Source organism: Cervus elaphus, chromosome 5, assembly GCF_910594005.1.
Source record: "Cervus elaphus chromosome 5, mCerEla1.1, whole genome shotgun sequence".
In the NCBI taxonomy this organism is placed as follows: domain Eukaryota; kingdom Metazoa; phylum Chordata; class Mammalia; order Artiodactyla; family Cervidae; genus Cervus; species Cervus elaphus.
The window spans coordinates 103,485,666-103,607,561 of record NC_057819.1 but is presented as its reverse complement, the minus strand read 5'-3'; the positions used below and the strand labels follow the sequence as shown (position 1 = coordinate 103,607,561).

The window sequence follows — 121,896 nt, the reverse complement described above, 5'->3', positions numbered from 1 at the left end:
GGGCCGCAAGGAGTCGGACAGGACTGAGGGACTAATACTTCAGGTGTTTTACATGATGATTTGACATTTGCATGCATTATGAAAAGATCACCACCATAAATCTAGTAACCAGCTGTCCCCACACAAAGCTATTACAATGTTACTGACCATATCCCTTATGTTGCAAAGAGTGCAACAGGACTGAGCAACTGAACAACTGACATATAACTGGAGATTTGTGCCTCTTGATCCCCTTCACCTCTTTTGCCCTCTGCCTCCCACCCTCCTCCTTTCTGGCAACCACCTGTTTGTATTTTAAGAGAATGTGAGGCATTGCTGCTGAATTCCCAGGAGGAAGACATGCCTGCAAGAAGATGGCTCATAAAGCTGCAGATGATTAACACTGAGGGCCAGGGTTAAGCTTGGGGCGAGAGTGTCGGGCAGATTTTGCACCAGGTGTAGCATACATCCCAGGAATGTGATGCTTGCTTTTCAACAAACCTAGTAGGTAACCAGAAGCCAATAAAATGATAGTGGCATCATGATCACGGGTTCCAGTTTGACCAGGATCACTTTCTCGTGTGGCTTAGACTCCAGCCTGATGTCCCTTCTAGCACTGAAGACCAAGAGCCATCAGCTGTGGCCGGCCAGCAGCATCCTACAGGGTGGCGGCGTATTAGCATCAGTTGGCTTTTGAAAAGGGGTCATGACTTTCTGCAGCCTTTATCCTTTGGAAAACAATGGTGACTTCAGTTAGGTTATATCATCAATTACCAAGTAAGGCAGTGTGTTGGGTGGGAGGGTCTTTGGATCAAAGAGATATGAGTATCTATTAGAACTCCAAATACCAGTTATATATCCTTAGGGAGAAAGTACATACCCTCTCTAAGTCAGTTTTCTCATCTCCAATAAAGAAATAAAACCGCTTGAGAGATAGCAAACTTAGAGATCTATTTGCGAAATTATCAACAATCAAGTAACATCTACATTTCTATATAGTACATTATGTCCTCTTCATTTACTACAAATAAGATTAGCATGAGTGCAATAGAGAAAAATGCTATTCCTACAGCAGAATTACTAGTCTGACAAATGAAAGAACTTTTTTTTTGCAATGGGATATTTTGCATAGGTTGATTATAGTCGCAAGATGTACCACATATGGCTGTAAGTATCTTGCTGACCAGCTGAACAAAAGATGGTTTGAGGCATGTCTTGGCTGAATGAACATGAAATCTTTAATTGTGAATTTAGCCTCAGCTTATTAGGTCAGCAGCTCTAGCCAATTAATAAGTTAAGGCATTATTTGCTTTTAACCAACTGAGTTATGCCTATAATGTCAATATAATTTTTCTACAAACTAAAGTTATTTCCATTTTGAGAATTTTTTAAAAAAACCAAGTCACAGCATGTTTTTAAATGTATAAATAATAGTGAGGCAGTGAGGACACTGGGTGACTTCTATTAATAGTAGCACTGTCTCCCATAATGTCTAAAGGGTCCAGTATAGTAGTCACCAGCGGCACATGGCCATTGAAATTAAAATTTAAAATTTAATTCCTCAGGATTTCCCTGGTGGTCCAGTGGCTAAGAATCTGTACTTCCACTGCAGGAGGCATGAGTTCGATACCTGGTCAGGGAACTAAGATCTCTGCAAGCCACCTGGTGCAGCCTAAAAATTAAAAAAATAATTTAAAAACATTGGGGCTTCCCTGGTGGCTCTGTGGTAAAGAATCTGCCTGCCAATGCAGGAGTCACAGGTTCGATCCCTGATCTGGGAAGATCCCTGATACTGCAGAACAGCTAAGCCCTCTTGCCACAGTTATTGAGCCTATGCTCCGGAGCCCGGGAGCTGCAACTGCTGAGCCCATGTGTCACAGCTACTGAAACCTGAGGCCCAGAGAGTCCGAGCTGCGCCTCCGCAATGAGAAGTCTGCACCCCGCACAGCGCAACAGAGGGGAGTACCCGCTTCCCAGCAACAGAGAAAAGACCGTGCAGCATCAACGACCCAAAACAGCCAAAAATAAATAAATCTTTTTTTAAAAAAATAAAAATACTATCCTCCAATTAAAAATTTTAAAAGCAATAAAGTTTAGTTCCTCCATCACCCTAGCCACGTTTTAAGGGCTTCATAGCCCCACGTGACTATGGGGTTGCTGTGTTCTGCAGCACAGAATTAGAAGATTCCTATCATCTCAGAAAGGTCTAGTGGACAGCATGTGTCCTCCAGAACTCTGGTAGACAACTCCAATATCATGTCAGCCTCTGCCTTCAATGCTGAGATATTTCAGTTCTGTCCTGCTTCTCCTCAAAAGACAGCCTACCCTGCTAGACTGTGGTCTAATAATATGTTATTAACTGATGGTTTCTTCACAAGTTTCTGTTCTCCTATGAGGTTTTCCTCCATTCAAGAAGCAGCCAGGGCTTTTTCTGCTTCCTACCCCAGGGAGGGGATGACAGTGCAGAAAAAAGAGAAGGGAGTGTCAAATCTTTTCATCTCTCAAAGCAGACTTCAGAAACACATGTGAGAGAATAGAGGTTGTTTTTTGTTTTTTTTTTTTTAAAAAGGGGGTTTTGAGTTTGAAGATTATGGGCTTTGGAATGTTTATGTCTATGCCATAAATAGCAGCGTTTGAAGAGTATCCTACCCCATATATTCTAGATAAAGAACCCCCAAGCTGTGGGATACTGATGATGATGATAGGGGAGTGGGAAAGGAGACAGGGAGAGGAAAAGTAGGTGATGAATGTGCTGATTTTATTATTGTTCAAAAATTTCACTGCCTATCTCCATAGGAAGGGATTTTACTTCCTCTTCTCTTTGAGGTCAAGATCAATCACGTGATTTTTTTCCTGGGACATAGAATATGCACAGAGGTGGTTTGTGCCACTTCAGAGTAGAAGTTTTAAGAGTCATTTTGTGATCCACCCCCTTCTTTCCTCACACTGCCATGAGACCAGCAATGAGCAGTTGGGGGCTGCTGTGGACCAGAGTCATGGTGATCCACTTGGAGTGAAAAAACAATACCTTTGTTGTTGTAAGTCAGAGGTTACTGGACTGTTTGTTACTGCAGCGTCACTGAGTCTAAACTGACTACTACAGAAGGAATCTCTAAGAAAGCAACTTGCCCTGTGCCCTTCCCAGGGTCACAATTTAAGTAGAGTCCAGGCAGGTTGGAGACAGGGAGATTATATAGCTACGAGTCATATAGCAAAGGTCACAGAGACCCTCCACGTGGAGGACCTGGAGTGCCCAAAACACAGTGCCACATGCAGTGAACGTGGGTGCTAGGAGGGCCTGCAAAGGTACCAAAAGAGCTGGACATGATGCTGTTGGCAACAAAGATAAGAAGAAGGCAGCAATGGCTGAGGTGTGGAATGAAGAAGCCCCAAATTACCTGAAATTTGATTTCTACCACCTGAAGAATGGACTGAACATTTCAATTAAGTGCATTTGAAGAAGATAAAAATGGGGAGGAGGAGAGAGGAAGGAGGAGGAAGGTGAGGGAGGAGGGAAGAAAGGAAGAGAAGGTGGACAAGGAGAAGAAGGAAGGGGAAGAGAAAGAAAAGAACATTCCACTTCTTATATCCCTGACTTTGATCTATGGAAGGGTTACACTTCCTGCTCCTGTGGACCTTAAATGTGACCACATGACTTGCTTTGACCAACAAAAATAGGGGCTTCTTCCTTGCTTCAATAATGTTGTAGTACTATTTATCTGAGATCCCTTTCCTCTGAAATCTTATATTCCACTTGGAAGCCCCTGAATTAGTTTTAACATCTTCATTCTGTGCCCCAACATTGGCTGGAGCTGCCTTGTCCAACTCAAAAGTCACACAAGACATATGTTTATTTAAATTTAAATTAAATTCAATAAAATTAGAAATTTAGTTCCTCAGTGACACTAGCCACATTTCAAATACCACCAAACTACACGTGGCTAGTGTCTGCCATATTAGATAATGTAAAATAGAATACCTACATCATCATTGACAGTTCCACTGGACAGTACTGGTCTGGAGAACAGAATTCAAAATACAGGGCAAAAATACCATATGATATCACTTATATGTGGAATCTAAAGTATGAGACAAATGAACTTATCTACAAAACAGAAATAGAGAACAAACTAGTGGTTACCAAAGAGGAAAGGGGGTGTGGGGGAGGGATAAATCAGGAGTTTGGGATTAGCAGATATACACAACTATCTATAAAATAGAGAATCAACTCCTATATAGCACAGGGAACTATATTCAATATTCTGTAATAACCTGTAACAGAAAAGAAACTGAAAAAATATGTATGTGTATATGTGTGTGTATATGTGTTTGTATATGTGTGTGTGTGTCTATGTGTGTGTGTACATATATATGGGCTTCCCAGGTGGCACAGCGGTAAAGAATCCACCTGCCAATTCAGGAAATTCAAGAGACATAAGTTCAATCCCTGGGTTGGGTAGATCCCCTGGAGGCAACCCTCTCCAATAAACTTGCCTGGAAAATTCCATGAACAGAGGAACCTGGCAGGCTACAGTCCATGGAGTCGCAAAGAGTCAGACACTACTGAGCGCACACACACATACATATACACATACGCATATGTGTATACGTATATAACTGAACCGCTTTGCTCTGCACCTGAAACTAACACAACATCGTTAATCAGTTATGGTTCAATTAAACAAAAGGATTTCTGCATCACAGTGTCTCACATTTTCAAATTATTCTTGTGTTGCCAAATTATCCTCTAGATTAAAAGATGGAAACATTTTGCAGACCCACCTACCATGCATAAATGTCCTATTCTGCCTACACCCTGACCTACATGGGACATTACCACTTTTAATAATCCTGCCTGATGAATAGCTGAGAAATAGCATTATAGTGCTCTTTTAATTTGCAGGGTTTTTCTTCTTTATCACAGTAAACACATGTCTCACATTTCAGGGCTCTGAGCATTCCTTCTTCAGTTAACCACTCACTTCTTCATGTCCTCAGCCTGGTTTTCTCTTATGGGGCTCCATATTATCTTATTGATTTTAGAAAGCTCTTTAGTTATCTTAACTACACCAATGCTATTGTTATCTTATGTCAGACATTTCCTTTAGTTTGACCTTCCCCCTTTAAAATCTCTAATGTTGATTTTTGTCTTCCAGGAAGTTTACATTTTTAAAATGGTCAAAGCCATCCATCTTTTCCTTTATGTTTTATGCCTCTAGTTTAATGCTTAGAACACCTACTCTATCCCCAAAGTGTAGAAATATTCAACTGTATTTTCATCTAAGCTCCTTCATTTGTTAATTCTCTTTATTCAGAGTAAATTTTAAATTCAGTTTTGGGGACCAAAAAGTTAACTAGAGCCAGTAGCCTTGACTCATTTCTTCCTCCAATATCATTTTGAAATAACTCAAATATATCTATACACACACAGACACACACACACACACACATCAGAGAAATTCTATTTCACTCATGGAAATTAGGGAAAGATCCCACTTGCTATTTTGGCAGAAAATGGCAGCAGTCATTACATAGGAAACCTCAACCTTAAGAGTAGAGACTTCATCTTGGACCTCTTTTTGCCCAAAATAAGACCTGGGTATATAGAAGACATTCAACAACTGTTGATTATAATAAGGAGTATGTACAATGGAAATGGAAAACTGAGATGGAAAGAACTGAGAACTTTATGCAGTAAGTTCTGATGGCAACGGTGTCAAATTTTAATGAAGCAACACGACATGACAAACAAATGCAGGATCAGTCTTGGCTTAGTCACTTACTGAATGATCCAAGACAAATTACTCAACTTCTCTAGTAACTCAGTTTCTTCCTCTGGAAAATGAAGGCGAGAACCTTGTCTCTGCTGGTCACCATTACACCTGCAGTTCCTACTTTGCAAGATTGCTATGAAGATCAAACAAACACAGTAATGCACACATGTGAAATGTTCACTACATTGAAACTAAGGAAGTGGTCATTATTATTACATATATTAATAATAATAAATTTTGTTCTTACAGGAAAAAAAAAATGGTACCAGTGATTTCTGAGTCAAGGAAGAACTGGCCAAGAAAAAGTTACTATGTATGGTAACCTCTTGAGGGAAATTAAATGGAGACCAACATCATCTCTGATAGATCACCTCCCCCACCATCTCAGCCACACCTGACTAATCAGACCTCTCTACCTGAGAATGAACAAACAGAAAAAAATCAGTAATTAAATAGTGAAGATGATGATAAAGATGATGACTACAATAATGATGGCAAGATATGATGACGATAATAATAAATCATATAGTTTAGTCATGTTCAACTCTGTGACCCCATGGACTACAGCCTGCCAGGTTCCCCTGTCCATGGAGTTCTCCAGGCAAGAATACTGAAGTGGACAGCCATTCCCTACCCAGGGGATCTTCCTGACCCAGGGATCAAACCCAGGTCTCCTGCATTGCAGGCAGATTGTTTACCATTTGAGCAACCAGGAAAGCACAATAAGCCATATAGCTAAAAGTGAAAGTGAAAGTCACTCAGTCATGTCCGACTCTTAGCAACCCCACAGATGATACAGTCCATGGAATTCTCTAGGCCAGAATACTAGAGTGGGTAGCCGTTCTCTTCTCCAGGGGATCTTCCCAGACCAGGGATCAAATTCAAGTCTCCTGCATTGCAGGTGGACCCTTTACCAGCTGAACCACCAGGGAAGCCCAAGAATACTGGAGTAGGTAGCCTATCCTTTCTGCAAGGGATCTTCCCAACCCAGGAGTAGAACCGGGGTCTCCTGCATTGCAGGCAGATTCTTTCAACGTACATCATCTTATTTAATCCTTTAAAGAACTTTAGGAAAAGGCTTTTATTACACCCATCGAATAAATCAAAGCTCAGAGGGTTTCTGTGAAGAGTCATTCATGCATCACCACTGAGATGCCAGGTTTTTCTAGTTCAAATGCTTGTGCTGTTATTACAGGTTATTACCTCCATAAAACAGGGAGGCTAATCTGAGAATTCAGAGAACTGTCCTCCAGTGAAAAAGTTAAGCAGGAAGTAAGGGAAATGTATTTTTAAAGTCTAATTTGTATTCCTGGTGAGAACAGAAAGAACACTGCTTTAATATGACAGAAGCGGGCTGCCATGAAAAAGAGCCGTCTTAAACAAGGAAGAGTTCTTGGATTAAAAAACACATGACTTCTAAACTAATGAAACTCAATAGAGGCAGGAGATAACAGATTTGCCACTGCCTGAAGCCAGACTGGTCCATTCCAGGATGGGCTGGAAGAAATCTCCCAAAATTCAGAGGAAAGGAGGAGGTAATTCCATGAAAAGAAGGGAAAAGGCAGAGATGCAGAATCTTTCTCAGAACATTGAAAAATATACATGTAATAGCATTTCCAGAGAAGATGAATAAGAAGAAAATAGCATGGAAATTCTTGAAAAGATATTTTGCACAGCTGCAGAAAGGCCCATATCAAACTTGAAATCATTCATCAAGTGCCAGAAACTACTACTGCAGTGGGTAGAGGTGGGGGCCCCAGAAGTAACTGGGTAAAATTTCTAAATTTCAAAGGTAGATACATACTGTATGGTGTATTTGAAAGTTGCTAAGAGAGTAGATCTTAAAAGTTCTAATCATAGGAAATAAACATAATTTGTGTGGCATGGATGTTAACTAGACTTACTGTGGTGATCATTTTGCAGTATGTACAAACATCACATCATTACATTGTACTCCTGAAACTAATATAATATTATATGTTAATTACACCTCAATGTAAACCACCACCAAGGCCAAGGGGCGGCGGGGGGGATGGGGTGAGTGGTGGAGTGGGAGTCTGGGGTTAGCAGATATACATTTTTATATATGGAATGGATAAACAACAAGGTCCTACTGTATTTCACAAGGAACTATAGTCAGTATCCTGTGATAGACCATAGTGGGAAAGAATGTAAAAAAGAATGTGTATATAGTATATGTATAACTGAATCACTTTGCTGTACACAGCAGGAACTTACACATTGTAAACCCACTATACATCAATAAATTAAAACTACCACAACAATACAAATACAAAGATAGATATAAATGTATATAAGTACTGTTCAGAGAAAAGAAGTTTCTCTCTGAAGAAAAGCTGATTCCCTCAAGCTTCCTTTTTGCAATAAGGTAATAAAGTTTCGAGCAATATTTACAGAGCTCAATGGAAACAGGTTGTAACTCAAGTGGGACTCAAAAACTCTGCATCTGGTCTAACATTCACAAACAAGGATGAAAAATAAGGGATTTTTAAACATGCAATGAACTGAAAAGGTTTATCAGGTACCCATTTGCTAAAAAAATTATTCTTCCCAAGAGAAATAAAAATCAAAATAAAGAACAAGTAAGAAGATTTTCTATAGGATCTTGGGGTAGGAAAGGATTCCTTAAACATGATACCAAAAATTCTCACCTTAAAGGAAATCATTATAAATCGTATTACTTAACAATAAAAGACTTTGGTTTATGAGATAATATCATTAAGAGAATAAAAAAGCAATCCTTAGAGTGGGAGAAGTTACTTGCAAAAACCATATAATAGTCAAAGACCCAACTCCAGAATACGTAAAGAGTTCTGCAATACAACAGGAAAAAGGCAGGAAACTCAAAGGAAAAATGGGCAGGGGACCTGAACGGTCACCTTACCACAGAAGGAATCCAAATGGCCAAGGAAATATGAAAAGTTGCTGAACCTATAAGTCATCCAATTGATGCCAGGCGATTTTACCAAATCGCCAGGGAATACCAATTTTACCAATTTACCAGGGAATACCAAAACAATCCACAGCATGGGTAAAACTGAAAAAGACGGGCAAAACCAAGTGTTGGTGGGGACATAGCTCAGCCAAAGCTCATGTATTTTGATGGGAGGGGGATGCGGACAAGCCTCTCAGAAAGCTGTTTTTCCATCATGGGCTACGACTTAACAGTAGGCAAACACCATGACTCAACAATTTCACGCGTTCAACAAAAATACCACGACCCAACAATTTCACATGTTCAACAAAAATGTAAGGAGACTTCCCTTGGAGGTTCAGTGATTAAGACTCTGTGCTGCCACTGCAAGGGGCATGGGTTCAATGCCTGGTTGGGGAATTAAGATTCCACATGATGCAAAACTCAGCCAAAAAAATAAATTAAAAAAAAAAAAAATTGGTAATGTCTGTACCAAAACGCATGTGCTAGGATGTTTGTATCAGCAACATTTCCAATTGTCAAAAATTGGAAACAACTGACATGTCCATCAACAGTAGAGAGGATAAATAAAAGGTGATACAGATGTGCATGGATGCCTACCACTTTCTCTCTTCTGTGTACTAGCTAATTCTCATTCTTTTAAAAAATTAGCTCAAATATCTCTCCTCTTGAAAAATCGGTCCTTTAAATTTCTGTCTGCTCTGGTCTTGTGCATCTTCTTCCTCACATGGCCATGCCCCTTGATAGGCGATGCCTGGATTCAGTCTCCATTTTCTCATTCCCCTCACATTTTTTTTTTCTTTTTTTGGCCATGCTGCATATGACCTGTGGGATCACAGTTCCCCGACCACGACAGTGAAAGCTTAGAATCGTAACTACTAGGCCACCAGGGAATGGCCTCTTCATTGCCTTTCAATTCCTTGGTCCACATCCACTTGGCTTTTCCAATGCACACATGATGCTCTCACCTTGGTTACCGACCATTCACCTCCTTAGTATTAAATCAAACAGTACTCTTTGTTCCTTACCTTACAGAAACAGCAGCACCAGACAGGATTGAAGATTCTCTCTTTCTACCACCTTGGAGCCTGGGATACTTCCTTCTTCCGGTCTTCTTCCTTGTTTCCTAGTCCCGCCCCTTCCTCCCCTCTGCCAATAGCGAACCGTGTTGGTGGTCCTCGGCATCCCCTTTTCTTATCACTCCACAGGTTGTGTAGGTCACAGCCATCCTCATGATTTCAGTGACCTTCTGAATGCTGTTATCTCCCATCTCTAAATCTCTGTGCAAAGGACTCTGAGGTCCAGACCTCTCTAGTGAATGCTTTTGACTTGAGTGTCCTACAGGCGACAGACACTCAGATTCACAATTTTTCGTATTAAGGTTACTCACTCTGGCCTTTTGCCTCTGTGAATGGAATTAACATACGCTGGACATTCACCTGGGCTTCCTAGGTGGTGCTAGTGATAAATAACCTGTCTGCCAATGCAGGAGACATAAGTGATGCGGATTCCATCCTGGGTGGGAAAGATCCCCTGGAAGAGGGCCTGGCAATCTATTGCAGTATTCTTGCCTGGAGAACTCCAGAACAGAGTAGCCTGGTGGATTATAGTCCATGGAGGTACAAAGAGTCAGACATGACTGAAGCAACTTAGCATGCACACACGGATATCCACCTCTCTCTCCCAAATCTGAAACCTCTCTCTCCTTTGCCATTCCCATCCCATGATCAAGTCCCATACTTTCCATTCTATTAACATGTTTCAAAACTACCTTAGTCTCTATTCTGACAGTTGTTTTTCTTAGTTGAGTCACCAACTACTTTGGCTGGTTTATTAAGGAATCTTAAGTCACTACTTTCACTCCAACCCCTACCATCACTCCATCATTTCTTCTGTACTGAATTCAGTATGTTGAATTTCCCTTGAAGTTCTTACATCTGTAGAATAAGGAGGGCACCAGTGATTTATCAAACTAATTCACAATTTACTACGTGTATTTTAATAGCATATACATAATTGTAGACTCACTAATGTCCTCATTTGATTAGTGTGGGTGAGATGTACAGTGTATGAGATCAGAAGCACTGCAGATAAGTACAATGTGATCCCTGGTTCTGCCAGGTTTCAGATGTGTAACCTTAAGTGATTAACTCAGCCTTTCTGGACTCAGTTTCTTCATCTGTAGACTGGGGGTGATTGTGATACTGTTTCATGGTACCATTGTGGGGATTTTACAAAATAACAGCACAATGCCTGGTACATTGCAGAATCAAGAAAAAAAGCTTTCATCTCTCTCTAAAATAAACATTTTATTTAAAAATATACATATATTTTTTAAAAAAGAACACATGCCAACTTTGGTATTTAGCCATTGCTTCTTTTCTCTTCCTGGTCACCCACATTTCTTCCTAGTTATGTATAGTTGAGCGAAGGAGCCGACATGAAAGCTCCACCACATGGGGTCCCTGCAGAGAACATATGCTGGCTCTTTGGATTTCTTTGCAAAGTGCCTCTTTGTGTTTCCAGGAGGCAGGATTTCAAGCACCCAGCTGTGCACTGCCCTCTTTCCTAGCTGCAGGCACGTTGGAGAGAACTCTGGGGAGCAGTGTGGCTTCCCTTCCTTTGGAAAACATTACAGCAGCCTCCAGGATCCCCATCATTCTATGACCTTCTCCCCAAAACCCTCTGGAGCTGTTAAAGCACACACAGGGAGCTCACAAGGCCAAAGGTGATTGAAGTAAGCACAAGAGACCACCAGGAGTTTGTCTTAATCCATAGAATGCTAGAACCGTAGATTCCACCAACTCCTACCATCAGAAGGGAACTTCTTCATGTTATCAAACCCAATGAGTCTATAGCAATTTCCCTGGGAGGTAATAGAGAAATTTTTCTCGGATCTCTTCCGGTCTTAAAGTCATTTCCTAATGCATAGTCTCACTCTAGCCAGGGCTCCTCTGAAAATGTGGATTCCAGAATCAAACCCAGCTCCTCACCACACTGAGCAGCTCTCTAGCTTATAGGACTGTCTTGTTTTGTGGCTAGCAATATCATCTAATAAAGCACTAGTTGAGTTTCCTCATCTCAACTGCCCTGCTGGTTTCTACTGGATTTATAAGAAAACTTAAGACTCCAGACTCTTTCACTCTGAGTTCTCTCACAGCTGACAGCAAACTTGGTGCATCTGTTGACCACAGCCAAGCCCTGAAGGGGGGCCAAGCTGCCCTCACAATCCTGCAGCTTTTTTTCCCTAAAAGATAGAGGCTCTTCATGGGCACTGTACCCTCTAAGTGTCCCTTTTGTCCAGAGAGCTTGTTCTGAAGATCAAGATGAAGGCATAGGACAAAATAATAATACGTTTCCTTTATACTTCTCTGATTTTCCAAATGTTTCTGTATCTGGCAATGAAGACAAATCCTAAAAGCTCAAACAGATGTTTTAAGTGGTAGAAAGACATCTAAGTCATATGATGCTGCTGTTTGATCACAGAAGAAAAAAAAAATGTCAGCATGGGTGTAGGTTTTAGCTAAAAAGCCGCTTCCCCTTTGGGAAAACGAAGACCCCCCCTTGTCATCAAAGGTAAAGGGATTCCGGTTGGAAGACTTGGAAATTAGCAGGGTTCTTGCAACCTCCCAGTCCCTCAAGATGGGAACCATCTGTGCAGAGTCTACGTGGTACTGGACATCTGGGACAGGGGATGTGCTCTGCACAGGTAAGACATCAAGTTACTATCTGCTGGATGAGTAAATCTGACGCAGGAGTTTTCGGCCAAACCAGCACTGGTTTCTAGAAGAGGTGATAGAAACCTCTTTAAGAGGTCTTTAGAAAAGACTGTCTTGAATGCTTGGGATAGGTTTTTGATTCCCCCCCCCCCCCACCCCTTTGGTTCAGATTGGAGATAAATGTTTCTGGATGGCAAAGGCCACCAGTTCACAGACCCTTGATTGTTCAACTGAACACCCTCCTGCTTTCCTTATCTGCCGGGGCGATCACTTCATGAAGAGAATGGTTTCTCAGTCCAAGCTTTTCGATTTCTTTTTCATAACATAATGTCTCAGCCGAACTGAGAGGCTGTGACCTGACCTTCCTTCCTTTCCTCCTTCTTTCCTTCCTTCCTTCTCTCCTTTCCCCCTTCCTCTCCCTTTCCTTCTAGTAGAATGTGTATCATCTCAATAGCACTGTTAGAAGCAGGGCTTCTACTGAGCACAGGCTTAATGGAAGGACAGAGGAACTTCCTGAATCCGTGGGATAAGGGTGAACCCACAGGACTGCACCAGAGTTGGCAGCAGCTGCAAATGTCTGCAGGTCAGCTTTGCCACAGGGTAGTCCTGGGGACCTTGAGAGGACCACATGTGGTCAATTTCAGGCTCTAAGAGCCTTAAGAAACTTGACCGTGGCCATCTTCTTAAGTCTCTGTACATCTTTTAGTCATGCCCAATTTGTCACCAGAATAGAAGACACAATTAAGAGTTTAAAAGAACTTAAAAAAAAAAAATCCCTTATAGGAAATATAAATTAACACAGATGATCAGGGAGCAACCAGCTTCATCAACCTTTTCCCAATTATCCTCAGTTTTATCTTTCAAATCTCACATCTGATCTAAGGAAAGAGAGCGTGAAGATGGTGGGTGGGGGTTGTGGGTGGAGGTTGAAAGCAATGATCCTGGAGTCTGCTCCGGGTTGTGTGCCGGTTTGTAGCAGCAAATATCTTTCGTTAACTGTGAGGCATATATGTCAGTGCCAGATAATAGCCTAAAAATATCCCAATGAAAATGCATAGTCTTACAAAGACAGGGGCCTCCTAGCCAAGTCTAGCCCTTCAGACAGAAATACCCAAAGGGACAAAATAATCGACACTCAGACCAGAGTCTCAGAGATTGCTGTGAGGTTGTTTTCCAAAGGAAGGGGAATAAAAATAAGATTAAAAAATTCACACAACTTGGCACATGAGAAGCGGACTGACCAGCGAGCTTTGTCAAGATCCCCCCCGCAAAATGTCAACGTCTGAGGAACACACAAAGGTGAGGAATGTGTCAGGAAGGTTTCCTTCCCCATAGCTTCATCATCAAAGAAGAGATGGCAATTTTCCCCTCAGGATCTTTGGTTTTGATGACAGACATCAAAGCAAAGTGGAAAATGTACCGTGTGGCTCTTTTAAAGCACAAGGCTGATGAAGGAATGTAAAACGACGGTCGCCTTCCACCGCTGCTCTCTGTGAGAGGAGGCAGTACCCTTCCAGTGACCAAAGGTGAATGCTCCCTGTCTCTTCACATCACAGTCGCTGTCGAGACGGGCTTGTTCATCGTAAGCAGCTGGCTGTGCGTCACTGGGTTGGAGCCGTGAGTCATACGTCGAAGCAACTTGCAGTCTGGGTGATGAATCGGGAATGCGCGGTGAGAAAGGCCAAGATCATTTCACAGCAGATGGAGGCTTAAAGGCTTTTGGTATAGAACTCCGTTGCACTGCCTTGAAGATACACACACATACACACATGTGTATGTATATGTACATATGGATGTGTATATATGGATGCACATATCCACACATACCTATAGACACACATACATATACATATGTATATATCTATACACACATGCATATGTGTGTGTGTGTATATATATATATACATATACATATATAATATAGATATTCCCCTCCTCCCCTCCCCACCCCCCAGTAAGATGCGGCAGCTTTCAGAGTAGCAATCACCAAAAACACTGTGTTCACACATGTTAACAGGTTAACAATGGAATGACTTCTAAATCTTTTTTTTTTTTTTCAAAAAGAGAACTTCTAAAATCACAACATGTTTGGTTATTTTCTCCATAAGTGCACAGTGAACAATTTTTTTTTACAAAAGAAGAAAACAGTGCCTTAGTGATTTAAATAAAAAATAAAAACAGCGAGAGCTACCTTCTACAGCATGCAACACTATGAATCTGTGCATTAGAACCACAGTGAGCCTTAGAGACGATCCTGCAATTTAAGTTTTCAACTCCCAGCAAAAGCAGGGGAAGTGGCGAGGAATGCACAGGAGACCATCGTCTTTTTTTCCTTCCATCCTTTCGACGTGCGATTGTGTTTTCTTTCAGAAACGCAGACCTAAAATACCCTTTCCTTGGAACTATACTTTGTATTTACCTTTACAACATAACGAGTTCCGGTTTTCCCCAGAGCAACCCAAATCAGTGACTGCCAACCAAATGGGGGTAGGGGGAGCTTCATGACTGTGGATGGAATCATTGGTTTCTTTCCTTCGATTTCTTTCTTTTGACTTCCTTTTACAGCAAGTTATTATGCAGATGGAGAATGAGTTACCCGGGAGAACCTTGACTTTCAGCTTTTTAACGTATGGTTTTATTAGCAGTAGGACAGCTGGTAAATGGATGAAATCCTCTTCTCCCAATGTTGGGGCAGAGAAAGGGAGATCTTCAAAAGAGGGGAGAGAAAGGATGGAGAATTTGAAAGAAAAGTATAGAGTGGGGGAAAGATAATGGAGGTGAACCCCTCCTTCCAATAAGAAAATAAAAAGAGAAGCCGAACGTCCATAAATAATCACCCTGTTATATGAATAGCAACCCACTGTGTTTATTCCCATCATACGTGAAATGATGTTCTTTCATGCTGTCTGCCTTATTCCTGATAACAGTTTCTTGAGACCAGAGAGATACTTCTGATTTGCTTACATGGTCGTCTCTAGCCTTTGACACTAAGGAGGCTGTGCTGGAGAATGGCAGGAGGTTTTGTCTCTCTCTTGCTTCAGGGTTCTCTTCTGTTTCACAGTGCTCAACACCATGGCGGGGATTCCCAGGTGGCTCAGTGGTAAAGAATCCACCTGCCAATGCAGGAGACCCAAATTCGATCCCTGGGTGGGGAAGATCCCACGGAGGAGGACATGGCAACCCACTCCAGTATTCTTGCCTGGGAAATCCCACGTACAGAGGAGTCTGGCGGGCTACAACCCAGGGCATCACAAAGAGTCGGACACAACCAACCGAGCGACCGAGCACACACATCACCACGGAGACAGTGACAGTGATCCGGCCACTGGTTAAGAAAGGGAAATTTCAGGTGGGGTTCTTTGGGCCAAAGGTAGGTGGGTTGTTTTCAGTGACCACATGGAGTCCTGGGTACAGGGTTGGGGTCACTGTAGGGGGTGGCTTTGTGGCCAAGGGATACTGAGGTCACTTCACTTCCCTGGGAATGGATTGGTCCTGTCCCTCTGTTCTGCTTTAAGAACCTGACACTGGGCCTGACCTCTATTTTGAAAGGCGGGTGACGGAGACAGGAGAAGCAGCCTTCAGGGGTACGACTTCCATCACCTTTGAAGGACTGGTTTCTGTGGGTTCCCCAGAGAGCTTACAACTTCTTTCCATGGTAAGAGTAACAAATTCATGAGAAAAGCTTACAAAGTGAGATTATGCCCCAACAGTGCCTGAAAAAAAATACAAGCTAGAAAAAAAGGTTAGTGTTTGAAAGGCATTGGAAGAAAATTTTTTTTTGCATTCTTGATCTGAAAAAACATAATTTTGAAGGCATTGCAGAAATCAATAACGGTCACTGAATGTTGGCAAAAATTACACTATCCATCTATTAAAAAAAAAAGACTCCTGTTTGTTCTTTCTGGTCGTCACAGAAGTCTCCACGCTTGTTTTTCATTCTCTCCAGCTCCTCCTCTCCTTCTTCCTCCTCCCTCTTCTTCCTCTCCTCCTCTTCTAGCTCCTCCTTCTTTGGGAGAATGTAAATATTTGTGGTCATGTGCTTTCCCCGATGGGATTCCTCTTGGCCTTCCTTAGCACTTCATCAGGTATTTACCACTGCTGTAAGTGGAGGTCCATGGGGGAATTCAGATTGAGATCCGTGACATCCAGGAAATCAATGTTGAAGATGCTGGGGCCCCCGGTAGATAGGGAGCTGAAGCTTGGGGTCGAGCTGGGCGGCGTGAGGTCCAGCCACTCCATGCTTTCCCAAGGAGATTCTGTGAAGCTTAAGGGCAGCCCACTGCTGTCCACAGAGGAGGGTGAAAACTGAGTCTGCATGGGGGACAGGGGGCCCGGCAGGATCTCGTGTGCATTGAAGAGGTCTTCCGCAGCCTTCCCTGAGAATCCATCCATCATCCCGTCGAAAGGGGGCTCCTCACTCCCGATTTTCAGAAGGGCGGTGTCGCTCACCTTCCCCAAGGGGCTCTGGGAATTTAATAAGACTTCCAGGTGCTCATCGCTGTCAGCACCGAAGTGATCAAAGGAGAGCTGGCCTCCTGCGGACGCCGGTTCAAAGGCTGCCGAGGACTTGGGGAGGGCACCAGTGGGGCTTCGAGAAGACCCGGGGATCTTTGGGACTCTGTGAAGACATGAATGCTCCTCTCTGGCGTCAGCGGGCATTTCTGTTGGTAAAACACAACAGGAATTGTTCAATCGCTTCTGATCGATCGTGATCATTCAAAGATCGACCAAAGATACATTCAAACTTGAATGAATCTTTGGAATGAATGAATGACTTACAGAAGGAGATGGCCATGCTTCTTGGGTCATGGCTCTTCACCCAGTCTCACCCCTAAACCACTCTATATATTGCAAGTTCTTCCCTTGGGTCTCTCCCCAAACCCTCTTTTGCTGGAAATTCCACTCTGCGATTATCAGACACTCACAGCAGGTGCTTTTACCTGCTCCGCACTGTCACCTGGCTGCCCCTGAAGACTCTGCACCCTCACTAGACCCGCAGTGGGGGCTCTTTGCTCCCCAGCCAGAAGATGAGTCAAGTCCTTTCCTGCCACCATTGTCTGATCGTTACTCCTCCTCCTTCTTATAACTCCTCAGTGGTTTGGAAGGTCATCCTGCTCTCAAAGTCTCCCCACCCACACCCCCGTCTCCTGGTCCCTCCTCCTCATCCATCAAAAACTACTCCCCGGCTCACTGCCTGTCTTCCACTTCAACTCTTGTCATTCTCCGTGACTTCAGCATCCCGGAAGCAACTTGCTGTCCAGAGGGCCTCTCCATTCCCTGACACCCCATCCCCCTCCATGCAAGTGATGCTGCCATTGCCACTCTGCTGGACACACCCTGGATCTTGTGGCCCCAAACACTGCATCCTCTGAAAGTTCAGCTTCATTCACCATTTCCAACTCCCTGTCCATCGCCTCCCACTCCTCAAGTTCACTTTGTAAGGACCCTCTGACAACAAATTCTCAGCCATTTTGAGTCACCCCAGTCTACTGACTCCACGATTTTGTCACCATCAGACAGCTCCTTCTGGTTTTCAGTTATTTATTTATTTTGGCCACTATACACGACATGCAGGATCTTAGTTCCCTGAACCAGAGATCGAACCTGCCTTCCTTGCAGGGGAAGCACAGCATCATAAGCACTGGACCACCAGGCAACTTCCTGGCTTCCACCTCTTTCCTTGTGCAGTCTGTACTCTTAATCCACCACTCTAATTACTCTCACATATATCCTTAATCCCCCTGCACTTTTCTTCTATCACCCTACCCCCTTGGCAAAACCCCACACCTGGATGAATCTGACCATCTGTTTTCTCTGAGCCCTTCCAGGATTGGCTGGACTTTTAAGAAAAAAATCGCACAATGAAGTTGCCCAGTTCATTTTTAAATTCATGATGTCAAGCCTATAAAGTGAAAGTGAAGTCGCTCAGTCATGTCCGACTTTTTGCGGCCCCGTGGATTGTAGCCTACCAGGCTCCTCCGTCCATGGGATTCTCCAGGCAAGAATACTGGAGTGGGTTGCCATTTCCTTCTCAAGCCTATAGTCGGCACTTAATACTGCCTAGTAGGGGGCTTCCCAGGTGGCTCTAGTGGTAAAGAACCTGCTAGTAGTAAAGAACCGGCCATCCTGCAGTTGTAAGATGTAAAAGACGCAGGAGATGTAAAAGACGCAGGTTGAATCCCTAGGTCGGGAAGGTCCCCTGGAGGAGCCTGGCGGGCTACAGTCCATAGGGTCGCAAAGAGTCAGACATGACTGAAGCGACTTCGCACGCATGAACTCAGGCACAGAGAGAGGGTGATCCTACTGTTGTTGCTTGTGATCGATTCATCACTGTTCTTTACTGGAATTCCCCAGGTTCCACTCCCACACCCTGTTTGCAGACCTTGCCACTTCATTAAATGGCATTAAATACTTCATTAAAAACATAAGGGTGTCTTCACTGCTCTATTTAAACTGGATAATCAAGGACCTACTGTATAGCACAGGGAACTCTGCTCAGTGTTATCGTGTGGCAGCCAGGACGGGAGGGGAACTTGGGGGGAATGGATACATGTATATCCATGGCTGAGTCCCATTGCTGCTCACCTGAGACTTCCACAATGTTGTTAATCCGTTATACCCCAATACAAAATAAAAAGTTTAAATACAAAATATAATGGTGTCTGATAGGAACCTGCTCATCTTTCCATCATGAAACAATGATACAGACACCTGTGCCCATGTTTTTCTTCTTCCCTCTTGCTACAAGGGAGGAACTGCCTGTTTCCTTGCATGGTGCCCATCTCTCATGCCAGACAGCAAACCCCCTAAAAGTGGAGACTTTGTCTGGTTCAGGGATGGACCTAGTCCGATGCCTGGCCACTTTCTCTCTGAAACTTTCAATGCTGTCACTTAAGCGCTCAGCACTGAAGAATTGATGCTTTTGAACTATGGTGTTGGAGAAGACTCTTGAGAGTCCCCTGGACAGCTAGGAGGTCAAACCAATCCTAAAGGGAATCAACCCTGAATACTCATTGGAAGGACTGATGCCAAAGCTCTAGTACTTTAGTCACCTGATGCAAAGAGCTGACTCATCGGCAAAGACCTTGATGCTGTGAAAGATTGAAGGTAGGAAGAGAAGGGAATGATAGAGGATGAGATGGTTGGATGGCATCACTGACTCAATGGTCATGAGTTTGAGCAAACTCTGGGAGATACTGAAGGACAAGGAAGCCTGGCGTGCTGTAGTCCATGGGGTAGCAAAGAGTTGGACACGACTTAGGGACTGAAAAACAGCAACAACTTAAGGTCTCCAATATGGAGTCTTTTCTTTTTATCCACACATTCTCCTTACAGGATCATAGTCACTTGTGTGCTTTCAAATTTTAGGCACAACTATGTAACTGTTTAGAAAGAAATAAATGAATGACTTAAAAGGAGGCAAAAAAGAACACACTGATCACTGTCACTGCTTGAATGATGTGTGAACATGAAGGGCCCATTGGTGGGAGATTCATTTTGAGTAGACTTGCTTTACCTGCTTCCTTCTTCTCATAATTAAGAAGAGAGGGACATTGGGATTAGAACAGTAAGGGGAAATGGTTTAGCAGGAAAAACATTGGAAAACAAGGACCAAGCTGAAAGATGAAAACTGTTAAAACGACTGCTAGAAAGTCTTCTGAGGACAATGGAACAAAGGTGATGAGGGATCACCCTCTAGGACTTCTTTTATCTGCTCCAAGCATGGACAGGAGGCTCAGAGGCAGGGACGCTCCACCCCGACACGGCTCTTTGGTCCAACTCACAATGAGCATCTGACCTCGGCCCTAAGAGTCCACACCCTAGAGCACACACAGGGGCAGAGCATCCTGATATCTTACCTCCACTTTCAATGAGGACATCCAGGAGTTCATCCATCTGCTGGCTCCGGGTCATTTGCTGTTGCCAATTAACCAAAGGAGAACAGAGAAATTAAAACGTAGCGACTGCTTCTGTGGGAAATCATCGGAAGCAGTATGACAGGTTTTTGAACTAGGTTTGGTTAGCAGTGTTTTTTTTTTCTTAATTGTGGTAAACTACAAACACCATAAAAATTTACCGTCTTAACCATTTCAGAGTATAGTGTGCAAATGCATTAAGTTCATTCACGTGGTTGTGCAACTGGCACCACTGTTCAGCTCTGGAACTTTTTCATCTTGCAAAACTGAAACTCTGACCCCATTAAACACTAACTCCCCATCCCCTCCTCCCTACAGCTCCTGGACGCCACTGTTCTGTTTTCTGTCGCTGTGGATTTGATGACTCTAGGTATCTCATGTAAGTGGACTGATACAGTACCTTTGGGGCTTTCCTAATAGCTCAGTTGGTAAAGAATCAGCCTGCAATGCAGGACACCCTGGTTTGATTCCTGGGTCGGGAAGATCCGCTGGAGAAGGGATAGGCTACCCACTCCAGTATTCTGGCCTGGAACATTCCATGGACTGTATAGACCACGACGGGGTTGCAGAGAGTCAGACACGACTGAGTTGCTTTCACTTTCACAGTGTCTTTCCCTTTATGGCTGGCTTATTTTACTTAGTATAATGTCTTCAAGGTTCATCCATGTTGCAGCAGCTGTCAGAATCTCCTTCCTTGTTAATTCTGAGTAATATTTATTGTGGGGTTTCCCAGGTGGTCCTAGTGATAAAGAACCCACCTGGCAATGCAGGAGACTATAAGAGACTTGGGCTCAACCCCTGGATGGGGAAGATCCCCTGGAGGAGGGCATGGCACCCCACTCTAGTATTCTTGCCTGGAGAATCCCATGGACAGAGGAGGCTGGCCGGGTATAGTCTATGAGGTTGCACAGACTCAGACATGACTGAAGCAACTTAGCACGCAGGCACAATATTCATTGTATGTATAGAATACGTGCTTCATTTATCCATTCATCCTTCAATGAACACTTGGGTTGGTTCCACCTTTTGGCCTTCATGAATACGGACTAAAGGCTGGCTAAAGGTTTTGGTAGCATGTATTTTTGGACAGGAAAACACTAAATAAAACAATCTGACACAACAAGAGAAGGGGGGAAAGGAGGCAGAATGATCCCTAGCCCAGAGTTGTTCAGAGTAAATTCAGTGATTTGAGAAGTTTCCATTCCAGGAGATGGGCACCTTAATATATAAGTAGTATGGCCATTTTTATCACTTTGAAGTGACTTGGCTAAGACACAAAATAAGCCTCAACAATCAAGCATCTTTTCTGATCACAACGGCATGAAACTAGAAATTAATCAGAGAAAAAGCAATGGAAAAAAATGCTTATGTGGAGGCTACACGACATGCTACTAAAACATGAATTGGTCAGTGATGAATTCAAAGAGGAAATTAAAAGATACCTAGAGACAAAGAAAAGTTGGTTTTAGTCTAAAAGTTGGACTATAAAGAAAGCTGAGCATTGAAGAATTGATGCTTTTGAACTGTGATGCTGGAGAAGACTCTCGAGAGTCCCTTGGACTGCAAGGAGATCCAACCAGTCCATCCTAAAGAAAATCAGTCCTGAATATTCATTAGAAGAACTGATGCTGAAGCTGAAACTCCAATACTTTGGCCACATGATGAAAGGAACTGACTCATTGGAAAAGACCCTGGTGCTGGGAAAGATTGAAGGCAGAAGGAGAAGAGGGCAACACAGGATGACATGGTTGGATGGCATCACTGACTTGATGGACATGAGTTTGAGTAAGCTCCAGGAGTTGGTGATGGACAGGGAAGCCTGGCGTGTTGCAGTCCGTGGGGTTGAAAAGCGTCAGACACGACTGAGAGACTGAACTGAACTGAGAGACAAATGTCAGTGAAAACACAAGCATGCAAAATCTATGGGATGCAGCGAAAACAGTTCTTAAGAGGTAGTTCATAGGGATACCGAAATTCCTCAATAAAATAAGGAGAATCTCAAATGAACAACCTAACCTATCATCTAAAACAGTTAGAGGGACTTCCCTGGTGGTCCAGTGGTTGAGACTCTGCACTCCCAATATAGAAGGTGTGGGTCCTATCCCTGGTTGGGGAATCAGATCTCTCATGCCGTGCAGTGTGGCCAAAAAAAATAAAAAAAGCAACTAAGGAAGGGGGCTGGGCAAAAAAAAACAATTAGAAAAAGAGCAAACAAAACCTAAACTCAGCAGAAGGAAGGACATTAAAGATCAGAGGGGAATTACATAAGATAGAGATGAAATAGCAATAGAAAAAATAATCAATAAATCCAAGAGCTGGTTCTTTCAAACAGTGAACAAAATCGACAAACCTTTGGCTCAACAAGAAGAAAGGACCCAAAGAAAGAAAATAAGAAATGAAGTGACTTGGAACTGCCTCCTGTTTGGGTGCTGAGGATGTAGCTCTTGTTTCTCTGGCTCCCCGTCGCACTTGTAGTGAACACACCTTCCCTTCTGGCTCTTCTGAGTTAAGTAAACTCTGTCTGTGGGAGTCCACTTTGCCTGGCCCTCTTCTTTTCTTTTGAAACCACAAAGGAGCCATTTGATGTTTACAGATACCAGGGGATGGGAATGAGGAGGACAACGGCATACATGGACCTCAGTCCCTGGGATCGCTGAGTTTTGAAGCGAGGAAGAAACTTAGAAACAGTTACCCCAGCAATTACTTTCATGTGTTAATATTTGAGTACGTATCTTGTGTCAGGACAATGTGATCAATACTATGTCATCCAGAACCCTTATTCAGTAGATATCATCTTCATTTCATAGAAGAGAAGTTGAATTCTTGACCAGGGTTTGTGGCAATGGCAGCTGGCACCAAGTCTGGGCATTTGGGTGCTAAGTCAATCTCCTCTCTTTCTGCCTCACACAGTGTCTCTACACACACCACGCTTCTTCACAGTGAGCATCTGGACAGTCTGCTTGTTCCAGCGGGGGAGGCAACAGAACCTACACGCGTGAAGCCACGTCATATAAAACAACATGCAGTGAATCAGTCTGTTCTTCCATGAAGATCAAATCGTGCGCTTACCTGCTTCACTGCATCTTCGTAGGATGGCGGCTGGGTTATTTCTGAAACCGTGGAAGTGGACTTGGAAAACGTTGGGGACGGAATTGGAAACTTTGGCCCTGCCTTATCAGAAGAGTGCAGACCCACCATCTGCATGAGTAAAATGCAGAGAAAGACGATCAATCCATGCATCAGACATTGTATATAGCTCCTGTTTTAGAAACTATAGACTCAACTGTAGAAAAAATTGATTAAAAGGGAAAAAAAGAGCTGGGGCTTAAATATATATCACAGAGATGTTACAGATATATATCAATAACAGGGCACATCACTATGGACGAGATGCTGGAGGCAAGTCAGGATGGGAACCTCAGAAATTCATTCCCGTTCTCTAAGGTGCACCCTGTCTGTTGGGAGAAAGCAAGATGAGAAAAGAAAATGAAGCAGTGTCTATCCAGTCCAACACAAAGAGCTCCATCAACCCAGGCATTTCCACAATAATTTACCTCTCAGCCTGTGTCATTCCTAAATGAAAGTGTTAGCTGCTCAATCATATTCAACCCTTTGCACTCCATGGACTGTTGCCCTCCAGGCTCTTCTGTCCATGGGATTTGCCAGGCAAGAATACTGGATCCCCCTTCTCCAGGGGTTCTTGCCAAACCAGGGATTGAACCCAGGTCTCTTGGATTGACGGCAGATTCTTTACCATCTGAGCCACCAGGGAAGCCCATTTCATTCCTAAGTGAGTTGATGTGCATATATTGCTGGAGTGTCTCTTCATAAGCCAGCCCTGTGTGCTATGAGTGTGTTCTGTGAGGGTACTCGGGACATTAGAGAGTCTCTATCCCCAAAGGATACCCTGCTCTGTGGCATGCAGCACTTTTGTGTCATGGCCAACTCATGTCTGCCACCTTTTTTTTTTTTTTAAGACTAATTTTATTTAATTTTTTTGAACTTTTTATTTTGTATTGGGGTATAGCTCTTTAACAAACAATGCTGCGATAGTTTCAGGTGAATAGTGAAGGGACTCAGCCATACATATACATGTATCCATTTTCTCCCAAGCCCCCTTCCCATCCAGGCTGCTACATAAAAGTCTGCCTCCTTTTTGACTACCTTCCCACTGATCCTTGCATTCCCCACATCCTGCATCTTTTACCTCTCTGATTCTCCCACCTGCTGACATGTGTCATCTCCTTCCTTTTACACAGCGACTCCAACTTTCTGCACCTCTCCATTCATTTCCGAGGATCCACTATTTCTCTCATTCTCCACATTTTTTTCCCCATGTGCCCTGACTCCTATCTTCAACTTCACTGAACTTGGTCTGTTTGCCACGCTCTTTTGCAAACCTGCCAAGGCCATTTTAGTTGTCATAATTTCTGGGATGAACCCTGGAAATGATGCCTTGGAGTACTCTCACTTATATCCGTACATCCATTTCTGTCCTTTTCAAGTAGACTTGTTTCAATCCAAAACATCATTTCTTTCTGTTTGAACCTCAACACGGGGAGGAGAGGGGCCCCAGAGAGAGAAGAGGCCAAGCTGGCTCCCAGTTTAAACCTTTCCCCAGGTGCCTACCTTTTGCTGCACACCTGGGCTTTTGGGAGAAGGTTTGCCCCCGGCACCATGACTGCTGTCTGCCGCGGTTCCAGAGAAAGGGGGGTGCAGGCTGGGAGGCTGGGGAGAGAAGCTTGGAGGGTGGCCCTCGTGTGCCCCTGAGTTCTGCGGAGAGGAAGAAGGACAAATGAGATGGCTGGTCCCTGCCCTGGTGTCTTATCTTTCCAAACCTCCCTAAATTCCATCACCAAAGTCTCAAATCCAGCTTTGGACATTTCACCTCCTGTTCACAAACACTCCATGGTTTCCACACATCTACAGTGGAGGGTCCCCACATCTAACCAGGGTGAGTCTTCAAAATGCTCCACGGTCAAGCATTATTCATTTCCCTCTGGGAGCTTACCTGGGTACATGTTCAGTTGCTTCAGTCAGGTCTGATTCTTTATGACCCTATGGACTGTGGCCCACCAGACTCCTCTGTGCATGGGCGTCTCCAGGCAAGAATACTGGAGTGGGTTGCCATGGCCTTCTCCAGGGGATCTTTCCAACCCAGGGATCAAACCCTCGTCTCCTGTATTATAGGTAGATTCTTTACCACTGGGCCACCAGGGAAGCCCTCTGCGAGCTTAAATTCTGCTCATCCAGCCACAACTTGTACATTTTGCTTATGCTTTTTTCACATGGAGTGACCTTTTCCAGATTCTCCTCTTCCAGATCCTCTTCTGAAGTCCAATGGCTTTGCAAGTCCTCGCAGACTCCTCTAGCCCTTCACAGTCGACACCCACTCCCCGAAGGCTCTGTGTAGCATTTAACACCATGCCACTCAGTGATGTTATCCAATATTGCTCTTTGTCTTTTTATTTATTTACTTCTTGCCATGGAATCATTCATGTCTTCAAAGAGTGCTATGTAAGCCATCAATTACTGTACAAGTGGTGGTTCTCCTATATCCTTCACTTGAGCACCTTCTGGTCCAGAGGTATTTCAAGAGCTACTTTTACCTTTGATGCCGAGGACACCACATTGACACCTGTTGTCAATGAGGATGAGAATCATGTTAAATTTCAGCGTCTCCCAGAGTGCTGACTCAGGAGTGAGCATCCTTCATGTGAATGTGTTGCTCTGGTGGGTTCATAAAAGTGTGTCTGCATTACCCCGCCTCATACTCCCAGGATAGAGAATATTCAACGTGAAAGAGGCATACATTTTATTAATAGTATCAGATAATCCTTGGTTGTTGTGGCCCTGGGCAACTGGCTTCACCTCCCTGGGCCTTATTTTCCTCAGTAGTGAAGAATAACAAATTGGAATTCGTAAGGCTATTTTGGAATTCATAAGGACCACCCTGGTGGCTTAGACGGTAAAGCGTCTGCCTACAATGTGGGAGACCTGGGTTGGATCCCTGGGTCCGGAAGATCCTCTGGAGAAGGAAATGGCAACCCACTCCAGTACTCCTGCCTGGAGAATCCCATGGATGGAGGAGCATGGTAGGCTGTAGTTCATAGGGTTGCAAGGAGTCAGACACGACTGAGCGACTTCACTCACTCACTCACTCAAGGCTGTTTTGACAATGAGTTGCTCACATACATACCTCTTTTAAAAAATACATTGTGATTTTTTTTTAAAGATCTTATTGTTATTTTTTTGACTTATTGATAGATTGATTTTGTTGCTCTGGGTATTAGTTTCAGCACATGAGATCTTCAGTGTTAGTTGTGGCATAGGGGATTTGTAGTTGCAACTTGTGGGATCTAGTTCACTGACCAGGGATCAAACCCAGGCCCCCTGCACTGGCAGCATGGAGTCTTAGCCCCTGGACCACAAGGGAAGTCCCATACATGCCCCTTAATACCTGGCACATGGCAGGGATCCAATTAATTTTTCCTCCTATTCCCTTCCTAATAACATAGATTTCAGAACCTTCGTAATTTTCTTTCTCAAAGAGGCTTAGACTTTTCTAATAATTTTTTGGTTTCATGGACAGAGGAAGTCTTGGATGCTCCCCTTGGTCTAGTCTTTGAATCGGATATTCTTCTGAGCCATCCCTACTTTGAATCGGATATCCCTTCTGAGCCCCTCATTCTGCTCCAGCTACACCAGCTTCTTTCTGATCCTGGGCTATCCCACACATGCTCCTAGAACAGGGCCTTTGCACTTGCTGTTCCTCCTTTGCTTATAATGCCTTCAACCCACACACTTACAAGGTTTTCTCCTTTATCCCCTTCAAATGTCCCTGGCCCTTCCATTTAGACTTCCAAACTTCTCATCTCCCTTGTCTGCTTTTTCTCTGTAAGATGTTTCATCTTCTAATATATTAAATACTTTACTTAGATCTTGTTTACTGTCTATCTCCCTATGAGAATAGGGATTTTTGTCTGGCTAACTCAACACTAATCCCCAGAGACTAGAACACAGCCTGGCACACAGTAAGTAAATATTTGCACTTTACAGACCATTACTCAGAGAGAACAGTAAGGTCTGATAACTTTCCCTTTGGCCCTCTTGATGAGTTAATTTGGCCTACAATAAAGCTTGACACCGAGGAGTCCTGGGAACAGCCGCATAAGCCAAATCTGGACCCCAGCTTGTTTTTATAAATAAAGTTTTATTGGAACAGCCATGTGCATTCATTTACCATGTTGTCTATGGCTGCTTTTGGGTTCCAGGGATAGAGCTGAGTGGCTATGACAAAGACTGTACATTCCACAAAGAAATAACATTTATCACCTAGCTCTTTGCAGCACAAATTTGCCATCCTTGTCTCGTGAGTTTGTCCAACCATAAAGGCTTGTGGATCGTGGTGCCCGCGAGTTACTATTAGACTTTTAGCAAACCCTCCCCGTGCAAAGTTCCAAGGTCAGCTAGTTAGCAGTTGCAAATTTGCATTGCACTTTCAGGAAGAGCAGGGGGCCAGTTCTTACCTGCGCAGTGCACACCTGGCCGCCGACAGGAGAGGAGACCCTGTGTTCTTCTCCTTGGGCGCCTGATGACGGGGGAAGGAAGTAATGGTTGTTCGGCGACGGGGGCAAACTGATGTGCTGCGGGCTTTTCACAGCCCCGAGGGGCGAATGCTGCGGTGAGCACTGCGGGCTGAGGAATGTGGAAGACAGGACGTTGGTCTGACCCGAGGGCTCTGCACAGTGAGTGCTCCCCAGGGGCAGGAGCTGAGCGTCTTCGCGAGGCGGCGGCAGCTGGCCCTCCGAGCCGGGGCTCTGTCTTTTCACGGCCGTTTGCCGGGATGAGAAAGGACAGCTGGACACGGCGTCCTCCTGCTTGATGGGGGCGGCCGGGAAGGGCGGCGGCTTCTTGTCGGGACAGCCGCTCCTCTTGTGCTGCTGCAGCTGCAGCCTCAGCTCCTCCACCTGCCTCTGTTCCTGCTGGAGCTTCCAAGTGAGCTCGTTGATCACCTTCTGCTTCTCCACCAGCATCTTGTCCTTCTCCGAGTCTAGCCCGTCCAGCTCCGGAAGCATGGAGCTGCCGTTCAGACTGCCCATGAGGGTTTCCTCGGCGCACGCGGGCACCGGGGAGGGATGCAGGCCGAAGGATGGGGAGGCGTCATTGAAGGTGTCCGGCAGGGACCCCGCCACCGACAGGTCAGACGAGGCGGGCGAGATCGGGGGGCTGGAGCTAGTGCTGCCGAAGTGGTAGAAGCCGTTGGACAGGGCGCCGGTGGAGGGGGAGGACTGGTAACTGGGCAGCGCATTGCTGGGCGTCACCGGAAAGGTGACCGTCGTGATGTCACCGAAGTTGGGCACAGGGTTCCCAGAGCAGTCCTGGAAGGGCCGGAGTCGGTCCATGAGGGCCGTCTTGGTACCGGACACGGGCAAACCTCGTATTCGAAGCTGTTGTCTTAACTCAGAGACCTGAAGGAGCCAGACCGGCATTAGTACTGGTTAGTGACAATCTGTTTTTTTCCTAAAGTATTGTTACGGCAGCTTTAAGATGTCACAAATGGAATCTAACATGTCCCCATATTTGTTTCCGATTTTGATATCATCTTGCACATTTTTAATGATTTGAAAAAAAATCATACACCATGTTTTCACAGTCTCAGATTACAGAAACATCCAGCTCAGATGAACCACAGGGGTCACCTGGTCCACCACTTTGCAACCCCCATCCTGGTCCTTGCCCCCACTTAACAGGTGAGAAAGCTGATACCTGCCTGGGTTTAGACATCAACACTTAACCAACAACACAGGACAGCCTGACATGCCAGGACCTCTGTGCCCTTGGTGAACATCCTGCTCACCCCATCTTCCACACCTGGCAAAAGCATTAGAGCAGAGCCATTCCCCCCCATGGGGTTCCTGATTCAGCAGGTCTGGGTTGGGCACTGAGAATCCAGATCTTGAAGAAGTTCCCGGAGGATGCTGTCAGTGCCAGGACCAGGCTTTGAGCATCACAGTTCTGCGTTACCATGAATGTCCTAATTTTAGTCACTGGCTGGATAACAGTCATATACTGAGAGAAGTGTGTGCAGAGATGAGACCATCAGTTCAAATCCTGGCCCCGCCTTCTCCCAGCTCAGTGATCGCTCTGTGAAATGGGGTGACAGTAGCTCTCTTACACATTTTTGTGGGGATGAAAATGGCTTAGGACTTGTAAAGGGCTTGGAGTAGCGCCTCACAATTGTTGATGTAAGGTGCTTGCTTTATTATTATGTGGATTCACATGTATTTATTTTAACCCCACATTTATATATATAAATGTTTGTTGCTGTTGTGTTAGTCACCTCAGTCCAACTCTTTTCGACCTCGTGGACTGTAGCCCACCAAGCTCCTCTGTACATGGGATTTCCCAGGCAAGAATACTGGAGTGGGTTGCCATTTCCTTCTCCAGGGGATCTTCCTTGTCCCAGGGATCAAACTCGTGTTTCATGTGTTGGCAGGTGGATTCTTTACCACTGAGCCACCAGGGAAGCCTATAAATATGTGTATATGTATATATATCGAAACCTCTGCTTGCATATGAAAACATCTGGATAAAAAATAAGCTAAAATTCTAAAAACAGTTCTCTTCATCTGTATTTCTAAAATAGCCCTCATCAGCATATTACTGTTGTAATCAAATACATAAGTGTCAATAATTCCATACAACAGCCAGAAATTGGTAGGGAGATATTCTTGTGACATTTTGTACAAAAAGGTCTTTTTGAGTCTCAAAGCTAAGAGGCTAATAATAAAAATACTGACCACAAAACTGAAAACTATAAGTCAAAAATACTGGGAGAAAATCCAAATAGCCATCTCATTAAAAAAAAAAAAAAAACAAACTGCAGGGTAAAAGAGTATCCAAAGGATATCAGTGTATCCAAAGGAAAATATTGACATCCAAACTAAAACTGGGTTATGGACATGATCCAACCCTTCACAAACAAAAGATAAAATTAAAAGAAAATGGGGACTTCCCCAGCAGTCCGTTGGTTAAGACTTCACCTTCCAATGCAAGAGGCGTGGGTTCGATTCCTGGTTGGGAAGCTGAGATTCCACATGCCTTGTGGCCAAAACACCAAAAGATAAAACAAGCAATATTGTAACAAATTCAATAAAGACCTGAAAAAAGGTCCACATAAAAAAAAAAAAAAATCTGGGGAGGAGCCAAGATGGCGGAGGAGTAGGACGGGGAGACCACTTTCTCTCCTGCAAATTCATCAAAAGAATAACTGAACGCAGAGCAAACTTCGCAAAACAACTTCTGATCGCTAGCTGAGGTCATCAGGCACCCAGAAAAGCAGCCCATTGTCTTCGAAAGGAGGTAGGACAAAATATAAAAGATAAAAAGTGAGACAAAAGAGCTAAGGACGGAGACCCGTCCCGGGAAGGGAGTCTTAGGCGGCATTGCTTGGGGTAGGGTCCGGGCCTGAGTGCCCTGAGGACAATCGGAGGGAGCGTCTGTGAGTTGCCAACTTGAACTGGGGGAGACCAAAAGAGGGAGAGTAAATTAACCAGCCCGAACACACTGCCGGCCGTTCGCAGAACAAAGAGACCGAGAAAGTCCAGAGAAGAGCTCGCAGGCTGCGGACCGGCCCAGCCCCGCCGGAGGCAGGAGGCAGGGGGGAGGGGAAGGTCGCGGAGAGACACAGGGAGCAGGCACCCGACCGGCGCGGGTGGGGACTGGGGCTGGGGACGCGGAGGGCAGAAGGCGCACGCACCCGACTGGCGCCAGCGGAAACTGAGACTGGGTCCGTGGAAGGGAGTGGGCGCGCCACACCTGGGGAGAGTGCGCCCACCAAGCCACTGGCTGCCTAGACTGCTCTGACGGGGAAGGCACAGAGAGCAGGCGCAGCTTTTCACTCCGCGCTTTTGTGGAACACCCGAGGGCTGGAACCTCGCGCAGCGCAGGCCGCGCTCCATATAGAACAGCCGGGAGCCTGAGCAGCGCAGACGGAGAAAGCGGCGTCGGCCCCTCCCGGCAGCGCCAGCCCGTCCCCGCGGCGCAAGTCCGTCCCCACAGCGCCAGCCCCTCCCGGCAGCGCCAGTCCGTCCCCGCAGCACAAGCCCGTCCCCATAGAGCCAGCCCCTCCCTGCAGCGCCAGCCCCTCCCTGCAGCACCAGCCCCTCCCTGCCCCGCAGAGCGACGGAACTAGCTACCTGAATAAGAGTCCACCTCCGCCCGCCTGTGTCAGGGTGGAAATGAGGCTCTGAAGAGACCGGCAAACAGAAGCCAAATAAATAAAGGGAACCGCTTCAGAAGGGACTGGTGCAACAGATTAAAATCCCTCTAGAAAACACCAACTACACCGGAAGGGGCCTGCAGATATCAAGAAGTGTAAGCTGGAACGAGGAGCTATCTGAAACTGAGCCGAACCCACACTGACGGCAACAGCTCCAGAGAAACTCCTAGATATAATTTTACTTTTTTCTCTTTTTTTATTTTTTATTTTTTTATTTTTTCTCTTTTATTTTCCTTTAAAATCCCCTATTACTCCCCCATTACTCCTTAACTTTCATTTCCATAGATATTTACGATTTTTTTAATTAGGGGAAAAAAAAATTTTTTTTCTCTTTTTTTTCTTTTTCTTTTTTTTTTCTTTTTTCTTCTTTTTTTTTTCTTTCCTTTTTCTCTTCTATTTTCTATTTTTCTTTTTCTCTTATTTCTTTTAAAGTCCTCTAGTACTCCTCTACTACTCCTTAATTTTCATTTTCAATACACTATAACCTTACAAAAAAAAAAAAGAAAAGAAGAGAAGCCCTATTTTTAAACCGAAGATTATTCTCTCCCAATCTTGACTCTCTGTTTTCTACCTCAGAACACCTCTATTTCCTCCTTTCCCCTTCTCTTCCCAATCCAATTCTGTGAATCTTTGTAGGTGACTGGGCTACGGAGAACACTCTGGGAACAGACAGATGCGTAGATCTGTCTCTCTCCTCTTGAGTCCCCCTTTTTCTCCTCCTGCTCATCTCTATCTCCCTCCTCCCTCTCCTCTTCTTCATGTAACTCTGTGAACCTCTCTGGGTGTCCCTAATGTGGGAGAATCTTTTCGCCATTAACCTAGAAGTTTTCTTATCAGTGCTGTATAGTTGGAGAAGTCCTGAGACTACAGGAAGAATAAAACTGAAATCCAGAGGCAGGAGACTTAAGCCCAAAACCTGAGAACACCAGAAAACTCCTGACTACATGGAACTTTAAGTAATAAGTGACTGTCCAAAAGCCTCCATACCTACACTGAAACCAACCACCACCCAAGAGCCAGTAAGTTTTAGAGCAAGACATACCATGCAAATTCTCCAGCAACGCAGGAACATAGCCCTGAACATCAACATACAGGCTACCCAAGGTCACACCTAACACATAGACCCATCTCAAAACTCATTCCTGGGCACTCCATTGCTCTCCAAAGAGAAGAAATCAAGTTCCACGCACCAGTACACTGACGCAAGCTTCCCTAACCAGGAAACCTTGAGAAGCCAATCGTCTAACCCCACCCACTGGGTAAATCCTCCACAATAAAAAGGAACCACAGACCTCCAGAATACAGAAAGCCCACTCCAGACACAGCAATCTAAACAAGATGAAAAGGCAAAGAAATACCCAACAGGTAAAGGAACATGAAAAATGCCCACCAAGTCAAACAAAAGAGGAGGAGATAGGGAATCTACCTGAAAAAGAATTTAGAATAATGATAATAAAAATGATCCAAAATCTTGAAAACAAAATGGAGTTACAGATAAATAGCCTGGAAACAAAGATTGAAAAGATACAAGAAATGTTTAATAAAGACCTAGAAGAAATAAAAAAGAGTCAATTAAAAATGAATAATACAATGAATGAGATCAAAAACACTTTGGAGGGAACCAAGAGTAGAATAACGGAGGCAGAAGATAGGATAAGTGAGGTAGAAGATAAAATGGTGGAAATAAATGAAGCAGAGAGGAAAAAAGAAAAAAGGATCAAAAGAAATGAGGACAACCTCAGGGACCTCTGGGACAATGTGAAATGCCCCAACATTCGAATCATAGGAGTTCCAGAAGAAGACGAAAGGCCATGAGAAAATACTCGAGGAGATAATAGCTGAAAACTTCCCTAAAATGGGGAAGGAAATAGCCACCCAAGTCCAAGAAACCCAGAGAGTCCCAAACAGGATAAACCCAAGGCGAAACACCCCAAGACACATATTAATCAAATTAACAAAGATCAAACACAAAGAACAAATATTAAAAGCAGCAAGGGAGAAACAACAAATAACACACAAAGGGATTCCCATAAGGATAACAGCTGATCTATCAATAGAAACCCTCCAGGCCAGAAGGGAATGGCAGGACGTACTGAAAGTAATGAAAGAGAATAACCTACAACCTAGATTACTGTATCCAGCAAGGATCTCATTCAGATATGAAGGAGAATTCAAAAGCTTTACAGATAAGCAAAAGCTGAGAGAATTCAGCACCACCAAGCCAGCTCTTCAACAAATGCTAAAGGAACTTCTCTAGACAGGAAATGCAGAAAGGTTGTATAAACGTGAACCCAAAACAACAAAGTAAATGGCAACGGGACCACACCTATCAATAATTACCCTAAATGTAAATGGGTTGAATGCACCAACCAAAAGACAAAGATTGGCTGAATGGATACAAAAACAAGACCCCTATATATGCTGTCTACAAGAGACCCACCTCAAAACAAGAGACACATACAGACTAAAAGTGAAGGGCTGGAAAAAAATATTTCATGCAAACGGAGACCAAAAGAAAGCAGGAGTCGCAATACTCATATCAGATAAAATAGACTTTCAAATAAAGGATGTGAAAAGAGACAAAGAAGGATCAAAGGATCATGATCAAAGGATCAATCCAAGAAGAAGATATAACAATTATAAATATATATGCACCCAATATAGGAGCACCGCAATATGTACGGCAAACACTAACGAGTATGAAAGAGGAAATTAATAGTAACACAATAATAGTGGGAGACTTTAATACCCCACTCACAACTATGGATAGATCAACTAAACAGAAAATTAACAAGGAAACACAAACCTTAAATGACACAATGGACCAGCTAGACCTAATCGATATCTATAGGACATTTCACCCCAAAACAATCAACTTCACCTTTTTCTCAAATGCACACGGAACCTTCTCCAGAATAGATCACATCCTGGGCCATAAATCTGGTCTTGGAAAATTCAAAAAAATTGAAATCATTCCAGTCATCTTTTCTGACCACAGTGCAGTAAGATTAGATCTCAATTACAGGAAAAAAATTGTTAAAAATTCAAACATATGGAGGCTAAATAACACGCTTCTGAATAACCAACAAATCATAGAAGAAATCAAAAAAGAAATCAAAATATGCATAGAAATGAATGAAAATGAAAACACAACAACCCCAAACCTATGGGACACTGTAAAAGCAGTGCTAAGGGGAAGGTTCATAGCATTACAGGCTTACATCAAGAAACAAGAAAAAAACCAAATAAATAACGTAACTCTACACCTAAAGCAATTAGAGAAGGAAGAAATGAAGAACCCCAGGGTTAGCAGAAGGAAAGAAATCTTAAAAATCAGGGCAGAAATAAATGCAAAAGAAACTAAAGAGACCATAGCAAAAATCAACAAAGCTAAAAGCTGGTTTTTTGAAAAAATAAACAAAATTGACAAACCATTAGCAAGACTCATTAAGAAACAAAGAGAGAAGAACTAAATTAACAAAATTAGAAATGAAAATGGAGAGATCACAACAGACAACACTGAAATACAAAGGATCATCAGAGACTACTACCAGCAGCTCTATGCCAATAAAATGGACAACTTGGATGAAATGGACAAATTCTTAGAAAAGTATAACTTTCCAAAACTGAACCAGGAAGAAACAGAAGATCTTAACAGACCCATCACAAGCAAGGAAATCGAAACTGTAATCAAAAATCTTCCAGCAAACAAAAGCCCAGGACCAGATGGCTTCACAGCTGAATTCTACCAAAAATTTAGAGAAGAGCTAACACCTATCTTACTCAAACTCTTCCAGAAAATTGCAGATGAAGCTAAGCTTCCAAACTCATTCTATGAGGCCACCATCACCCTAATTCCAAAACCTGACAAAGATGCCACAAAAAAAGAAAACTACAGGCCAATATCACTGATGAACATAGATGCAAAAATCCTTAACAAAATTCTAGCAAACAGAATCCAACAACATATTAAAAAAATCATACACCATGACCAAGTAGGCTTTATCCCAGGAATGCAAGGATTCTTTAATATCTGCAAATCAATCAATGTAATACACCACATTAACAAATTGAAAGATAAAAACCATATGATTATCTCAATAGATGCAGAGAAAGCCTTTGACAAAATTCAACACCCATTTATGATTAAAACTCTCCAAAAAGCAGGAATAGAAGGAACATACCTCAACATAATAAAAGCTATATATGACAAACCCACAGCAAGCATCACCCTCAATGGTGAAAAATTGAAAGCATTTCCCCTGAAATCAGGAACAAGACAAGGGTGCCCACTCTCACCACTACTATTCAACATAGTGTTGGAAGTTTTGGCCACAGCAATCAGAGCAGAAAAAGAAGTAAAAGGAATCCAGATAGGAAAAGAAGAAGTGAAACTCTCACTGTTTGCAGATGACATGATCCTCTACATAGAAAACCCTAAAGACTCTACCAGAAAATTACTAGAGCTAATCAATGAATATAGTAAAGTTGCAGGATATAAAATTAACACACAGAAATCCCTTGCATTCCTATATACTAACAATGAAAAAACAGAAAGAGAAATTAAGGAGACAATACCATTCACCATTGCAACAAAAAGAATAAAATACTTAGGAGTATATCTACCTAAAGAAACAAAAGACCTATACATAGAAAACTATAAAACACTGATGAAAGAAATCAAAGAGGACACAAACAGATGGAGAAACATACCGTGTTCATGGATTGGAAGAATCAATATTGTCAAAATGGCTATTCTACCCAAAGCAATCTATAGATTCAATGCAATCCCTATCAAGCTACCAACGGTATTTTTCACAGAACTAGACCAAAGAATTTCACAATTTGTATGGAAATACAAAAAACCTCGAATAGCCAAAGTAATCTTGAGAAAGAAGAATGGAACTGGAGGAATCAACCCTGCCTGACTTCAGACTCTACTACAAAGCCACAGTCATCAAGACAGTATGGTACTGGCACAAAGACAGAAATATAGATCAATGGAACAGAATAGAAAGCCCAGAGATAAATCCATGTACCTATGGACACCTTATCTTTGACAAAGGAGGCAAGGATATACAATGGAAAAAAGACAACCTCTTTAACAAGTGGTGCTGGGAAAACTGGTCAACCACTTGTAAAAGAATGAAACTAGAACACTTTCTAACACCATACACAAAAATAAACTCAAAATGGATTAAAGATCTAAATGTAAGACCAGAAACTATAAAACTCCCAGAGAAGAACATAGGCAAAACACTCTCTGACATAAATCACAGCAGGATCCTCTATGACCCACCTCCCAGAATATTGGAAATAAAAGCAAAAATAAACAAATGGGACCTAATGAAACTTAAAAGCTTTTGCACTACAAAGGAAACTATAAGTAAGGTGAAAAGACAGCCCTCAGATTGGGAGAAAATAATAGCAAATGAAGAAACAGACAAAGGATTAATCTCAAAAATATACAAGCAACTCCTGCAGCTCAATTCCAGAAAAATAAATGACCCAATCAAAAAATGGGCCAAAGAACTAAACAGACATTTCTCCAAAGAAGACATACAGATGGCTAACAAACACATGAAAAGATGCTCAACATCACTCATTATTAGAGAAATGCAAATCAAAACCACAATGAGGTACCATTACACGCCAGTCAGGATGGCTGCTATCCAAAAGTCTACAAGCAATAAATGCTGGAGAGGGTGTGGAGAAAAGGGAACCCTCTTACACTGTTGGTGGGAATGCAAACTAGTACAGCCACTATGGAAAACAGTGTGGAGATTTCTTAAAAAACTGGAAATAGAACTGCCATATGACCCAGCAATACCACTCCTGGGCATACACACTGAGGAAACCAGATCTGAAAGAGACACGTGCACCCCAATGTTCATCGCAGCACTGTTTATAATAGCCAGGACATGGAAGCAACCTAGATGCCCATCAGCAGATGAATGGATAAGGAAGCTGTGGTACATATACACCATGGAATATTACTCAGCCGTTAAAAAGAATTCATTTGAACCAGTCCTAATGAGATGGATGAAACTGGAGCCCCTTATACAGAGTGAAGTAAGCCAGAAAGATAAAGAACATTACAGCATACTAACACATATATATGGAATTTAGAAAGATGGTAATGATAACCCTATATGCAAAACAGAAAAAGAGACACAGAAATACAGAACAGACTTTTGAACTCTGTGGGAGAATGTGAGGGTGGGATATTTCAAAAGAACAGCATGTATACTGTCTATGGTGAAACAGATCACCAGCCCAGGTGGGATGCATGAGACAAGTGCTCGGGCCTGGTGCACTGGGAAGACCCAGAGGAATCGGGTGGAGAGGGAGGTGGGAGGGGGGATCAGGATGGGGAATACGTGTAAATCTATGGCTGATTCATATCAATGTATGACAAAACCCACTGAAATGTTGTGAAGTAATTAGCCTCCAACTAATAAAAAAAAAATAATAAATTTAAAAAAAAAAACAACTCAACATTCAGAAAACAAACAACAACAACAAAAAATCCTTAAAAATATTAAAAGAAAAATGACCTATAACATCTGTGTACCAGCTAGTATTCCAAGAAATACATACATAGCTTTGTGTTCATAGCTTTGTGTTCACCAGATGGACAAAGAAATGAATAATAACACTTTGTGTCAGTGAAGTAGCAGCAAAAATAACTGTATAAAAATATTAAGAAAAAAAGAAAAGCTTTTTAAACCTTGGTATTCTGAGTGTGGCCATGGGCCCAGCAGCATCAGACAGCATCTGGGAGCTTATGATGGAAATGCAGACTCTCAGGGCCCTCGCCACACCTATCGAGTCAGAATCTGCATTTGACCACGAGCCCCAGGTGGGCCACTGGGCACATGCTGGCTTGAGGAGTGTTGCCCTAACACACTCCTTCTGGGAATAGATTGGCACAAACATTCAGGACAGGAATGTGGCAACATGGACTAAGAGCTTTCAAAAATAGTCATGCATTTAGGTTCAAGCGTTCCACTCCTGTGTATTCAGCCTGGGGAGATAATTAGAGAAATTAAATGTGCATTTGAATTATACTTTTAATAGCAAAAATTTGGAAGCAAAAGTCCAATAGTTGGAGGTCAATGAGGTGGAGAAATGATATGCTAGTACTAAAAAGAAAAACCTTACTGAATATTAAAAGTTATGAAAAAGTCCATGATAAATAAAATAGAAAAGCATGCCAGAAGTGTAAACTCACATAATTATTTTAAAACCAAACGCGTTCACAAATATTTTAAGTCTAGAAGAAAATACTATAGAATCTCTGAGTCAATTGTCTTTTGAAATACTTTTTCTTACACTATCATATATCAGTAGTGAATATATATTACCTTAAGAGTTATTTAAAAAATTATCTGAAAAAGGACTGCAATTACTTATGGTATCACAAGCAATAAAATATGCTCTCAGCCCCCTAGCCTGGCTAGCGTTGTTGTACCATTTTCTTTTATATTCACTGGTTTGAAAAAGTGGAAAAATGGCAACTCATTATTGTTTTAATTTAGAATTACTTAAAATTAATGAGTTCTACATTTATTTTTAGAATCTGCTCTGGCACTGAATAATTTAAACTACATTATTAAATAATGCAGCTCATATTCTAAAATAAAATGAATACTTGTTCAGTCCAGTTTACTTTAAATTTCAGACTATTATGCTGTGTAGGCTTGCTTGGCACAAAGATTTGTATTCACCTCTTTCATACACTCACTGGTATTTTAATTGTTGATGAATTTTTAAGTCAAACCAGTCAATCTTAAAGGAAATCAACCCTGAATATTCACTGGAAGGACTGATGCTGGAGATGAAACTCTAATACTTTGGCCACCGGATGTGAAGAGCCAACTTATTGGAAAAGACCCTGATGCTGGGAAAGGTTGAGGGCAGGAGGAGAAGGGGGCAGCAGAGGATGAGATGGTTGGATGGCATCACCAACTCAATGGACGTGAGTTTGAGCAAACTCTGGGAGATGGTGAAGGACAGGGAAGCCTGGCATGCTGCAGTCCGTGGGGTCGCACACTGCTGAGCCACTGATGGCAGGCCTTCCCTGATGGCCCAGTGGCTGAGACTGTGCTCCCAACACAGGGGACCTGGGCTCCATCCCAGCTCAGGGAACTAGATCCCACACTCTGCAACTAAAGATCCTGCATGCCACAACCAAGACCTGGCACGGCCAAGTAAACATATAAATATTTTAAAATTATGTGTTTTAAAAAACCAAAATAATGCCAAACCCTATACCTTCAGATCGTCTAGGTTGGATGGGAGTGGGCCTGGCTTGAGAGAAGAGACACCAGTTTGTCCAGAAAAGCTGTTTTTGGCAGGAGACAAAGGGGTATTGCTCAATGGTGCTGAAGCAGCGTTTGGATTTCTGGCCATCTGCTCATTTGGTTCCCTGTAAAACAAACACAGAAGAGGTACTGAAAATACAGTCAAATTTATGTATGGGGATATGACATTGTGATTTATAATAGGAAATGTATATATTTGGTCTTCATCCTGGTTTCTGGCACAGCTCCTAAAACCCTGGGGGTTTCCTAAGTTATGAGAACAAGGCTGTCTTTTGTTATCCTAATGAGGTGACTGTTGGAAGCCAGGTAAGCATGGAGGCTGGTGGCCTGGAGACTGAACCATGTGATTAGAGAGTTGGAGTTTTCAGTCCCACCCCTGACCTCTAGGGAAGAGAAAAAGCTGAAGGTTGAGTTGATTCACAATGGCCAATGACCTACTCAATAATGTAATGAAGCCTCTATAAAAACCCAAAAGAATGGGGTTCAGAGAGCTTCCGAGTTTTGTAATAGGTGGAAATTTTGGGAGAGTGGTGTATCTGGAGGGACATGGATGCTCTGCCTGACTCCCATGTACCCTGCCCCGAGCCTCTCTTGCATCTGGCTGTTCCCATGAGGAGCTATGTGCTTTTACAACAGACCAGTAGTCTATTAAGTAAAATGTTTCTCTGAGTTCTGTGAGTAACTCCAGCAAATTAATTGGAACCCAAGGAAGAGGTTATTGGAACGTCCAGTCGATAGCTGGTCTGTCAGAAGGACAGGTGACAACTTGGACTTGTGACTGGTGTCTGGAGGGTGAGGGGCCAGTCTTGGGGGACTAAGTCCCAAGCTGTGAGACTGAGATCCAACACCATCTCTGGGGCATCAGAACTGAATTGACTGTGGGACCCCCCCCCCGCCCCCCCGCACCGACCCTAGCTGGTGTCAGAGAGGTGTCTGGTGGTATGGCGAAGTCTGGGTGACCTGACCACCAGGACGTGGTGTGGTGTGGGACCCGCTGGGGCCTCTGATGGAGAAGCCACAGCCAGCCTCCATCCCCAGTGCCCCCCGCCCCCCACCCCTGGGCTTGCCTGACTTACTTGAGTGGAGCTGCGTGCAGCCCGGGGTAGCTGAAGCGGTGCTGCTGCTGCTGGCTGAGGATCTGCAGCTGCAGGAAGAGCTGCTGCTGCTGGAGCAGCCGGGCGTAGGCGGAGTCCATGGGCGGAGGGGACTTCTCCGCCTTCTGGTCCGGGGGGATGTACTGGTGGTATTTGAGCTTCTTCACCTTTGGCTTGGGGTCCTTGGGCTTTTTGTGGCGGTTCTTGCTGTCGCTCAAGGACTTGGACTGCAAAGTGGGTGGAGAGACGGCATGTGCTTTTAGGTGGTGGATGGGAACGGCTTGGCATCAGGAACATTATCTCTAGATTTTATCTGATAGATGTTCTTGAGCCCCCAACACACAATATAGCAAAGACAGGAGGCACAATGAGATCCGGGACGTTAAGGTACCTAACAAACAAATCCATGCAAATACAACGCAAAGGACGGACACTCCTTAGGCAGGAAGTCTTAAGTCTTAGAAGTGGCTTCGGGGAACCTCCTTCCCAGAACAGAGAGGTAAGTCTATGTTTCAGTGAGGCCAGCTTCCTAACCCAAAACCTAAATCTGATGACTAATGAAGATGACATTCTGTTCTCGGGTTAGATTCATAAGAAGGTTCTTTTTTTAAAAAAAAAAATTTGACATGGATCATTTTTAAAGTCTTTATTGAATCTGTTGCACTGTTGTTTTTCTTTTGGTTTTTTGGTCGTGAAGCACGTGGGATCTTTGCTGCCCAACCAGGGATCAAACCCACACTCCCTGCACTGAAAGGGGAAGTCCTAACCATTGCACCACCAGGGAGGTCCCAAGAAGGTTCTTTCGTCTGTATGCGTGTCATCATCTTTCGGGAAGCTCCTTGTGAGCTGACTTATTAACAACATGAAAGAAGATGAAATTAATGCTGTCTCTAAAAACCCAAAAGGTGGATTCTTGTTGCTTCTAAATCAATTCCCCTTCCCACCAAATACTGATATAAGATCAGGAAGTGACACCCTCTGAACTAAAGATTCTTCACTGACTATAGGAAGGACAAGTCACCCACTGAGACCTTTCCAGAAGTTACCAATCATGACGTACGGTTTGGACCCTTGAAAAAAGTTAAAGACAGAGGCCTGGAAGTAAAGACACGTTTTTGAACATGGTATAGTCATCCAACTGTACCACATCTCAATGACCCCAACCTGCAAGTTGGGTAAAATATTCTCTACTTTTGATCTCACTAACCAATGGGAGGATGGTAAAGTATATTGTTGAAACAACAAGATTTCAAAGGACAGTGTGATTATATTTATAACCTGTTCCTGAAATCCAAAGACCTCCAGAGATTGAGAAGTAGGTGTGTATTTCAGTCAGTTAAAAAAAAATTTCCAATTCCTAACTGTATTACAGAAGATTGAAATGAACAGGGATGTGATGATGGAAGGGTCTTGATCTGAGGACAAGCTGGCGGGGGAAGGTGTGGTACCAGCAGTGTCCAGAAGAGGGAGCTCCTGAATAGCCAGCAGGCAGGTTGTCACCGGGCAGCTTTCCCATTTTAACTACAAAACACACATCTGAAGGTGACCTATTGGATTTGCTTTTCTCTGACTCAGCGTGCCCGTCCACCAAAGCTTTTTGTGCGTGTGTTTTCTCAGGAAGGCTTCCTCTTGTACACTTAGCTCAAGGATTCCTATGGGCCGGGGGCCCTCCTCCCTGCTCATTCATCGATGGGTTAGTGCTCCAGGTAATGAGTCAGCCTTCTGTTCTTGGGAGAGTTTCCCCCGAGCTCCTGCAGTCAGCTCTGCCCTGCTCCCACTCCTCCTAGGACCTGCTTGTCTGGGGAAGCTGCAGCCTTGTGTCTAAGGCAGCTAAATCAGGGGCTCAGTCATCTCTATCTGTTGCCTTATTATCACAGAGACTCTCTGCATTCAAAAGGTATTGTATATCGGACCATTTTCTCCCGATAGTGAGGAGCACAGACCACTGAACCCATGGAACTCTGAATCACTGAAGCTTTTACATGGGCTGCGCTCATTTGCTCAGTCATGTCTGACTCCATACAACCCCGTGGACTGGAGCCCGCCAGGCTTCTCTGTCCAGGGGATTCTCCAGGCAAGAATGCTGGAGTGGGTTGCCATGCCCTCCTCCAGGGGATCTTCCCAACCCAGGAATCAAACCCACATCCCTTACATCTCCTTCATGGGCAGGCTGGTTTTTTTTTTTTTTTTTTTTAACCACTAGTGCCACATGGGAAGCACACTTGTAGCTGTATTATATTTGCATATTTTTGACAAGACTTCATTGAAACTGATTGTCCTTTCTCAGGACTATTACTACACTTTCTTAGTACGAAGAGGCTGAAGGCTTGGCTCATTTGCATTCAGCTAAGTTCAGTCACTCAGTTGCGTCTGACTCTTTGCGACCCCATGGACTGCAGCACGCCAGGCCTCGCTGTTCATCACCAACTCCTGGAGTTTACTTAAACTCATGTCCATTGAGTCAGTGATGCCATCCAACCATCTCATCCTCTGTCGTCCCCTTCTCCTCCTGCCTTCAATCTCTCCCAGCATCAGGGTCTTTTCCAACTCATTTGCATTAGGTAAAATTTAAATACTTCAGTAGAAATATTAATACAATTTCTCTTTGCTTCCAATGGTGGAAACCACTGAATCATATTAATATGCTCCCAAGTCACTATGTCTCCTCCCTCCACCTGTAATGAACAAAATTCACCAATAGCCACATAATTTCAAAGCTGTTGAGCTGAGTGGATTGTGAAGTGAAAGTCGCTCAGTCATGTCCGACTCTTTGTGACTCCATGGACAAGTCCATGGAATTCTCCAGGTCAGAATACTGGAGTGGGTTCCCTTCTCCAGGGAACCTTCCCAACCCAGGGATTGAACCTAGGTCTCCTGGTGTCTCCTGTATTGGTGGGTGGATTCTTTACCAGCTGAGCCACCAGGGAAGAGTGGATTGTAGGCTGGGTTTAAGCCACTGCAGTCTGGGGAGCTTTCCTGGGAATCAGAAATGCCTGCCATCCGTTCAGAACATGAAAACTAGTTTTGTGGGCTTCCCCAGTGGCTCCGTGGTAAATAATCTGGCTGCCAGTGCAGGAAACACGGGTTTGATCCCTGATCCAGGATGATCCCACAGCAACTAAGCCCGAGGGCCACAGCTATTAAGCCTGTTCTCTAGAGCCTGTGAGTCACAACTACTGAGCCTGCGTGCTGCAACTACTGAAGCCCGAGCGCCCTAGAGCCCATGCTCTGCAACAGGAGAAGCCACCGCGATGAGAAGCCCACACACTGCAACTAGAGAGTAGTTCCCACTCTCTGCAACTAGAGAAAAGCCCACCAGCAATGATGACCAGCACAGCCATAAATAAACAAATAAAATTAAAAAAAAAAAAAAAAACGACTTTTGTGTATACGCAGTGGAGGGGGTGGCAGGGCCATTACTTTAACACTGATTCTTACTCAATTTACAAGCTTTTAAAAGTATTTCTTAAGAATCATCTCAGCATTAAGTGCCAGCTTTAGAGCTGAGAAAATATTAATATGCCCCCAAGTCAATGAGAAGTTATTTGGGATAAAATATTATGAAAAAAGAGTCAAATGACTACCAGTTAACTGAGGAAAAAATACTTTGTGAACTGTTAGATATAATGCTGAGAAAATTAAACCCAAACTACGCGATCCTGCTTATTCTGTGCCTCCTGCGAATGTAAGCCCTCCCTTCATCTTTATGTCCACAGGGAGACTGGCTTGAATGACAGAGGTTTTGCTTTAGGCAAGGCCCTCAGGCTGGCCTCCCTTGTGGAGAAGCCACTGTCCTATACCTGTGTTAAGGCGCGTGCAAATCCTGTGTGCATTGCAGTCAGTGTCTGTCTCTAGGCTAAGCTACCGGAGGCTTTCAAGTCAGGAACCTGTTGGCTGAACTGTGAGCTCAAAGAAAGGAGTGACAGACGCTTCTCTTCTGTGGGGAAGACCCCTGATGGGCAAGAGCGTCTTGGTCCACATACACTGATAGCCCACTTCTCAACCCCTGTCTAGCGATGCTCCCAGTGGACTGAATCCATCCATCAGTCACATGACTCTCCCCGTTGCCAGACCTGACTCAGCACACTCCGCCCCACGGTGGCCCCGTGAGCTGCATGCTCGGGCGGGCGTGGAGGCTGGCCCATCCTACCTTTACGGCTGTGTGCACAGGGATGGGGGTGCCCAGGGAGCCAAGCCCCTGCTTGCCCGGGTCTGGCTGGTTGCCGGGTTGTGGGGCTGAGTCACTCCTCTCATTTTCTGGATCCTGAAAATCCAAATTTGAGCCTGATTAGGATGCAGGAGTAGAAACCGTGACACGGAAATGTTGCGGTGGAGGCGCCCACCCTCACCCCCCAGGTCTGCTGTGTTAATCCCAGCTTCTTATCTGAGGAAAACCTCAGACTCTGTCCCTGGGGGTGGAGAGTCAGGTACATGATTTGTCAACCAACTGAGGACCCTTTTTAAGAGAGAAAGCAAGCATGATAAACAATCATCCCATCCAACAGGTATAGAACTAACTTGGGCTAGGTGAACTGGGACATCTGGTCACCCTGTGGGCAGGCTCCACCTACTTGCAGTCAGGTCTACATGTTGGAATTGACAGTGGGATTGAAAAAGAGAGGAAGTGGGAGGAATGAGTGGAGGAACTTTGGGGGTAAGTTAGGACAATGAAAAGGCTAGATGAGAAGGGGGTTGGCAGATGGAAGGAAAGTGTGTAGGTATTTGTGTGTACGTGTGTCTCTGTATCTGCGTATATGTCTCTGTGTATGCCTCTGTATGTGTGCACATGTGTATGTGTATACATTCCTTTGTGTGTGTGTCTCTGTGTGCATACATGTGTGTCTGTGTGTATGTCTGTGTATATAAATATGTGTGTGCATGGGTGCAGCATCAGGAAGACCTTAATGAGAGGCACATTCCCACCCGCAGAGGATGCAGAAATGCACACAGCGTCCTCTTCCTCTCCCACAATCCTATGGCGCGACTTTGAGGAAAGGCCACTGAGCTGCCCAGTCTTTGCCTGAGCACGAATCAAAGGTCTGGAGCATCCTTTTCTCTCAGAGCCCATGCCCTCATCTATCACTTGAGGCTGCTGGGTTAACTGATGTAAAATGATTTTTGCATTTTGCCTGACATTGCTCAGTGCTCATTCCCTTCTTTCCCACTTCAAGGGTGAAAAAGAAAAGTGTGTGTCTTCTTCCCAAAACATCTTTAAATCAGAAGCTGAGGAATTTACTATCAGAGCAATAAGAATACAAATGGCCCGATGTACTATTTGATGTTATCAAAGACGCTGGGCTGCAAAGAAGCTCGGGATGCAGGGAAGAAAGAATGCTTTGATTACAAACTCTTGCACAATAAACATGCAGCTCTTTTGGCTCTGCTTTTTCTGTCTTCTGTCTCCTTCTCATTCCACATTTCCTCCTGGCAGCCTTGAATTTGCTCTGATGGAGTGAAGAGGGGCCTGACAATGACCGGTAACAGTGCAGTTTCAGGAAAGAGGGTCATGGTAAATAACTCCTGAAACTCTCTCTGATCCCTCCATGCTTTACAGTTTAAAAATGTTTTCAACTAATATGGGTTTAAGTACAAACATCCAGCTATACAATAAATCGGGCTTCCCTGGTAGCTCAGCAGTAAAGAATCTGCCTGCAATGTAGGAGACCCAGGTTCAATCCCTGGGTTGGGAAGACCCTCTGGAAAAGGAAATGGCAACCCACTCCAGTATTCTTGCCTGGAGCATTCCGTGGACTGAGGAGCCTGGCAGGCTACAGTCCATGGGGTTGCAAAGAGTTGGACAGATTGAGCTTCTAACACACACACACATACAAGAAATAAATCCTGGGGGTATTATGTTCAGCATGGTGACCATAGTTAACAAGACTTCATGGTCTCTTTGAAAGTTCCTAAGAGAGTAGATTTTAAAGACTCTCATCACTAGAAAGAAAATTTGTAACTATACATGAAGATGGATGCTAACTAGAATTATCCTGGTGATCATTTCACAATATACATGATATATTGTATCTATCATATATACTGTGAAAAACACACATAATTCACACATATATTATTATACATCACATGCATATGTTATATTTCACAATATATACAGTAGATATAATATCGAACAATTATGTCCTACATCTGATATTGTATATACTGTATACATTGTGTATTTCACGACATATATGGTATCAAACAGTTGTGGTGAACACCTTAAATTAATACAATGTTAGATGCCATTTATACCTCAAAAAATTAAAAGTGCACACAGATATAAAATATCTATATATAATAAAAATAAGATATAAGATATCAATATAGATAATTAAAACACATAAAATAATGCATGCTCAGTTGTTAAGCTGTGTCCAACTCTTTTTCGACCTCAGGGACTATAGCCCACCAGGCTCCTTTGTCCATGATGTTTCCCAGGCAAGAATACTGGAATGGGTTACCATTTCCTTCTCCAGGGGATCTTCCTGACCCAGGGATTAAACCCGCATCACTTTTGTCTCCTACATTGGCAGGCAGGTTCTTTACCACTGAGCTACCAGGGAAGCCCCATGTAAAATAATACATGTTAATAAAAATATGCAATATATACATACATACATATATACACACACATATATATATAGTATCTGATTTCAAGTCATTGAACAATTCCTGTGAGGCCAAGAGGAGTGAGGTCTTCCTGAAGGGAAGGGGCTGAGGGTGTAGGGTTCTCTCCTGAGCCGGGATGTGGTGGAAGATTCACATCTCGCTGTCACACGAGTGTGACCCCTCCTCTCCCTCCTGTGTGGACATTCACACTCATCTTCTCTGGGGGCTCCAGAAATACAGTCCTGCCAGGCAGAGGGGAGTGCCATCAAGACTGGATGTGGCTTCTAGAGGGGACGCTCCAGAGATTGGGGGAGGGGGTGGTCTGCAGTGCTCCTGGGGCCACACAGTACTCAGCCTCACCAACTCATCTCCTTCTCTGTAACATCTGACAGAAAACACCTGCAAGGTGCCTAGCACTGGTCCTGGTACACAACTAGTGCTTAATCATGGCAGTAGCTGTTGACAGCTATCATCCTGCTCTTTATAAATGTGCTTTGAATAGTATTTGCAACATATATTTATCATGCCTGGACAGTCTGTGGATTTGCCCAGAAAGAGGGGAGTGCTATGTTTGGGTTGGGGCTGGAGGCAGCTCTCGAAGGATTTGGTGGGTGGGCGCCTGCTAAAGGCAGGAGCAGCTTGGGGCTCCTGCTTTTCAGCCAATCAGTTTTTCCAGTAGTCAAGGACGGATGTGAGACTTGGACCATAAAGAAGACCAAGTGCCAAAGAATCTACTTTCCCATTGTGGTGCTAGAGAAGACTCTTAAGAGTCTCTTGGATGGCAAGGAGGTCAAACCAGTCAATCCTAAAGGAAATCAACCCTGAATATTCATGGAAGGACTGATGCTAAAGACAAAGCTATAATTCTTGGTCACCTGATGTGAAGAGCCAACTCATTGGAAAAGATTCTGATGCTGGGAAAGATTGAGGGCAGGAGGACAAGCGGGCAGCAGAGGATGAGATGAATGAAATAGCATCACTGACTCAGTGGACATGAATTTGAGCAAACTCCTGGAGACAGTGAAGGACAGAGGAGTCTGGCGTGCTGCAGTCCTTGCGATCACAAAGACTTCAGTGACTTAGCAACTGAACAACCACCAGCAGCACCTCCTGCTCTTGCTCCCCAGATCCTGCAGTGGCAGCTCCATCACAGGAAGGACTGCAGATTTTGAAACCAGTCCTGCGGTGGCCCTTTCTCTCCAGGAGACTGTCCACTGACTGCCAAATCTTGGGGAGCCTCATTTTTACCTTGTCTGCAAATATGGAGATAAAAGACATCTGTTTAGCCGAGTAGATACTGAAAATGTAAGTTGCAGGACATCTTTCCTGGGACTCTCTCTCTTGGTGTTTTCTAGAAACTCCTGCCTTCACACACAGAACCCTGAACTGAACACCGTGAGAATTAGCAACAGGACGATGTGTCATGAAGAGACATCTCTGGGTCTAAAGAAACATCTCTATGTTAAACCCACCGCGGCAGCCGTGATTTCAAGACTAAAGAGATGAGCAGGCGGGAAGGGGGTTTGTTTACCTGGACTGTCCCGCGAGGACCCGCCACAGGGGTCTCCGTAGCTTTCGTGTCTGGGGGGGATCCTGCTGAGCCCTGGAGGTCTTCCCCTCGAGTCTGATCTGGAGAAAGCCCATCGCTGCTGCTGTCCTCCTCAAAGGCAAACGCATCCTCCGACTTGGAGAAAGTCACCTGGTTCCCTGAGGGAGGGGAAGCCAAGACTGGGTCAGCAGACACACTTCCGGGTGTCACCCCCATCCGGAGCACTACCCGCTGGCTTCAGAGTTCCCAGCTCAAGGAACCCAGGTCTCCAGCAGTGCAGGTAGATTCTTTACTGTCCGAGGCACCAGGGAAGCCCAAGGTAAGAGTGAAGGTATATTTAAAATGATGTGGTCTCTCCTCTATTTACTCTGTAGAGGGGGACTTGCATTTATAAAAGTGGCATGTTTGGCAGGGAGGAATGAGTGACATACTAAAGGTCTATCATCACCTGTCAACCTTTACTTAGTGTTGATCCATTCCTGCACATTTTGTTATGTGAACCCCTATCTTTCTGAAGCTAAATCAGGGAAGATGAAGGAAAGAATGTGGGCCACTGGAGGAGAAGGCCCCCTGTCTCCCTTGGGCTTTACGACCAGAGGTGAAGTTGATGTGACAGCGTGCCATTTGCATCGTGTTCAAATACAAATCAGGCACCCAGCACGAAATGTTTTACAAACTTTGCTATTAAGGATAAGCCAGGGGAGCTCCTAAATTTAAATTTCTAAAAGTCAAAAGAGGGCTAATGTCACCAGGGTGTACTGAAGCCCCATTCAACAAACGCATATCTGTTTATAAAAAGCCATAAATGTGTCTCAGAAACTGGAGCATGATCTTTATTATTTTTTTTGTATTCTTTGGATTTTGTTGTTATTCCTCTTATCTTTGTGTCTATTTTGGAAATCCCCAGCGACTCGCACATGTTCAGATTCTTCCCCAGCAGCCTGTGTGGTGTCGGGAGGGGAACCCAGGCCTGGGCTTGGGAAGTGGGGTTACCAGACCAGATGGGACTGTGGTGACATCCTTGAATGTCCCTCCCATTTCTGAGTTGCCAGATCTCCTCTCTTATTATCCAAGCGCAGAGTACAAAATGTGCCGAGGCCACAGAGCCCTCCTGACCTGCTTGCAGGCACAGCTCTTGGAAAGGAATTTACGTATTATCAGCAAGTTTTCCAGTCCGGGGTTCTGCAATCACACTAACAAGAACTTTTGACTCAAGCTCTGAGCAGATAAGAGAGAGGAGCTCTCACCGGTGAGATTGGAAAGAAGCTGGAAGTAATGGAACAAACGTGGTTTGGGGCTTGTCATCGCCACAGCTGCTGGCATGCGTCCCGGACCCCCACTCAGACACGCAAGCGTCAAGTCAGGAGGGAGGCCGGACAAGCACAGAGCCGGTGAGAACTCCAGTCTCTGGGCAGCCTGCTAATCTGGAAAGGCTAGGGGACCAGCACTGCTGCTTCTCGGCTTCCAGGATTACTTATAAAACTCAATGTCACTTTTCTATGATTATAAAAGTAATTTTTACTTATAAAAATTTGTACCATATGAAATGAACATAACAAGGTATATAATAATCCCACTTGCCTTAATGATTTATTTCTTCTTCCGGATTTAATTCTATCCATATAGCAAGACACACACGGATTTAAAAAGCATTTCATTCAGTTAGGACTGGGTGAAATAGACTGTTCTGAAACTTGCTTTTTTTTTTTAGTTTTTTTTTTAACCCCACAGTGCTTCTTGGAGATCTTTGTATGTGAACACACAGAGATCGGCCTCAATTTTTTGGTAACAGCTACACAGTATTCGACTGTCTTAATAGGAACTTTTAGTTTTCAACTTTTATTTCCCAAAGGGCCCTTATTTGTATCTATAAAAATTTGAAATAATAGAAAAGTGCAGAGAAGAATATAAAACATCTGTTCATGTATCATCTGAAATAAATACATGCCAGTACTTTTTATATGTGCATCAGAAACCAATTCATTTTCTAACAGAGAGTTATTTGACAAATGTCTGCTCTTTTTTTGCAGTCACGAGTCACTTTTCTCTCCCATCTGGTCTCAGACTACTGCACCCCTGCCCGCACCCTCTATTTTAAGGGTCCAGAGTTAGCTCATCCCCTCCCTTCTTTTCTCATAGCAAACCCTGGGCTCTGCAAAGAAGCTCAATTTGTTGTTTTCACGCAATGTGAAGGAATTTTTATACTGTTTTCCCTTTCTCCAGGGGATTGTGTGATCTTCCCAGGCAGGTCCTTCCGGAAGCCTCTGTGAATATGCTTCCATTGTAACTCAACCTGTTAATTTCTTTACTTTAGAAACCACGCTTTCACTGACATTTCAACTCCTATTTCTATTTGTGGAATTAAATAAAGGCTTTGTCCTGGGACTTCCCTGGTGGTTCAGTGGCTAAGACTCTGCACTCCTGATGCAGGGGCCCTGGGTTTGATCCCTGGTCAAGGAACTAGATCCCACATGCCACAACTAAAAGACCTGCAACTAAGATGGAAGATCTCATGTGTCACAAACAGGACACGGCACAGCCAAGGAAGTAAATAGATACATACATCTTTTTAAAAGAAGGCTTTGTCCCTGTTTAAAAGATGACATGTTATTCAGGGCCAGCTGGGCATAGGAGTTGGGGTTGGGTGGGTATTAAGCCTTCCTCACTGGCTTAAAACTCAACATTCAAAAAATGAAGATCATGGTATCCAGTCCCATCACTTCATGGCAAATAGATGAGGAAACAAAGGAAACAGGGACAGACTTTATTTTGGGGAGCTCCAAAATCACTGCAGATGGTGACTGCAGCCATAAAATTAAAAGACGCTTACTCCTTGGAAGAAAAACTATGACCAACTTAGATAGCAAATTAAAAAGCAGAGACATTACTTTGCAACAAAGGTCTGTCTAGTCAAAACTATGGTCTTTCCAGTAGTCATGTACAGATGTGAGTTGGACCATAAAGAAGGCTGAGTGCCAAAGAATCGATACTTTTGAACAGTTGAAGAAGACTCTTGAGAGTCCCTTGGACAGCAAGGAAATCAAACCAGTCAATCCTAAAGGAAATCAGTCCTAAATATTCATTGGAAGGGCTGATGCTTAAGTTGAAGCTCCAATACTTTGGCCACCTGATGCGAAGAACTGACTCATTAGAAAAGACCCTGATGCTGGGAAAGATTGAAGGCAGGAGGAGAAGGGGATGACAGAGGATGAGATGGTTGGATGGCATCACCGACTTGATGGACATGAGTTTGAGCAAGCTCTGGGAGTTGGTGATAGACCAGGGAGCCTGGTGTGCTGCAGTTCATGGGGTCACAAAGAGTCGGACACGACTGAGTGACTGAACGAACCCCAGAAATTACAGCATTTTGTTGGGGTTTACTTGGCACAGGGCCTGAGCACACACCAACTCAGAGAGCCCAGCACTGACTGTGCCAGCCCCCGGGGGCAGTCAGCCTCCTCTGCCCAAAAGGACCCTTGATGGCCAAGCTTTAGCATCTTATATTCCCTCCCCACTTCGGATCTTGTTTGTGTGATCTGACCCTTCACGAGGCAAAGAATTCACCCCCTGCCTCCCTGTCCCCCACCCCCGCCCCCCACCCCACAAAAGAGTATCACATCTGAAATTCATACAAATGAGAGTGAATTAATTAAACCACAAAGTTGACCAAGGGTTCTAACTCATGTAGAAATATCATAAGAAGGGTGGGGATGGAAAAAGAGAGAAAATTTCTCTTACCCCCTGACTACTCCCCTTCAGTGATTTTAAGTGGAAAGATAACAAATGATGAAAATAGTAGTTTGTGCGACTTCCCTCGTGGTCCAGTGGCTACGACTCCATGCTCACCTGGGCTCGATCCCTGGTCAGGGAACTAGGTCTCACATGCCACAACGAGAAAGATCCCTCGTGCCACAACAAAGATTGAACAGCCTGTGTGCAACTAAGGCCCAGCACAGCCAAATAAATAAACACTAAAAAACAAACAACTCTCCCCCCACCCCCCCACACACATAAAAGATAGTAGCTCAAATCAGCAGGCCACTTAGCAGTGGCAGCACTAACAGAAACGGTCAACTTGTGTTTAGCTTCAGAATGGCCCAGGAAGTCGGAGTAAGGACTGCAATCTCTCATCCCTGTTTTGTAGAGGCGGTCATCACAAGGTCCAGGCTGGCCCCAGTTCTCTAGAGATTGAGCTAAGACTGCAGGTCCAGCTTTGGATGCTCAGAGGCCCAGCAGAGGGGGTGGCAAAATCGGTTTTCCTCCAGGGAGGTTGTCAGATGTGTGTTGTTCCAGGAACATGTTAAGACCTGCTGGGCTGGTGGGTGAGGGGATGCTGATGACATAGGAATCAACTGTGCCCCTTTTTCTGCACATGTGGGCTAAGGACAGCTCCATCCTTCATGACATCTTTTACTTGAGCTTTTGAGATCTGAAGGAATGAATGCGACACCCTGACTGTGAAAATAAAGGAGCCAGGGGATCACGACAGTCTTGTTGCCATCGTCTCAGAGAAGGCGTGGGAGGACTGTGGAGCCCCGCTGCCATGGTCCTAAAACAGCATGTCCTTTTCACTCTGACGCTGTGAGTCACTCAGTCATGTCTGACTCTTTGCAACCCCATGGGTTGTAGCCCACCAGGCTCCTCTGTCCATGGGATTCTCCAGGCAAGAATACTAGAGTGGTTTGCCAAGCCCTCCTCCAGGGGATCTTCCTGACCCAGAGATCGAACACATGTCTGTTATGTCTCCTGCATTGCAGGCAAATTCTTTACCACTAGCACCACCTGGGAAGACCAGCATGCAACAACTAATATCCAGGGCAGCCAAATTAATAAATAGGTCTTTTAAAAAATCAATGAGATAGCTTTCTTACAATAAAAAAAGCATTGAGCTTGACATATGTTTTATGTTATTCACAAGGTTCCTGACACACAAGCGTCCAATTGTTTCTAGCTGTTGTTGTTATTATTGGTTTTGGTAGGAGTATCTGTTTGTCTCAAGTTTACCATGATCAAAAATTGTAAAGAAGACCACCCAAGAGGCAGTTGATCCTGTGGTTAGCTGTGCAAAAATCAGCACAACTCTGGAGCCAGGAACACTGAGAGGTTCATTCTGGGAAAGCGAAGCAGACCTTCCCCAGAGCATGAGGGACATCGCAGGAAAGGCTGTGCACTCCCCCCTCTCCTGCCTGGTTCAGGCCAGGCTCCGTGAAGAGGGACAGAGGTCACCTTATCTGGCTGCTGCAGGGACATGGCTCCGTGTTGTGACCCAGGGCCCCTGCTCCAATCTCCTGGGGCTCGCTGGGAGCTGCTGGAGTGTAGGGCGCTGGCTATTGTCCCTGGAGACATGTCGGGCTGTGTGATGACAAGGACCCGCTTCGGGAAGTCCTGACATCACCCCCCAGCTATGCCCACAGGGTTGTCTCCGGGCCTGGCCTCTTGGGGATCTCAGTCTGGCCCCTTGGCGCACCCCCCCCCCCACCCCCTCTCTCTCTCTCTCTCTCTCTCTCTCTCTCGGAAGTGATTAGATGAATGAGTCAGTTGGACTTTCCTCTGTGTAAACATTTAAAATTCCGAGATTACAGTAAGATAGTCAGGGCCCTGGTTACCTTTCCTCTGGATCCACACCAGGGGCTGGAATGCAGGGGGTGGAACGTGAGAACGAACCTCACTCGCTTATCTGTATGCAAGCCTGAGCGGTGCACCATGACGGCTATTTTAATTCTCGGTCAGACCTTCTCCTAACATCCTCCTGGAAGAGGTGGAAGACAAATCCACTTCCTGAGGGAGGAGGTCATCGGGTGCCAGTAGCTAGTTTTAAATGCAGCTCCCGCCTAAAGAGTTTCCTATACACTGAGGATACTACAGTCTGGAGGAGACTGACTGAACTGTCCAACAAAGACTGTGGAGCCCACAGCTCTTGAAGGGGATCAGATGGCTTCAGGAAGAGAATTAGGTGGACATGGGACTTTGGAGGAACAAGCATTCTTTTACCTCAAATTCCTGGCACTTTAGAAACTGACTTTATTGGGGGAGAATATATATACATGAAAATGTATATACATGAAAGTGAAAGTGTTAGTGGCTCAGCTGTGTCCGACTCTTTGTGACCCCATGGGCTGTAGTCCACCAGGCTCCTCTATCCATGGGATTCTTCAGGCAAGAATACTGGAGTGGGTTTCCATGCCCTTCTCCAGGGAATCTTCCCAACCCAGGGACTTCCCTGTGACTCAGATGGTCAAGAATCTGCCTGCAATGTGGGAGACTCAGGTTCCATCCCTGAGTCAGGAAGATTCTTGCCTAGGAAAACCCATGGAGAGAGGACCCTGGCAGGCTACAATGCATGGGGTTGCAAAGACTAGGACATAGCCGAGCGACCAACACCTTCCTTTCTATGTGCTGTGCCATATGCTTAGTCAGTCAGTTGCGTCTGACTCTTTACGTACATACAAATTACAGTATACATATTCATTATATGTATGTGTATGGCCGAATCCCTTTGCTGTCTACCTGAACCTATGACAACATTGTTAACTGGCTATATTCCAACACAAAATAAAAAGTTTAAAAAGAAAAAAAAGAGAAATTCACTTTAAGTCTCTAGACAGACCCTGATGCTAAGGACTACGGGAGTTGGGAAAAACAGATAAGCTGCATCAACACTTGTCCTGTATCAACTATTGAAACCAATTCTCCAGGGACAAAGAAGATTGTTAGGTGGGTAAAGATACATTAGCATCATCTTAGAACAACCTAACTTTCCTCCCTGACCTCCCAGACCCCCAAAGCTACCAGCTTCCTGGTTCTCTTTTCCCACCACCTTTCCTAGAATCTTCCTCAGAAAAGTATTTATCACATGTTTCTTTCCCCCAAGGATCATTTGCACTTTGGAAATCCTTTCTCATTATGGAATGATAGATTCTGGTCATGAGAAAGTTTTGCCAAACAAATGACCCCGCCATCTGGTTTACGGGCCATGATTAGTGTCTATTTGCCTTCAAAATTAACGATTAGAGAGTGTTGAGACTTCCAGAGAGTCTGAAGAATGACTGGATTTCTAGTAAACAAGAATTTTTGTTTTGTTTTATTATAAAGTCTTAGCCTTGGGGTTACAAGTGAGCTAAGACTATCGTAGGATCTTTTAGAAAAATGTACATGACACTTGTAAATGGATGATTTCTGGGCCATCCCCCAGGGACAGAAATGTTGCTTCCTATGTTGAAAGGTTACAGTGATAGAAAGAATGACTTTATCTTTGAAAATGGGGCTGTATATTCTGAATCAGCCTTCACTGGTGGTTCAGATCATGAAAGAATCCACCTGCAATATAGGAGACCCAGGTTCAATCCCTGGGTCAGGAAGATCCCCTGGAGAAAGGAATGGCTACCCACTCCAGTATTCATGCCTGGAGAATCCCATGGACAGAGGAGCGTGGAGGGCTACAGTCCATGGGGACGCAAAGAGTCAGGCATGACTGACTGACTGAATTTCACTTTCTTTTCATTCTGAATTGCAGGTTTTTTTTTTTTTTTTTTTAAAGGAGCTGAAAAAATGAATTCAGGCATTCAGGTGGGAAGCCTGGCTCAATCCAAGGAAAAGATGAGGACACTTTAGGGTGGAGGAGCTTGCTCACTGGAACAGGACCCCAGGACCTTTTTATTGTCTAAATAGCTGGAGAGCCAGCCGGGGTTCTCCATTCCTCAAGCAGAAGCCAGGCCTCTGGACAATAACAGCTTCCTTGGTAGCTAAGGGATGCTCTGGCAGTGAAGGAGATACTCAGATGACCAGAGAGAGGATTAACAAGCTTGGAGGAGAGCTCTCCAAACTGAGAGTGTGAAGTGACAATGACCATACAAGCAGAACAAAGTCAGGCTCAACTCCAGTGTACAACTTCAGGTCTCGCAAGTTATCACTCCATCACGTCACACTTGTTGCATTCAGTGTTCTGGCCTAAGAGAGAGAGAGGCTGTTGGTGGTTTTCTAAGTAGGAGAAACAGGAAAACAGGTGCAGGCTATGAGATGTAGCCAGGAGGCAGCCCTGAGTCTCCTTTTGTGTCAGTAAAGCCAGAAAGCCTGGTATTTACCATAGCTAAGACATGGAAACAACCTAGATGTCCATCAACAGATGAGTGGATAAAGAAACTGTGGGGCACATATACAATGGAATATTACTCAGCCATAAAAAAGGAATGCATTTGAATCAGTTCTAATGAGGTGGATGAACCTAGAAGCAATTATATAGAGTGAAGTAAGTCAGAAAGAGAAAAACAAATATTGTATATTAATGCATATAAGTGGATCTAGAAGGATGGTACTGATGAACTTATCTTCAGGGCAGCAATGGAGACGCAGACATAGAGAACAGACATGTGGACACAGTGAGGGGAGGAGAGGGTGGGACGAATTGAGAGAGCAGCATGGAAACATACACGTTCCCATATGTAAAATAGATCGCCAGTGGGAATTTGCTGTGTGATGCAGGGAACCCAAAGCCAGTGCTCCGTGACACCCTAGAGGGCTGGGATGGGGAGGGAGGTGGGAGGAGGGTTCAAGGAGCGGGGGACATATGTATACCTTTGGCTGATTCATGTTGATGTATGGCAGAAAACAACACAGTATTGTAAAGCAATTATCCTCCAACTAAAAATAAATAAATTAAAAAACAAAACAAACCAAAAAGAACATCAAAAACAAAACAAACAGAAAAGAACATAAAAAACAAGCCCCCTTTTCTTTCACATCATATCACTGTAGCCCACACAAGCCTAAGTTTCCTCCAGCTGGAATCTGTAAACTTCTACCTGACTCAGAAAATATACCTGCAGGCCGGAAGAGTGATGGTTGGCTGGCATCCCAAAGGAGAGGAAGGTGTAGGTGGAAAGATTTGCTACAGACACTCAGCTGAGGGCAAGGGTGGGGACAGCTGCCAAGGAGAAGAAAAACCCCACAGTGGGGGCTGGTTCTCTGTCAACAGCCTCCTTGCGAGGTGTTCTAGTTTATTTCATCTTCGTGTTGAAGAAAAGTTGGTCTTGAATAAAACCTGGGTCGGGGGGCGGGGAGGAAGACAGTGAGCGTTTCGCTCTGGGATTGGCAGAAACACAGACGCACAGCTGTGGAGGGAGCTGGAAAATGTAAACACATCTGGAAAGGCGCGTGGTCCAAGGAGGGAAAATACACAGAGGCCAGGAGAACAATACCCTGAGTCGCTGCTTTGCTGAGGGTGGAGGATGAGATCCAGAGAAGTGACAGCCAGGAGATGGGTGGGGACCACCAGTTGCCATTGGAAGGGTTACTCAGAGGGCTATTTCTACAGCTGGTCTCTGGGAAGCTTCCTCTGTCCCTATGACATGTCATAAGATAGATGACATGTCATAAGATGCCACTCATTTGAAAAGACCCTGATGCTGGGAAAGATTGAAGGCGGGAGGAGAAGGGGATGACAGAGGATGAGCTGGTTCGATGGCATCACTGACGTGATGGACAAGAATTTGAGTAAGCTCTGGGAGTTGGTGATGGACAGGGAAGCCTGGTGTGCTGCAGTCCATGGGGTTGCAAAGAGTTGGACATGACTGAGAGACTGAACTGAAGATGCCATTGCCTTGCTGGTAGAAATTCATGCACGTTGAAAGATTGCTGATGAACAGGCTGACGCATGGGGGTTCCCTGGGTGAGGTCAACCTCCACCACCTTTTTCTCTAGCTTTTCCTTCTCTTTATTCTTCACAGATCCTTACTACCTCTGTTTATACATTGTTTTCTTCACTTTTTATACTTCCTTCCATCCACCCAACCACCCTCTACTGGGCACTCTGTACCCTGCACAACTTCTATTTTCACACCATTTATCACTTTTTATTAGGATATATAATTATTCACAGGTTTTGCTGATCATCTATGTCTCCTGTGCTAGAATATAAGCTCTGCTAGAGCAGACATTTTTGTAGGTTTTGTTCATTAATATATTGCAAACACTTGGAATAGTGCCTGACACACAGAAGATGCTCCATAATCATTAAATGAAGAAATGAATACATGAAAGGGATCTCTTAGCAAGTCCATCAGTTTAAATTCCCATAGTCTTCTAAGTCTTTAGCTCTAGGCCAAGACTTTCTTCTGCAGTCTAGTTTGGTAGAAACCCCTGCTTACTGGACCCCTGCCCCTCGAGTTCCTGTGGATCTCTCAGCTCCAACATGAAACAGGAATTCATCATCTCTCCCCTGGTCTGCTCCTCTGCTCACAGTTCCCATGATACATGGCTGCCATTTAACCAGCTGACCAACAGGGAAACCAAGGTTGGTCATCTGCGACTCTTCCTTTTGTCCACACTGACACACTCTACCAGTATTAAACAATGCATATCAAGTGCCTCTCAGATGCTATTTTTTTCTGTGCCCACAGCATGACTCTTGTTCAGGTTCTTGATCAAAAGCTATTCATCAAAATTTACATCCCCCTCCCCCTTCCATAGTATAGAGATGTTTCTGTGAAACTGCTGTTCCTTTCTTTTCTCTTCTCTGGTGAGATTTGGAGGATGATAAGGCTGCAGGGCACAGGTTTGCAAATTTATAGCTGGTGAGCCTGCTGTCTGTTTGTAAATAAAGCTTTATTGGAACACAGCCATGCCCACTTGTTTATGTATTGCCTGCGGCTCCTCATCCACTATGATGGCTGAGCTGAGTCGTTGTGACAGCTTGGAGAGCTTGCTTACTATCTAGCTCTTTAAGTTTGCCGCCTCTGTGCTAGGGGATGATGGAGTAGCAAGACCAAAAGAGTCTGTGTGCCTGAAAGGCTTGCCATAGAAGAAAACCCTCTCTGGACCATTTATAAATAAGAAATAAATGTCTATTGTTAAGCAGCTGAAATTTTGTGGTTTGGTTAGCAGCTTCTGTTATCCCAACTAATAACCAAAGAGATGTAAAATTCACAAATAAAATTCTAGCAATTTCTAGGGGAAAAATATCCGTGTAGGATTTATTTCCAGAAATACAAGGATGATTAAGAAAGACAGTAGTACCACATTCCTAGAAGAGAGAAAGAAACTCAAATGGTCATCTTTTCATGAATGTGGAAAGCATTTTAAAAACTAAGCATCCATCTTAAAAGCTACTCTTAATAATGGACTAGAACAAACACTTCCTTAGAATATCTGTTTATGGCAAAAGTCAGTATCATATTTAGAGGTGAATGACTAGAGAAATTCCCAAGGAAGACTGAGTCAAATAAAAGTGTTATCATCAACATCACAAATAAAACTGGACTAACTTTTTGGCCAATACAATATATAACATTATAATACTATTTTTGAAGCACTGGCAATGTAGCAATAATAATAATTTTCTACTATGTAATATATCAATAATTATTAAATTATATAATAAAACTGCATAATGTAAAGTTATATAAATTACATGTGCTTTATAAAATTCATACATATAATTTTATAGGTTAGATACATACCTGTATATTTTATGTATAATAAAATATATATTTGACTTGTATAATACACTCTATTGTTATCATTTATATATCATTTATAAATACAAATAAGTAATTTATAAATAAAATATAAAAAATTATATATAATTTGTGCTATGCATATACTGCATGTAACTTAAAATGATATTTTGCAATTTATGATGTTTCTTTTCAACTACTAGCCAGCACTTCCAGACAGAAAGGAGGAACAAAGCAGAAAGCACATCTTCATTATTTGCAGATGATGTGATTATATATCCAAACAATTTAAGATACAATGAGAAACTACTGGAACTATTAAGAAAATCTTTGAAGCAACTCTTCAAGTTACAAAATAAATGTGCAAAATTAATAGGTTTCCCAGAGGCAAGCAATAAATGATACAAATTTATTTTTGAAAACCTTACCAGGGGAAATTTTTTAAAAAAGGCTTGTGAAGGTGAAAAGAGATACTATCTTTTTGCCTCAGAAGAATTCATATAATTTAAACATATGAATTCACCATAACTTAGCCTATAAATTCACTGCAATCCTGAACAACATTCTCACAGGATTGAAGTTGGCATATAAGAAACTGATCCTAAATTTCACCAACCAGAAACTTCTAAGAGTAGCCAAGAAACATGAGAAAAATCAGGCCAATGTAAAACAGCCTTGTGAAGACAGAGATCAAGATGTATCATAAAATAAACCGCTAAAATTGTGGAAAAAAGAAAACGAGACCTTGTCTCTTAAACCATGCACTCTCATATATAAAAGTATAAGTACTTTTATATTTTAGCATAAAGACTGAAATATAAAAATGAAGTATAAACATGTTAGAAAACAGAATAGGTGAATAACTCTATTCTTGAGGTAAGAAGTGTTTTCAGTAAGCAATAACATTCAGAACCCAAAGAAAAAGATTAAGAGATTGAACTATACAGAAATTAAAAACTGCTACAGGTAAAATATACTACATAGAAAATCAAAAGACAAAGGACAGAAACAAAACAAACAAAAAAGGTATAGGACATGTTGATAAAAGGATGTATAATATTCGTGACAGAGGATCAGCTTTTTAAATATATATATTTAAATGTATATTTTAAATAAATATATATATATTTTTTTTTTTGGGGGGGGGGGCTTCCCTGGTAGCTCAGACAGTAAAGAATCTGCTTGCAATGTAGGAGACCTGGGTTTGATCCGTGGGTTGGGAAGATCCCCTGGAGAAGGGAATGGCTATCCACTCCAGTATTCTTGTCTGGAGAATTCCCTGGACAGAGGAGCCTGGCGGGCTATAGTCCATGGGGAAGCAAAGAGTCAGACACAACTGCGTAACTAACACTTTTCAGCCCACAGAGCCCAAACTGGGCTTAGCGCCCAGTTCTTCCCACTCAGGTCCAGGGCTCTTTCTGTTCTGCCAGTCTCCACCCCTTTAAAAGAGGGACCCAAGGCGCACCATGACTCCAGAGTGATGGATCCCCACGGGGGAGACGTTCTGATCTGCTTGACCAGAACCACCCTGGTCTATGTCAACCTGACATTGGAGGGGGATGGCTGGGAATTTCTCCCTCGTTCCTGGGATTTCTGGGAACATTCTGGAACAGTTACCCCTGGATAGACTCTTGTTTAGTGAGCCGCCTTCACCCCCAGGACCCCAGCACTTCAGAGCAGTGGCTGCCTTCAGATCCCAGTGCGAGGAAGCCTGCCGTGGGTGCTAATTACCTTTAATGGCCTCTTTCACAGCGGAGGCCACAGGGAGTATGTTCTTCTCCACCAGCTCCAGCGGCCCCGGCCGGAGAGCAATCTTTTCGTTGAGGTCATCTGCGAGACGGGCTCTTTTCAGCTTCATCTGGGCAGTCGGAACTGATCTCTCTGCAGTGGAGGCTGAGGGGTTAAAATCAAGACGATTGGCTCTAGAATTTGATGTCATTTTTGTGGTTTTATTTTTATTCTGTTTCTTGCTTCTGTAACCCAAACACTCTGACACATTGTACGCCACCATCCTAATAATTTTTCGATGCAATCATCCTCATTTCACATGAATTAGCAGCAAGGACCAGACACTTCCAAATAAAGGCAAATTGAAGAGCATAGAAGTGTTAGAGAAACTGGCTTTGTGAGGATTTTGGGGGGGAAATGTGCAATTTGTTGATTCTGTAAGCAAACAGTCCATAGGGCCTGCCTCGTTTGCTGACTTTAAATGACAGCATTTGCATGCCCATCCAATCTGTATGCGCTTCCCTGGTGGCTCAGCTGGTAAAGAATCCGCCTGAAATGCAGGAGGCCTGGGTACTACCTGGCCCATGATGAGCTGGCAGTAAATATTATCTATTGTTATAATTGGGGCTTCCCTAGTGGCTCAGCAGTAAAAAAATCTGCCCACAATATAGGAGCTGCAGGAGACGCAGGCTTGATCCCTGGGTCGGGAAGAGCCCCTGGAGAAGGCAAGGGCAACCCATTCCAGTATTCTTGCCTGGGAAATCTCATGGATAGAGAAGCCTGGCGGGCTACAGTCCATGGGGTTGCAGAAGAGTCACACATTTGTAATAATTGTGATAGCATGACTTCTTAAGGGTTTCAGACCTGTTGAGGTTGTGATACTAACTGATTCAAATGTCCTGACCTGGTTGTAAAAGAAACAATTTTGGAGGGAAATGGTTATTTAATTAAACAGGGATTTAAAAAAATGAATATATCCAATAGGCAGCTCAGTTTCTCATCACTGGCAGGGTTGAAAGATCACTGACAAACTCTAAATCACTCTTTATTCCTCTCTGGGCAAGGCCCTGACTTATTTCTGTGCAAGAACATGGAAAAGAGTCTTAAAAGCCAGTTGTTGCAATAAGGCAGAACCAGAAGTTAGGGTTCCATGAGACTTTGCTGCTTTCTGCTCAACTCTGAAAATTTAGAAGGTGAGATCTTTCCAGACCTCATAGTACCACTGTTCTATTAATGTGTGTGTGTGCTCAGTTGCATCTGATTCTCGGGGTTCATAGCCTGATATTTTAATTCAAGATGCTAATGATGCAACAGATAACATTCCTTTTTTGAACTGAACTGAACTATACATATATATGGCTGTAAGTGTAGAAAATACTAAAAAAATTTATGCAAAAGAAATGAAAGCATTGGGAAACCTCCCCCACTTAGAATCTACTGTTTTTAATAATTGGGTATATTTCTTGATTATTTACACAGTATTTATTGTTAGGTCTTTATCTTTTCATCATAGAATCTGACTATAAATACAATTTATGTATATACTTTGCTTTCCTGAATTCTACTGTGAATATCGTTTTGTTTTCTGGTCTCCTCAGTAAACATCATTTTGTAAGCCTTGCATGCACAGTTGCCTCAGTCATGTCTGACTCTTGTGACCCCATGGACTGTAGCCCACCAGGCTCCCCTGTCCATGGGATTCTCCAGGCAAGAATACTGGAGTGGGTTGCCATGCCCTCCTCCAGGGGATCTTCCCAGCCCAGGGATCGAACCCGAGACTCCTGCTTTGCAGGCAGATTCTTTACTGCTGAGCCACCAGGGAAACTCTTCTGAAACTAAACGTTTATTACTAGTATGAAGGATGGACATTTTAAAGGAAGTTGATACACGTTCGATATTCCCTACGTGCTCACAGAAAGCTGAGCAGCAGTGCAGCTCAGATCGGACCCCAAGTGTGGTATCTTCTGGGCCACTGTGTGGCTTCTCGAGTTGACTATCTACATGACCTTGAATGACGAGATGACCGCTCAAAACCCACTTCGGAATGGAAGTGGCTCCTTTCTAAGCGGACTCGGCCACAGTGCAGAGACAAAGAACCTTGAACGATGGCCCGCATTCCCGTCTCCCTGACGGGCACTGGATTAGCAATTCCGGGCGACCCTACCTTGGAGTATGTGCATTTTCACCACGGCCGCACGGTCAGACCTGCTTCTTGCCTTGCGCTTCAGGGTGTCTTCAGCCTGTCAGACACAAGCATCGAATTAATTCCACTCTCAGTATCATACAGCCAAATGGTCTAATTTTAACTTCGAAAGAAACCCCCTTTCTCTCAAAAGGAAAAAGCATTACCTTCTTACAAATGAAACATGCGAATATCCCTGTTCTACATTTTGATGAAGGAGGACTCATCTAGTTAAACCTCTCTAGTAATTTCAGGATGGAGAAATAAGACAAAGATGTCAAAAGCTTTGGTCCACCTCAGCGCTCCAAAATTAAAGAGCAGACAAGTACCTATTCATAAAATATTAATACAACTGATATCATCATGCTGCTTATATTATAGCCAACCTTATTTTGTAAAGGAATCACGAATTAACTAGAGTCAGAGATGAAATGTAACCTCACGCCATCCAGTGTAACATGACAACACATGCCCTCCTCCTGTTTTTCCCTTGAGTTTTGTCTTAGGATGTGAAAACAGGAATCCTGCAGATTGAGACCCATATTGAAGCTGCAAGGACACTTACAGACGTAGTATTTATTGAGTCTTAAAGTTTTCTTGATGATGGAGTTGTCTGCAGAGATGGAGTTGGCTGTGGCAGAGCCGTAACTGGACTTCAGGGCCCTCATTTCTGGGTTCTGATCTCACTGTATTGAATCTCTTAATTGGCCCCCCAAAGGGGGGTCTGGGGCTCACTCCAGTTCTGATGAAAGGCAGTTATTCTCCAGGCAGCAGGAAGCACAGCCTCCCACGAGCAGCTCTAGGGAATCCTGGCGCTCTGCCCCTCTTCCCCGCCTCCCACCCCCTCACTAGCTGCCAGCCTAGGACTCTCTAGCAGTGACCTCCCAGGAGGACACCTGCTGGCCTTCCTTCTAGGGGCACTGCTGGTGCTCCCTAATTAGCACTTACAGTATCAATAAATTCAAGTTGCAGAGACCTGCTCTGAAGGTATAGAATACATGCTAATTTCCCCCCTTCAAATGCTAAAAGAAAGAGAAATAAACAGAATTCTTTTAGCCTTCCACTGTTGTTTAGTCACTCAGTCGTGTCCAACTTATTTGACCCCACGGACTGTAGCCCACCAGGCTCCGCTGACCATGGGATTCTCCAGGCAAGAATACTGGAATGGGTTGCCATTTCCTTCTCCGGGGGATCTTCCCAACCCAGGGATTGAGCTCGCATCTTCTGCACTGGCAGGCGGATTCTTTACCACTGAGCCACCAGGGAAACCCTTTCACCTTTAAATAGCCTCTAATAAGCCCTGTATCCGTAGGCCTTACCCTACCACTGAATTGGATTTAAAATCATCTGATCGTTGCTGAGAAATGCCTGTCATGAAAGAGAGGCCACCTTGCCAACCTACCTTACCTACCTCATTTCATGTCTCTCTGAAAAAACTCCTTGTAGGGATGCCCTGATCGACATCAGAAAGACTGGGGACATCTGTTTTTTTAAAAGCTCACCAATAGCAGTTTCAAAGCCAACATCACTGATCCTATTTCCACAGTTTTCAGAGCCTAGGAGGAAGATTCCACACAGCGTGGGGGGAGGGGACCAGCCAACTGTAGGAGAAGTTTGCCCAAACTTAGCCCCTGGAGATCTATAGCCTAGAGTCTAATATCAGAAAGATGGGAGGTTTGCAGAAATTTACCTTGTCACTATCCAAATGTTTTCTTTGTTCATGGAATTCAGGTGGGCTTTTCAGGGCTGAAACAGAAAGATACAGATGTGAGCAGGGGGCCTTGGGGCCTGGAGCAGCGTGGCAGTGTTTACCGATGTGCTTGCTGAGCTGTGCACGGGGGCAGGGGGGAGGTGATCGCCTTCTTCAGGCCACAAGCAGTTGAAAAGGAAAGGCCTGGAGGTCACCCACTTCCCCGATGCCGGAGGGCACAGAGAAAGGTGGACGTCAGCCTCAAACAGGAGGAGCAGCGCGGGCAGAATACGCGATAGGAAGAGGAGTGGCAGAGACAAGGCATTCCAAGATTCCCAAGAGGGGCTGGCCTGGGGGTGGGGACAGGTGATGCTCTAGTTTTAGGGAGATGGGGAGACTGGGGTGACCACCACTCTCTTTGGCTTTGCCCTGCCCTTGAGCACAGAAGTCTGGGTGGAGGTCAAGGTCAGTGGAAGGGCTGTGATCCATGTTGTGGGAGGCAATTTGTCCTTTTGGGTCAGGTAGGTGGCTGGTCGGGCAAGAACATGCAACCAAAGGGTGTTGAGAGAGAAGCACAGAATGAGACTTTGAGGGCTGGAAGGGACCTTGGAGATGGTGAAATAAAGGGGAAACTTAAGGCCCCTGGAATGGGATTAACTCGCCCAGGGCCACACTGGTAGGGCTAGGAGCCTAGGTCCTCTGACCATCTAACTTCTCTTCAGCTGTGATGCTCAAAACACTGACAACCAGTAGACACGGACACTGGTCCATCACAGTCCACAGCAGCCAGAAACAACCTGGACCGGATGCCAGCCTCCCTTCTCTCCACGACCCTACTGCTCCTCTTCCTCCCAGCTCCCAGCAATGCCTCACGGTGATGAATTTTTGACTTTGCTTTTGCAAAAATCTGCCTTTTCATTGCCTTTCCTGATCCCCTGGAACAACCACAACCCAGAGCCATAAATGGTAACTTTTCATCAGAAGTGATGAGGTTGATCAGTGGTTGCAGAATTGTACCGAATATTCTCCTGGACTGGAGGTCTGGACAAGTGAGTGGATCACGTGATCCAGAATTCTAATATGACTTCAACAGATGTCAACTTCCAAGCTGCAGGCAAGGAAACAGTCTTCCAAACTTTGGCTGGTATAAAAAAAAAAAATTGGGTATCTAACCAGATGGGCACTTGGGGCTGTGTGTGTGAATGTGTGAGCATGTGCATGCGTGTGAATGTGTGTGTCTCATTCAGCCTCAAAACCATGCCGCATGTGAGCCCAGCTCCTGGACGGGCTTGTTGGAGAGAAGGGAGACTCCACTCTGGTGCCGGCAGCTGGTCAAGCCCATTATCCTTGGATATTGCTTGGGGAGCTTGGGGAGCTTGGGGAGCTACTGAGGCATCTCTCTCCAGACTTTCCTATCTCACCCAAACGACCGCAGAGTTGACCAAAGGAACAGGCAGACTGGTCCCAGCTGGCTGCCCTGTGCCAAGGAGACTGGACAAGTCCTTTTCTCCTCAATTTGACCAGAGACTAAGGGGCTTCCTTTTGATAGGAGGAAAAAAATCAATTGTTGCCTGACCACCACATCTCCCATCGATCTAACACCTCCAGTTTCTCTTTGCTGCTTTTCACTCTTAAAAGGAACCTCTCTGCCAACTCTGCCCTTTTCAGTGGCCTCTTTCCCCTCCCCTGTCCCCTGACTCAGTGGCTCTGGAAAAATGTGCGGGTCTGTTGCATTGCTCATACATTTTCCCTGACTTGGCTCTGACCCCCATCCTGAGTCAGGAGGCTTGTCTTGACTTGCCTTTGATCACAGCTGCAATTTACACTGATGGAGTTCTGAAACCATCTCCTGTTTCCTCAGGCAACCAGATCCTACAAATTTGCTTGAGGGCCACTGGGTCCTGGTGAGCCTGTACCATCTGAACCCATAGGTCTTCACCTCTGTCCAACAGTCTGGTGGTCACCTAGGTATTATATACTGATGTGGCTTAATCCCTTCCATAATCCAGAAAAGAAGTTGATTTTAGTGTGGCCTTCCTTACTAAGTCGTTAAAAAGAGTGACACAACTTTTTCCTTAAGAAGCAACCCTAAGGGGACAGCCTGAATCTATCTTGAGATGGCTTTTACATTCCAAACTCAATTGGTTTTAACTGAGCTGAGGGTTTAGGGGGAATTTATCTGCTTCTCTTATCTCTGAGGCTTTTGATTCTTATTAGTGGAGCTTATTAACTCTTCCATGAAATGCTTCATTTCCTGTATCTTAGCCTGCAGAATTACAATTCATCACTCTTTGGTGGTAACAATTCCCCTGTGAAATGACTAAACAGTCCAGTTCTCTGATGCCAGGTGCACAGTGGTCTTCTGGAACCTTCTGCCACAAAGTGGGAGAGGCTATGACCATTCAGCAAGGACTTGGGAAGGAAGCTGAGAAGATTCACACACTGGGTTGTACCCCACGCTCTTCTTTCCAGGACTCAAAGGATGTTACATGGGGCACTGGATTGGCCTGCCATGGCCTCTGTGATTGACATGTATCTTTCCTGGGATTCCAGAGAAAAGAGGGTTTCAGTCCCTCCCCCCAAGGGCCAAGAAAAGTGAAACTGCATCCCCGTGTACCACATTGACGTTTTGGAAAATCCACGAAGGAACTCCTCTGCCGACAGCCCTGGGAGTATCAAATGGCAACATTCTGTATTTAAGGGACGTTGACATTTAGGATTGAAAAAGGAATTTGGATTGCTAAATTAAAAAAAAAATAAGTCAGTGTGATTCCAAATTAAAATACGGTTGTAAATTCAGTCAGCCACACGTCTCACTCATCCCCTGGGAGGAAGATGAATCGCTTCTCACAGGGGAATTCATGTTTTCGATGAGGAGTTTAGTCACGGGCTATTCCTATTTCTGTCTGCGCAGCTCCGGCTAATTTGGGTCAGCTGTGTGTATAAACATTTGCTTACTTAGAACTCAGGAAAAGATCCCAAGATAAGAACAGACCTCCTGTGGTGGTCCCCTGCTTCTAACCTCCTGCCTCCAACAGGGACCCGGAAAAAAGAGAAAACAGGCTGGAGGGCCGTTGACAATCTGTTAGGGAGAGGAGCCTGGGGCTGGTGGCAGTTCTGATGGCGGAGGCGGGGCCTGCCTTCTCCCCTCGGGCTTGGAGGGGAGAGCCCAGCTCCTCCTCCAGCATACGGGTCAGGACCAAGAGGCTGCATCCAAGAGCTGGTGTTCTGGGTCAGCAGCTGGGGCAGTGGTTCCCAAAGTGTGGCCTTGGACCAACATCTTTGGCATCGTCTGGAAACTTGCTAACAGTACCAATTTTCAGGCCCCACCCAGACCTACAGAATCCAAAGCACGGGTGAGAGGCGGAGGGACAGAGGGTCTGTGTTCAGACAAGCCCCCCAGGGGGATTCTGGTTCTCTGGCATTTCCATGGCAAGTAGGTCCTGACCTGTAGATGAGAATCAGAGGTACTTGGGAATCAGAGACTTCAAGAAGGGGTGGCTGATGTCTATGACAGATTTCTCAGTATTTCAAAAAACTGAAGAAAAAGGGTGTGTTTGTCCAGAGAAAGGCTGCTGAGTTTCATGAAACTGCCACTTTTCATAGTTGCTGCCTAGAAGCAGAACAACTTGGTTAAGAACTGCTTGTTCTCATCAAAAAGCACTGGCTGGTAAGTTTATATGCCATTAATTAATCAAAGACAGATATATGGATAATAATTCATATATATAGGGGTTTGGGGGGAGGAAGACAAAACTGATTTAAATACAAGCTCTACAGTAGTCATGGGTATAATTAAAGAAGTCTTGGATGACTAAAGTTTCGGGAGCCATCCCTCTGGGTTCTGTCCTTGCTTTGCCATCTATTTCTGGTGCAGCCTTGAACAAGGCTGAGAGTCTTCCCATGTTCTTGGTTTCCCACTTACAAACAGGTTTAGCAATGCTTGTCCTCTTGACTTTGCTTTTTTTTTTTTTTTGGTCATGCTGTGTGGTATGGAGGATCTCAGCTCACCAACCAGGGATCGAACCTGCGCCCTCCTGCATTGGGAGTGCAGAGTCTTAACCACTGGACCACCAGGGAAGTCCATTGGCTTTGCTTTTAAAGACAAATTGGACCAGGAGTATTCTTCTTCCAAATGAATGGGATCCATGCTAGGCACGTGTGGTTAATACTTTGGAAACTGTTTCATCTCTTTAGGATGGCAACAGATGGCCCGTTCAGAACCCAAAGGATAGTCTCAGGGGGTCTGAAAAGATTGCCTTTTCCCAATGGAGCTTTGTAATATTATGGCTTGCATGCTTAGGGAATTCAATGCCTTCTACATGAATACTCCGGAATTTCTCAGAAGGGTCCACAGATACATTCCCATGATGCCTGCATTACTAGTTCACTAATTTCTAAGGAGCAAGGAACTAGAAAATAGAACGAAAGAATTGGGGGAAGTAGAAAAGTTAGGGTTTTGGACCCAAATGGGCTTGGTATGAAAATCGAGGAGGCTTTTTTTTCTCACTCCACATTTGAGATGTTAGGAGGGAGGGAAGGGGGACAGATGAAACCCTTGTGCCGTGTTCTGCTCAAACAGCCAACAGTGGGGGGGCGGGGGAGTGGGTGCTGTGGGGAGAAGCCAAGTCAGAGGAAGGCACTGAGGAAAGGAAGGAAGACTCTGCCCCGCCAACTTCTCAAAACTATCAAGAAGCTGCGTGTGCTGTGGGTGCAGGAACCGGCCCATGACGCCTCTCGCTATTCAGGAGGAGGACCACAGAACTGAGGGATTTACCAAGGCTTTGCCGTAAGTATGTGGCTGCGGAGGCCTGGATTAGTCTGCAAAACAAATAAAGGCAGCACCATTCACACACAGCTCATCGTATCTTTCCATTCATCAACATCCATCAGACCACGGAACAAGCTGCCCAGATGCTTCTCTCTGGCCAGCGGGGCTTTCTTTGAGTCTCCGCAGAGAAGTCGCAGCCTCTTGGGTGCCCCCTGGGCTTCTGTAATCGACTTCAGTTCTCTAATGCCGTTTTCTGGATTCCAGGAGAATCAACTCAATGTTCCTGCTTCTCTCCCCTGGATTCATAGAGATCAGCCCCAGTGTACTAGCAGAAGGAGAGAGAAAGTCATTTCTTTCCTTCAGTTCTCCCAGAAACCTACTCCATGTAGTGGTGAGATGTTGTCCAATATTGTTAACAGGCATAACTAAGCAGGAGAATGGGGAGAACATTCTAGAGGGTAAGCTCTTTGAAACAGAATTCATGTCTAACTCCTCTGTGTTCCTTTGGGCTTTTCTCCCAACAGATGGTCAAAATATCTACTGAACTGCTCTGTGACTTTCTTTTTTTCATCGAAAACTCAGAGCTGATTCTCTTTCTGCACTAAGACTTCTGAAGGGGTTGGAATAAAACAGTATTTAAGATTCAACTCAGGAGATATGTGTTAGTCACTCAGTCATGTCCAACTCTTTTGCGACCCCATGGACTATAGCCCACCATGCTCCTCTGTCCATGGGATTCTCCATGCAAGAATACTGGAGTGGGTTGCCATTTCCTTCTCCAGGGGATCTTTCCCACCCAGGGATCGAGCCCACGACTCCTGCTTTGCAGGCAGATTCTTTATCATCTGAGCCACAGCATTTACCCTTCAACCCATGAGATTGGTGCCCAAAGAGAAGAATGTAGTGGAGAAAACCTGCATGAGAAATGATGACCAGACCTGAGCCTGCCCACAGGTGTCCGGGAAGGATAGGAGGTTGGGCTGTGTCCCCAAACAAGAAAAAATAAGTGAACCCTGATGTCCTCTTGAAGCCTTGAGCCTGACGGGGACGGTGGCAGAGCCATGCTTCTGAATTCCAGTTGACGGTGACAAGTAGGCAATTTGAAACTTTCCTTTTGAGATTCAGAGGTGGGATTCTGGAAGGGAGTCTGAACCATAAATTCTTAAAGTAATATTTCTACACTAATGTCGAGAGGCTAGTTCACTCAGGTTTCACAACTCTTTTGAAAATGTGAATTCCACCAATGATACTATAAATGTGAAAGCAATCTTAGAAGCCAGCCTGGAGGTGTACTTCTGGCTGAGAGTGCTTTCATACTGTTTAAAGGGGCTCTATGCTGGCTGCTACTCCAGGATCAAGAGAGGCAGGTTTCAGCCTCAGCTGCTGCAACAGGAGGGGACTGCAATTTCTTCTTTTTGCAATGGGCAAAGGCCTTGGGTCAGTCTAATGTACAACTCAAGACTAATTCTGTCCAAGGAGAGCACGTGTTTCTGTGAACAAACTAAAACCAGCAGGGCTACCTGGTAGTAGCAGAAGGACAGTGAACAATTCACCTGGCCAGCAGCTAGCCACTTGAGCAATTTATAACAAGTTTGAAAATTCAGGGGGAGCACTGCAGTTATTTCCAGTGTTATGGACAACGTGAGGCTGTGTTATCATTTTACTGTGCATGCATTTTAAGTCTCACAGTTCAAGTTTGTAAATAGGACCGCTTTGGGCTCTGGCTTTGGGATGTTTAAAGCATCTCTGAGGCCTCTCCAATCTCAGTTTCATGAAGGTTAAAGACAGTGAGATGTGGACTAAGGCAGGGTTTTCAAACTCTGTTTGAAGAGGACCCTGGGGAAGAGAAACAGGGTTATCTAAGAGGGGTGAGGGGGGCCGAGTGAGTGGGGCAGAGGCCCCTGACCCTGTTCCAACCAGTATATGTGTGTGTGTATATATACACACACACACCTAACACACAATTTATCTATTAAAAAACACCAAAAATCATCAAATTAGGTGATCTCCAATGACTATCAGCTTTGCTTCCCTCCGTTCTACTTCCTGTCTTCCTCCTTTCCTCCTTCCTTCTGCTTCAGAAAATTCAGGTGATAGAAGGAAGCTATAAAAAGCCCTCTTGGGAAATATAACCTGTCCCACCTTCTGTGTTTCTTGTCACCTTTCCCCTTAAAATCTCGAGCCTCTACAAAGTACAGTCATGCTCACGGTGGTCCCCAAAGAGCCCAGCACACCACCCTGCACAGAGTCTGGGTTATCATGAAATATGTTGAATCTGATTGAATAGAAAAGACCCAGACTGTGAGTTCCTGCTTCCTTCTCTGGAGCAACTGCCTTTACACATGTGTGCCTGGTGGTGGTGGGGTGGCTGAGTAAAGAGACTGGTGTTTAGGCTCTGGGCTGATGGGGCCACCATCTGGGCTCCACATCTCAGCAGGTGCAGAGGCTTGTCTGGGTCCAGCTTCCCCAGAAGCACTAAGTCCCTGGAGCTGAGCCTGCACTGGGCTGGGTGCACCTGCTGTAGCTTTGACAATTATCTACAGCAGAAGTGACACCCTCGGAGAGGAGGTGACTGAAGACTATGCGAAAATGATGCTGCTTAATCTACCTTTCTCGTTTTGCTGAATTAAAAAGGAAACATCACTGCATGACTCATAGGACTTTCCCCAGCAACTGTCTTCAAGACACAATGGGCTATGGGTGCAAAATTTCTGTTAAGCAGTACTTCATTAATATATACACTATCTGATTCTGGAAATCCTGGAGAAAAGTGAAAAAAGTGAAAGTGTTAGTCACTTAGTCATGTCTGACTCTTTGAGATCCCATGGACAGTAGCCCATCAGGCTCCTCTGTCCGTGGGGATTCTCCAGGCAAGACTACTGGAGTGAGTTGCCATTCCCTTCTCCAGGGAATCTTCCTGACCCAGGGATTGAACCTGTTTTTCCTGCTCTGCAGGCAGTTTCTTTACCATCTGAACCACTGGGGAAGCCCCACACTATCTGATTCTGGAAATCCTGGAGAACAAAATATTCTATCTCCACTGGACTCTACTCTGCAAATGGACATTTAATTTGCATGCCTTACACAGGGGTGTTATGTAAAAATGTGCCATAGGATTCATTCCTGTTTTTATTAGGTGTCTTACTCCTGAAATTTAACTCCAGAAACCTCAAAAAATTTTTTTATTCTTCTCCAAATGGCAGCTGCAAGACCCAGGTTTGGATTATTTAAACATGTAGGTTAAACTTTAAATCAGTTGTGAACAGCTTGAGCAGATGTAAAGGTACTGGGTCTCTCTACTTCAATTGCCTTTCCAGAATTAAGAGAAAGAGATGCCCATGAAGGATTGCTGTTGTTATTGTTGAGTTGCCAAGTTGTGTCCAGCTCTGTGGGACCCCGTGGACTGTAGCCAGCAAGGCTTCTCTGTCCTTGGGGTCTCCTAGGCAAGAACACTGGAGAGGCTTGCCATTTCCTTTCCAGAGGATCTTCCCAACCCAGGGATCGAACCCAAGTCTCCTGCATTGGTAGGTGGATTCTCTACCTCTAAGCCACCTGGGAAGCTCCCATGAAAGAACTGATTATTTTAATGCTCCCAAAACTGGTGTATTCATCTTTTATTTGAGGGCATGTGGTAGAGACTGTGGTCTGCGGAGAGGATCCTAGTGGATCTACACTTGCCTACACTCCACTGTTAGTGAATCGTTTTTCTAGATGGTGGTTAAACAAATTCAATTCTACACGTTTGCAAGAGGATTCAGAATTAAGACTGGCCTGCTCGACTTTGAGCCCCAGTGTGTTTATCTGACATGAAGCCTGTAGACTCCGGGTCTCTCCTGTGTTTTAACACCTGCCTCGCTGGGCTGGCAGAGATGAAACAGACCACACAGACTCGTGACTTTGATTTCTCATTCTAACTGTACATTTGATCGAAGCAACCTTTCAGTTGCAGGGTGAGATCTTTCTTTTGCGCTTAGCAAATCGCTAAAAAAAGTCGTTCTGCCATAGGTCACCTGCTGTTTATTCTTTGTAGGGCTGAGCCATGAACAAAGAACTTCATCTGAATTCCCAAAGGAAAGAGCTTGAAATATTCTTAGTTCTTTTCTGGTTCTGAAGCACCGACTATACTTAAAATGTTTAGACTTTGGATCACAGGGCACCAAGGTTACTAACTGTAGGACATTCAATCAAGGGCAAATGTTTGCTTGTTGCATGCTTAACTATGAAGTCACAGTCTGGACAAAGACCTTGATTTCTGCAGGAGTCATTATGGATTTTGATTTTTTAAATTTTAATTAAAAAATTAAAAATTTTAACTTCTGCGGGAAGACGTTAGAAAGTGTGACCTAAAGGAGCTTACATGGTGATTCCATTTATCTGGTACTTTTTCTGTTTTTATAGCTAACCAGAAGGCAGCTTCAACTGCTCAACTTGAAGTTTTCAAGTTTCAAGGTAGGAAATTTCAAATATACCTTCCAAAAGATAGGATAATCCTTCTTCTTTGACCCAAATGATGGCAAGTAATTCAACGTTACACCATTTATACTAGAATGGTATTTCTGCTCATTATTCCAGAAAGGAAGCAATTGACAATATTCAATTACCTGGGGACTCAAGTACTCAAACAGATGTGAAACCAAGGAGGTGAGAGAAAGATGATACAATTAATGCTTCCAGGAAGAATAGTGATTATATCCAATTCTAAAAATAGGAGTGGGGATGGAGGCCCATAGAGTAGTGTTTGTCCTGTAATCAAATCCGCTACATTAGAATTTTAGGTACAAACCTCTGTGAGTAAAAGGAAGCCCTGGCACATGAGTAGCATTTGGGACAAAGCCTCTAAGGTCTGGGATTCCTGCTGACCCAGAGTCCGGGAGGATCTGGGGAGACTGATCCGTGAAATTGGATTATTACCTCTCAGGTGCTTTCCAGCTCCCAAATCACATGTTCCGCCCACCCCAGCCACCCCCATATAGACCAGTCCATAAGAAACAGGGCTACTCACGTGGTACGATGCCTTGGTTAGCCAGCTGTTCTTGGGTCCTTCTCTGTTGGAGTCGTAACTGTAAAACTTAGAAAAGGAAGTGTTAGTATGTGAGCTGGGCTAAGACTGATTGTGATCACTTCTATTTGCCTCACATCTCTTTTTGCCTGATCACTCTTCTCATATTATTTCTAGAACAGTTCTGAAAGTCTGAAGTGTGTGAAGGACACTTGCATTTTGCTGTGGGCATGGACAAGAAAGGATGAGAGAAGCTGAGGGGTTGCAGGGTTTTCCAGCAAGTGAGTGACCACCAGAGACTAGAAGTCTCATCTCCTCTTTGAAGTGAACATTATTTTCACAGCATCGCACTCTGTCTCCCCCTGCTATTTTACCTGGGAGGTGAATACCATCAAATGCTGTCATGATTTCAAAACAGGAGACAGAGTAAAGAAGGCTTCGTCTCAAACGTGTCACCTGGGTTCAAGTTCCACATCTTGCCCCTTCCTGGATGGATAACTCTGGGCAAGTTGTTCAACCTCTTTGACCCTCAGGTTTTTCATTTGTAAATGGGAACAATGCCCTGTGGGATTGCTATCGTTTGATTAAAACATGTATGCGGGTTGCTTAGTAGAGTGCCTGGTACCATAAATCATCAATAAATGGGAGTACTGGGACTTCCCTGGAAGCCCAGTGGCTAAGACTCCACGCTTCCAATGCCGGCAGCCCAGGTTTGATCCCTGCTCAGGGAACTAGATCCCTCAGGTTGCAACTAAGAGTTCATATGCCACAACGAAGCTGGAAGTTTGGGTGCCACAAATAAGACCTGGCACAGCCAAATAAATAAATAAAATAAATATTAAAATAATAAATGGTACTATTGTGAGAGTCTGGAATTCACCTGGAAATTCAGAGAAGGGCCAATGGAGTCATGCTTTGGTTAGAAAATGTAAAACACCATAAATTGTACAAACTATAAATTATGGAACTCTCTGTTACTATCTGTAGTACAAGTAGATTACATATATACCACATATATTTATGTATGTAAGTAGTTACATATATGATATATATTATAAGTATAATATTTATGATTTCCTTCTTCTCTTTTCACTTAACCCCCTAAAAGAATCTATCTTTGGACATGTACGTTTTCTCAGGGAGATTCAGAGTTTGCCGTCTTGATTTCTGGGTTTAAGCTGCTCAGGATGAGAACAGAAAGAGCAGAAATTTTCAAAGAGAGGGACTGGTTTGATCACCTTATAATGAAAAGAGAGAACAAGCATTGCTTTCATGAAGAGAAAATTAGAATGGAGAGGAGGAAAATGAAAAGGCTATACAGCTGTCTTTCAAGTTCATTTACTATTCCACAGTGAGGCTTCAGAGCAAGTGCAGTCATAAGATATACTGAGGCGAGCTTCCCCGATGGCTCAGCGGTGAAGAACCCGCCTGCCCATGCAGGAGACGTGGGTTTGATCTCTGGTCTGGGAAGATCCCATATGCTATGGAGCAACTAAGCCTGTGCCTCAATTACTGAGCCTGTGCTCTATCCAGAGCCCGGGAGTTGCAGCTACTGAGCCCTAGAGCCCATGCTCCACAAAAAGGGAAGCCACTGCAATGAGGGGCCTGCACACCACAAGGAAGCCACACCTCAAATGAAGCCACCTTGAGGTGTGGCTTCACTTCATTTGTCCCCGCTTGCCACAACTGGAGAAAAAGCCTGTGTAATAAGGAAGCCCCAGCACAAAAATAAATAAATAAACATAAAAAAATAAGATATTCTGAAAGAGTAATGAACACAGGTAATTTTTAAAGGTGTTGCTATGGGTTTTGAATTGGCTTCTCGCCAACCTTCATGGGCGAGACCAATGTTGCTGAATTGCTATCAATTCCTTTTGGAGGCTAAACTGTGCTTCGCTGAACAGTCTCATGTGACTCCATTTTAGGACTGAACACACAAAACAGAATCAAATGGAAATACAAGATTTACAGTAGAATATCTGAAGTAAAAAAAATTCACCGAAAGGCCTAAAAAAAAAAGAACGAATGTCAAGTCAGTACACTTGAACACAGAGCAAACTGAAGAAGAGAAAGAAAATGAAAAAAATGGTCAGACCCTCAGGTTCCTGCGCCCCAGTATCAAAAAGTCTGTTAACAACATCAGCTCATTCAGTTCAGTTCAGTTCAGTTCAGTCGCTCAGTTGTGTCTGACTCTTTGAGACCAAATGGACTGCAGCATGCCAGGGTTCCCTGTCCATCACCAACTCCCACAGCTTGCTCAAACTCATGTCCGTCGAGTCAGTGATGCCATCCAACCATCTCATCCTCTGTCATCTCCTTCTCCCCCTGCCTTCAATCTTTCCCAGAGTCAGGGTCTTTTCTAATGAGTCAGATCTTTACATCATGTGGCCAAAGTACTGGAGTTTCAGCTTCAGCATCAGTCCTTCCAATGAATATTCAGGATTGATTTCCTTTAGGATTGACTGGTTTGATCTCCTTGCAGTCTAAGGAACTCTCAAGAGTCTTCTCCAACACCACAGTTCAAAGGCATCAATTAGATCATTAGATCTACTTGATCTATATATAATAATCAGCTCACTAGAGTCCCAGAAAGAGAGCAGAAAAATAAATAATTGCCACAACTCCCCAAATTTGGTGAAAAACAGAAATTTACAGATTCAGAAAGTTCAACAAACCCCAAACCAGATATAGTCACAGAAAAACCACACTTAGATTCATCATAATTAATGGCTGAAAACCAAAGAGAAGGAGAAAATCTTGAAAGTAGCCAGGAAAAATAAAACATTACATAAAGGAAAACATTGATTTAAATAACCACAGACTTCTCAGCAGAAATCACAGTCCAGAAAATAAAACAAAATGAAAACCAAACAGAAAACTATCAACCCAGAACACAGAATATCCTCTAGAAATGAAGGTGAAATAAAGATAGTTCAGGCAAAGGAGAAAATCAGATAATTTGTTTGCTAGCACACTTGACTACAGTAAATACTTAGGGAAATTCTTCAGGTTGAAGGGAAATGATATCAGAAGGAAATCGGGGTATTCAAGAATGACTAGAGTATTCAGCAATGGTAACTAGCTGGGTGAACTATAAAGATCGTGCTCTTCTCACTAGCTAAGTGAAGCATGGCTGGTCGCCCAGCGCCCTTGGCGTTGCCCCTCTTGTCACCTGGGGCCTGCTGCAGTCCTTCTCTCCAGTGAAGGACTGGTGGGCAGGCTGTTGGGTCAGCGCTCCAAGCCTAGAGGGAAAGGCCAGACAGCCAAGGGCAGGATGATCCTGGCAGTGGCATTTGTCCCTGGGAGGCTTCTTCTCCAGGTCTGGCAAAGCTCCAAGGCTAGAGGTGGAGATTGAATGACCACATCCCTTTCTGAGCCTGCTTCCTGCTGCACCTGGGAGAGTCCTGATACGGGGGCCAAAACCGTACCACCAGTGGCCTTCACCTCTGGACACCGCTGTCCTTAGCGACTGCCTGGCCTCCGTCCCTGACGGTCTCTGTGCTTCACTGCCCTCTCTGCTTTCAGCTTGCTGTGGTCATCTGTGTCCCCAGAGCCCTTGGCAAACCTCCACTGCTCCACTGTAGCTAAAAATACTCTGAGCAGAGGGTTGCTTTCCAGTCCAAGCCTAACCCCTGCTCCCAGGTCCAACCAGCTACACACTACAGGTATCCACGGAGCTCTCTCTTCGCTTCATTTGAGGCCATATGGTTATCTTTGGGAGGTGAAAGGGAGGGAGTTCTTGATGTCTTTTCCACGCCATCCCAACGTGTTCTCATATGGTTCTGGTATTCAGGTGTCAATCCGTCTTAGCTTTCAGAAACAAAGCAATTTCGTTTTCTCTAGTTTTGCATTCTTCTGGTCATCATTATCAGAATTGAGAGTCCTGTGTTTATGCTCAAGTTGCTTCTTTCTTTTTAAAAAAGTAAGTTTCTTATTAAAAAAGAAATCTCTACAATGTCACATTTAAGGACAAAATGAGATAATTGAAAACAATGTGATATGCCCCCCGAATGTTAAAATAAAGCATGGTGATTACTGTGACCAATTTGAGTTAGGCAATATTTATGTCATTCTAGAAATTTCCATAAATTGCCTAGGAACCAATAAGTAGATCTGAGAAGATATTAAGTTTAGAACAAGAAGGAATCCTCAGTACATGCTGTTCTTTTCTACATAATACTGAGATTAGTGATTTTTATCTAATCATAAAAATATCAGCTCTACTATATTAAATTCTCGTCAAGACTGACAATTAGCCCAACTTTGTTTTAGTGGTGGAGAAGGAAATGGCAACCCATCCAGTGTTCTTGCCTAAAGAATCCTGTGGACAGAGGAGGCTGGTGGGCTGCTGTCCATGGGGTCACAGAGTTGGACACGACTGAAGCGACTTAGCGGCAGCAGCAGTTTTCTTGGTACAAACACAGATGTTTATACTAATCAAGTTGCTTCTTTATTCAGAAGTTCTGGGCTCTCAATTCTGATTTTCTCATCTGTCTGGCTTTTTCTGTCCCAGTTCTACACTATTTGAATTATTCTAGACTTAAGCATAGATGTTCATGCCTGGTAGTGAGGATCTTATATCAACCTTCTTTTATAAACGTGTCTTAACTACTCTAGCCTGCTTTCCCACCCCCACCCCCCAAATGAATTTTAGGATGTGAGTAGCAAGTTCTGCCATCACCTCAAGAACCTACCTCTCTGGAAGCAGAGGGGATACATTCCTTTAATATTCTATAATTATAAGTGTGAACCCTAAACAGCCAGAGAAGCGTTATCCTGTTTAAGATTATCAAAGAATATATAGAAACTTCAGGGTCTAGGATAGTGCAAGATCAGGAATAGGTTCTCTGAATGCAGCTGGGACTGAGACTGGGTACCCAACTCAAGAATGGGAGCTAGAAGTACTATTCACAGTAGCCAAGGTATGGAGATAAGCTGAATGACCATCTGCAGATAAACAGATAAATAAATCTGTGGTATACACACACAATGGAATGTTACTAAGCTGTGAGAAAGAATGAAAGACTGCTATTTGCTGCAACATGGGTGTACCTAGAGATTATCACACTCAGAGAAGTAAGTCAGAAAAAGGCAAATAGCATATGATATCACATACGTGGAATCTAAAATATAACACAAATGAGCACATCTATGCGTTGGGGAAACATGTAGGAAACAGACTCCCAAACACAGAGGACAGTTGCCAAAGGGTGTTGAGGAAAGGGATGGATTGGGAGCTTAGGCTTAGTAGATGCAAACTAGTAAATAAAGAACGGATAAACAACAAGGTCCTACTGTACGGCATAGGGAACTATATTCAATATCCTGCAATAAACCATTGTGGGAAACAGTATGAAAAGAAGATATCTACTTTGCTGGAGAGCAGAAATCAACACATTGTAAATCAACCATATCTCAATAAAATACATTTTTAAAAAATGGTAGCTAGAATATGTCTACACACCACTGGGTTGCAACCAGAATATGACAGAGGCCTGTGCCCAGCAGAGCAGAGCCAGCCAGGATGGGAAGGACCAGGTCTAGCTGGGCATGTCTCTCAAGAGTTTCAGGTAGAAGAGGAAGGAAATATAGGAATTGATGGATATAGTGACATTCCTCCTGTCACATAGACTTTGGACTCTAAAGTTTAGCCTCATGGGTGCAAATTTCAAATGAAACAATTTGTATGATAAAATGGTCACTTCTGCCACACTAAACCCTATGTTTTAATGTATTTCTTCCATTGGAAGGTTTCCTTTCAAATGAATCAGAAGCCGCTAAAACATGAAGCATGTTTCATTTTCACTGCTTCCTTGGTAACTAAGCACAAGGGACCTTCAGCTCAGTATCACTGTCCATAGTGTCTCTATAGCAACAGTCATGTAGGGTACCATTCTCACCAACACAGGTGAATGGCTCAGCCGAGTGTCTGGTTAGGATGAGGCTCCTGAATGATCCCAGGCTCTGACGGCATCACACAGAGTTGTTGCCATGGTTTTGGTGAGAAGTATTGCTTTTCTGAGGATTACAAAACACTTTATGTTCCAACCCCATGCTGGCTCATTCCTGACAGAGTGGAAAATGCGTCTCCTTGGCTGAAATGTTCCTCTTGAGTCCAGCCCAAAGATGACATTTTTAGGAAAGTTTGAGAAGAATCCTGGGGCTGTTACTGAGTCACGATAGAGTAGAAATGGATCTTTTCTATTTAAAGAGTTTTGTGCTACTGTTTGAAAATGTCACATTGCTAGGGAACAGTGGAAATGGAAAACTTTCCATTTGCCATCAACAAAGGAAGATCGTTACTGAATGTGAAGCAGAGGAGCTGAAGAGAAGTTCTGTTACCTGTCTGACCAAAATAGAAGGAGGCTGATGGGAATTTGATTTAATAATATTGGTCTGAACAAGCTTGGAGCTCTAAAATGGGATCACTCATCTGGAATGTAGCACACATAATTTCAACTCCCACCCCCATCCCCCGCTCCTACAAAGCTGTAGTTTGGACTGGTTCCAGAATCTCTCTGGATCGCAGTTTAATACAAAGCAAAAGAAGAGATTAGCTTAGCTTAGATCAGGATTTCCCCAATTTATCTTATATCAAGAGTCACCTGGGACCTGGAGGGGTAAAAAAAAAACAGTATCTCTTTGGGACCTTTCCTGGAGACTATGGTCCAATAGTCCTGCGGTATATTGGAAATATATTTTAACAAACTTTCCAGGAAATTCTGAGGAAAAAAGTAGGTTTGAGAAATAGAAATAAGCAAATATACTATGTGAAAAAACAAGACCATGTTTTTATACTGTTTTGTGACTTTCTTTTTCATTGGTAATATACTGTCGTTTTTTTTGGTCAGGGGTATATCTGTACACCACCATTTTTAATGACTACACAGTATCTGGTCATGCACCAATATCTGTTTAACAAATCTCCTTTTATTGTACATTTAATTTTTCTTCCTGCATAAGTCATGTATTGTATTTGTACCCCTACTGGGACTATTGGAGGGTTTCTATTTCACTACATCCTTATCAATTCTATTAAAGAAGAAAAAAGCCTTACTAATTTGATTGGTATCCATTATACTTTCTAATAAGTCAGACACATTTTCATGTGATTTGTTGATTATTAGTATCTTTTCTTTTGTGAATGACCTGATAACATTCTTTGCAAAGTTTTCCACTGGCATTACATTTTCTTATAGGCTTTGGGAGAGCTATTTTTATCTGAAGCACATTAAACATAGTCATATGTTGTAAATTCCCCCTGGGTTTTAGTTTCCACTCAGTTTTGAGTGCAATGGTTTTTGGCATTTAATATTTCTATATGCAATCCTATTAAAAGCTCTTTTATGATTTCTATCTTTGGTGTATGCTTTGGAAAATCCTTTTCATCTCCAGATTATATATTCATTTAAATGTTCTTATATCTTTAAGATTTTGGGTTTTGTATCTGACTTTGCAATGCACCTGGAATTAAATTTAGTATATAGTATTAAAAAAGGTTTTCCTTATTTTTACAAATTGTTAACTAATTATTCTAACATAATTTCTAATCAAACAGATTTTAGATATCAATTTTGTTATACACTGCATATATACCCTTGAATCTGTTTCTACTCTTTCTTTATATTCTGACCTCAATATTTTGTTTTGCTTGCTTACAGGCTGGATTTATTCCTAACTTAAATATACATTTTGTATGCCATGGGAGTCTGATTTGGGAAACCCTCAGCTCCCCAGTTGCTTAATACTTGTGTAGGTGACCCAGTCCAAGCCTTCAGAATGATTCCCAAGTAATTACAAGGGTCTGGGGTTCCAAACAATAAAAGTAGCTTCTAAAAGTATACATTGTCTAGACTTTCAGCAGTAATACTAGATGCCAAAATACATGGAAATGTATCAAAGTTTTGTGTGAACATAATTTAGAAATCTAGCATTCTGATCATACTAAGTCAAACAAGTGGAATCAGAATGTCATAAATTTTTTAGCTAGACAAAAATTCATAAAATTTCTAAAATATATACGTATTATACTATATATACAATATGTATGTATATATATGTATACAAAAGCTTCTCTTCACAGAGCTTTTCAGGTCTATTATAGTCTTCTGAGCTTCCCAAGTGGTGCTAGTGGTAAAGAATCCACCTGCCAATGCAGGAGATGTCAGAGATGTGGGTTCAATCCCTGGGATGGGAAGATTCCCTTGGAGGAGGGCATGGCAACCCAGTCCAGTATTCTTGCCTGGAGAATCCCATGGACAGAGGAGCCCAGCGGGCTACAGTCCACGGTGTTGCAAAGAGTTGGACACTACTATGCAAGCACCTGCACTCATATCCTTCTACTTCTCTGCATACTGTCTATTAATTTTTGAGAGCTTGATATTGAAATTCCACCTAAAAATCTCATTTTATCTATTTATAAATAATTGTAATATATAGTGAAATTATATATAACCTTGTTCTGTATTTTCTAAGTCTCCTGCAAAAGTGTCTTCACACTTTCATAATTTAAAAAAATAAAAATTGAAAAATAATACAGTAGCTTCTATCAGCAGCAGAGGTGACATATCAAGTCAAGACAGCGCCATGTATTGGTGGGGGTTAGAGTTAGGATTAGGTTAGGGTTAGGTTAGGGTTAGGTTAGGGTTAGGGTTAGGGTTAGGTTAGGGTTAGGGTTAGGGTTAGGGTTAGGTTAGGTTAGGGTTAGGGTTAGGTTAGGGTTAGGGTTAGGGTTAGGGCATGTTTATATATGGCAGGTAGGGAAAGCTTAATCCAGTGAAATCTGAGTCTGAATCAGTCCTGAACTTCTCATTTTATCAGAAAAGGGAGAAGACAAAAGAAGAGAAAGCAAAGATGGGCTAAAGGTAGAAAGAAGAAGTAAAGAAGAAAGAGAGTAGGACAGAGGTTTAAATTTTTATTTTAAGAAGAGTATTTGTGTTTGTATGCGTACTCCAGTGATGGCTCTCAGTTCATATGTATTGAACAGAATGTAAAAGATGGGTCAGATTAGGGGCATGTGAGGTCCCGCTCCAGATAGGAAACAAGAGATGGGCCCTGTGTCTTAGTGTTTCCCAACTCTTTGGCAATTGCGAATTCTTGTGTATTACTTTCTGTCTAGATTGTGACATGGGCCCATGCAGCTGTATCACACAAAAAATCCCAAAGAAATTGCTGGGATCTGTGTGTTAAACTTTTATTTGGTCCATCTAAAAAAATCATTACAAAGAGCATCATCCTTATCCTTACCCACCACTCCTCCCATGCTGCCATGGAAACAGTGGCTTCCTAAGACCATCATATGATTGGTATTTGATTGGTTTTCTGTTCCACCCTTCCGCCACTCAACTTTTTTTCTTTCCCTACCAAGTTCTCCATTTTTCTTAAGTGAATCTCTCTTAGCCTCGCCTCACCCATGACCTCTGTGCAGCTAACTTGCCATCACCTCTGTAGCCTCTAAGAATGGTCGTATTTTCTAAAAGAACCCCAGAATGCGTGGACTAACAAGATTTTTTCCCCAAATTTTATATTAATTTGTATTTAAACATAACAGATGTCATAACCTAACTTGCATTTATTTTATATTTAGTAAGTAATTTTTGGGTAGGAGGAGAAATAAATTAAAAAAAAACCTCAAAGGACGTGAATGATAAACAGAAGACATGTACTCACTAAACCAATCATATATTCATCATCCATATGAATATATATTCATATGGATATATATATATATATATATATATATATATATATATATATATATATATATGATGGATCATATATTCATCATCATCATCTTTCTTCTAATGTTCCACAAAATCCAGCCCAACAATGGCACTGCCATGACTACCAGGGAAGGTGAAAGCAATTCCCTAATTTTGCTGAGTGAACCCAAGAGTTTTCTTCCAACAACATTTCAAGATAATAACACAAGGAGGTCATCTCTCTCGGCCCCAGTCTCCCTTCCCATGAAGGACAGGACAGACAAAGTCAGCAATAGATACTCTCAAACTTAAAAAAAAAAAATCACTGAAAACTTTTTTTTTCAAACTGAAATTCTATATGGAAGGAAAAGCAAAAACAAAGCAATACCCAGGACCAGGGTGCATGATAAAAGCAGAACCTCTTGTGAAATGTCAGAGTTCTATGAAAAACCATTGGAGTGGATCATCTCTAAATCTCTTCCAACTTAAATATGTTACTTTTGTGATTTTGATCTAAAAAAGTCTCAACCCTCCAAGGAGACATTGCTTAGGAACAGATGGGTTGATTTCATCCACAGAGTGAGGGCTGAGGGGTGGATTACGACGCCCTCTTCACCGCAGCAGAACCCTGTTTCTCCAGCCCTTCTCGGTCCTTTGAATGTCCTCATGTGCTCTGTCACTTCAGTCATGTCTGACTCTTTGCGACCTCGTGGACTGTAGCCCACCAGGCTCGTCTGTCCATGGGATTCTCCAGGCAAGAATGCTGGAGTGGGTTGCCATTTCCTTCTCCACTGAACCTCCTTGCAGGGGTACAAAGCCTCACGAGATGCAGGAAAGCTTCGGATTCAGAGGACCACACCCAGGTTCCTTAGCAACAGCAGCAGAGGCAAGCCTTTCTCACCAGCAGATGGTGGTGGGCTGTTGCTCTGTTTCTGCATCACCTTCTTACAATGGGCTCTTGGCTCCCAGTAGAATCCTCTGAACCCTGGTTAGCAACCAGCATCCCTTGGTAACCCTGAGAGCCATCTTTCTATCAGAACTATAGCTCTGCTTTTACTCTCGTTGCTCTATACTTTTTTCAAGTCCTGCATATGCAACATGCCCTCTGTCTAAACACGAATTCTTTTAATCATTTGAATATTGGATAATGGAGGTCAAAGTCCAGAATCCTAGAGAAAACCAAAGTGAATTGCATTCAAAAATTAACTTCCATCTATACTGAATTTCTACTTTGCACACAGGCAAAATACTTATGAGTTGCAGTTAGAAGATCACCAGAGCTCTGTCTGCTGAAATATATCAGTGGATGTCCCCTGCAAGTCACATGAGAGTTCAGGGGACCAGGCCCGGCTCTTCCCATGAAATAGCTGTGTGACCTCGGCCAAAGATGCGTCACCTCTCCACAACTCGGCTCCCTCCTACTAAAACAAGAATGATGAGCTGGTGATCCCGGCGGTCTCTTGGCGTGTTAATATTTCATGACCCTTGGCTTCATCTTTGACCAGGGTCTTTCTTTGTAAGTCTCCAAATTCAAGCCTCTGAGATGTTTCTTAATCTCAAGAGTTTTCCCCATGAGATGATGCGACATGTCTTGGAATAGTTCTAAGCATTATATTCAAACTGCAGGAAAAAGGCTGCAAGATAGAAAGCCGTCCCCCACCGATGGTTCTAAGAAGTCAGGTGTGAAATGCTGGGTCTTGAAATGAACCTCCAGAAGGAAACATGACCCCCAAATACTATCACTTTTACAAGAACTCCAGAAATCTTTAGGGACCCCAGGCCAATTTGGTGATCACTCAATCTTGCATGAATCTACTGACTCAGTCTCTCAAAAAGGATTCAGTTGTTCCTTGCTATTGGCTGAGGCGTCTCCAGACACTGACCATGATACACAGTAATTTAAGGTGTGAATAATCTAGTGAGGAAGAGCAGACACCCACACATGAGTCAGAGAAATAAAGTGTTAGGCAACACATGATTAAAGCATCCATATTCATAGGCGGCTACCAAGGAAAAAAGAACAGAACCTTTACTTTTTCAAGGGAGAATCTTATTAGAAAGAGGGCTGATAAAGGGAATTGTTGATCAAGGGAAGAAGCAAGCATTAGAAACTAGAACATGGAATCAACATGGTACCACCTGTCCAGTGCCAGCTTTGCGATCACATCACCTGCCACCAGCATCCCACGAAGGGCCCTGTGCTAGTCTAAGGCTGTGTGGTCACCACCTGAAATTGCAACCATTTACAGAGCCTCACATTATAATTCTGCATCGGGCCCCACCCACTATGGGGTGTACCCCAGAATATCACCTTGTTCCAGGAGAGGGATCCTACTGTGGGGTGGTAAGAGATGGGACTGGAAAAGGAAGTGGGGTTCATAGACAGAGGGCTTTGAATTCTACACTGAACTGCTCAGACTTTATCCTGTAGGAAGATAGAAGTTTATTTTTTTTTTTCAAACTTTAAACTTTTTATTTTGTATTGGGGTACAGCTGATTAACAATGGTATGGTAGTTTCAGGTGAACAACTAAGGGTCTCAGCCATATCTGTACACATATCCATTCTCCCCCAAACCTTCCTCCCATCCAGGCTGACATAACATTGAGTAAAGTTTTATGTGCTATACAGTAGCACTTTGTTGATTATTCATTTTAAATGGAGCAGTGTATACATGGCCTTTCCAAACTCCCTAACTATTCCTGCCCCCCCCCCCCCCCACCTCCCGGAGGCAACCATAAGCCTGTGAGTCTCTTTCTGTTTTGTAAGTAAGTTCATTTGTATCATTTCTTTTTAGATTCTGCATAAAAGGGATGTCATACCATAGTTCTAGAAGGTATTTTTTGAGCAGCAGAGTTATATGGTAACATTGAGATTTGAGGACAAATAATCTTGTGATAACATGAATGGGGGAGACAGGGCTGGTGTGAAGACCCTTATCAGGATCCATTAGCAAAGTCAGAAAGTTCACTTAGACATGGTGAGAGCAGAGAGGAGAGGTAAAATTTGAGAAACAAATGGAAAAGAGGAATCACTGTGTCTTGATAATAAATTGAAGACGGAGAGACAGAGACAGTTGAATCAAATTTACACGACAATTTCTTTCCCCAGGCTTTTGCAAAAAAAGATAAAAATAAAATGACAAAAACTAAAGCACAGTGACTATAATTATTGGTGGCAAAATTGGTAGGGCTGTCAGGGGCCTCTGAAGGCAAGGCTTTCATTCGAGAACTTGGCAGTAAGGTGAGTGGGTGAACATTGTTCAGTCCTTCATTTTATTCACTCAATATTTACTGATCTCTTCCTAAACATCTAGATACCACTTTAGACATTAAAGATCTGGCTGCAAATAAAGCAGTCACGGGCTCTGCCTATGAAAATTTTACAGCCTAGGAGGGAAAAGATGTTAAACAATTACAATTGTGGGTATATGATGAAAGGGAAGAGGCACATCATTTTGAATCAGGGAGACTTTTCTGGTCTTTTCTCCCAGGAAACTTAAACAAATAAATGAATGGAGTTGTTAAGCCCATGACACTTAATTTGCCACCTTTCAATTTCACTGAACTACAGCCGACTTTGTGGTGTGTGTGTCCACATGTGAGCAGGGGTAATTTCCGTTTCCAAAAGACTTGGCTTCCCTGATGAGAAAGGGGGGAGATTCTGACAGAATGAAAGAGAAAATGAGAAGCATGTGATACTTGCCTTCCATTCCCTTCTGAATGGTTTCCCACTGAATTACAAGACAATGCTCTTTTGATCTGCTACGGAGGTGGGTTTTCTGTAGCCAAGATGTTCCCACTGGATGGCCTCTCACCCAGCCAGGCTGGGCTTTTCCCTAGAAATTTTGGAAATAGGACTGGGAGACAGATGTCTATTTTGGAGCTGTGGGGAGTGGCCATTTTCAACCACATGAACTGGACAGATGGTGAACCTGGCTGACAGGGATGCAAAGAGCCAGTGAGAGTGTGGCTGGAGGGTGTTCCAGTCCGCAATTCCAGCCCATCCTCCTCTATGGATCAACCAGATTCCTGTTGCCAGTTCCAGGAGACACCCCAGTATGCTTATAAGCTTTTCTATTTAAGCTTGTTCAAGAATTCTATTTAATTTTCTACTGTTTGCAAACCAAGATGCTCCCTACTGATTAGCATTGAAGAGGGACAGCCGGTGGCGGTGGAAAGTTACCAGGACAAGCAAGCAAAGCTCTGAGACCTATTTTTAAATCCTGGTTCACTAATCAAAATCCCTAAGGTATGGACCCAGGGTTTGTAAAGGTGGCTGAAACAAATACTGCAAAGCGTGGCATTGGCAGAGCCAGGAAGCTGGGATAGGCCTGTTGCAGGAAACATCTCTGAGAGGTTGTTAATGTTGCATCTTCTCTTTGTGGGGCCAGGTAAGGACCACAAGCCCTGGACAGAGCAGAGCATCAGGCAGCCGCAGGTTCTCCCCTCAGAAGGGGCAGTCGTATCTGTTTGTAATGTAGGCCTTGAATTTCTTTTTGTTGACCTCTAACCTGGGTTTTGGGCTTCCTGGGTGGCTCAGTAAAGAATCCACCCACAATGCAGGGGACATGAGCTTGATCCCTGGGTCTGGAAGATTTGCTGGAGTGGAAATGGCTTCCCACTCCAGTATTCTTGCCTGGGAAATCCCATGGACAGAGGAGCCTGGTGGGCTACAGTCCATGGGGTTGAAACAAGTCAGACATGACTGAGCAACTAAAGAACAACCACACCCTGGGTTTAGCTGAATCGACCTTCAGGTACAAGCCCTGACTTTGACATCACTGTCTTCAAGGACACAGGCCAGTGGACGGTTTTGTGAAAAGTAACAAGCAAGGGACTTCTCTGGTGGTCCAGTGGCTAAGACTCTAGGCTCCCAATGCAGGGAGCCCAGGTTTGATCCCTGGGCAGGGAACTAGATCCCACCTGCCTCAATTAAGAATTATCATGCTGCAACTAAGACCTGGTTCAGTCAAATAAATAAATATTTTTTTAAAAAATAAGATGTTTAAAAAAAGGAAAGAAAGTAACAAGCAGGACCACCCCGGGAAGTTTCAGTGATGTTCAGGACTGGAAGCTGATACTGTCAGACATGGACTGTTGAAATAATTGCTCTCTTCTTGCTCAATGGGTCGCCTGCCACAGAATCCTTTCCTCTATCTGCCACTTCATGGCAAATAGATGGGGAAACAATGGAAACAGTGACAGAATTTATTTATTTATTTTTTTAGTTCCAAACTCACTGCAGATGGTGACTGCAGCCATAACATTAAGAGACGCTTGCTCCTTGGGAGAAAAGTTATGACCAACCTAGACAGCATATTAAAAAGCAGAGACATTATTTTGCCAACAAAGGTCCATCTAGTCAAAGCTATGGTTTTCCAGTAGTCATGTATGAATGTGAGAGTTCAATGGTAAAGAAAGCTGAGCACCGAAGAACTGATGCTTTTGAGCTGTGGTGTTGGAGAAGACTCTTGAGAGTCCCTTGGACTGCAAGGAGATCGAACCAGTCCATCCTAAAGGAGATCAGTCCTGAATATTTATTGGAAGGACTGATGTTGAAGCTGAAGCTCTAATACTTTGGCCATCTGATGTGAAGAACTGACTAATTGGAAAAGACCCTGATACTAGGAAAGACTGAAGGCAAGAGGATAAGGGGACGACAGAGGATGAGATGGTTGGATGGCATCACCGACTCAATGGACATGAGTCTGAGTAAGCTCTGGCAGTTGGTGATGGACAGGGAGGCCTGGCATGCGGCAGTCGATGGGGTTGCAAAGAGTCAGACACCAGGGAGCAACTGAACTGACTGACCTGGTATTTTCCAACTCTGGGACAAACCTCCCTCCCAGGAGCAGCCTGCATCCCTCGTGGGTCTGACGTTGTCTCGGTTGGGGTACACGGGCATCAACCCACCTGGTGCAGAGGAGACAAGCTGATGAGAGCTGAGAGAAGGTGGCCTTTTAGGCCCGGTTGTCTACATTGTTCCTGCCCCAATCTTGGCCGTGTTTCTCAAACAAGGCTGAAAGCCAGGGATTCTTTTCGTGTGTCCTGTTGACATCTGAGCACACCCTGCTCCTCACCTTCAGAGTCCAGGTACCAATAATAACTGTTCCCTTGGCCACGTGTTACCCCGTGCACTGACATGCAGCCAAGGGGTCACAGTGACCGAGAACAGAAGCGGACCGTCCACCCATCCATGTCTGGGGACATTCAGAAAGAGGAGGAGAAAATGACCACTGGGTGACGGAAAGTAACCCTTTGTGGTGAGATGGAGAAGGGGAGCCTGGGGGCTGCTGGACTGGCCTGAGCGGTCCTCACAGATGAGCACGGGGAAGAGGCGGGGACCGGGCATCACAGCTCTTTCTTCACCTCACAAGACGTCCTGACTCTGCCTCCTTCGAGACACAGGAAGGAGACACACGAATTCAGGTCAGCTTCCAGCGCTGGGCACGTGTCGGGTAGAAAATCACGGGCATGTTCACATGCCAAGAGACCCAGCGCGGGCTGACCACGCGGTTGTTTCAGTGATTAAGCCTCACGCAGAGTCGAGTTGTTTGAGAACGCCGTCTGTTCACACAAACACTGCAAAGCGACCCTCTCCCTAAGCACCACGCTCTCAGCTTGTCAAAACATTTGAAGAAGACTAATTCAGGCCTCAAAAGGAATTCTCTCTCATGCAGCCAGCTGCCAGGTCTGTGAGCTGAAGGCTCTTATGTCACAATATTTCAAGACACTAGAGACAGGAGGAACGCGGGCCTCGAGTGGCCATCCCGTGGGGCTGACGACGTCAGGAAGGGGACAGAAGGCGCTCTTCACCTGCTCTCTGGTGGTGGGGATGGGATGAGGAAGCCAGCTCTGGCCAGTCTAGATGCCTGTGAAGAGCAGTACCGATCAGGAGTCACAGACATGGGCTCTGAAGCCAGGGGTGGGTGCGTTCAAGTCCCAGCTTTTCCATTTACTACTCGTGGAGTTTTATGAGATGTCGTTTGGGGCTGGGTGCTCCAATTTCTCCATCTGTGAATGTGGGGGGACAGACAGGGAGCCAAGGTACCACCCCCAGGACTGTCATGAGGAGTCGGGTAGTAGAACATACATGTGATGTGCTAATAGCCGTATACCCAGCAAACAGTGAGCACGCGATCATTCTTGGGGTGCTCTACAGGACTGTGGTGCGTGTCCCCAAAGTCCTCCCTGTGTGGGGAGGACCAGCCGGCCTCGGGCCACACTGCCATCAGAGCTGCCCACTGAGCCCTGCCGTGGGGAAATTTTTTCCTCCATCGCAAACAGTCCCTGGAGCGCAGAACAGCAACTCAGCAACTGACATAAACAGTTTCAAACAATCATTTCAGAAGACAAATGGCTCCATTTGGGCATCAAGATTCTCCCAGAGGCTTTCCCTGCCTGTTTATGTGTTCCGTGGCCTCCAGCCACAAGTGAATTAGGCGGACAGCGCGCTCACGCCCAGGGAGGCGGGAGGGGCCTGTGCCGACCAGCACCTGCTGTTTGACCTGCTTTCCTTGAAAGCTGATGCTGGGGGTGGGGGGGTTCTGGAGGAAAGAAACTCCCATTTCCACCTGCCGGTGCCCACCCGTCATGGGAAACATTGTGAGATACAGGGGAAATAGAAAATGTAGGTATACTACATTTTTTTACACATTAGAAAATAATCTTAGCCCTGCTTTTTTTTTTTTATATAAGGTTTTGAAACAAACATAATATTTCGGGACTTCCCTGGTGGCACAAGTGGTAAAGAAGATGCCTGTCAATGCAGGAGATGTAAGAGAGGCAGGTTCGATCCCTGGGTTGGGAAGATCCCCTGGGGGAGGAAATGGCAACCCACTCCAGTATTCTAGCTGGAGCATTTCCTATCTCTGGGACATTCCATGTTGCTGGGTTCTAGTCTATATGCTAAGACCAGAAACTTCTGCAGAGGGTGGTGCTTTACTGAAGCCGAAGGCTCCTTTGTTTCTATGCCTACTCAGCTCTCCTCTCCCCTCTCAGTAGAACTTGCTCAATTCCACCTCTCCTAATTCAGTCCCTTCTGTCTTGAAGCCAGGGGAGATGGCTGCTTCATGTGAAAACAGCTCTAAGCAGAAAGACCATTTATTTTGTTGAGAGTGACTGGCTTTGAAAAAGCCAGGCGTCTACCCATCGCTGCACCATTGGTACTTCCCCGTGGCTGTGCATTCCTCAGAGGATCAAGTGGCCAACTTGGTTCTGGGAGCCCAGAGTCCAGGCTCTGGTTCTAAATCTACTAAGTGACCTTGGGCAAATTTCTAAACATCCCTGACCCTCAGGTCTCCTCATCCAGACGACCAGTTTTGCAATCTCACAGAGTTGTTATGAAAATATAAGCACAACGACTTGAGAGTTTAATTCACCATAAAAATAAAAGGTGCTGTAATTTAGCAGACTGCTGTCTGAACCCCAGGCACTGCTCCCTGTGGTCAGAGCTCTACACCTTGATTTCAGCTTTAGACGGAATGACATTTTCAGTTGTCAAGGTGGAGGATCTGGGATCTCAGGGGAGCTGGAAGAACAGCCATGAGCCGTGCTCATCCTTAGAGCTGATCTTGCTAAACCTGGCAAGATCCGGCTCTCACCAGAAACACATTAAGACCTGAGCTGATGGGGCTGGTGCACTGGGATGACCCAGAGGGATGGGATGGGGAGGGAGTTGGGAGGGGGGTTCAGGATGGGGAACACATGTACACCCATGGCGGATTCAAGTCAATGTATGGCAAAACCAATACAATGTTGTAAAGTAAAATAAACAAATAATTAAAAAAAAAAAGATCTGAGCTGCACAACCACCACCTCTGTCTGGAGAATGAAAATGATAACAATGTCTTCCTCAAAAAGTTTTTGTTGAAAGAGAGGGAATAAGTGATAGCATGTATGTAAAACATTTATAGAATATATTGTAAACACTACAATGATAATGATTGTCTGTATTACTCGCAAACACCACCTGGGGTTGAAAAGAAATGAGGGACCTCCCTGGCTGTCCAGTGGTTAAGACTTCGTCTTCCAATGCAGAGGGTGCAGGTTTGATTCCCAGCTGTGGGAGGGCTTAGATCCCGCATGACTCACGGCCAAAAAACCAAAACATAAGACAGAAACAATAAATTCAGTAAACAATTAATTCAGTAAAGACATTAAAATGGTCCAAGGACATCCTTATTGATCCAGTGGCTAAAACTCTACCCTCCCAATACAGGGACCTGGGTTTGATCCCTGGTCAGGGAACCAGATACCACATGCTGTAACTAAGATGCGGCACAGACAAATAAATAAACAAATAAAAATAAATATTTTAAAAATGGTCCACATTAAAAGATATCTTAAAGAAAGGAAGCAATGAGGAGAGTTAGCAGCAAATCTATGACATAAACATCAGAGGCTAGTGGTTGGTAATTTACAAACAATATGATATTTTATAATAATATTAAAGGTATTTAAAAATACCGTACAACAGTCTATAGTATATGGATGTAAGTAAGGATAAAATCAGGAATATTAATCTGTGAATAAAACTGCTAGCTTTGTTGAAGTCTATAGACACATGAAGGCAAAAGGAGAAGGGGGCAGCAGAAGAAGAGATGGTTGAATGGCATCATTGATTCAATGGACATGAGTTTGACAAACTCTGGGAGAGAGTGAAGGGTAGGGGGGCCTGGTGTGCTGCAGCCCAAGGGGTTGCAGAGTCAGACATGACTTAGCAGCTGAACAACAACAAGCACACCCCTGTACTAGATCAAATACTTCTTATTTGCCTTCTCACTAAAGCTGCACAAAATTTCCATGGAGCAGGCATTTTTTGGTCCCATGTTCTCAGATGGAGAAGAGGAGAGCTTGAAGAACATGCTCAAGCTCACACGATCAGGAATGGAGGAGCCAGAACCTGAACCCAGGTCAGCGAGACAGCAGGGTCTGTATCACAACATACATCTTGGAATTTTCCAACACAAATTAACCGGAGGGGTTGTGAGTGTTTAGCCTTAGCTGGGGACTGGGTTCTCTGTTGTAGTCTGAATGTGAACATGCTCTTGGACTGGTGGGGATTTATAGCAACTTCATCCTCCCAGGTGTTCAGCCAATTTGGCTCAGCAGCGGCTCCCATCAGGAATCTTCATCTCCTGCGACTCCACAGCTTAAACGTGAACAGGCAAGCAAAGCCCACTGCTAATTTACGAATTACCCAAGTTATTCCCGATGACTACAGAAGATGCAGGAGACAGCGGATAGGTCATTGAAATAAGGAATAGAGGAATATAAGAAAGAACATAAGAAAAATTCAAAATGACTTCTTGTCTAGACACCCAGAGATCATCACTGAGAATGGGTCTTTTTAGACTTTGTTCTATGCTTGAACACTTCTGGTAGTTTGTGGTATGTTTTGATCCCTAATTTGCTGAGTTTAAAATATTTCAACTTTCAAAGTAGTTTCTGTGTAAAGGGAACCCTCATGCACTATTGGTGGTAATATAAATTGGTGCCTCCACTGAGGAAAATAGTATGGAAGTTCTTCAAAACACTAGAAATATAACAACCAAATGATTCAGCAATTCCACTCCTGGGTATACATTTAAAAAAAAACCAAAATGCTAATTTGAAAAGATACACACACCCCACATTCACAATATTATTATCTATAAATGCCAAGATATAGAAATAACCAGAGAGTCCACCAACACATGGATAAAGATAAATAGATGAAGAAGACATGGTATTTACATACAGTGGAATATTACTCAGCCATAAAGAAGAATGAAAATTTGTCACTTGCAGCAACATGGATGGACCTGGAGGGCATTATTCTAAGTGAAATAAGTCAGACAGAAAAAGATAAATGCTGTATGATATCACTGATAAGTGGGCTCTAAAAAATACAAGCTATAACACATAAAATATAACAAAAAAAAAGCAGTAGACTCACAGATATAGAGAACAAACTGGTGGTTGCCAGTGGGGGAGAGAGGGAGGAGCAATATAGGTGTAGGGGATTAAGAGGTACAAACTGCTGGGTATGAAATAGGCTCAAGGATGTGTTATACAACATGAGGAATATAGTCAACATTTTGTAATAACTATAAATGGAAAGTAACTTAAAAATTGTATAAAAATTTTAAAAATACAAAAAGTAAAAGAATGCTTTTTAACTGCCATTTGATCAAGAAATGAGATAATATGTAACATTTACTGACATTTCTCTGTGTGTTTGGGGAGGGCACTAAATTTAAAACTGCCTTCTAGGGAGGTGGGAAGGAGGTTGAAGAGGGAAGGGACATAAATATACCTATGGCTGATTCATGTTGATGTCTGTCAGAAACCAATACAATTCTATAAAGCAAATAGCCTTAATTGAAAAATAAATAAATTTAAAGAAAACTGTCTTCTAATATTTTATGCCTCATCAGTTACTCACTGTAAAACTGAGTACCAAAAAGTTCCATGTGGAACTTTACCTCAGATAAGAAGCCAGACCAACCAGTCATGAGGACAACAAAATTGAATGACTTCCTGAAAGGAGAGTTCCCAGAAATAGGAAAGTAAAAAACTGCTTATAGGGTATTTTCCAGTCATTATCTGTGGGATAGGGACATACCTGGGGGCTCCTGGACTATATTTAATGAGAAAGAACTGATGACTTTGTACCATTTAAGAGTCCAAGGGGAAAGAGATGCAGATTGAGGGTTGGATAACTTGAGTGGCACTTCAGATTGAGATGTTAGGCAAGACATACTGAGAATTTGAGAGGCTGTAATCACTGACCATTGCTACACATACCAAGTGATGACTGAGGTTCTAGATGGGGGACCCAATAAATACATTTTACAATATTACAGTGGCTTAATCCACGACTTCTACTGCTCGAATCCTACCGCTTTCTCTAATGATCTAAGGTATCTGAATACAGCAAACATCAACTGGAGTGGCTGAAATGTAAGAGAAGTATTCTAGTAGTATCTATAGGGGAATAGGAGAATTTATCTTCCTTCAACTAACAGGAGAAAAGAGAGAAATGATTCTTCCTTCAATGGTTCCAGGGGGTACTTTGCTATGCTCTATAAAAATTACAGTCAGGAATCAGCCTTATTTATTGTAAATTTCTGGGAATAAATGATACATCTTATTGTAACAAAATTTGGAGACCCTTGTGTTTTACCTAAAAATATTAATTCAGAGAATTCTCTGGTGGTCCAGCAGTCAGCTTTCTGCACTCTCACTGAAGGAGGTGTGGGCTCAATTCCTGGTGAAAGAACAGAGATCCCACAAGCCATGCAGTATGACAGAAAAAAAAAATTTTTTTAAAGCAATTCAAATCTAGTTAAGTAAAGCTTGACTTACCAGCTGTTCTGGATGATGTCAGGATGGAAATGACTGAAAATCACTGATTTAAACAAATGCTGTCTGCTCTATAAAGCTGAAAATCTGAGTACTAAAATCGTAAGACTGAAAAAATCTTTTATTTGGCTAATGGTTGTTGCTGATGTCTTAAAAATCATAGTTAGGACTTCCCTGGTGGTCCAGTGGTTAAGAATCCACCTGCTAATACTGGGGACATGGGTTCAATCCCAGGTCCAGGAAGATTCCACACGCCATGGAGTAGCTAAGACCATGTACTGCAACTATTGAGGCTTGCTCTAGAGCCTGTGCTCCGCAAGAGAAGCCACCACAAAGAGAAGCCCATCACCACAACTCGAGAGCAGCCTCCACTTGCTGCAACTAGAGAAAGCCTGTGCATAGCAACAAAGACCCAGTGCAGCCAAAAATTAACTAATGAAAAAAAAAAATCCTATTTATGTCTATCAAACTCACCATCCCATGCCTCTCTCTTGTGCAATTCACAAGCCACCAGATCAAGTAATCCCTTCTTACATGGGGAATGTAGAAGAAAGCCACAATAATTCTACAAAGGTCTTTCCTTCACAAATGGCAGGAACCATTTTGCCAGCATGGAAACAGGTACCCAGTGAGCTGAGCTGACTTTCCCAAGATTGTGAGTCAGAGAGTGAATGTGTGGGCTCCTGCATAGTTCTAAGTTCTACCCACTGGAGAGCGGGCATGAGACTTCAAAGGCTGGTACCTGGGAAATACACTTGCTGACTTCACCTTCCTGATCTGGGCAGAGATGCAAGACAGCTGGTCACCATCCAATGGAGGACCAGTGAGCTCAAGCTAGGCACATGAGAATGAAGAAGATGCTACAACATCTCCTATTCAGATTTGGCTTTTCTGAGGTACATAAAACCCTATCTCTCCAGTTGAGCACTTGGACATCTGCTGTGCAATTCTGTTAATTCTCCAGTTCAACTCAATTAGATCAGAAACCATTAAATTTGGTTCAATCCAATTTGGCAAAATCTTACTGTGTCTATCATGCACTGTAGCAGATAAAAGAGAAAGGCCATTCTTTATGGTCCTAAAAAACTTACATTTTCATTTTCCCAAAAATCCCAGGTACACTAAATTGGATTCATTATTATCCTTAGTACAGGTCACATTGTCATCACTGACCCATGAATGTTGTTGTTCAGCCACTAAGTTGTGTTTGATTCTTTTTGACTCCATGGACTGCAGCATGCCAGGCTCCTCTGTCCTTCACTATCTCCTGGAATTTGCTCAGATTTATGTCTATTGAGTCAGTGATGCTATCGTACCATCTCATCCTCTGCAGTCCTCTTCTCCTTTTGCTTCCAGTCCTTCCCAGCATCAGGGTCTTTTCCAGTGAGTTGGCTCTTTGCATCAGGTGGCCAAAGTATGGAGCTTCAGCTTTAGCATCAGTCCTTCCAATGAATATTCAAGGTTGATGTCCTTTACTATTGACTGGTTTGATCTCCTTACAGTCCAAGGGACTCTCAAGAGTCTTTTCCAGCACCACAGTTTGAAAGCATCAATTTGTCAGCACTAAGCCTTCTTTATGGACTAACTCTCACATCTGTACATGACTATTGGAAAAACCATAGCTTTGACTATAAGGACCTATATAGGCAAAGTGATGTCTCTGCTTTTTAATACATTGTCTAGGTTTATCATAGCTTTTCTTCCAAGAAGCAAGCATCTTTCAATTTAATTCATTTGCTTAATAATCAGCATGCATGTTACCACCAATCAAGCTAAAACCAGCATCACGGTAACCTTTTTCTTCCCTTGGACCACATCTGTATCTACTCTCCCTGCATCTCCCACTCCAGAGGCAACTACTTTTCAGAATTCTGTATTTATATCTACTAATTCTTTTTCTGTTGTTCTAGTTGTAAGCCCCTACCCTTGACACCAATATGCCTAAAAATATATAAAAAGATACACTGTTTACTTTTATTGTTGCTGAACAGTCTTTGGTGGAAAAATAAAATGTACTCATTCAAGGCATTTTTATCAGTGCCTAATCTATGCCTATCACTGTTTTAGGTGCCAGGGAAGAGAACAGTGAAAATGAAGAAACAAACAAATATTCCTGCCCTTGTGGACAAATAAACAAATAACCAAGTAAAAAGTTTAGTGTCTGCTGAAGTGGTAAGAGCTATGGATGATAATAAGGATGGTTAGGTGTGGAGGGGAATTTGGGGGTGTTGCCATGGTAATGAAGATGCTAGGGAAGCCAACCGCTCCCCCCCCGCCCCCGGTATATGAGGTGAAGGCAATGGTCTCAGGCAGGTGGCCTGACTGAATATTCCTCTAGTTTTTTTAAAAAAAATTTATTTACTTACTTATTTTTGGCTGCATCGCACCAGCTTCACTCTGGTTGTGGTGCCCTGCAGCATGTGGAATCTTAGTTCCTTGACCTGGGATTGAACCTATGTCCCCCTGCATTGGAAGGCAAATTCTTAACCACTGGACTGTCAGGGAAGTCCTCCCCTTCTAGTTTTTATAAAAGATTTTAAATTCCTATTTAGGACTTGAAATACACTCATCTTCTAGGATCCAGCTAACTGTGCTGTCACATGGGCTCTTAGACAGCACAGCTTAAAAGAATCACACACAGAGAATTAGAGGGTTGGCTCTAACATCGCATGGGAGGACATGGGCGAGGTCTTTTTTGCTTCCCAAACAGACCCCCAGCTCCAAACACAGTCTCCATTACAATGGCAACAGGAAAGAGATATTCATGCATGTCTGTTGAATGAATGCATAAATATGTAACTCTCATATAGCATTTTTCAGCACCTTCCAGGTGGCCTGTGAGCTCCTTGGGGACAGCGATTATATATAAGCCTCTGATGGATATTCCTGGGATGGGGCACTGGTGACAATAAATAACAGAGGTTTGAGGAGTGAGGTGGGGGACGGAAAAGCATCAGAGTTTACACCTGGCTGGTGCGGAGGGCCTGTCAGTGACCTACGTGTAGAGATTAACCCCATTAGAGAAATCATGCTCGGAAACTGTGAGCCTCTCTGTCCAGAAAAAATTTTCCATGATGTGTCTGTCCAGCTAAACTTGCTCTCTGAGGTGCGGCGTGAATAAAGGTGAAACATGGCTGGGAATCACTGCCTTTTAGAAGCTCATAATTGACATTAGAAATAGTAAAATCTTCAGAAATTTTGCAATTAAAAATCCAACTTAATTTTTCACTATACTCTGCTTCCCTCTTTCCTTTTTTTGTTTTGATGTGAGTTATATTTTTCAGAAGCCTTTATTGAGTTTGTTTCCATTTTGCTTCTGTCTTATGTTTTGTTTTTCTTGCCTGAGAGGCATGTGGGGTCGTAGTTTTCCAATCAGGGATCGAACCCAAACCCCCTGCATTAGAAGGTGAAGTCTTAATGCCTGGGCCACCAAGGAAGTCCTTGTGTCCCTTGAATTTCCTGCTGAACAACTTTAACATACTATGAAATGAGTCTTCTGAGGACCACCCTGCAGACAACAATGGGATTAAGGCTGGATAATCCATATGCAGGGAAAACGGCTGAAGAACAGTCTGTAGGACAGAGACATGTGGAGGGGTTACAGTGAGGAATGGCATAGTGGCTGCTACTGTCATAGGCAGAATAATGTCTCCTTCTCCAGAGATGTGCACGTCCTAACCCCTGGGACCTATGAGTATGTGACCTTAGCTGTTCTTATGGACTGAACTGTGCCCCCCACATATCCACCACATACCAAATTCACATGCTGAAGCCCTAACCTCCGTACGTGATAGTATTTTTTTTTTTAACAGACTTGGTTTATTTATTTTACTTATTTCTCTGGCTGGGTCTCAGTTGCAGCATGCGGGATCTAGTTTCCCGACCAGGGACCAAACCAGAATCCTCTGCATTGGGAGATTGGAGTCTTAACCACTGGACCATCAGGGATGTCCTTGGAGATGAAGCCTTTGGGAATAATTAGGTTTAGACAAGGACTCTATAGTGGGGCCCTCATGATGAGATCAGGGTCCTTGTGAGAAGAGATCAGAGAGCTCACTATCTGCCTGTCTTTCTCTCTGCCATGTGAGGACATAGTGAGAAAGTGACCGTCTGCAAGCCAGGGAGAGAACTCTGACCAGAAAATCACCATGATGGTAATGTTGGACTCCCAGCCCCCAGAGAAATTAAATGTCTGTTGTTTTGCTACCCAGGCTATGGTGTTTTGCTCTCGCAAAATACCAAATTATGAAAAGAACACTGAACATATGAAGCAATTGAAAAGACTGCCTTCAGAATAATCTTAGAATAATAATGGGCTAATCATAAAGTCAGGGCTTCCCTGGTGGCTCAGTGGTAAAGAACCCGCCTGCCAAAGCAGGAGACATGGGTTCTATCCCTGAGTTGGGAAGATCCCCTGAAGAAGGAAATAGCAACCTACTCCAGTATTCTTGACTGGGAAATCCCACAGACGGAGGAGCCTGGCGGGCTACAGCCTGTGGGGTCACAAAAGAGTCAGACATGATTTAGTGACTGAACGAAACCAACAAATTATAAAGATGGCAGGTGTGAATTATTCATCAATCCACTCAAGAAAAACTTACTGAGCATCTATTCTATGTCCGGTTCCCCAAGGATATGACAGTTAAAAAATGACATAGTGATGCTTTTATGAAGCTTATAGTCACCAAAACTTTACAAAAGTACTTGGGCTATTCATTTGGGAAAACTTAAAAACTAACTGCAGAGATGAACCACTCAAATCCTCTATTTTGTAGATGAAAAAAAAAATGAGATCTGAAGAGACCAATTAAATTTGGTGAATATACAAAGTTTTATAGCCCAGCTACCACAGAAAACGCAGAATGTCCAGTTTAGGTGAAAGTATACTCCTACTATTGTAACAGGCTAAAAAATTAATCACTGCTTATCTCAAATTCAACTAGATATCTTGCATTTTGATTTGCTAAATCTTGACAACCCTAAATTTCTGAGGGATAGAGTCAAGGTCATGGTAGAAACCAGAGTCCACCTTTGTATGAGCGGTTTGAATGGGAAGAAGAGAAAAAGAGAACAAAGCAAAAGAAACACAATAGTTCTTTAAAAGGGGAACCCACTAATGCACCTGTCTCTCTCCTTTGGATCCTTTGTGCATGGCGCGTGTGTGTGTGTGAACATGTGGGTCCTTGTGTCTTACTGGCACAAGATTATGGTAATCGAAGATTATCAACAGTGATACCGACTATAGATACTGACATAACAACTAGAAGACGAAATACAAGAAAATGTGGTTAATTCAAAAACAACACTAAAATGACTGCACTTAAGTAAACTGTCTATGATGTATGCCCAACTGACACAGCCCGATCACAATTTTACTTATTCCCAATCTTTACATTTTCACAGAACCATAAAATGTTTCTCAAGGGTGGGAGAAATCACCTAGCCCGATCTAGACATTTACAGATGAAGCAACCAAGAGTCACAGGGAAGAACTGACAAGCCTAGGACCACCCTGTAAATGAATATGAATAGTAGGACAGTATTTTTTTGTGGGCTTACTAAGTGCCAGGCAGTTTTAAAAAATGCTCTGCTTGTATTACCACATTTGTCCCAACAATCCTATGATTCTTCTCATTATTCAAACAAAACAAATTGAGGCAGAGAAAATTATGTAATTTATCTAAGGTTTCAGGTTATACAGCTGATAAGAAGAGGTACCTGCTAAAAACCCAGGGAGTCTGGCATTCCCGTAGGGTGAGTTTAGATCACTAAACATGTTTGTCCATGTAAACGTCCATGTTTATTGCCCCGGTAGCAGACTTTGCAGTTCAATAACAAGGGCACTCAAATACAGTTTATACAAAGACAGTTGGAGACTGTTACCATAATGTTAGTTTCAGAGTGGAAACAGTCATCTGCTGCCTTATAAACCAGTCCTACCATTTTACTATGATCAGAGAACAATTTTGTTTCCTTTGCTTTTTGAAACATTTTAAATGAAACACACCAGAATCTACTATCAAAGCAAACATTAGCAGTGAGATAGAGTTTTATGAGTTTACATTTTGAGCAGTTTGTGAAAGAAAAGGAAAAGAAGAAAAAAAAAAAAGAAAACAAGAAAGAAAGAGAGAGAGAGAAATCAAAACAGAGAAGAGGCTTCTCGATCCATTGTTAGCGATAAAGTAAACCGAGGACTCTTGAAGAGGCCCTTATGCTCCCCTGCTGCCAGCCAGCCTTCTGTGTTCCCGCAGCTACAGTGGTAATGATCGCCAGGAAGAATAACCACATGAGAAAAATGATGTTTACTTAGTTTTACATTCAGTGTATCTTCTTTTCTATCTTTCAGGACATCATCAACTCCTTACATCTCAGACGACCAAACCACTTTGTCCATTTTCAGACCCTCTGTTTCTCTGTTTATCGAAGTTAGAAGATTAAGCCTGCCTTTGTCTGCTTTGATAGCAAGTTTTCCCAAAGCCACACTTTCTGTGACACAAAAGCTTGTCCAAGTTAAACACACAAACCAACCAAGAACAACCAAAGTGAGGCTGCCATTGGGATTCTCAGAAGCTCCAGGGTCCAGGTCTGGAAGGTCTGCCTGGGAGACACAGGACTCCACCAACCCACCAAGGCAGGAATTAGGAGAACTGTCTGACTCTCCTCTGCACTGCAGCTGAAGGAAGCATCGTTTGACAAGCCTGTTTCGAAATTCTACTATCAAGTACATCCCCAAATCCATCCAGAGAAAAACCAGGCCCTCCCCCGGCCCTACAGGAAACTGGTGAGGGTGCATCTGAAATGTGTGGAGCTTCTCACAGAACAAACTCACATCCTCTGTTCTTCAGAAAGGTGGCAGTGTTGCCCTGCGGTCCTGACCAAAATGCGAAGTGGTGGCCGTGTCTGTGTCTCTAGCAGATTAACGGACCAGGCACCTCACCTCACCACGGAAAGGATGGATTTACTCACTGCAGAACCTACTGCCTCACAGACTCACCCTGGCTCTTAGGGCGCTGAGTCTTGTTTCAGGGCGCTTTGTCTTGAGCCTAAGTTCTCAAGTTTTTACCTCGCTTTGACAGTACAGAGCCATAGAAAATCTCCATGGGATCCCACAGACATCTAAAAGCCAGGAGCACCTAAAGAGGTCCCAGAGGACCCTACTTTACAGCATCCGCTCTTCTCATATTTTGTAACCTCCTTCCAAGTGACATGCTGAGTGGTCCCATGTAGAAAGCCTATAGAAAACTTAGCAAACTATGCCAGCATCCTTATAACACCTGTTACGGGAAATGTTCACATCACAGTTTAAAGTAACTCACAGCATCTTCTGGGCTTCCCAGGTGGCACTAGTGGTAAAGAACCCAGGCCTCCCAAAGCAGGAGGTGTGGGTTCCATCCCTGGGTCAGGAAGATCCCTGGCAGGAGGGCATGACAACCCTCTCCAGTATTCTTGCCTGGGGAATCCCATGGACAGAGGAGCCTGGCTCGATACAGTCCACAGCGTTGCAAAGAGTCGGTCACGACTGGAGCGACTGAGCATGCAGACATGGCATCTTCTAGGCAGAAGCTGTGCCATTTATTGAGCAGTTTGTCCCCACTTTTCTAAAACCAATATTCTACATAGAGCTGCTGAGAAAGAACTGAAGAACTGTCTCTGCCTCAGTGTGCAGACTCACACACCAAGGTCTTCCAGGGGCGAGTACACGCGCCAGCCTGTTTGAGGGGCAGTTAAAGGCCCGATCTCCTCCCCCACTCACCTTCCCTCAGTGTCCTCGGAGAAGTTTCTCTATCGGGACAGAAATTTGGGGGGGAAAGTCTCCATTTATAAATATCGGATGGTTTGGGAAAAAATATTTGTGGCACTAGACTTTTTTTTTTCCTACAGTGATGTCATTTTGAATACTTGGTGCGCTCCAAATTTGCTATTTTTACTTTCCCCAAGTGACTTTTTTTGGGAAATACATTTGTTTGGATTAGCTACATTTGAAGTGGCTCCTGTATGTAATGCCCAGCACCAGGTTCATCTTCTCACAGTTCTCAACTCTCAGACCTGAAATCCCCAAGAGCTCATTTTCAAGGTTATTCCTTTTTGGATGCACCCTCCCCCTCTCCCCCCACCCCCCCAACTTTTTTTCCTAGTCACAGATACAGAGACAAAAATAAAAGGATTGGCCTTCTCACAAACCAAACCACGCTCTGCGGCTCAAAGCATTGACAACAGAAGACATGAAAGCCACCCCCGCTCCCCCAAGGCTAATAAAATTCTTGACTTCCCAAATGTGCTTCTGGGGGACAGAGGTGCAGGAACCAAGGCGGGCTCTGAAACGTGCGCTGGAAAGCAGTGTGCAGCTGAGACGGAGAAGAGGAGGAAGAGCTGGAGAAGGAACGCTCAGTGTCCGCCCTACCTGATCTGAACTTGGTCCTAATCAGCAAAGAGTGCTCAGACCCCAGGAGTGTCATGTTGAGTTGAGTCTCAGAGAGCCGCTGGTCCCTTAGCCAGACGCCCCCTGATGTCCACCAGGAACGGGCTCCCGGGAGCTCAGCTGACCGCAGTGAACAACCCAGAATTCATCCAACTCTCCGCGAGCTCCCCCGGGTAGGAGTACAGCGGCAGCCAGGGACCGAAACCCGTCTCCCCGGGAAAGCGGCGGCTCCCCCCTCGCCGCAGCGGGGCTACTGCGCTCTCGGCCGGCGGGACCCTGCGCCTCCTCGGGGTCTGGCCGGGCGCCGCGGGCATCCCAGGCGTGCGCGGCTGATGTCATAGGCTGCCCGCTCCTCGAGCATCCCCACCCCACCACGCCTTTATGAAGGTCCCCAGTTTGCTATCTGATCCTTTTTTACTACTGACAGGAGCTCAACCAATCAGGAGCAGCGAGCGGCGCCCGGGACTCGCAGCCGCCGTAGTCCCGGGAGCGGGTCTGGACTCGGCCTGAGCGGGGGTGGGAGGCAGGGATGCGGGGGCGGGAGGCAGGGATGCGGGGGCGCGGGCGGGGAGCGGAGCCGGAGTGGGGGGGCGGGGAGGGGACCGGAGGGGCTAGGCGCCGGGCGCGTAGGTGGGAGGGTGAGGACCCCCGGGGAGGGGGCTCTCCTTGCCCGCAGCCTGGGAGACGGCGAGGGGAACGGCTGTAGGCGGTGGGTGTGTCCCACCCCAGGGGGACACTTGCGCTCCCGGGGCGCACGGCGCTCTGACAAATAACCTAGGATCCCAGCGTTCCCAGGGTCCTCACGCTCTCTCCCCGCCTGCAGAGGCAGAGACCGAACAAACGTCCTGCAGTTCCCGTATCAAACCTGGACACAGGTCCACGGAAAAAACGAAAAGCTTTTCATTTTTCTGGGAGTCAGAATGGCTGCAGATCCAGCCGGGGCTCAATGCTCTCCCTCCAGGGGGAGAGACAAGACTTGGAAGCCCTTTGAAGCTCTTCCTTCCCTTGGGCGGGGCTCAAGGAGGGAGAATCTCGGGAGCAGAGGGATGTCGGAGCTGGGCTTGGGTTCAGGTTGGAAAGACAGACTTTTCCCAGGAGGGAGTCCCTCCTTCCTTAGGGGCAAATCTATCTCGATTCCGACCCCGAGGGATTGCGCATCCAGAATGTGCCAGATGTGACAGGTGCCTCTGTAGGTGAAACCTGCTCTTAAGACCTGAAGAAGTTTTCTTAATTGTTAGGCACAGAAAATAAAAACTAAACTATATACACATACAGCGTTGGGTTGAATTTATCTGCAACGTTCTATGCATGTGGGCGTCGAAGTAGCATCTGTTACTTACATACATGCCCGCTTATTGTCTGAGAGCGCAAAACTCTTCCAAGATAAATGGGTGACAGGTGAAGATCTGATGTGACCATAGCTCCTGGGACAACCTATAATGCTTTGAGTTTGGGCCTTGCCCAAATCCTCCAGTCCTTGGGATCTGACCAGTAGTTTGCATAACTGAGGTCTTCTGGAATAGACCATCTGACTCCTGACACGTCAGAGAGGCAGAGCAGCTGGGTCCTTGTTCCTCTTGGAGCTAGGGTCCTGTCCCTGGAGGCCTGTTTTCCAAGGATGAGCTCATTAGCAGCTCAGGTTCTGTGCCACACGCTCCTGCAGAAGACCTCAGTCTCCTAGTCTTGCTGGAATAAATTACACCTTGAGTAATTTCATATAGCACAGATTTATTACCTTGCAGTTCTGGTGGTCACAAGTCCATGGTGGGTCTCACCCGGCTAACTTCCCAGTCTTATCAGGACCACCTTCCCTTATGGAAGATTTAGGGGAGAACTGTTTCCTTGCCCTTTCCAGCTTCTAGAGGGCGCCCATGTTTTATGTCTCGTGGCTTCTTCAGGTTCAAAGTCATCTTGATGGGCCCAGTTATTCTCATGTGAGATGGCCCTGCCCTCTCCCCTTTGTCCCCCTCGTCCACGTTTAAGGACCTTGTAATTATACTGGGCGCACCTTGGATAAACCCTGTGGTAAGTTCAGCTGATTATCAATCTTAATTCCACCTGCATCTTTTTTTTTTTTTATAATATTAAAAAAATTTTTTTAGGTTATCATAGTGCGTTGGATTTGAGCTTTCTGCATCATACAGTATATTTCCACTGGCTATCTAATTTTACCTAGAGGGTTGGGATGGGGTGGGAGGTGGCAGGCAGGTTTAGGAGGGAGGGGACATATATATATCTATGGTTGATTCATGTTGATACATGGTGGAAGCCAACACAATATTGTAAACCAATCATCTTTCAATTAAAAATACTTTTTTGAAAAAAGAAAAAGTAGGTAAAGAGCACGCAAATATAATTCATTTTAAAGGGAAATAAATATGGAAGCAAATTAAAAAATTTTTAATTTTTCGGCCATGCCACATGGCATGTGGGATCTTAGTTCCCCAACCAGGGGTCAAACCCACACCCTCTGCAATGGAAGCACAGAATCTTAATCACTGGACTGCAAGGAAACTCCCCACATGCATTCTTTAACTCTTCTTCACCATGTGATGGAAAATACAGATTCCTGGGGTTAAGATGTGAACATAGAGGGTAGTGGCATTATGTTATTGGTGACACAAAGTGACCACTTTCCCTACCAGCATGTTCTCGTCCTTGGTTGAACCTGAGGCTCCTGATCTTCAATGAAAAGAGGTCAAGGGGAGGGAGATTGGGGAATAGAGATGCCCTGGGGCCTGGAAGAACCCTGGCCAGCTTTGAGATGCCTGTGGCAGGGAGGTACTCAACAGGGGAGAGATTGGTGGAAGAAGGAATGTTGCTAAATTATCCGAGTAGAGAAAAAACTATTCTGAGTCACATTAAAAAAAAAAAGCCAAAACAGATTTTTATCCTGAGGGTTGTAGAGCTGAAGAGAGATACATGGCAACTTGGCAGAGAACTCTTCTTGCAGTGAAAGTTGGGATAAGGGTCTGCCTGACCCAGATGAGTTGGACAGGAGTAGATTGTTTTTCCTCTGCAGGCCTGAGCGAGGGAGAGAGAGACAGAGAGAAAGAGAGAGAGAAAAAAGTGTGTGTGTGTGTGTGTGTGTGTGAGTGTGTGTGTGTGTCTGGGAGTGTAGTTTCTTTTTTGAGTACATTTAAGAAATACTAGTAACTGTAGCCTTCCTTAAGTTTCCCATCTGAGTGTGGAGCTGCTGACATCTGCTCTCTGGGATTTATACAGCCTATGGCATGGAATATCTATGGACATAAATATGCTCATATAGAAGCTCATCCATCCCCCTCTCTATGCAAGCAATTTTTCTAAAAAAAAAAAAAAAGAAAAAAAAATTTTTTTTTTTGGGTGGAATTTAAAAGAGGCTGTCCCGAGGGAAGCTGATCTTCCAGGCTGCTGAGTTTTGAGAGCAGCGGACTAACATAGCACCAGAGCCCCCAAGGTTCTGTCGCAATTTGATCACAGCGGCTGCACGTCTTGGGGGACTTGCTCTCCCCCTGAGGCCTGGAGTGAGCCTGGCATGTGATGTGATGTAAGGGAGAGACAGGAGCTGCCAGGGAGATCTCCATCTGAATCTAAGATACCCTTGTGACCTGCGGTGATTCAAGTCTTCTGAGATGCGTGGTCAACTGACCGGCAATGGCAACACAGAAATGTTTACCAGTTACAACCTGGCTTCCCTTTCCCACCTGGAACTCTGGAGAATTCACAGCTCCTCTAGGTACCCATACATCCAGTGCAAGTTGGGGGACCCCCATTGCCTTCCCGGTAAATCCACCTCTGGGGCCGGTGAAACGTGTGTGAGCTCAGGGAGACTCGTGTAGTTCTGCTTGGCGACCCCTGTGATGACATCTGTGCTCTGATCTCCAAGGGTCTCTATCTAGATCCCAGAAGGGAGGGGTGAATCTGGACTACCAATGACCTGTTTAAGGAATTCAGCCTCTGCCTATCAATTTCTCAATTTCCTATCAGTTTCAATTCCAGAAATGTGTATGAAGCACAGGGTGTGTTCTAGAACTCTAGGGGTTATAAAGATGAAGCAGACACTATCCTGGATCTCTAAGGACTGGAACAGAGTGGCAGGACCCCCCGAAACTCCCAATAAACCAGAAATCCCACGTCATTACTACACCAGTAATGAAATCTCAGATGGAACTCATATGAACCACCCTATGAACGTAGCCTGTTTTCTCTCATGAATGTGAATACAAAAGGACTTTGGCCTGATTTAAACAGAGACTGTAAGTTAAACAATTGGAGAAGGATGTGGCAACCCACTCCAGTATTCTTGTCTGGAAAATCCCATGGATGGAGGAACCTGGCAGCCTACAGTCCGTGGGGTCTCAAAGAGTCGGACATGGCTGAATGACTTCTAAGTTAAACAAATATGAAGAAAGTAGTTTCAGTTGAGAGTTTTGGTCGCAGCTCCTTCTTCTTCCTCTGCCTGCCAGCAATGCCGCTCACCTTTCCTTCTCTGTCTCACCCCTGCCCAAGACAAGGGAATCTAATTTGATACGTCAGAGTTAGAGCCACTGGGTTGGGCACTTTTGCAGAAGAGGGTCACTGTGTTGAAAAGTCACACATATGCGTTTTGCCTCCTGTTCGGCTTCTTCCTTGCTGCTCTCACTTTACGAGGTGGGGAGGAGCGTAGATCTGAAATAAAGAACGTGCATCTGACCCCTGTGGGCTTTCCTGGTGGCTCAGACGGTAAAGAATCAGCCTGCAATACAGGAAACGCAGGTTTGATCCCTGAGTTGGGAAGATCCCCTGGAGAAGGGAATGACAACCCACTCCAGTATTCTTGCTTGGGAAATGCCATGGACAGAGGGGCCTGGCGGGCTACAGTGCATGGGGTCGCAAAGAGTTGGACACAACTGAGTGACTAACATCATCTCATCATCATCATCTTCCCCTATGTTCACAGCAGCAGGATTTACAAGAGCGAGGACATGGAGCCAACATAAATGTCCATTGACAGATGAATGGATTAAGAAGATGTGGTGTATATACACAATGGAATATTACACATCCATAAAAAGAACAAAGTAATGCCATTTGCAACACGTGGATACAACTAGAGATGATCACACTAAGCGAAGTCAGACAAAGACTAATCCCATATGATATCACTTATATGTGGGATCTAAAATAGGACACAAATGGATGAGTCTGTGAAATAGAAACAGACTCACAGATATAGAGAACATACTTGTGGTTGCCAAGGGGGAGGGGGTTGGGCTTAGCAGATGTTACGTTATTATGTATGGAATGGATAAACAACAAGGTTCTATTGTATAGCATGGGTAACTATATTCGATACCCTATGATAAACCATAATGGAAAAAAATAAAAAGAAAGTGTGTGTATATATATATACGTAGCTGAATCACTTTGTTGTACAGTAGAAATTAACACAACTCTGTAAATCAACTGTGCTATGCATAGTTGCTCAGTTGTGTCTGACTCTTTGCGACGTTATGGACTGTACAGCCTGCCAGACTCCTCTGTCCATGGGGATTCTCCAGGCAAGAATACTGGAGAGGGTTGTCATTTCCTCCTCCAGGGGATCTTCCCAACACAGGGATCGAACCCATGTCTCCTGCATTGCAGGTGGACTCTACCATCTGAATCACTAGGGAAGCCCAAGAATACTGGAGTGGGTAGCCTATCCCTTCTCCAGGGGAATCTTTCCAACCCAGGAATTGAACTGGGATCTCTAACATTGCAGGTGGATTCTTTACCAGCTGACCTACCAGGGAAGCCAACAACTCTACCTCAATTCTAAAAAAAACAAAAACAAACAAAAAAACCCAAAAAAACATACATCTAACAGTGTTTGACTCAAACTACTCCACTATCTGAGCTCCATTAGGCTGGTTGGTACTGAATTTAAGCTATGATGGTGTCCCTGGCCCAGGGTATATGCAAGAGACTGTCACACTGCTGTGACTTGCTTGCCATGGAGGGTATGGAAGATGGAAGCGCACTGCCCACAGCTGGACTCAGGGTCGTCATTCAGTCTTGGGTGGGTGCCATTGATATGGTGCAAATTCTTCAGTTCCCCTTTGTATTGTCTATTCTGCAGGGGCACTGAGATGACAAGAAATGACCTATTTGTCCAATAGACACTTGTCAGTTTTTGTCTCTCTAGATTTTCTTGGGATCAGGCATTGTTGGTCCTTTCTCATGTATAAAAATGCCTTCTCCACTGGGGTTTCTTTGAAAATAAGAGTTACAAAACCTAACTTGTACTCCCTCTTGCCAAGTTTCCCTACAAAACTGTCCCTTTTCTGGGAGTTCCTGTCAAGTGAAAGGGAGATCTACCCCTGAGTTTCTGGCTTGGGTGATGCCTCATCGTCCACACCCCTGTGTTTTCCCCACCTCCAATCTTTCACCATGCTTTTTCCATTCTCCTCCTAAAAACCTCCTAACCTACCCCTTAATTTGCTCCTACTGTCTCTCCCTTACTTCAAGCCCCGACTCCTTGGTTTTTTCCTGGTATATTTCAAGTGTCTTTTGAGTGGTCCCCCTGCTCTTTTCCTGCTCCAGTTCATCTCCATGTTGTCATCAAGGGGATATTTCTAAGTCATAAGCAGGATCAGTCTGCTTCCTGCCTACCACCTTCTTTGGCTCCCTAGTGCCAAAGGATAATATCCACAACCTTAAGTATGACATGGCAAACCCCACATAATCTGTCCCCATTAGCTCTTACTTTATTTCCTGCCTTTCTTCCTACTTCATTCTCTGTATACTCACAGAAACAAAGGATTTTAAAAACACCGAGTCTTTTCTCTCTTTGTTTCTTTCCTGTTTCTATTACCTAGAATGCCTAGAATCCTTTCTCTGTCTAGAGACATCCTACATACAACTCAGCCATAAAAAGGAATGAAATTGGGTCATTTGTAGTGATGTGGATTGACCTAGAGTCTGTCATACAGAGTGGAAGAGAGAAACAGATATCGTGTATTAATGCATATATAAGGAATCTAGAAGAATGGTACTGATGAATCTATCTGCAGGGCAAGACATGTAGACAAGGCAGGGGGGAGGAGTGGGATGGATGAATTGGGGGAGTAGCATGGACATGTGTCCACCACCACGTGTAAGAAATAGCGAGTGGGAACCTGCTGTCTGCCACAGAAAGCTCACCTTGGTGCTCTGTGATGCCCTAGAGGGCTGGGATGGGGTGGGTGGGAAGGAGATTTAAGAGGGAGGGGATAGATGTATACATACAGCTGATTCACCTTGTTGTATAGCAGAAACTAATAGCATATTTAAAAGCAGAGACATTACTTTGCCAACAAAGGTCCATCTAGTCAAGGCTATGGTTTTTCCAGTAGCCACGTATGGATGTGAGAGTTGGACAGTGAAGAAAGCTGAGCGCCGAAGAATAGATGCTTTTGAGCTGTGGTGTTGGAGAAGACTCTTGAGAGTCTCTTGGACTGCAAGGAGATCCAACCAGTCCATCCTAAAGGAGATCAGTCCTGGGTGTTCATTGGAAGGACTGATGTTGAAGCTGAATCTCCAGTACTTTGGCCACCTCATGCAAAGAGCTGACTCATCGGAAAAGACCCTGATGCTGGGAGGGATTGGGGGCAGAAGGAGAAGAGGACGACAGAGGATGAGATGGCTGGATAGCATCATCGACTCGATGGACATGGGATTGGGTAGACTCCGGGAGTTGGTGATGGACAGGGAGGCCTGGTGTGATGCGATTCATGGGGTTGCAAAGAGTCGGACACGACTGAGTGACTGAGCTGAACTGAATACAATATTGTAAGGCAATTATACTCCAATAAAAAAAAATTCAAATTTTACCTTGTTCAGAAAACCTCTGACAGTCCCAGGCAGAATTAATCACACCTTCTTTGCTTTGCTATTTTCATATCTTGCTTATACTTCTGTTTTTGCATTTGTCAAGGAGTATTATCAATTATTTTTGACATGAAAATCTCTTCACTAGTTTCTCAGCTACTGGGGGTCAGAAATGTCATTTTCACTTATCTGTAACTCATTGTCTAGTATTTTTCCTTTCGTTCTATTTTTCTATTTTCTTGCATTACTCCTGTCGTCATAAACTGCCCTTTGACATACTTTGTGTTTGAATTATTGTCTACAGTGTTTTTTGTTTTTGATCGTCTCTTCTGTAACTATATTATGAATTTCTTGAGGACTCTGGATACATCTGAGAGGCTTCATCTTTGCCAAGGCATCTTAAGTGATGATTTTCGAATAGCCATTGTAACAGGGGTTGGTGTAGGGACTGTTTGGTTCTGATTCACTCCATTCAGAGCCTGATACAACCTTACACACTTTCCAGAGATGATGAAACCGCTTCTGGTTCATAAAGTGTGATCTGATGTGGGAGTCTGCTTTCTCTTCCAAATCTTTTTTTTTTTTTTTTGCAACTGGTCACATTCTGTTTCCTAACTCCTCCCTTTGCTTCAGTTGCCTGCCATCTCCCCCGCTCCCCAGAAAACAGAATGGAACTCCATAAATCCCTGACCTGCTTCAGATGACCTTACGAGTCATGCATGTCTATTCTCATTAACCCTGGATGCCTGTTATGGCCAAGGAACGGAGACACACCACCTGGGCAGGGCAGGGCGGGCAGGCCAGCATGGACTCCTCCTGGACCCCAATCAGCCAAGAGCTTTCCAAACCCCATCTCTGTCTCACCCCCGGTTTCCAGGGCTGCGAATCAGGGAGGGGAGCTTTTAGTTTTCGGGGATGTAGTATAGGGAGGACATTTCTCTTGCCTTGGAAATATTACTCGGGGAGTTGGAACAGGTGAACTGACATCTGACTATTATAATCAGTACGCTCCAAGTGAGAACATCTGAGAAGGGAGAAACCCAAGCGCTGTTGCAATCAGCGATGACAACAGGCAAGACCATTCATGGTGGGAGGTTCATTAACCCATAATATCCTCAGCTCCTCTCAGTAAAAGGAAATTTAAAAAAAATCAATTCATTTTTAGCAAATAGCCAAGGGACTTTAAAATCCACTAAATGCTTCTACCACAAAATTCCTCTTTATGAAGATGATTTTTAAAAAATTTATTTATTTTTGACTGTGCTGGGTCTTCAGGCCTGTGTGGGCTTCTCTCGTTGTGGTCTTGGGCTTCTCCCTGCAGTGGCTTCTCTTGTTGCAGAGCACAGGCTCTAGGGCACGGGGCTTCAGTGGTTGTGGCTCCTGGGCTCTAGAGCCCAGGCTCAGTAGTGGAGGTGCATGGGCTTAGTTGCTCTGAGGCATGTGGTATCCTCCTGAACCAGGGATTGAACCTGTGTCTTCTGCATTGGCAGGTGGATCCTTATCCACTGAGCCACCAGGGAAGCCCTGTAAATCTGATTGGAACAGGCACCCTAGCTTGATAGAAATGGATTCCTGAAACTCTCAGACTGAAACTTAACACAACATTCAGGCAGGGGCTGCGATCGTCAGTGGTCTTCTTTTTGCAAGATTTGTTTTTGTTAAGACTTTTTGGAGCAGTTTGAGGTTCACAGTAAAATCTGAGAGGACAGCACCAAGATTTCCTGTCTCACCTTGCCCCTACATGTGCCTGGCTTCCCCCTCCCCCCCGAACATTCCGCTACAGTGATGCATTTGTTACAGTTTACCACTGATGACCCTCCACTGAATCATCCTTACAACCCAGAGTCTACAGGTCATAGGAGGGCTCAGCCTTGGTGTTGTACATTCTCAGGGTTTGGACAAGCCCCAAATGACACAGTTCTAAAGGAAATGACACAATCCTAAAGGAAATCAACCCTGAATATGCATTGGAGGGACTGATGCTGAAGCTGAAGCTCCAATACTTGGGCCACCTGATGCGAAGAGTTGACTCATTGGAAAAGATCCTGATGCTGGGAAAGATTGAAGGTAGGAGGAGAAGGGAGTGACAGAGGATGAGATGGTTGGATATCATCACCAACTCCATGGACATGAATTTGAACAAACTTCAGGTGGTAGTGAAGGGCAGGGAAGCCTGGTGTGATGCAGTTCATGGGGTCGCAAAGAGTCAGACACAACTTGGCATCTGAACAACAACAAAATGACACAGCCCCATCATTATAGCATCATACAGAGTAGTTTCATTGCCATAAAAATCCTCTGTGTTCTTCTTTTTCATCCCTCTCCTGCCATAAGATTTTCCTGTCTTATAAGTACACTATTTTCATGCTTCTTTCCCCCTAAGGACACATGTACTTTTCACTTTTTAAAGCCCTTTGAGTATAGACAGTCTGGGAGTCATTTGAAACACTGTGACAGCTGAAATAATTGATGCAGAAGAGAGGGTCTCTGGTCCATGAGAAGTTGTCCCTCTAGGTAGAGGCAAGACCAGGGCTTGGGGCTCAAGGCTTCTGCGTGTCTGTTCTTCTCCATGGCTGATGCAGCCTTTAATTTAAAAGAAAAATCTTTTATTTTGTATTGGGGTATAACCCCTTAACAAACAATGTTTTGTTGGTTTCACGGGAACAGCGAAGGGACTCAGCCATACGTGTACCTGTATCTATTCTCCCCCAAACTCCCCACCCATCCAGGCTGCCACATAATAACATTGATCAGAGTTCCCTGTGCTATACAGTAGGTCCTTGTTGGTTGGTTGTCCATTTAAATACAGCGGCAGTGTGTCCACGACCATCCCAAACCACCTAACTTCCTCTTCTTCGCATCCCACTCCCCACCTACCCCAGCAACCGTAAGTTCATTCTCCAAGTCGTGTGTCTCTTTCCACGTTCACATAGCCTCAGGTTTGACAGGTGACTCCGAAGCCTGCTCCAGTTTCAGCCTCTGGGTATACACGTGCCCGGGGCTTCAACAGGTGTTTTCTTTATTCCCTGGGTGGTCAGTATTCATGTCAGGGAAAATTTAAACATCTCTTCATTGCTTCCTGGCTCATGCAGTATTTTCTTACAGTACGTTGCCAATTTCTGCTTTTCTTCTGGAAAATTCTTTATTACGAACTGACCTTGGTACTGACCCATTTCAAAAAAAAAAAAAAATCCATAAAACCCAGGATTTTGTTACATTAGCCTTTAAAGCTAAAGGAGGGTAACTGTGTGTTGAAGCCTTTCGTGACATGAGGCTGGGGTATCTTCCAGTGTGTTTGAAATGAAGTTTATTAAAAATGACCAAAGGTGAATCCCAGAAGAGTCAGTAAAATTTACACGTCTGCCGAGGTTTAGGTTTGGAAAGGTTATGGAAACACGGAGCTGTTGGTGGTGTCATTTTTCCTCGTGTTCAGGGGCGGTAGTGGCTTGAGGGCTAGTTATGGCCAAAGATGTGGGTTCTGGAGTAGGATAGCTAAGTCATTCCTTGGCCCCACATTTTGCGAGCTGTGTGATTTCAAGCAAGTTACTTAACCTCTCTGTTCTCTGTGCCTCAGAGTCCACATCTGTAAGACAGGAAGATCCAGTTCAAAAAGTTATGGAGAGGGTCTGATCGGTAAATAGATACATTTAAAGCACTCAGGGAGCTTCCCTGGTGGTTCAGACAATAAAGAATCTACCTGCAATGTGGGAGACCTGGGTTCCATCCCTGGGTTGGGAAGAACCCCTGGAGGAGGGAATGGCTACTCACTCCAGTATCCTTGCCTGGAGAATTCCATGGACAGAGGAGCCTGGTGGCTATGGTTCACGGGGTTGCAAAGAGTTGGACAGGACTGAGCAACTAACACACACACATAAAGCACTTAGGACAGAGCCTGGCAAGTGGCAATTTCCCATTTGAGAGTGGGAAAAAAGAGAGTTCCCCCATCCCATAGATGGCTGTGAAGGTGGTGGTGATGGCTACACTGACAATCATGCGTTCCTTATTGACCAACCCATTTACAGGCAAAATTAAGGTACAGAGAAGTACCTCACACATGTTACAGTGTTCTACAAAGGCTGCATATTAGAGTCTGTGAATTGTGGTCACTCTGGAATAACTGTTTTTTTGTGGAAAAACTAGCCAGAGCTATTCCCAAGTAGTGAAAAATTCAGCATCCTTTAAACCCCGGTTTCATCAGACCAAGCTGTCCCTTCACAGCTGATTGTGGTCCTGAAGGTGGGGATCCATTGCCAAGGGATGCTGCAGTCAGACCTGAGTTGCAGGTTTGTCTTGGCTGGCATCTGAGTTTTTTTCCTAAAGATTCCACTGGAAATACAAATGTGGAATGACCCATGCTTAAGTGAATTCTAATAATGGGAATAATATTCAGTTTTGAGGCATTTAGACTTTGGAAGTTTTCTTCTTACCCTATTAGAAGGAAAAAAAAAAAACCCTGCAAATTAATATATGCTTGGGTGAAATTTGTGAAGCTAGAACTAACAACTCGAAGGGTTTTGAGTCCCCCTTATTGTTCTGTTGCTCTATGGGGTTTTCTGACTGGTGATTTGAAGCTGGACATACACCACACCTGCCAAAGAATACAGCCAAGTGCTAAATGCTGAGGGATCAACTGTCATCATAAAGTTTTCTGAATCTGGGGTACAACATACATACTTCTGTGTACAAAGTCATATATATGGACACGTGTGTGTGTGTGTGTGTGTGTGAGAGAGAGAGAGTCATTCAGTTGTGTCCAACTCTTTGTGACCCCATGGACTGTAGCCTGCCAGGTTCCTCTGTCCATGAAATTCTCCAGGCAAGAATGATGGAGTGGGTTATCATTCCCTTCTCTAAGGGATCTTCTTGACCCAGGGATCAAACCTGGGTCCCAGCAGTCCTGCTTAGAGGTGAAGCGATTTGACCAAGACCATCCAGTTACGTAGAGGCAGGCTGTGATTTGACCTCAGTTGTGTCTTGAAGTGCTTCACACACTCTTTATTCTTTTTTTTTTTTTTTACACTCTTTATTCTTAAAGCTACTAGAATATATACATTTTGCAAAAAAACCAAAAAAGATCGGTTCCCTCGACTGTCCTAAGTCATTTGTTCTAAGTTATTTGCAGAATGAGCCAAAAACCTTTCCACAGTTTTCTTTGATCTGTGACCACCTACATTCTAGGCCTGTCTTCCATAAGAATATAAATTTAATAGTCTACCTAGGACTATTTATGGAACATCAGAACTTCCCAAGGAGTGAATAATGGTTTGGGATTGGTATTGGGTTGGCCAAAAACTTTGTTCGGGTTTTTGTAACATCTTTTGGGAAAAACCCAAACAAACTTTTTGGCCAATCCAGTATTATGACATCAGCCTTTAAGCTGCTCATCACTGATACAGCCTGTGATTGAAGCAACGCTGATGGGTTTTTAGAGACACTGATGGATTTTAGCTCTTTAGCTGGAAATGATACCGCATCTGGGAACACAGTGAAAGCATTTCTGATATCTGACAAAACTATCAAAGAGAGAGAGAGAGACGGGAAAAAAAATTCTACAAACATTCATGACTGTGGAATTTAAAAATTACTGACGTTATTTGTTTAGTAAAGATTATAACTCACTTCAACATCACAAAGAGTGAAATCCCTTTGACCAGATAATAAGCACAGCATGTTCTTTACGACAATGCCAACAATAAAACTAGAAGACTTTACAATTTGTTATTTATCAGGTCCACCAGACACATCATTTTTCTACATGCCAGGCTCGGGAAATTCTTTATTTTCTCTCTCCTTCTTGTAAATAAAGACAGCACAGAGTTGGCAGGTTTCTCTCAATGCACTTTGCACTATAAAAGCCATATGAGTTGGCACTAGTGCTGAGGTCCTAGAGTTTGCAGCTCTGAGGGTGTATGTATGTTCTTATTTCCCATCAGGGTTGGAGAAGGGTCTCCTTTATCTCACGGCAATGGCAGAACTTGCCTTTCAAATGTGTTTTTTTTTTTTTCAGCATATTTCCTAAATATTTATTTTTCTTTATCTTCAGCCACCACGCTAGACCACCCCAACATAAATTTTTATTTTGATGGTGTAATAACCTCGTAAATATCCTCCCAACTTCTAGTCTTGCCCATGGAAAGTCAATTCCCCACACAGAAGCCGAATTAATCTTTTTAACATAAATCAGTTTAAAGCATCCCCTTACTGGGACTTCCCTGGCGGTCCAGTGGTCAAGACTTCACCTTCCAATGCAAGGGGTGTGGGTTCAATCCCTCGTTAGGGAGCTAAGATTCCATATGACTCAAGGCCACAAAACCAAAACATAAAACAGAAACAATATTGTAACAATAAAGATTACAGTAAGGATTTTAAAAATGGTCCACATCAAAAAAAAAAAAAAATCTTACAAAAAATATAGTATGCCCTTACTTAAAACTCCCCAGTGGCTTTCGAATGTCTTCAGAATTAAACCACACACCTTATCATGGCCATTCTGGGTATATCTTCTAATATCTTGTTTTTTCATCTCTGACCTTCCTCCTGCCTCCTCTGTCCAACCCTCCACTCTCGGGTGGGGGTGGGGGGGAAAGGCAGTGTCCAGGAGGTTGACCAATATGGCTGGCATTAATAGATTTCCTTTATCCTCTGACTTCTGGGTGTGTCCAGCCAATGTGGAGCTCTAGCACGGATTCCAGGGAGGTGGGAGAAAGGGGTTATTGAGTTTGTTTCCCAGGGTCTTGTGACCTCAGCAGCATCCCTGTGAAGACTGCAGCTCTCAACAGGCAGTCTTATCTATTAAGATCTCTTCCTGTGGGCCCTGCTTACCATTCCATCCTTTTTCTTCAGCCCTCGGAGTGCCTGAGGTGTCTTTCTGGCTGGAACATCCTTCCCCAGATCTCCACGTGCCTGGACTCCACTCACACAGGAATCAGCTTCATACAAAGTCCTTCTCTGACCTTCTTCCCCTAGGTAGCCCACTCATCCCAGCCTCCTTCTATCAATTTCTCTGCTTTGCTTTTTTCCCGTCCCTCACCGTTAACTGAAATGGTCACAGTTAGTTACCTGGTTGTCCACTTATGCATCTGTTTTGTCTCTGTTACCAACACCTGAGCAGGAATCGTGTCTTTCCGGTGCCCTTTTGCGACCCCGGTGCCTGGAACTGCACCTTGCACACAGTTGGTGCTCAGCATGACTGACTGACTAAGACTGATGCTCGCTCAGTCATGTCTGATGCTTTGCAACCCCACGGACTGTAGCCCACCAGGCTGCTCTGTCTATGGGACTCTCCAGGCAAGAATACTAGAGTGGGTTGCCATGCCCTCCTCCAGGGGGATCTTCCCAACCCAGGGATCAAACCTGCATCTCCTGTGTCTCCTGCCTTGGCAGGCGGATTCTTTATCACTGAGCCACCTGGGAAGCCCCCAAACTAAATGTCTGTTGAATGAATGCAATGGGGCCATCTCATTTTACAGTCAAGGAAGCTGAGATCTGTGGAAATAGACCCTGTCCAGGTCCTCACATGGGAATGGAATCAAGATTTCTGTGACCCAGGCTGCCTTTCCTGTTCTCAAGTTCCTGAGTCTCTCTCTTT

At 44.0% G+C, this 121,896-nt stretch overlaps 1 protein-coding gene across 7 annotated transcripts; it reads right to left on the bottom strand.

Annotated features, from left to right (window-relative positions):
• Positions 1–10,999: 10,999 nt before the first annotated feature.
• Positions 11,000–106,890, bottom strand: MYOCD (myocardin). 7 transcript variants are annotated; one of them, XM_043903882.1, is made up of 15 exons: positions 106,479–106,889; positions 76,031–76,096; positions 71,035–71,078; positions 66,258–66,313; positions 64,550–64,625; positions 62,389–62,550; positions 49,190–49,365; positions 45,200–45,313; positions 41,032–41,276; positions 39,906–40,059; positions 27,874–28,815; positions 24,974–25,117; positions 23,414–23,542; positions 20,288–20,345; positions 11,000–17,089 (listed from the first exon to the last, which is right to left on the bottom strand). In XM_043903882.1, exons 5-15 carry the CDS (start codon positions 64,563–64,565, stop codon positions 16,518–16,520), a joined length of 2,712 nt encoding a protein of 903 aa, XP_043759817.1. In that variant the 5' UTR covers positions 64,566–64,625; positions 66,258–66,313; positions 71,035–71,078; positions 76,031–76,096; positions 106,479–106,889; the 3' UTR covers positions 11,000–16,517. The 7 variants fall into 7 exon arrangements, with proteins under 7 accessions (XP_043759817.1, XP_043759819.1, XP_043759818.1 ...); XM_043903884.1 differs by lacking the exon at positions 106,479–106,889 and adding an exon at positions 79,472–79,494; XM_043903883.1 differs by lacking the exon at positions 106,479–106,889 and adding an exon at positions 79,200–79,449.
• Positions 106,891–121,896: the final 15,006 nt, after the last annotated feature.

What these genes read in the sequence shown, in the direction of transcription:
- MYOCD (XM_043903879.1), bottom strand. Translation starts at nt 106,533, where the DNA reads ATGACACTCCTGGGGTCTGAGCACTCTTTGCTGATTAGGACCAAGTTC. An exon ending in TAACCAAGGCATCGTACCAC is followed by an intron (nt 66,314 to 76,030) that starts GTGAGTAGCCCT and finishes TTTCTGTTTCAG; the next exon opens with CCCTGAAAAGCCCACCTGAA. An exon ending in AACATTTGGATAGTGACAAG is followed by an intron (nt 64,626 to 66,257) that starts GTAAATTTCTGC and finishes TGTGTCTGACAG; the next exon opens with GCTGAAGACACCCTGAAGCG.